Raw genomic sequence first — 119,312 nt, 5'->3', positions numbered from 1 at the left:
TATCTAACTTTTTTGATATTCACTAATTTTTTTCAGGGAAATAGGACATTATCTACGGAAGTTTCATTTATGTGTTTATGTAATGATTTTATATTCTCCATTTCATAATCTTGTAAGCAATAGTTAAAAAATAAGTTAGGAATATTGGTTAAAATATACTCCCCCGTCCCCCAAATATTGTCCCACTTTGACCCGACACGGGTTTTAAGAAATGTAATGAAAAATGAGTAGAAAAAGTTAGTGGAACGTGAGTTCACTACCAAAATTGGTAAAAAGTTAAATGGGACAAATTTTGTGGGACGGACGGAAATGGAAAAATGGGACAAACTTTTAGGGGTGGAGGGAGTAAAATGTAATTATACCAAAATTGATAAAAAAAAGTTAATTGAGACAAATTTTGTAGGACGGACGGAAATGAAAAAATGGGACAATCTTTGTGGGACGGAGGGAGTAAAATGTAATTATGAAAATAAATACTATAAGCATACTATGACATAGAGATATTATGTCATAAATTATTTTTTAAGTAAAATTGGATTAGAGTTAAAAGACCTTTTTGATATTCCAAAACCTCAATCTATCAAAATAAAATCGCGAATTAGGCTATAGACCTAAATCTTTTCTATAATCTTGGGTAGTATGGAGCAACCTTAAATCTCATTAATAACCCATATTTTTTTATGAGCTCATTATTACATTTACATATTAATCCGAAATAGAGCAATTATTTTTCAAGTGGAAAAACAAATCAATATGGCTTTAATACCGAAATAAGGTAGGTAAATATATCAAAATTGGGCAATGATTTCTGGTTTCGAAACTATAAATAATTAACCGAGTGAGTGGGCTTGGTTTATCCAATAAAGCAATGTATCATTGCTCCTCGATTAATTTTGGGCCTGAGGATCCAGTGAGCCGAAAATATTCCCCCTTTGCAAATTAATACACTGTTTATGAATAATTACACCATCATACTACATGTCAACCACTCTTTAATTATCTATTAATAACTTAACAATTACTTAACTAACTAATCACCCTAATAACCTCATAGGCTCATATTCATCTTAATAAAATTGAGAGATAAAACATTTGGCTTTGGCAACCATATGAATTTTATATTCAATGGTCCGATTGTCTCAAACTTCACAAAAACTGCAAGTTTTAATCGTGGCCGTCAAATACTTGCAATGAAAAAAATTCTTCATAGACAATAGCAAGAATTGGGCATCAATGCCAGAATCAGTACAAAAAACTTTTAAGGACACAAAAATTGAGATACAATTACTTACGTCGGAAAATTTTTAAAAAAATAGTAACAACAATTTAGGATACAAAAGAAAACATTCTTAAATTAAGAACAAAATAACTTAATCTTTTCCTTTTTTAGGGCGCTTCCATTTCATTACCTAATTTTAGTTGTAACACCAACAATAAGGATACTTTTTAAAGCGTTGATTTTGTATATCTAAAAACACAAATTAACGTCTTAAATTATATTAAAATATTTTTAACTGTTTTTTTTTGTTGTGAATTGATAAAACAAATGCAAAGATCGACGCTGTATTTACGTGGTTCGATCCTCAATGGGATCTACATCCACGGACGAAGGTGAAACTATTTTATTGCGGCACAACACGACAGAAAACTAATTACAACACACACTCTAGCTTGCTACTCAACCGGAGAAGACAACTCGGTTGTGAATCACTCACCTAGCTAGCCAAGATTACAGCGTGTACTCTTCTCTCTCTATACTCTCTCTTGAATCACACAAGATGGTGAAGAAGAAGATCAAAAACAGAAAATTGGTTACAATACAACTGATCTCAGCTATCCGTATTTAACCAAGCCAACGGCCACTGCCTTTCAACTCTGGGCCTCCGAACTTGGGCCTGAGTATTATTCTTTTGGGCCGCCTATGAGGTTGATCCAACCACAAGCCCAACAAACTCCACCTTGGCTGCATCCACCCTCAAACCAGCTCCACCTTCGCCTGAACACCCTCACCTTCTTGCAGTCAAGTTAACCAAGTCCAAGCAATGCTCGAACTTAGCACTCGGTAGAGGTTTGGTCATCATGTCAGCTGCATTCTCAGAGGTGTGAATCTTCTTTACTGCCACAACACCTCTGCCTATCTCATCCCTCACGAAATGAAGCTTGATATCAATGTGCTTGCTCGTTTCATGAAAAGTTTGGTGCTTATCCAAGCTGATTGCACTGTTATTATGACAGAAAATAGTGACAGCCTCCTGCACCATACCAAAATCACCCAATATTCCTTTCAGCCATTTAGCTTCCTTAACTGCCTCTGCTAAGGAAATATACTCTGCCTCCGTTGTAGAGAGTGCAACCACCGGCTGAAGATTGGACTTCCAACTTATTGCTGTACCAAAAAGCTTGAATATGTAGGCTGATTGAGACTTCCTGCTGTCAATGTTTGCAGCATAATCTGCATCACAGTAGCCTATGAGCCCACTCTCACCATCCACTGTGCAGAATAACAATCCCAAGTCTTGTGTGCCCACTAGATACTTCATTATCCACTTCAAGGCTTGCCAATGTGTGCCACCCGGATCTGCCATGTATCTGCTGGTCAGACTCATGGCATTTGATAGATCAGGCCGGGTGCACAACATCATGTACATAATACTCCCAACAATGCTTGCATAAGGGACCTTGGACATCAGCTTCCTTTCTTGATCATTAGCCGGCTTCTGATTGATTGAGAGTTTAAAGTGTGGACTTGTTGGAATTGACACTTTTCTGGAATCAATCATTTGGAACTTGATCAACATCTTGTTAATGTAGCTATGTTGCATCAGCCACAACTTCTTAGCAGCTCTATCTCTAATGATATCCATGCGAAGAATCCTTTTTGCATTTCCCAAGTCCTTCATTTCAAAAGCTTCCTCCAAATCCTCCTTCACTTGCTTCACATCTGCCTTACTAGGGCCTGCCACAAGCATATCATCCACATAGAGTAACAAGTAAGCAACTGCCCTACCTCCCTTGTGCCTTATGTAAACACAACTATCAAAGACAGATTTCTTGAAGCCCATTTTCTCCATTTGTTTATCGAAGGTCAGGTACCACTGCCGGCTGCTTTGTTTGAGTCTATAGAGACTCCTTTTCAAACAACAGACCTTATTTTCATCTCCCGGCCTTATGAATCCTTGTAGCTGCTCCATGTAGATTGTCTCTACCAACTCACCATGCAAAAAAGTTGTTTTTACATCTAGTTGCTGCAATTCCCAATCTCTCCGAGCCACAATTGACAAGAGTATCCTTATTGAACTGTGTTTCACCACAGGAGAGAAGACCTCGGTGTAATCTATCCCCTCCTCCTGTATGAAACCTCTTGCAACCAAGCGAGCCTTATACCTGATACTATCATTCTCAGAGGCCTCCACCTTTTTCTTGTAAATCCATTTGCAAGAGATAGGTCTTTGTTGAATCTGTGATCTGAGAACTAGGATCCAAGTTTTGTTTTTGATGAGAGAGTCTATCTCATCCTTCATAGCCTTTATCCATTTCTCTTTATCTTTGCTGCCAATAGCTTCCTTATAAGTGCTTGGTTCTGAGATTTCCAACTCCTCTGCAACACATAGTGCATAGTATACAAAATCTGCATCTCTGAACCTTGCTGGTGGTCTGATCTCTCTTCTGGTTCTATCTCTGGCCAGAGCATATTGCTGAATTTGTGGCTCTGGATCAGAGACATCTGGGTGCATATCAGTAGGCTGCTCATTCTCTTCATCTGAGGGTATCATTTGCTCTCTGAAGTCAGCATCATCTGAGCCTCTATTTTCTGGCTCATGCTGATCAAAACTGATTCCAGCCGGTTCTGGAATTATTTCTGTGTGCTGAGTGGGCTTGAATGGCATAATCGACTCATCAAAGATGACATCCCGACTAATGATGACCTTTTGATTCCCTTCTTCTGTGTACCAAAGTCTATATGCCTTAGCACCATCTTGGTAGCCAAGAAAAATGCATTTCAGCGCTCTAGGTTCTAGCTTCCCTTGCCTTATGTGAGCAAAGGCTCTGCAACCAAAAATCCTAAGCTTCTCATAGCCTCCTAGACTTCCATACCACCTACTATCTGGAGTATCAAAACCAATGGCTGAGCATGGACATTTGTTGATCAATTTTGCTGCAGTGGAGACAGCCTCTGCCCAAAATTTCTTAGGCACTCCAGAGGTAAATATCATGCATCTTACTCTCTCAAGAAGTGTCCTATTCATTCTCTCCGCGGTTCCATTTTGTTGTGGATTCCCCGGAGCTGTTCTATGCCTCTTCACTCCCCTCTGCACACAAAAGTTATCAAATTCCTTTGATAGGAACTCAAGTCCGTTGTCTGTCCTCAGACACTTCAAGCCATATCCTTTCTCAACTTCAACTGCCTTGTACCATACACAGAATTTGCTAAATGTATCCGACTTCTCTTTGAGGATCCATACCCAAACCTTCCTGCTATAGTCATCCACTATACTCAAGAAGTACCTTCCACCTCCTATGGAATTAACCGGGCTAGGCCCCAACAAATCAGAATGACAGTAATCCAGGGGCCTCGTGGAATTGTGCTTTCATGAGCCATAAGGTAGTTTCTTTCCCTTTCCTAGTAAGCAAGACTCACACATCTTCACACTCCCCTTCTCATCAGCTGAGAAAACACCATTCTTGATCAGTACTTTGAGCCCTTTATCACCCACATGGCCTAACCCTTTATGCCACAAAACCAAATCCTGACCATGTGCAGTGTAAGAATCCCCTACAATGACTTCAGCCTCCACATAATATAACCTATTTCTTCTAGAGGCTGACATAATAGTGGCATCACCCTTCATGACTTTCATGCTTCCACCAGAAAACAGACAAGAAAAACCTTTCATCTCCAAGACTCCAACAGATATAAGGTTTCTTTTAATGCTAGGTATATATCTCACTTCAGTCAGCAGCTTAATAGAACCATCATGTACCTTAAAACGGACATTACCAATTCCTTTAACAGCACATACCTGGTTATTCCCTAGCAAGACTGACCCTTGTTCCTCAGTGAGATCCTCAAACCAACTCTTGTGGCTGCATATGTGGAAGGAGCACCCGGAGTCCATGATCCAAGAGTCTGCAATAGGCTTCTCGGTCACATTCATAACCTGAGCCAGGTCCAAATCTGCTGCACAATTAGCAGTGCTTTGATCATTGTTGCCCCAGCCAGCTTTCTTTTCAAAGCGTGACAATTTTTCTTGATGTGTCCAGGTTTCTTGCAGTAGTGGCAAGTTCTGGATTCCTTTTGAGCTGGATCTTTCTGGCCCTTCCCCTTCCATTTTTCAAAGCCAAATCTCTTCCACTTTTCATTTAGCTTCTTGACATTGGACTTTACATTTAGGCTCTCTCCAGCCTGATCAAGAGACTTCCCTAAGGAATTCTGAAAATCCTTCAACTTTAAAGCCGAATACACCTCCTCATAGGTGATCTTGGAGTCTCTGCCGAGGAGTATGGCATCCTTGAATTGCTCGAAGCTCTTAGGCAGTGAATTCAGGAGCATAAGTGCTTTGTCCTCATCATTGATCTGCTCATCAATGTTTTCCAGATCGTCCACACACTTGCCAAAGTCTTCGAGTTGCTCCAAGATGCTCTTTGCCTCCGATATCTTGAAAGTGAAGAGCCTTTGTTTCAGATGAAGGCGATTGGCAAGAGACTTCATCATGTAGATGGACTCAAGTTTCTCCCATATTGCTGCGGCGGTCTCTTCCTTCGAAACCTCCCTTAGAACTCGATCACTAAGGCTCAGAATTAGGGTACTGTAGGCCTTTTGTTGAAGTTCTTGAATCTTCGCATCAGCCTTCTTGTCCGCATCATCGGCGGTATCAGCCTTCTTCCCATCCTTCACAATTTTCCAAAGCCCTTGCTGCATCAACACTGCCTTCATCTTCAACCTCCATAGGCCGAAGTCATTGTTGCCCGTGAATCTCTCCAATTCAAATTTCGCCAGACACATTGCGCCGATCAAAACCTTTCCCACATACGGCGCCAATTTGATAAAACAAATGCAAAGATCGACGCTGTATTTACGTGGTTCGATCCTCAATGGGATCTACATCCACGGACGAAGGTGAAACTATTTTATTGCAGCACAACACGACAGAAAACCAATTACAACACACACTCTAGCTTGCTACTCAACCGGAGAAGACAACTCGGTTGTGAATCACTCACCTAGCTAGCCAAGATTATAGCGTGTACTCTTCTCTCTCTATACTCTCTCTTGAATCACACAAGATGGTGAAGAAGAAGATCAAAAACAGAAAATTGGTTACAATACAACTGATCTCAGCTATCCGTATTTAACCAAGCCAACGGCCACTGCCTTTCAACTCTGGGCCTCCGAACTTGGGCCTGAGTATTATTCTTTTTGGCCGCCTATGAGGTTGATCCAGCCACAAGCCCAACATGAATGGTCATCCCGTGAAAGTTCATCATTTAATTTGCCAAAGTAAGGGCTCAAACAAAATGAAGTTAAAATCGAAAGTTCAATGAATCGATTGAATTTGAAGATCCCAATTGCTGCATAAAAATAGGTTCCAGGGCTATTATAATCTTCACCTGAAATAAATAATTGATTCCTTTTATTATAGATAAGTAATATCTCTGTAAATTTAATAACTTTTGCACCCAACAAACAAATAACAAGAATAAAAGATTACGTAGTTGTATGTATTAATTAAATTGCTTATTGTAAACCAACATTTGATTGAAAAGAACATTTATCATCTTATAACTAACAAATTTATTTAAAAAAACACATAATCCTGCTTGCATCAATAATATGAAAATTAAGTACAACTGCAAACTTTTTCATGAAGAAAAAAAGAACACCAACTTATTACAAAAATGGAGAAATGAACAAAACTATTGGCTAGCTATAACACTTAAATATCAATCAATACATCCTAAAAATATGTAACTTATATCTTAGAACCACCAAACGACAGTCTGTATATTTGCATACCGGTACAATTTTAATAATATTATTTAGAACATCTCCAATAGAAATAGCTCAGCCTCAAACTCCTCCTATCATATCAACAGCACTAAAAACTCCTCCTGTCACATCATCAGGACAAACAACTGGACAAGCAATAGCCCAGCCATAGCCTAGCAACAATTAACAAAATTATAAAAACAAATAATTAACAATCACACAAAATAAGGAATTAAATGTACGACACAGATAGGGGAAAATAGATAATAATATTAAAATTTTTAAAAGTACATTAATTAAAAAAAAGTACATTAATTAAAAAAAAGTACATTAATTAAAAAAAAAAACTCCTCTTCCACACACGAGCCCCCCGCCTCCGCCTCACTCCTCGCAGGCGTCGCCGCTATCCGGTGTTGGATATTTTAGTGTAATTGGATTAACTTGATTGATCAATATGATCATAATGAGACATCAAATATGTTGGAAGTGCGGAGTGCACACTTGTTTGAATTCGTTATGATTGGACCGGGGTTTGGGGGCAGCGCCCCCGAGAGCGGGGTCCAAGGGGCAGAGCCCCTGGCTGGGGTCGAGTTGCCCCTGGCGGGGTCCAAGGGGCAGAGCTTGGAATTTTTTTTATTTCCATTAAAGTTGCTATACAGAAATCTTCATCCGAAAATGTAATTTCCGATAATTGAAGGATCAAATTACAATATTTAAAACCAGCCATAACTAAATAAAAAATAAATAAAAAATCGGCTGGCCGATCGCTCGCCGATCGGGAGCCTGCAATGGCGGCTAGCCGATCGGCGAGCGCATCGGCTAGTGCCCGCAAATCGGCGTGTGCTCACGGTTTTTCTCACCGATTTGCCGCTCGCCGGCTGCAATGGTTCGGCGAGCGGACCGGCCAGCGCCTAGAATCGGCTAGCCGGTCCGCTCGCCGCCATTGTGGATGCTCTTAGGCATGCAAAAAATGCAGTGCTAATCTCACTAGTATAAATATGCGTCATCTAATTCAGTCATTTTAATATTCCTAATCTTTTTCATTGATAAAACAAATTAAAATTAGCTAACATGAAGCCTTATTTTGCTGCATTCCTAGTCGTGGCAGTAATTTTAAGCTCCAATTTTCTTGAGTCCATGGCTACAACAGATTCAAGTAAGTGTTGTGTTTTAAATTATGGAGACTAATTAACACTAGTGTACATTGTGATTAAAATGATTATTGGTGTAATTGAAATGATTAATGTGATGGTTTTTGTGGGGAGAAATGTGGAGTGAGGTGCTCAAAAGCAGGGTTGAAGAAGAGGTGCTTGAAATATTGTGGGATATGCTGTGAAGAATGCAAATGTGTGCCTTCTGGAACATTTGGGAATAAATCAGAGTGCCCTTGCTATAGGGACAAGTTGAATTCCAAGGGCAACCCCAAATGCCCTTAATTCCTATTCTTCTTATCATTTCTTTACATATATGTTGCTTTTAACTTCCTCTCTTATAGAAGAGAATGTATTGGTGTGGTGATCAATAAAATGAGGCTCATTTCTTTGCTCTTAATCTTAATATTCTGTCCCTACGGGCATGTTTGGTTGCCCGGATTCTGGCAGGGAAAGTAATTTAATTCCCCAATTTTTAAATTCCAATGTTTGTTTGATTTTTAAAGAAATTAGGAAAGTAATAAGAATCCTAAAAATGTGGAAAGTTGGGCAAAATATGCGGATTATGAATCCCTTGCCTAACCTAGTTATTCTTTTTCCCAAATATGAGAATCCTATTCTATACGCACAAATTATATATTAACGCACAAAATATACGCCTTTTCCAGCAAAAGATACGCCAAAAATTTTCCCACAAAAATTTTCATCTTCTATTCGCGGTTCCTTTTTATTCTCCACACCTTCACTTTTGATCTGCAGTCAGTCCAAATTCTTCAATAACAAGTAAGATTTTTGTTTCTTATCAAGAAATTTATGATTTATATTCTAGGTTTCTGTTGATTTTTGCTTCTCACCGGTCGGGTAGCCACTGCTATTTAGCTTTATTTATATTTCATGTGTTTGGATTTCAATTTTGCTTCGTATAATTGACGTGTATAAAAGACAAAGGATTTCAATTTTGTTGTTGGTTTATAATTGACATATTAAAAGACAAAGGAATCCAATTTTGCTTCGTATATATGCATTTGACGGCTTCTGTTGTTTTTTTTCATATATGCACGTATTTGCTTCTGTTGTCTTTTTTCATATATGCACGTATTCTTATTAGCTTTATATTAGGCTTGCTTAGAAATAATTTTGTTTTAGTTTTCAAAAAAGGTTATGTCTAGCTTTAATTTTCAGGGTCTCTTGGGAAGGATGATGAAAGTAAAATCAAATTTGGGAAAACATCTTTTCCTTCTAATTAGTATGCATATGAAGAGAATGGATACATTGAAGCTAATTATGCATATGATTAGAGCTATTTTTGCACATCACTATCGAAAATATTATTTAAAGACCCCATATTCCGTGAGTGAGATTGACCGATCACGTTACATTCACAGACTGATCTATGAGAGTGATAACACATGTCATGAACAATTACGTATGGATAGATATACATTTAGGCGCCTAGTTCACATGCTTGGAACGATTGGACGACTAAGACCTACGAATAACCTGACAGTTGATGAGCAAGTTGCTATATTTTTGTACATCCTAGCCCATCATCAAAAGAATCGTACAATGAAAACTAATTTCTTGCGGTCAGGCGAAACAATTAGTAGGTATTTCAATAGGGTATTAAATGCAGTTCTTAGGCTTCAAGGTCATTTACTAAAAGCTCCCTCCGCTTTACCTGAGGATTCAACTGATGCGAAATGGAAATGGTTTAAGGTATCCTAAAAACACCTTCTTTTTCATTATATACACAAATATCTTTAATATTGATTGAGTTAAAATTGTAGAATTGCATAGGAGCTCTTGATGGTACCCACATTGAAGTGAAAGTATCCGAGGTTGATAAACCTAGATATCGTAATAGAAAAGGTCATACTTCTACAAATGTGTTAGGCGTATGTTCACAAGACATGCAATTTATATATGTACTTGCGGGTTGGGAAGGTTCAGCGGCAGATGGTAGAGTGCTTCGAGATGCTTTAAGTAGAAGAAATGGGTTACCAATACAAGATGGTACGTAGCTAGACACTTTTAAAATTTTAATTCAATATATATTGAAGCATTGACTGATTCTCAAAGATAAAAAGCTGCAATGAAACTTGTTCGAGATCCTGATTTATTAGATTACTTTTTCACTCTTCATGATGAAGGGGCTAAAAAGATGTTTCTAATAGAACTATTAGGATGAAATTACTTTTTTACGTTTTTGCTACCAAACTAGACTTCTTCAATTTCATGGACTAGCTAAAGATTATTTGCTTTTATAATTAAATTCAATCCGTGGCTTTTTTTTAAATAATTTTTGTATTGTATTTTCTATATTTTCAAAATTTAAAGAGAATTATATTCATGTAATATATTTAATTAGCATTATTGATGTTAGAAGGATGATATATACGTATGTATATATATTGATTAATTGTTGTATTTTTTAGTTTAGCATTTTAAGTTAATATAGAATTCAAAATCTTGACATTTTCCAAACATAGGAAAGTAAAATTGTTGGGAATCATATTACTAGGAATCACTTTCCTGTTAATCATTTTCCCTGCCAACTTTCCTTTCCTTTACTTTCCTGACAACCAAACATGCCCTACATGTTTTCTCAAAAGATTCACCTAAAATTAATACTTCCTTCGTCCCTATGTAGTACATGCGTTTCTTTTCGGCACATAATTTAAGAAAAATGTTTTAAATGAGTTAAGTAAAAAGAGAATTAAGTGGAAAGAAAAAAGGTAAAAAGATGAAGAAAGTAAAGTAAGAGATAATACTAAAATACTTTTTACCAAAAAAAAGAAATGAATCAGCTTAGTGATTTTGATATGGAGTGAAAGGCGGAGGTAAAACAAGAGCTGGAATTCAATATAAAAGAAAAAAATCCTCCGAAGAGGCCTACCGTTGATACCGTCCTAATACACTTTATTTTCCGAGATATCTAGCTCTTCTAAAGAGGAGCTATTTATAGGGATCCTACGAACTCTAATCTGAGAAAGTGAATCAACCTATAGATAAATAAGGAAACAAATCCTCAACATTTAAAGTAATCTTTCAACAATCTCCATAATAATGAAAATAATCTCAAGAGATAATGGAGATCATTAGCTTGATCTCTATCAGATTTCTTATGAAAGTAAATTTGTATTTATATTTGAAATCTAAAATCAAAATCTTACTTTGGTGCCACCCAATTTTTTAAAACCACCCCATTTCTATGTTTCCTGTTATGTTAGTAAGTGTTTAAAATTTTATTTATTAGGTGGTGTTTGGTTTCTTAGATGTAGCAAAATATAATCTAGGATTAAGTTGTGAGATTATTTTAGTTGAGTGGTTGTCTATGATTAATTATCACATAATTATCCCTCTGGGATTAGGAGTGTCAATCGGGCCAACCCGCTCGGGTTGCAGGGCTATTTGGGTGCAGGCTATTCAGGTTATGAATTTTTCGGGTCATAAATTTTCAACTCTAACCCTAACCTATCGGGTTTCGGGCTAACCCATCTTGCCATTCGGGCCTAAAAACATTCAAAAATAATCTCATGTATCAAAATTTTCTTCTTTAAAATGATTTATTATTTTAGATATTTTTTTATTCTTAGTATTAGAATCATATAAAATCTTCAAATTTTCATAGTTTTCTTTAATAATAGTTGGAGAGAAGCCTTTTATCTCGATCAACTACAATATTAACAAAGATAAATTAAAATCAAATCAATCAATTTGAGGTTCATGTCATTATTTTGGTATTGTTCAAAATAATTCTTTATGAAAATTAAAAATCATATCTTATGTGAATAATTATTAAAATGATAAATATATTGAGATTATGATATGTTAGTTTTTAATTTTGTCTTGATTGGCTTTGGTGGTGGTAAGACAGTAGTGGCAGAAGATGGGATGATGTAATAATGAGTCGGGGTGGAACTTGAAAGTTGATAGTGTGGGATCAAGTGAAAACGTATATAATGAAGATTGAAGAAGACTAATGATGGTTGTACATGAAATTAAAAAAATCCCTAAAGCCCAATATTTTTTAATTAAAAGTGGCAACCTGTCGGGCCAAACCGTTTAACCCGCCAACCCATTCGGGCTAACCCGTTTAGCCCGTTTTGTATTCGAGTTATAAAATTACAGCCCTAACCCAATAATTTTACCGGTCTATTCGGGCCAACCCACAAATTTCAGGTTGGATTAACATCCTATGTAGGGCTGACAATTTTCGACACGACACGACACGATAATCCGACACGAATCCGCACGAAATTATTGGGTTTGGGTCAAGTCTTATTGGATCTGTGTCCTTATCGGGTTGACCCATTAAGAACCCGATAATTTCGGGTTGGGTTCGGGTCGGATGCAGGTCGGATACGGGTAACCCATTAAGAAATAATATTATTATTTTTATTATTATTTAAAATATATATATATTACTTTAATTTTTTAATTTCTTATAAATTAGGTTTAAATAGTATAAAATGAATTTTAATTGTGTAAATTAGGTTAAAAATTAAGGTTTAATCGTGTAATATTAGGTTTTAATCGTGTAATATCAGGTTCGGGTTGTTATCGTGTCGTGTCAACCCATATTATATCGTGTCGATAACGGGTTCGTGTCGGGTGCGGGTCGTGTTCGGATTTGAAGGTAACAGGTCGGGTTCGTGTTCGGATTTACAGTTTTCTTAACAGGTCGGGTTCAGGTTAGGCCTTATTGGGCTGGGTCATTATCAGGTTGACCCGATAACGAATCAATCCGCACGATTTGCCAGTCCTAATCCTATGTATAATTTAGTTATGAGATTCAATTTAATAAACCAAACAAACTATAAATTTAATTCTAAAATACAATATTCTTGCAAATCAAACGGCCCTATAAATGATAATTTTAGGCGACTGTATAGTGTTAGAGAATTCCTAATATTTTTGAAATTATTTAATTATCAAACACCAAAAGAAAGGGCAGCCGCCATCATCATCACCAGAGCAACATCGTATCCTACGCCACGATTTTCTTTCATTTAGTTTTTTAAAAAATTCGTGTCTTCATCCCATTCAATTTTTTCGAATGGTTGAACCCTCCCACTCTCTAACTCATTCCACCTCTCCAGCAATTGACTCCGCGCATAAGGGAATTCGGGCCACCATCCTCTAGTTCACATGCCAGAACACCAAAAAAAGACGTTTCTTTTCGGCCATCCACATGCGTTCAAAATTTTGAAAAACAATTCTATTTCGTCTATATCCCAAATGGACAACAAAACAACGTAGAACATGGAAACCCCATATTTTCTTGTCGAACCTTTTAAATGGGTTTCCGAGCCAAGAAAGGAAGCAAGGTATCGGTTGTTTGGGAAGATAAATACAAATTTTCTATCGTTCACAACAAAAGTAATAAAGATTGGAGGCAATCCTGCAGCTGAAGAAAATATGCTCTATAATTTCTTCTTCTTCCTTTGCATAAAGTGCAACAATTATCTTCAATGCTTGCGAATCCTAATTTAAAAAGTCTTTCTTTAGGCTCCGTTTGGTAAACAGAATTAGAATTAGAATTAGAATTGAATTGGAATTCTATGGAATTGAATTGGAAGAAACTGAATTATAATTCAATTCCAAATCCTATGTTTGGTAAAGTGAAGTAGTAATTGATATGAAATTGAATTTAAATAATTTGTGCACACACACTATGCACACACTATACACAAAATACACACTCACACACCCTTCACACAAAATACACATACTATCCACACATAATAACACACTTCACACACACTACACACATTTCACACACTTCACACATTTCATATTTCACACACTACACAAATTTCACACATTTCACGCACTACACACATTTCACACACTACATATATTTCACACACTTCACACATTTCATACACTACACAAATCTCACACACTACACACACTAAACAAATTTCACACACTACACATATTTCACACACTACACAAATTTCACACATTTCACACACTATACACACTAAACAAATTTCACACACTACACACACTAAACAACTTTCACACATTTCACACACTACACAAATTTGTGTCGTGTGTGTATTTTGTGTGTAATGTGTGTAGTATGTGTATTTTGTGTATAGTGCATGTAGCGTGTGTATTTTGTGTAGTGTTGAAGTGTGTGTAGTGTGTGAAATGTGTGTGTAGTGTGTGAAATGTGTTAAATTTGTATAGTGTGTGAAATTTGTTTAGTGTGTGTAGTGTGTGAAATGTGTGTAGTGTGTGTATTGTGTGAAATTTTTGTAGTGTGTGTAGTGTGTGAAATGTGTGTAGTGTGTAATGTGTGAAATTTCTGTAGTGTGCGTAGTGTGTGAAATGTGTGTATTATGCGTAGTGTGTGAAATGTGTGTATTGTATGAAATGTGTGTAGCGTGTGAAATTTGTTTAGTGTGTGTAGTGTGTGAAACGTGTGAAATGTGTGTGTGTAGTGTGTGTGAAATGTGTGTAGTGTGTGAAGTGTGTGAAATGTGTGTAGTGTATGTGAAATGTGTGTAGTAGGTAGTGAAGCTATCTAATTTTATAACTAAATCATGGAATTGAAAATTTTGGAATTATAATTCAATTTCAATTCTATACATTTTTGTGATACCAAACAATGGAATTGGAATTGGAGGCTCCAATTCCAATTCCAATTCCAATTCCAATTCCATAGCTCTAATTTCATGTTCCCAAACACACCCTTAGTGTTGAGTCTTCCCTAATTAATAAACCAAAGTTGGAGTTGAGCACTTGGTAGAGCAAGGTTTTGCCATGCCATTAAGCCTTGTTGCAAAGATGTGTCCTCTTTCAACATGATTCTAGAGACCGGCAAAACAAAGTTAGAGCCTGAATATGAGTCTGTTTTATCGAAAGTCCACACCCTCTCACCAGTCACCACTCGTGTTTTCACTTAGGGGCACACAGTTCCATAATACTAGTAATATATAATGTTGACAAAACGAAACAAAAAATAACAATAAAAATATCACACATACGTACTAAATAAATCTCATGAGTTTTTTTTATTGCACAAGACAAAATGCTCTAACCCCCCCTTAAAAGAGATGGACTAACAAAGAATGTTTAGAAAAAGCAAAACAACAACCAAACACCACAAAACAATACATAAACAACAACATAACAAAGACAATAGTGGACAACAAGGTCAGAAACCAAGACTAGAGCAAGGCATGCGAGAGAGATTGCAGCAAAGCAGCCTCAACAACAAAGAAAGTCATGTAGCAGCTAATCAACAACTGAGGAACAAAGAAACACAAGAAATCAAACCTGCTCTACCTCTTTGTGTGCTCATTTTGCCCAACCAATCTCTAATGTCGCTCAAATTATCAATCAAGTGTTCCACTAAAAATGGAAAATGTGATCTTTCATCCACAATCTAAATCTCCAAATCAATCTTTTCTTAAATATATTGTTTTTAGGATATAATCCTATACAATTTATATCATATAATTCGAACTCATTAATCATAATTTGGGATACATAAAACCCAATCGAGTTATTGATGGTAACCTATTTTAATATACTATATGGTTGAAATACAAGAGTTCAATCCATAATTTAAAAATAGTGAAGGGGGAAATTACCTTGAAGCCCGGTTAGGTTCTTTTTGAAGATCAGACATGATCTTCCAATAGATATTGATAAGTTTATATAATATTTTGATAATGTTAATGCTTCGGTTTTAAAGCTCCCACTTTTTATTTTTATTTTTATTTTTGAACCTCTGCCACTTTCTATTTGCAATTTGGAAAAAGCGTCGTTTTGGTATATTTCGAATCAACTATAATTATAATTTTCCATATACACACAAATCATGTAATATATATAAATAATCGTTTCTAAATCATTTTTTTTAAATTATATTTTTATACTATATCCATTTTTTATATTTGTGATATATCCATATTTCTAAGCAATAAGGTTAAATTCCTCAAGGGAAGTTGGCAAACAACACTTGGCATGCTGAGGACTCTATTATTCTGATTGTATTGCATTTTGATGGGCCCAATAATACTGTACTAATCTTTTGTTTAAATCTGCATTTTGATGGGCCCAAATGTATATAACAAATGTTAAAGTTCAAATCTGCATTTTGAGCCAGGAGTAATCCACACACAGTCAATGTTGCGTCGACAAATCATAGTGTAGTGATATGACATGATTAGCTACCTTTTATTTATTTATATTTTCTCAAATCAATGTTTTCCACTATTCAAACAAGTTGAGCTATATTTTGTGTTCATGCTAAAATCATAGTACTACTACCCAACTTGCCCACACACAAATATAGTTGCATCATCAAAGGACTCGCATCAATAAAAAAAATACATGGTTGCGTTACCTTTTTGTACACTTAGTGGTCTAGCTAGTTTTCTAATACTCAATCCATCTTAAGATAGTTGGGGCATTTCTTTTGGACCCAAGATTTAAAAAATTGATATATTAAAAATTAAAGTGATCAGGGTAAAGTATGTAAGAGAGGGAATAAAATAAGAGATAGGATAAAGTTTTTGCCAGAAAAAATGATATATTCAGACAATCTAAAAAGAAATACGACTCAACTATCTTGAGATACAGTGGATAATAAAAAAGTTTCAAACTACCAAAGTGGTGAGTGTACGTTCACGGTGCATTAACTTCATGACAAAAGACAAAAAAAAACAACAATAATAAAATAAGCTACAACTAACACCTAGCTCATAAACACAAAACAAAGAAAGAAACAACCAAGCAGACACAAAAATCCAAAAGAATAGATTGGCGCAACACATCAAACAAATACAAGCAAACAAACACCTTACTTTCCGGTCCAACTTCTAAGGTCGCTCAAGTCATCGGTGGAGGACTCCGTTGGGATACTATTATTCGGCCACCAACTTTTAATCCATGATCTAAGACGCCATATAAATCTTTTTTTCTCTAGCTCCCAATTCAGTTCTAATCCTTGGAAAATGACCTATTACTGCATATCCCAAATTGACCAACTAATGACTCACAACATAAAACTCCAAAGCTTTTTTTGTCAAACTTGAGTAGTGAAGTGTTCATCCAAGCAATGAAGCACGCCTTTGGTTCATTGGACATGCAGAACAGAAAATTTTTTAAATTTAATTTTTTATGTATGAAATAATCCACAATGGATAAGTTTTAGAACACTCACAATACAGTTGTTCCAGGTGCGGCTGCATTGCACACCCGTTTCTCATGCAGCCGCCTGCCGGACCATCTTGACCATACACCATGTGTGCAGTAGCTGGGTCCGCCGCTCAAAAAATATTTTTTTCTAAAGTAATTTTGATTTATTTTAATATCCAATTTATCTTTAAATATACACATTTTATATCCATTTTTATATAAAATGATCGAAGAGATAGAGAAAAAATAATTTCTTCATTTTAAATTGTAGTTTTTAAATTAGATTTTATTTAATTGTTGCTTTTTGATTGAAATTCATAGTTACACTTTATTGTAAATATTTTGACCAGAAAGAGTTCCTAACCTGATTGACATTCCCATGAAAATACATCAAATGAATGCTCTTACAGAATAGAACGCTATTTAAAAGTTTTTTTTTCCAAAATCAACATCAAGAATATTTGCCTCGTTTAAAGCGAAGGTTAAGGAAATATCAGTTTTAGATATTAATTTGGTGGTATATTAAACAATACTACATTTTAGTAATCACCCTACAAGTCTAGTGGGGTTTCTGTTTGTCTTAATAATTTATTTTCTTAAAGGAAGTAACAAAAAATTAGAGAAAGTGAGAAAGACATTAGCCTATTCATGAATAAAATATGAAATGCAATCTTTGATGAGATCAAGATCCCGTTATTGTATTGTGGGGATGAATTGCACATGGTGCACTAATTTATAAATGGAGCTATATCCTTTTACGTTATGACCTTAATAAATAGTCTTTCATAATCTATTTAATAATTTTTTAAAAATCAAAATCAAAATTTAATTTAATTTACAAATATCGAATAAATCTTAAAAAATAATAAGTGTATTATAATTTCTTGATGGTAATTTTATAGTAGTAAGAATGAAGAATAACAAAGATTTAAATATGAGTTATTCATATTAAAACAACGACAAGAAACAAATTCACAAGTCACGAATTTAACTAATTAAAAAATAGTACTCCCACCAAAACTACTCTTATTAATATTTTAAGTTATAATTTTATCTAAAACTACTCTTAAAAAATAATCAAAATTGTTGGGGGCTCAAAGGCTCCACTTCCCACCACAGAAATCCGCCCGTGGTTTTCTTTTACATCAGCCGCAGAAAGGGAATATTTATAACGATTTAACGTTGTTTGCACAAACCTAAATAAAACTAGGTTTTGTAGGATTCATGTAAGTATATTATTTCCTTGAACGAAAAGTGTCTCGATTTTGACTCAGTTCCTATGTAGAACCTTTAATATATTGTCTCATCGACTAAACAAAAGTGCTTCAAAGCCCAAAGGTAACGAATATATTTGTATACCCTCTCTCTCTCTCTCTCTCTCTCTCTCTCTCTCTCTCTCTCTCTCTCTCTCTAAAAATTAAACATATACCGTTATTCATATTTTATTGCTAGTACTTTTTAACCCGTGAATCAAATCAACCTGTAGAATACGCCGCTTTAGTCCGATTCAAAATTTTTTTATCTAAATTAAACTCTCCCAAGAATCTTTACTAGTCGCTATTACTACAATATATACATTTAATATGATGAAAATCCTACAAGATCGTGTTTTCAGTTTGTAATAAATTTGGATCATTGCTGGTTCTTTGATATGGCCGTGGATATAATTTAAAAAAAAAACAGAAATAATTTGGTGTAAGTTTGGTACAAAATATTACTCCATCTAAAAGGTCAATAACTTGGTGTATCTGGTTGCATAGTGCGACCGTGCCATTAACTTTTAATTTATTTATTTTTATTACTTAAAATAAATGTTATAAATAAAAAAGAAGATGGGACACGGCCGCAAAGTGATTCACCGAAGAATAACATAGATAAATTGATTAGTATCAATGCATCATGAGCGTCGAAATTACTATAGTATATAGTATCATTTATCAAGCAATGAAATTATCTTCCAATTAATTATCACCTCGTACCATTCAACTTTACACCTTTCAATTTACCATTTGAAAGGTGAGAAAGAAGGGTAATGGATAGACTTGTCAACAAAATATCAAGAAACACACCAAAAAAAGTTTTTCACGAATATATATAAGTTAAGATTGCGCAAGGAATTGACAAACGTAATAGATTTAATTAATTAAAAACCATCAACATTAGTAATTAAGATGACATAGATAAACCCTCAGAAATTGCTTAGTGGAAGGAGCATAATTTCCTCAAAAAATGATCTTTAATTTTCTCAAATTGCATTAAACCAATCGTGTTTGAAAATGTTTAAAGCTGAGAAATGTCCTTGTCAAGCAACCAGACAAGAAAGGTTTCAACCATAAAAATTAATTAAATGTTAAAGCACATTGCTCATGCGTGGTGTCTAATCATAATGTTCTTAGCAAAACCCTAAAGTATTTAATGTTAATATTTTAGTATGCAAGAAATGGGTGGTCGTGGGAAAATCCCTTTTATAGTCGTGAAAATGTTATCCTTGCCATGATTGGAAATATTCGCATGTTCATTACTTTAATTACATTAATATTTCCAAAAATGGCACATGTGAATCGATCTTACACTTACCTTTGCATTGTTGGTTATGATCATCATGTTCCCTTCATCATTTTCGATATATACCTCTTCCCCTCTAATGTCACACCCTCAAATCACTTCCTCTCTCTACCTATTATTTCTTGTTAGTGTCACTACCCAAAAAACCCTAATTTAGATCTATTTTCATGGCTATACATACAAAAAATATTATTGTTGTTGTTGTTTACCTGTTTGTTTTGCTTTTGGATCACCATTTCTGTCACGTGTCAGCACACCATCCACGTAAAATCCTCCCACCGGCTCCAGTGCAAGCCCTAATCAAGTCAGGCAATCCGCCCCCTGCTCAGGTCTTAGTCAAGTCAAAGCATCGACCGGTTTCAGTCAAGTCAAAGTCTCAAGTAGTTGCACGAGTCTCGGTCAAGTCAAATCCTCGAAGAAATTTAGTCAAGGCGAACCCAAAAATGATCGAGGGCCGAATCATCAATAGGTATAAGAAGATACAAACGGATGCGTATAGACCCACTTCACCCGGAAATAGCCCCGGAATGGGGCATGATGTACCTCCCAGAGGCTAGAAGGCAAGGTACCATGACAAGAAAAACCTTAATATTCCAAAAACACACAATGTTTTTTTGTTTTATTGGTGATGTGTGGTGAGTTCTAATTAAGATTAATGGTTTGATTGTGGATCAATGAAAAATAAACTATGATGGTCCTAGATTTCCCTCTACTCGAGATTATTATGGTAAAAAACAAATGGCAATGAATTATAGATGTAGATGAGTTTGCATGCATGCAACAATTTTCTTTAGTTTCTGTAGAGAAATTGGATTTTGTAATTAGTTGTGTAATTTTCCCAATGATTATGGAAGGATTTGTCTTTATTCTCTATTGACTTTTGCTAGACATCTTAGGGCCACTTCTAATCTACACAAAGGTATTGGTTGTTGAGAGAGAGAAGATTGGAATACTTACTTCTTCTTTTTTCCTAGTTCGTGAAATATATTTTCTATAGAAATTAAACAGTGTATTATGTTACTTGTTATTAAATGGAGTATTATATTATTGCATGACTTATAAATTACACATACATATAGTGAGTGGTGTTTTATGTTGAGTTGTATAGTGCTTGAGTTAATATATTGTATTAAGATATCTATATTTTAATAAAAGAAATTGAATATTACTCTATGTTGATGCTACTTTCCTATTCCACACTAGTACTAGTAATTAAGAATACACAAATGTGTGCGGCTCCACGTGTCATGTTTTGGATGGAGAACTAAGCATGATTTCTTCTGATGATATGATATATTATATGTTGGGAGTGGTTCTAAAGAAATCAATCCTATGTTTAAATTATAAAATTAATTGTTCGTGATGTTGATTGGTTTATGTTGAACCTAATTTAAGGAGTACTAATGTGAAAATGCTGCGTGAAGATATTTGTGATGTTAATTGGTTATGATGATCTTAATATATGGGGTAAAAGATAATGTTAAAATGCTGAGTGAAGATATTTGAGATGTTTATAATTGGTTATGCTGATCTTATTGTACTTAAGAGGCAAAATGTAATGTGAAAATACTGAGTGAAGATAACTCAAGACTACTTTTGTTAAGTTCGTTGGTATCTAATGTATTTATTAAGGTGTTTCTAAACATTAGCACAAATTCAATTTATTTGGGGACAATAAATACATCAATCCGCGAACACTAGATGATATGCGTACATGTTTTGTGGGAATAGTGTTTTTCCTCAGTTCGACTATGATCATATACTTCAATTTTGTTTCGTTTTCATTTTTTTTATTTCTTGTTTTGATTTCTATTTACTTATTTTATAGAGTATAGTTTAAGTGAGGAATGATATGCCACATATCTTATGTGAGCACCACTCTCGTTCGACGCAGTGTTATAGTTTAAATTAAGTTATCTAGTTGGGAACCATACATATGTTTAACGGCTATTTTATATACTACCCATATTTTATGTACTCTTTCTGTGATTATATATATATATATATATATGTATGTATTCTCTTAAACATTTTTTAAGGGGAACCACTTTTTGTGTATTCACTATGTAGAGGAATATTCCACAAAAACTAAAACCTATAATATATTTTAGAGGAATATATGCTGGTGTAGAAGAGTTCATTGTCAAGGATTCGATAACAACACTCTCCAAATAACAATAGTTAAGAAATGGACACAATCTAAAACCACAAAGAAACAAACATACGAAGACAAATAAAATCTAAACTGCAACATATGATGACAATTTTTTAGAATTCAAATATCTCTCTTGTTGCACCAGTCGGCAATTTACTCGAGCGATGCCTAAGATCGAGACATCGTGGTAATTGCGTAAAACTCGAGTCAAGTCACAATGGCACATATATTTTCAGATGGAGTAGATTTCTGTGATAGATTACCTAATCAATAACACACTTAACACTTATCTCTTTAATGTTTTTTTATTACGTGAGGTGACCCCTAAAAGTTTAGATTATATTTTCATAATCGTGCCACTTGCAGGGGCTTGATCATACGAGGTATTTAACTTAAGATATTCCAATCTCACAATTATTATGTAACATTAAGGCACTTCTCATTGGCCCTAACATATGTTATTATCTACTAGTACATTATATTCTTAGAGACTTTGAAAAGGACAAGAGTTTAATAGTATAAAATTGGTCAAGTATGAGAAAGAAAATAGTGGTTAGTAAAATGTTCCAAATACTATAAAATTGGTTATAGATGGAGCAATATGACAAAAAAAAGGACTAATTTTAAGGACGAAAGGTATAATACTATGGATCACTTATATTCTGTACCTGTTTACATTATTAAGTGTAGTTAATTTGTCTCTGTTTTACTTTTTAGATTTTATTAAATAGATCAAAACCACACCCACCAAAATACCCATGTAATCAAGTGAACCAAGGCATTGCACTTAAGCATTGTGGGGATCACATATGATTATATTTAAAGTAATAGATATTGTTTATTTATTTCATATTGGTAGCATTAACCTTTTGTCATAGTTAGTCAAAAGATGTATCATAGTTGTGAATGACTAGGAAAAACTCTGGGCAATTGGTTAATGATCTCCCTGTTGACTGCACTATCTCACTTCATCCAAGGAGTTTGATAAGTCAACTTCCACTTATTTGGAGAGTAGTACTCATGCATATTTAGGTTTTAAAAATCTTTTTAATATAGGAAAAGCAAGCGGCGTATCTAGGAATTTCGGTTTGGGATAGGATAAATAGTTATAGCGATTTAAAGCTTCAAATTCTGATTCTTTTTATTTTTATTTTACTTTGTTCTCTCAATCAAAATTTTTATCTTTATTTTCAATTAAGATTATTTTCTGTATATAGATGTGAATTATTTTTAATTTAGTGTTACTAATACTTAAATGACATTCAAAATAAAAGTTCTTAGATTTATATACTATAGATAAATTGTTTTAGCATTTATAGAGTGTGTTATCTTTTAAAAAATTTTCTTTTTTTTTTGGTTTATTTTACCAATAAATCATCATTTGGCTATTTGAGCAATGTTTCAATTATTTAAAAAAAAAGAAAATGAAAAAATAAAATACAATAGAATAAATTAAAACAAAAAGTTAATACAAAAAATTATTAGAAAATAACTAAATGCATAATGCTTTATAAGATACGAAATTGTTTTAAATATAAAATGCATAAAATGAATTTAAAATAGAAATATATGTACAAAATAAGACGCATAAGGAGAGAAAATGAAATTCATTAAAAATAATTGAAATACTTTTCAAGAGAATTAACTAATTTGAAAAGAAATAAAATAAATGCATAATCTTTTATTCGATTGCTAAAATACATAAAAGGACTTAAAACTGAAAGAGAAAAATACCGAATAAAATGAAGAAACTAAAATAACAAGAAAAGGGACTAAAAATCGAAACTCGGTGGGAATTGAACTTGGGCGACCGAATTGGTAAAAGGAGAATCTACTGCTAGGCAAGGAAAGCAACTTTCATAACTACTAATCTAATACTGATATTATGCTAATATTTCATTTAGGGAGTACACTGTACCCCTTGTTCCTTGATGAATCTGCCACTGGGAAAAGCTACGACCTTATATGCCCTTATGAATAGAGTAAGGCATATCCTTACGAAAATAAGAGGTGTGCCTCAAGTTCGTCGTATTAAAAAGCCTAATAAATAGTCACTTGAACTCGAGACTTTTGGTATAGGAGATTAGGGTAACACGTCTTTTATTACTTCTTCCGTTACTTAAATTTTGTCACATTTTTTCATTTTCGTCCTCCCACAAAATTTGTCACATTTCACTTTTCACCATTTTTGGTAGTGGACTTCCACTAACTCATTGTAACTTACATTTTATTATAAAACTAATATATAAAAGTAGGACCAACTCTCCACTAACTTTTTCAACTCACTTTTCATTACATTTCTTATAAAAAGATCAAAGTGTGAAAAAATTTAAGGGACGAATGGAGTAGTATTTTTTTTATTGTTAGGATTTTGCGATGCAGACTCAAACTCCACATTAGTATGATATTGCTTGTTTGAACGAAGCCCTCATGCTAATGGAGTGGGGTTGCACCTATATATTGCTTGGAACTCTACTTATTCTCTGATGTGAGATATAGTTTGCACCCCCACATATGTATGTATTATACTCCATCCGTCCAATAAAAATATGTGGACTTTCCATTTTTGTTAATCCACAAAAATATGTACATTCAATTTTTGGAAATTTATCTCAATTTATTATCCCGATACATCAACTTATTCACAACTTATACCACCATTAAACACTACTACTAATAATATGGGTCCCACTATCCACTAACACTACTTTAAGAGCATCCACGTCCATGCTCTTAGGCAAGAGCATGAATGTGGGCCCGGATCCACTTTTATTCATTTTTTACTCTCTGCTCTTCCGCAAGAGCACAACACCCACATCCATGCTCTTCCGCAAGAGCATGCTCAATGATCCCACATTTCTATTATTCAATTTAAATACTTCAATGACTAAAAACATTTCCACAATATTAAAATGTACCCGAACTACTATTACAAATTACAAAAAAAAATTACATAATTAAATCCTAAAAAATAGAAATTACATAATTAAAATCCTAAAAATTAAAAATTACATAATTAAAATTCTACAAATTAAAAATTACATAATTAAATCCTAAAAAATACATCCATGGAAATTTAAAAGAAGACTAGTTCGATGACGGTATCCCTAATTGTTGTCGGAGAGCTCGTATCATTACAATATGTGAATCAAGTTGACCGGGTCTCATCCGAGACGTATCGACCATATTGGCTTGAGCCAAAAGGGCCCACAACGTGGTGGTGGGGGGTGGAGGCGCCACAAAGGGAGCGGGAGCAGGCGGTGCGGCTGGGGTCACGGGACGACGACGGTTGGCCGTCGCCTGTTTCCTTCCTTGCGGCCGGCGTTGGGAACTGCTTGGGCCGGCGTCGGGGCTATCCAAGTGAGCTCCGGCAAGCTAGCTTGCCACCTTGTCCTCGCCGGCGTCGGTTAGGGTCATCGTCCTCGACCGTTTCCCGGAGGAGCTGGAGGAGGATCGAACGCCTCACTTATACTTCGAATGATAACGCACCTCTTACCAAGCGTTGAGATGCTTGAATGGTTTGTAATGCATTGATTGGTAGGTCGACATGGCGGCCGTGGTGATGTCAACCTCGCTCGTGTCGCTCCCTGCCGACTGTTGTTCCTGGAGGTAATACCCCTGGAACTTTTGGATTTCTTCGTTGGCTCTTCTGATGACATTGCGCACCATACTCTCATTGCGCTCGATGGTTCCAGCCGGTCGGTTGGCATTGTACCGACGAGCGACGCGGAACCAAACCTGTCCTCGGTTTGGTTCGTGCCTGTTTCCGCATCTTCGGAGATTCTCAAATAGGCATCGAATAACATCTCCATCTCGGCCGGAGTGTACGGGGTGCGGACGTTGGGGTCACCGGTACTGCCACGAGTATGAACACGGACACTACGAGTAGAAGGAGCGTCGCGAATCACCCTCCGGAATTTGGGACAACGGTGGCGTCGAGGCTCTTCCTCCCGAGCCTTATTCGGGGGCCCACCCGTATTGCCCCTCGGGGGCATCTTGCTCGTCCACCTGGTAAGGCCGGTAGCCACCCGGAATTTGTGAACCTTGGGTTAGAGGAGGGGGTGAGAAATTCGTATCCGGCGAAGGGAATGACGATGAGCCGAAGCATTCGTGGTTCCATCCGCGGGTGTCGGAGGGGTGATCGCCGGAGCCGGACATTTTTGCAAAAGTGAAAGAGTGAGAATTTTTTAGAGAGAATTGTTTGGTGTAGTTTGGTGTAAAAATTTTTGTGTTGAAATGAGAGTATTTATAAATGAAAATGTGATTATTGGGGTAAAAATAATGAAAAATAAATTAAAAGTGGAGAAAAAATGGATATACTGTATTGGGAAGTGGAAAAATATTTTTTTTTATTTAAATCAATTTTTTATATTATTCGATTTTTTTATATAAAAAAGGAAAATAGCCAACAGCTTTGCCGTTGGCCAATCATAACACGCCACGTCGCGCTGCTCTTCGGCACGGCGGTGCTCGATGCTAAGAGCAGGGTCGTGCCGTCGGCAAGAGCACAACGGCGAGCAGGGTACTCGCCGCACCGTCGGCACGGCGCCTGCTCTTCGTGCTGAGCACCGATGCGGATGCTCTAACTACCCTTCTTCTCTCCTCTTTTATGTTACTAATTTTGTCTTAATTTTCGTGTCATATCAATTGCTCATATTTTTATGGGAGGGAAGGAGCATAAACTTATTAAGATTGACTAGATTAGGAGTCTGATGTTTAATAGATGGAACATATTGGATCAAAATATATTTCTGAATCGAATTAGTACTAAGCTAGTTCTTTTCATCTGAATAAATTTAGTCCAATTAACATGCACCAATCCATTTCGAACTAGTGCAATGAATTAATAACAATATATTGGTATGGCCGCCGACGGACACAGTTACAGTGGGGGGTTTATCAAAATATTTTTATTTCCTTTAATTTATTAAATTTTATTGGAATTTATCTTAAGTCCAAATCAAGTTATTGATCTCCTGGAGTCTGGAGATCGAAATGCTGGAAGTTGAAGATCGGGAGGGGCTGCAATTACTTTGGAAAATGAAAAAGAATGGTTGCAAACAACTACACTAATGGTGTGAAATAATTTTTTAATATACTGTATATATTTTTGCCGTAAGAAAAATATAAAGCAGTGGAGCCCTACTATTTTTTTTTGTGCCCGACACCATATGGCATCATTATTAATAAAATTTTGTAGATGTGAATAAAAATGTACTACTAGTAATTTTCCTTTGGATTTGATGCAATTTTAACTCATTTTGGAAGTTAATTTACCTCGTAATTTTCCACTTGAGAGAAAAATAGCAAAAGTGACTAAGTTTAGAGCAAGAAAGAGACCAAAACTATAATCATATTTCACGCAAAAATGAAAACAAGACAAAGCTCTAGTTGAAGTCACAAGAATGAGAATAAATCTTTTATTTCTTGTTTCTTAATTATACAAAAAGTTATTTAGTAAATAAAACAAATCCTAATAATTATGAAAAATAAATTAAAAAGTATACAAATTTACGATAAATGGATATAAATTATTTTTATGAAATAAAAAAAAAGAAATTAAATATGGCCTATTAGAAATCGTTGTATTGTATTAATGGGGCAGAGCCTAAATCCTAAACCTTAAAAGGTAGAAATCGTTGTATTGTATTCATGTGGCAGAGCCTAAACCCTAAACCCTACAAGGACAGGACAGTTGGCAACGGAGGGGCATATCTTGCTGCAATGAGCCTGGATTCGAATTCCACTGCTGTCGTGTTCCATCTCTCAAGTACAAGTGTGAGGCCTTGGGAGATGGACTTCTGACAGCCAGTGGATTAAGGGATGGACTTCTGGCGGCCAGTGGGTTAAGACCTTTATCTTAACGGGCTATTGCATACCCTGATTGAACCTTCTCACATGATGTCGAGTTGGAGGTGGGGCTGTCAAGTGACGGCCTTTTTTGCTGCAACAAAAGCGGGAAAACCCTACGCCACTTGCCGCATGGCAATCAGCAAATGGCATTGGGAAATGGGGGGGATTCAGTTTGACCACCGCAGCTGTCCGCTTTGGCGGCGGAGATACGGGGCGGCGCTCTTTAATTTTGTACCCACAATTTAACAATTTTCAACCCTCGTAATTTGTGTCGATCAATCATCAACTCTACACGTTGGCTCATCCTAATCTCAATTCAGCTTACTGCTAACTACTCTTACCCTTTTCCAATCACAGACGTGTCACTTTCCTGCTACTCACCGTCTCGCCACGTCTCTCTCTCTTCCTCTCATACTATGTTTTCGCTTTTTTTACTATTTTCTTTTTCTGTTTAAAGCTGTAGTCTTGAAATCCCTGATTCCCCAATAGCTCACCACCACCAGCCGCTCTGCCTTTTGTCTTCTCGAGATTCATCAATTCCGTTGCCACAGAATTCACTATTTGGTCTCAACTTGAGGTTTTGTTGGCTTTTTTGTGATATCACTTGCATTAATTTGATATTTCTACCAATTAATAAACCATTTGATTACTGTCTAGATACAGAGTTTTGAGTTGTGTGATAGGTTATTTATCAATCTAGATTGAGTTGTTTGATTGTTTATGCGAACAATTAGTTCAATTAATGTCTTCATTTCTTGTATTGCCTCTTTATCTACACGATTAGTTGAATATATGTCTAAGATTAGGCTTATATATGTTGTCTTATTGCAGGGGTTGTTTACATTATTGAACTTTGTCTATGTTGAGATGGTTTTGGTGTGCTGTGAAATCGAAACGGTTGCAACGTTGTGGAATTGATCTATGGCTCTGTTGGTGTCTTCAGTAGTGGGATTGGCACTAAGGCCTCTCTTATTTGCAAAACTGTCTTGCCAAGTCGGGGCGCGAGGCCTCTGCATTGTTGTGTTGACGTGGTTGGAGGTGTTGAGATATGCTCTCTGCCTGCATTTTGTTATCCTCTGGAGGCTTGCAATCTGGGGTATGGCGGTTCTGTCGCTCCCTGTACGAGCATTCCGTGCGTTGTATAGGGAGAGAATGGTAATTTTGCTTCAACTTTGTGCTCCTTGAGTGGATCTTGATATCTACTTGCATTGTGTAGTTTTGTAATTATCTTGAGGTTAGTGCATTGCTTCATCTTAATCGCGTGCAATTTGCTATTGGAGATTGTTTGAGCTACATTGTGCTTCTTCGATTCTGTGTGAATGATTTTGTGAGCTCGTTGTACCTCTAGGCTTACTTGTATTCAGATATTAGGTTACATGTAAGCTAGTTTTGGTGGTAGATTTTGGATTAGAAGAACCAAATTCGTTTATTTCGCTGTTTCTAGCAAGGTGTCTTGTGCTTACTTCATTGCTCCATCAAACTCGTGTGCACATTGATAACTGAGTGTAGCCTGTGTTATATGAGAGCGTACATGTAGCTAACTAAGCGTAGTCCTTGCTCAATGAGAATGTTGCGGTAATGCTCTTTTAAGTTTGTTGCATCTATATTCGTTTCTAGAGATGATATCAAAGTCGCGTGCTTAGTCTTTGTTAATGACAGAGTTGGGGTATTAGTATTACGTTTTGCTTCTTCAATTCTCCATAGATGATTTTTGCCCTCACGGTTGATGTGGAAAGTAAGAAAGGAATGAAAGAGAGAAAAAAATATCAGTCTTGCAGTTTTACTAATTATAGAACAGTTGATATGCAGCTAGAGATGCAACTCCATCGGCTGAGAAATGAAATGGAAGATGTTCTTTTCGATTCTAAGGAGCTAGAAGAGCAACTCCACGAGGCCATAGAAGAACGTTCAACAATGGAGATGTTGGTTATAGAACTCGAGAAAGAGCACGACGAAGCCATCCTTAAGATTAAGCTACTAGAAGGGGAGGTAACTAAAGAATCAATCCTCGACTCCTTAATGTCATGTCATGTTTCGTTCATCTATGTCGACATCTCTTGCATTCATTCCCCACCCCAACCTGCAGGTCCAGAATCTGAAGGACGAAGCACAACGATTGAAGGAGATTCAAGGGAAAATTCTCTCAAGCTACGTGGGTCAAGACGGCCGCCATCTCACTATCACTCATAACATCGGTAAATCACCTTATAGACTTGATTATGACAGAGAAGTGATTGAAGATGTTTCCAAGGATGAGATGAGGATGTTTGCGAGGATAATCTCAAAGGAGTACGGTGTTCTAGCACAAGAGAGGAAGGTGGCGCTATCTAGAAGCCTATTTAGCGTATTGCTATCCCTCGTGGTTGGTTTAATCGTCTGGAAAGCCAAAGCTCCGTGCACGCCTCTAGTAATTGCTCTTTTTGTAGTTGTCACCATGTCGTTGCGTAGTGTTCTCCAGTTATGTGCACGGGTCGAGCATAGACCAGCATCCGAGTCCCTCGCCCTCTTGAGCATCAACTGGTTTATACTTGGAACTTTAGCTGATCCCATGTTTCCAGTGGTGGCTCGTTTCTTGGCTCCGGTGGCTGAGTTTTCTACAACGAGCTCTTGAGTAGCGGCCTCGGGTTATAGTCTTTGGTTTTGGAAGTTATCGCAGAGTGTCAGTCTTCGATATTTTCGGTTCTTGTCTTGTTTGTCGCATGGTTTGAGGTTTGTACTAATATGGTTTGCTATATAGAGGTGATTTAAATTGTCGTAGTTTTATTCTAACTAGCGTGCTATGCGCGGATTATTTATTTACTTTTATCTCTGTCCAAATTTAAAAAAGGTAGCCAATATTTACATAGCATAAAAAAATAATACTTTCTTTGTCCAAAAAAATAGTATTTACTATTCTCATTTGCGGCAGAAATTGGTAAAGTAAGAGAATGATAAAATGTAGGGAAAGTAAGAGATGAGAGAAAAAGTGTTGGGAAGAGAGAGAAAAAGTGAATATAACATTAAAATGAAATTTTTAATTGAGATTATTTTTTTATGGATAACTCAAAATGACAAATACGAATAAAGTATAAAACAAAATATGTATGTAACAATAATTTAATCTTTGTACAATATTAAATAAACCTTTTTTTATCCCAAGATCTAATTAGTCAACTTTGTTGCCTCGTGTTTAAAAATACACACTTGATTAGTTTTTGTTACTTTCCATTGCCAACATAATAGTCTTATTCACCTTGGTATGCAAGTAATCTATTATAAACCACGGTTAATTGACATCGAGTAAAATGGCTGCTTATGGAGCTCTAGTTTGTGTCATGCATATTATAAATGAACTTCAAATACATCTACACCATCCTATTTTCATTCACCAAAAACAGTTGACTTCCCTGCAAAATATGTATGGGAGCGCCGCATTGCTGAAGCAGCTACGATGCTGAAGATGTGACCGACTCCTATATTGTAGATCAAGTTCGTGCTCGGTCAAAAATTGATGTACAACAAATACAAATTAATTATTTCACAACTAATTTACATTATCATTTTTGGAGGGCTAATAAAATATAAGTTCAATTATGAACTTGGATGATAGCGAGAATTGCTTGCAAGTATTATACACGAGTTATAATAATTTTCCAGCTTATTTAAAACCATGTTTTCTCTATATGGGATTCCTTGAGGAAGATGAAGAGATTCAGATCGTCTTATTATTGGTCACAGAGGGATTAGTAAAACCAATTAATGGGAAAAGTTTGGAAGAGTATATGGAAGGGAAGAACTTGTTGATAGAAATATGGTTATAGTTGAAAAACGCAAGCGTTCTAGGAAACTAAAATCATTGAAAATGCATGACCTGTTGAGGGATGGATGTATGTGTGAGAGAAGGTCGAAAATTGAAAATTTTAAGTTTGTTGGAAAAGGGGAGCTTTCCACAAGCCATAAATTGTCAACGTCGTATCGTATGGTAGGCAAGTCAAACGAAGATGAATATCCAACTCAAATTCTTGGATTCTGCTTCCCTTCTCCGGTCTTTTTAAGGCCATGTCCAAGGAGTTTGGCTTGTAAATTTAGATTGTCAAGGGTACTTATGTTTGAGCAAGAAGACAGTTATGAGGAGATTTTTCGTGGACCGGTTAACTTGCGTCTTCTTGTTCTCAATGTTGATATGCATTTGTTACCCAGAATTCCTTCTTCAGTGTGTTTTCATTGGAATTTACAATCAATATGTTTATTTAATATCAGTGATGATTATGTTTTGGAGGTCTGGAAGGTTTCTCAACTTAGGCATGTCATAACCGATGATGAAGGAAACCTTGATGGTGCATATTGTCTCCCGAATTCTCTCAACGAGGAAGAGGAGATTATTGTATTGTATTGTATAATTGTATTCATTTCAAGATTGAGAATATTATGTTATTGTGATATTGTGAGTTTGTCCTTTTCAAACTGTTGTTGATAAGAATGCAGTTTATTTATTTATCATACGGAAAAATACTCCTAAATCCTAATTAGTTGATTTGAGTCTTGTCATAGGTTGATTCTTTCAGCATTTTATCTCTAATTAATTGCATAACATATCTTAGTGTTTCCATTTCACAAAAAAAAATTAGAGTATGTGAAAGTTCTCATAGAATCCGTTGGTTTGTATAAATAAAAATGATTTTATATGCGGCATATTTCGTCCAAAACAGAGATGGACTGGGTTTTTAAAAAACAGATGGATTGGGTGGTTTGGACTCCCATTTGTAATATTTGAGAGAGATTATTTATGTAGCCTATGAAAATAAATTATTGAGTTGCTAGTTCTGACACACAAAATCAATCTTTTTTTGGAGATAAAAAAAAATCGAATTTGTTATAAATATGAACTTTGGTGAGATTGACCTATTTAATACCAGGTTATATTTTTCTATATGTGGTATGGGTCAATCATGCTTGAGCTAATCGGGCATGGACTCGTCCGTTGAAATATTATCGAGATATAAATTTTCAATCTTTAATAAAGGGTTATTCGGGTCAATTTGCTGATTTCGGATGAGCTGATTTGCATACCCTAGGATGAAACAACTATACATATAATTAACATTAATAGATGGTGTACAAGAATGACCTATAATGATAAAAATAAAATAAAAAGGAAAAAAACCCACAATTGTAAGACAAGTTTTAAAACAAGAAAATAAACTGACTCGATTTGGTTAAGTAAATTCATTTCAGACCTAAAACATCCACGGAAGAGCATCCACAATAGAAGTCATAGTCCAGCCATAGTCTAGCCACAAACTCCTCCTGCCACATCAGCAGCACTAAAAACTCATTCTGCCACATCATTAGGACAAGCAACTGGACAAGCAATAGCCTAGCCATAGCCTAGCCACAATTAACAAAATTATAAAAACAAATAATTAACAATCACACAAAATACGAAATTAAATGTACGACACAGATAGGGGAAAATCAATAATAATATTAAAATTTTAAAAAGTACATTAATTAAAAAAATTACATTAATTAAAAAAAAACTCATCTTCCACACACGAGCCCCCCGCCTCCGCCTCACTCCTCGTCGTCGTCGCCGCTATCCGGTGTTGGATATTTTAGTGTAATTGGATTAACTTGATTGATCAATATGATCATAATGAGACATCAAATAAGTTGAAAGTGCGGAGTGCACACTGGTTTGAATTCGTTATGATTGAACTGGGCTTCGGGGGCAGCGCCCCCGAGAGCGGGGTCCAAGGGGCGGCAGCCTTTGGTCAGCTTGGAAATTTTTTATTTCCATTAAAGTTGCTATACAGAAATCTTCATCCGGAAATGTAATTTCCGATAATTGAAGGACCAAATTGCAATATTTAAAACCCGCCAAAACTAAATAAAAAATATAAAAAATAAAAAATCGGCGGGCCGATCACTCGCTGATCGGGAGCCTACAATGGCGGCCAGCCGATCGGCGAGCGCATCGGCTAGCGCCCGCAAATAGGCGTGCGCTCGCCGTTTTTCTGGCCGATTATCCGCTCGCCGGCTGCAATGGTTCGGCGAGCGGACCGGCCAGCGCCGGGAATCGACTAGCCGGTCCGCTCGCCGCCATTGTGGATGCTCTGAATGAAAGCGTGTCACACTGTTCAAGAAAATTGTATAATTAATTACTTTATCCATCCTAATAATTTATCACCTATTACTTTTAAAAAATGTAATAGTATAAAGCGAGTTGAAAAATATAATAAAATGTGTGTACTAATACAAGTTTTATAATAAAATACGGCCGAAAATGAGTATGGGAATATGTAGAGAGAGTGGAATTGTAGAGCATATCTAACCACAGCATACACCCAAATTAATCCCAAACGAAGTCTGCAGCATACCTTGTCTCAATTGCAGTGAGTTCACCCAAGTTTGTGGAACATTCAATTCTTTAGGAACATATTTGGTGTCGGTCGGTGTGAGTTGAAATTATGTTTGTGGGGTTTTGAATAATGCGGCTTCGTTACTACGCAGGCTAGCTGTTTGATGGAATGAGTAAATGGGTGTGCCATCCGTTCCGTAAAGCTCTCAGCTTGTAAATTTTCATTTACGCAAAGACCGAAAAGCTGCGAGTTTTTTGTGGGGTTTCGTCACTGAAGAATCGAAATGGATTGGAGCGTTGTGCGAAGGATTTGGGAGAAATGGGCAGCGAACAACATAGGCCCTTCAGGTGATCCTGCACTTGGTCTTCTTCGTCTTAAAAATTGCAACATTTTTTTTGACGATGAGTTGATTTTTTGTTTGCGGTCGTAATTGAGTAATGATATTATGTTTTGTTGGATTTTTCAGAGAAAGATTTGAATGCAGCACTATTGATCAACTATGATCCCACCGGACCTTCTCGCCTTGTATCCACCATGTAAGCGATTGCTTGGTTCTGTATGTGTTTGTGAGCATTGTTTGATTTAGAGGGAATATTTTAATCTAACTTGTTTTCTGAATGTAAGAGTAGAGGTTATGAACTTTGTAATCTTTGATGGAATGAGTAGTCCATTGAGTTAATGGATGATTCTCACATTAGTTTCTCTGTTTTCCTTATTTTTCTGTTTCTACAATTTTAGTCATGCTGAATAGTATGCAAAATTTGAGCAGAGTTAAAATTGAGTAGTGATGTTATAAAGGATCTGATTTCAGCTGTATGGTCTATTATACTGAATCTAAAACTAGGGTCTTGAGGATTAGGAAATAAGAACACTCTCTAGTTGTGGAGAATGGATTCTATGGCATGTGCGAATTTCCATCTCTGTTTGGTTGAATTTGTATCTCAAAATCTTAGATGCTGTTCTGAATGCTTGATGTGAAGATCAATTGCACATATATCTGTCACTTTGTACTTGTTCTTTACAAGAGCACTAGTTTTGAAGCGCGGTTTTGCAGTGCGGAGCAAGAGGGGATCAAAGCAGATCCGATTGAGATGAGTCAGTTTATTGGTTTTGTCAAGAGAAACAAGCTTCAGATGGAAACCTTCTTCATCGGGCCAAACCAATGTAAGCTCAACAACTCACATAAGCATGATGTTTCTTTTGTCTACGGAACATTTTCATAGTTAACAAGAATGCTGTTTTATCATTTCTTGAGGAGGCAGATATTATAAGTATGTTTCGTTGTACTAGTAGTTCATCTTTCTAGGTTTGTGGCTTTTAGTTGGAAGCGTCTTTGTTGAATCTTGAACTCATGTATTTTGAACAGATCTTGTGACCTCGATTCATGAGAGCTGGTTCTGTGCGAGGAGCTTGAACTCTTCAAAGCAGGCCGGTGAAGGTGCTATTGTGATGCAGACATCAGCATTCCTCTTGGTTGGACTGTAAGTTTAAGCAACCGCAGATTTTATTCATGGAAATTTTTCCGTCCTTTGTAAGTTCTTGAAATTTCAGATTGATTTATGTGCCATCTCTATGATCTACGTTGCAGATACGATGGCTCGATTGGAGCAGCATCGCGTGCAATGATGGCTGTCGATCAATTCGCAGGGCAGCTAGGTCGAAGGAACTACTGATTTTGTTGAAGCATCTTTCATGAAACAGAGCATCTCTGTCATATAAATATATAAATTCTGGTATTATATTTATGAGGTCAAATCTGTACCAGACAATGAAATACATTTACTGCTTAAACTCCCAAAAACAGTGTTTCTCTGCTTTTGTTTACAATTTTTCATTATTTTCAAATTCTAGATGAATGACAGGAAACTTTAAATTTCTGCACATCTTCAATCATATCTTCAATAATCTTCAATTATATATCCTTCAGGAACCCCTTCATTTACGTTGCATATCTATAAGTAGCTGTCTTATTCGAAAACCCGGTTATGGCAAGTCTTGTCGCACGGGTAAGGGCAATCGATCTTCTGAAACGGGCTTCTGTCGTAGTACCAATCACCAACAGCTTTCCCTATGTTCTGCAGACCAAACACACGTATATCTTCAGCATCGACAATGTATAAACAAAAGAACACAACTAAAGAAGTAGAAACCGGCTCACCTTGCCATCCAACACAGGGGCGTCGTCTCTGAGCCATGTCTCCTGCATTTCAGTCTGGCAATGGGCGTAGCAAGAGTTGATGTAATACCCTTTCGTTGCAGAGTTTTGCACTCCGCTCAATGCACCAAGAAATGCGGTTCTGAAATCTGGAAAATTGACCAAATATAAAATAAAATTCAGACATCGAAATTTTAGGGTTTCGGGTTTAGAGGATGAAAGAGTTTTAGGTGTCAACCTTGCATGACCTGCAGCTGGCTGGTTGAGCACTTGTTTATATCGGTCTTGCAGTTGTGCCAGAGGCCGTGCGGGTCAGCAACACCGGGTGCCAAGATGTTCTTGATCTGCCATGAATCATAGGCAGCATTTACAAGGAAGAGAGGTGTCTGAATTCCTTGCACCATGTTTTGGGGGAAGAAGCACTGCAAATTTAGACACAGTCCAACATGTGAAAAAAAAACAATATTTTGGCAACCATGATCATCTAGTTGTGAACATGGCACGAACCAGACCCGGCTTCATCTTTGAAGTGCACGATTGGGGCAGGTTCTTCGCTGATCCCTGCAGCCGGGAAGCTAGGATTAGGCCGATGAAAAACTCAATCCGAGACGAAAATGGACAAGAATCTAAAAATCTTACATGTGTTGTGACAACATCGTTGTAGAACTGCTCAATGTGTTGAGCTCCGGAAACATCCTTCCTGTTAGGCCACAAACGATAGCAGGTAAAAAGAAACAGACGAGATTCGTGGTTCCAGCTTGCTATAAGCAAGTTCACTTACTTGTTTATGAAGAAGCCTGCGTCTGCAAAGCATTTCACCTTGGCGCCCGCGGGGACAAGAGATTTGAATTTATCGCAGTGAAGAATCGAGGTTAATCCACCAGCTGAACATCCAGATAGAACAGCCTGCATATGATAGAACATTCTATCAAACCAAACAAGCACAGCCTCTCTCTCTTTTCAAGACTTACATTTTGAGCATGGCTCATTCCTTTGGCTAAAAGGTCCTCAACAATTGCAACAAAGACCCTTGCTCCTCTGTAGTATAAACCAGTAGCCTGATCAAATTCGACACGCCAAATTAGGAATACAGCTACACGATGAAAACAAAGGGCAAAGGACTTACTGGATTAACTGCTTCTACATCACCAGTGAATGATGCCCCATCACAATACCTAACCTTGATCCTGTTCCAGTTGTAGAAATCTAGAAGCCAAACCAACATCGAACCACGTGATTCATCGAAACATCATCACCAACCAATTACAAAGATCGGTAAAAAAAAGATCGAATTATATACCAGGATTAAACTTAGGCTTGTTGCTGAAAATCCCAGAAAACGCGACCTGTTTAGCCATCTGCTTGGAGGAACCTAACCGGGTGCTTTTCCGGGCTAGGCAAGTCGTTGCATTGTTGCACCACCCTCCTCCCTATAAAGCTACTCATCATCAGCTATTCAAGTTAAATAAGCCTAATAGTATATCAACATAGTTAATTTGAAAAAATCACATCAATAGCTACTTTGATAAACTAATTAATTTTGAACTTGTTTGACCATTTCATCCTGCACATACTCAAATCCTACTAAGTTGGTCTATCATACAACTCAAACTAAATTGCCCCTAAACATGAAGATTGAAGATCATAGGGAAAGAGAAAGTACCTCAATATGAATAAGCCAGTTGTTGATTCCTGCTCCAAAACCCTTATCAAAATGGTAAGCAGGTGGACTCCCATCCAAACACACTACAAAAACAAACACACACACACAGTTACACACAATTTATACTACAAACAAGCTAAAGCAAGAAGTAGAGCTTTTGTGTATAAAGAAAGCATTATTTCTCACCAGCTCCTTTTGCCACAGCACTCTGAACATAAGTAATATCCACAAAGAAGCTTTCAGTTCTCACCAAAATCATCAAACAAACCACAACCAACACCCATTGATGCAATCCCCCATCCATTTTTCTGCTCATTTTCAGTCCAAATTAGTAAGCAAAATTTTTTTAAAAAAACAAGAATGACTAATGAATGAAGAGATATAAAGCTCAGCATCCCACCTTATATAGACCGGTGTGACACTATAGTATTTTTAAATGAATATGTAAATGCAATGAATCTCTAATATAATTCCCTCTTGAATAAAAATTACATTATTTTTTTCAAATTAAAGCAGAAATAAATGCGTTAGTTCGATTACTGCTGGAGTGAGAAACACATTGAATGACGCAAATTTATAAATGTTAAAAATAAATAAAGGAAAAATGATTAGGACCTACTACTGTTGTTGGCAGCTCAAATGGCTAACTGAGTCGGAGCTTGGGATTAAGATATGCCCGCAGTGGTTGGAATCAAGAAGGTGAAGATGACGGTGGAGAAGAAATGGAAATAGGAAACAATAAGGAAAATGAAATATGAATATATTAGTTAACTATAATAACAGCTTTAATAGATGCGGGTAGACAATCGAAGAGGCTACCGACACTTATTCTTGTGTAAGAATTAAGATATGGTTTTGGGGTTAATTATTAATTACTTTAATTTTTCAGTCGTAGATTGGGATTAGATTTATTTTATTCTTATTCACTATGTCACTCACTACGCATACATTGAGATTTATATTTTTTCGAATTGATTGTAATTTTCTAAAAATCATTTCATCAATCGCAAGGTGATCTATATTTATTAAAAAAGTGATCTATTTTCTTTTTTTAACAAAAAGTAGTTATATTATTCTCTTTTCCATTTTTTATCTCTATTATTTTCTTTTAATTTATGAAACATCGCTTTCTTAGTTTTATATGCCAAACTGAAACGCACTATTTCAGAATTTTATATAGTGTTGTTTTGCCAATTAAATGTAAAGATAATAAAATTGAAAAAAGAATAAAGTAGGGAGTGTAATATTTATCATTTTAGGTAATGTTTTAATTTGAATAAGATGTCCCAAAAAAAATGTTTCAATTAATACGAGATAAAGGGAAAGTAACTTTTGACACAATCACTTTATGTACAAAATGTCATGAATATAATAATCATGGTTAACATAAGCGCTTTAATTGATAATTATAATACCAACTTGTTATTTATAACAACAATTATTTTATTTACATTAATAGTCATTTTTATTCATTATAAGTGTTACTTTCATGAACTTATAAGTCATGTGCCTGGACCATTTGATGAGTTTGGATTGGGTATGAGTCACATACAGGTTGAGTTTGGATTGGCCACACTCATGCCCATGGAAGAATTTGTCGGTCATACAATGTGAAAATAATTTTGCTATGATGAAATTTTGTTTAAGATAATTTGAAAATTACAAGATTCAAATCGAATTTTTGCTGCAGAACATTTTTTAAATCCAAAGTAGATATGAATTCGAATTCAAATATTGGACATAGTCAGGCAGATCTTGATCCGTCGATTTATGTTGCGTGAGTATTTCGTGTTTTTCTATTAACAAAAATCAAAGTATGTAATCACAAAATTCAGAAGGTAAAACATAGAAAATTATTCTTGATAATGAAGGTTTTGGCCAATCTTAGAAATCACTGTCAAAATCGGTTAAATATGTACAAAATAAATCAGGGGGAAACTAATACTATGTGAAGCCAATAATAGTGAAGCAATCTTGTCGACTTGATACATTGAATAAATTAAAGGAACAGTTGATTGTTGAGACGATGATACCATTCGCATGCAAATATTTAATTTTTCATACATTAAATATTAAGTATGCAGAGCTGTGAATCCATAATAGAAGGGCCCATATTGTTTTTATGTTCTTTTTTTAAAAAAAGTTAATCTCACAATTTAATCTTAATCTTATCAGTGGTCTCGCGAAAAAAGTATACATTTAACAGTTAATTTTATTAATGACTTTTTAATATTATTTGTGATTATTAATATCACTTTTTAAAATTTGTTTTTACACAAATGTTCTGAACAAATAATGTTGAAAATAATTTTAATGGTACAATCCAGATAAATTTTATTCAGAAAAACCGGTGATACAACTGAAAAATGTTAAAGTAATTATGGCATTTTTAATAGTAGTCGAATAGTATTAGTCCTCGTAGTATTAGAATTTGAAATTTTACACACAGTTTTGACTTTGGAGTGTACTGTATACATCACTAATTTGAGACCCTTTAAAAAATTCTAACTTTAGCTATAATAATTATATTATTATTATTATTACTTGTATAATAATAATAATAATAATAATAATAATAATAATAATAATAAATAAAATAAGAAAGAAATAAAAATAGTAGAAGAATCTAGAATCTGTTTACGCGGTTTAGATGAGAGGCGGTGGTTAATTTAGGCATACATAGTGGTGAGCATCGAATCATCCTCGCTTTCACCATCTGTATTTTTGCACTACCTTTACTAGTGCATGGTGCACCTTTCACGTCATTTTCCTATTTTACTTTTTTTTAATTAGTATAATAAATACTTTTTTTTTCAATTAATACTATCACATAATTTCAGTTTTCTAGATCGAGTGAAATTTCAGCATTTGTAGTGATGACATGATCCATATCATTTTTTATTTAGTACGCATCTGATGTCTTTAGTCATAAGATTATTTTTCATTTTTGTGCATTATTTGTATATACCATCATATTTGAGTTTTTCATGTAATAAAAGTGGCTTCAATCTACTCAAACTCAATATTATCCTACTACTTGTTCTGATCAATTATTATTGGTTTTAGGGATTGTATATGTGGCCTTATATGATCTATTTCCCACCAAACTTTGCTAATTGACAACTTTATTGCCATCTTTCTTATGGAAAAATTTTCAAACTCATAAAATATTCTAACTTTATTTATCTACATAAGAACCATTTTATCATTTTACCGAATACTTTTTCATTTTTAAAAGCATCTTGACTTGTAACGATAAACCAAATCTTAAAGCATAACAAATTAATCAAATGCGAAAATCATTCTTAGATAACAATTAAGTTATTTTTAGATCATTTTAGTTCATTACACGAAGGTTATATATAGATCGTTTTAGTTCATAACACGAAATGAACCATTCAAATGACCTCTATGTTTTCAAAATCCATCCTATATTATTTTTTATCTAGTGATTGAGATTTGGTCTCTAGTTATGCATTAAGATATGCTTTTTTAATCACTATCCTATATAGGGTAGTGATAAAATGCAAACTCATATATTGTACAAACTCCAAACTTTGATCTGGACCGTTAGAAAATGTCAACAGATGACAAAATAACAACAACAAAAAATGTCAACACGGTTTCAACACAGCATCAACCGTTGAAACAGTGTTGGCATTTTTTATTGCTATGATTTTGTCATCTGTTGAAATTTTCCTATGACCCAGATCATAGTTTGGAGTTTGTACAATATTTACAGTTTGCATTTGATTACATCCCATCCTATATATATGTATGTATAAGAAATGGTTCTAATGAGGTTTTTTTTAAATGAGAATTTTGAGAACTGAAAACTATATATCAGTTATGTGTTACATAAATATATGTTGCTGATATTGAGCAGAAACTGATATTCATTAATCAGCAAACTGGTGTGAGTTAAAATCTGCTATGTTTTATAATATCAACTGATATTAATGTATTCACAAATTTATAGTAGTAGTACTAATTTTGTGTTCTAATTATAAATATATATTCCATTTGTCCCACTTCACTCTCTTCATTTAATATATAAAATAAAGCTGTATAAAATTATGTGCGTTCCAAAAAAGGGTTAATCTTTTCTGGTGATGGAGGGAGTATTTATTTTAATATATTCACTAATCATCTCCTCTAGTTTGCATACTGCAATACGAAAAAGCTCAGTGCATCCTCTAATAAAATTGACAGTTTCTCACATCTGCTCTTTGTTTTTCCAAAAAGCTCAGTGCTTTCAATTGATTCCAAAAGTGTCTTAATTGAGTTTTCTTCTTGTGCAATTGTTTTGAAGAATAAACTAAATTATTTTGTTATTTTCAGAGGTAAATAGTTTTGCCACATTCGTACACTTTTATATGGATTAGTCATTGCCTACTAAACTCACTGCCTTATTAATAACTTATGATTATATTTTCTAAATTATAGTAATTGTTACATTTATTATTGGGATTGGTTATGGATGAAACCTAACTACCTAAGCCATCTTCATAAGGCCATCCACAATGGGACGCCCTAAGGCGCGCCCTAAAGCCCGCCCTATGCACCGTCACGTCAGCATTTTATCCTCCTGCCCTTCCACCTGCAGTGGCGCGCCCTAAGGGGCGCCCTAAGCATTTTACTATTGTTTTGTTATTTAATTTAAATGTTTCAAATATATAAATGCAAACTTATTAAAAAACACAATGATTAACTAAAAGAACGGCAAAAAATTCATTGATTAAAAAAAGTTAATCGAAAAGTTACAAATGAAAAGTGAAGTTGTGATATATATATAACAAAATTTTCAAATTAAAAAAAAAAAACTAAAACGCGTTGCATCGTCCGCGTCGCCCACAGTGGGCGGACGATGCCCCATCGTCCGCGGACTAAGCGTCGGGCGCGGACGACACATCGTCCGTCGTCCGCGGTGCCACAGTGGCGGACGATAGCGCGCCCGATGCATCGGGCGCGCTATCGTCCGCCCCATTGTGGATGGCCTAAAAATACTCAAGATTCGTATTAAACTTTTCCTCCAAATATTTGGTTAATTCATTCCCTATGTTAATGTATAAGTATAACACTCTTCGTAGGTTCATAATTAACTCAACTTTCACTATCATCATTTCACCTATTTAATTTATGTGCTCTTTTTAATTAATTGTTCTTAGTTATTTAAATGCTTAATTATTTTTTGTTTATTTAAATGTTTTATTTTGAAATCAAGAATTTCAAATAAAACACTTAACCAAACTATCAACTCTCTAAAATTATTATAAAAATAGAATTCTCAATCCACTTACAGCACAATAAAATAGGAATTTATCAAAATTTGTTCTAAAAGCAAGCAAGTCATTAGTTTGTGAACAAAGAATGTACTATGATTTGATTTTTATTATTATTGTAATTATTACTACTATTATAGATATTAATATTGACCCAAAACTAAAATTAGAGTAGTAGTATTGGAAAGTTTAATCGTATTTTTGGGCTTAAGGCCATCCACAACGCTGTTGATATACCGTTCCTTAACCGTTCCTTAAACTACTATTTGCGGACCCCACTGTACTTTTTTACTTCATTCCTTAACTAAGGAACGGAATCTGCAACCCTCCGTTCCTTATGTGTTTCTTAATCGTTCCTTAAATTACTATTCATTCAATTTCATTTTTTATTTTTATTTCCAACCCAATTCAATTAAAACAAACACACTTCATTAAAAAACACACAACATAAAAAAAATTACAACTTAAAATTTTAAAAAATAAAAAACACACAATTAAAATCCTAAAAAATTAAACATTGCATAATTTAAAATACAAATTTAAAGAAAATAAAAAAAACTACTCCACCGGTGAAATCATCCTCCGAAGGCGGTCGAGGTGCAGGGGGAGGCGGAAGGCCAAGTTGTGCTGCCATATGCACAATTCCGTTCCACCAGGCTTGATATTAGGAGGGCGAGAAGCGGGCAGTGTCCGCCATTGTGGCGGTCATGTACACCGCCATAAGGATGTTCGAGCCTCCCCTCGAGCCCGATCCCGAGCCCGCCTGGCTTGATTCGCCTCGGCCCTTCCTCTCTCTAGCCGCCTTCGCCGCCTTGGTCCCTTGCGGCCGACGGCGCCCACGGCTGGATACCGCGGCATCGCAGGCTGTGCCTGCAAACTCCTGCGGTGCACCCTCTTGTCCGCCGCTGCCCTCACCGGTATCACCAGACGAGTATTGGCCACTCGTCGTGTGCTTCGTGGGCTTTGAGGTTGAGCCAGAGCTGGAGCGGACACTGCCGACCCACCTTTCCTCGTCCTTGACGACCTGCCAAATATCAACATATTTGAATTGTTTACCGTGTCCTGGTTGTAGACGCGCAAAGCCGCCCTCAGAATGTCGGCTCCCGAAGCTCCGCTTTGGTAGTGCGCCGCTTCGATCGAGTAGATGCCGCAGAATTTTTTGACCTGTTTGTCGACTCGGTCAAAGTCAGAGCGGAGCATCTTATATGTGCGCTTCCGGGACCCTTTCGCCTTAATCTGGTGGTAGATCTCGGTGACCTTTTCCCAGAAGCACTTGTTGGGTTGTTGATTCCCGACGACGGGATCGTACGAGACGGTGATCCAGGCGTTGTACACCGCCATCGTTTCGTTGTTGCTGTATGGATGCCGGCCTAGATCCTCCTCTTCCTCCTCCTCGCCTGCCTCCGACTCTGCCCTGGAGCTTCGCCCGCCTCGCCCTACTCCCAGAGTGGGTTCAACGGGGAAATCCTCCTGAATCTGGGATAATCCCTGCGAATATCGCGGGGCGGAGGGACGAGCGTATGCATCCACGTCAAAAGTGGGTGGTTGGTACCCACCCGGCGTCGCCGAACCTTGGGTGCCCGGCGTCGACGAACTGGAACCACCCAGTGTGTTGTACATGGTCTCTCAATCGTTAAACATGTTGAGATCCCACCCGACGGAGCAGCCACCACCGGAGTTGCCGTCGCCGGACATTTTGTGATGAGATGTTAGATTAAAATTGGAGAGGAAATGAAGTTGATTTAGGAGGAATAGATGTGTAATTGTGTGTGAAATGAGGATGAATTATGAGTATTTATAGAGTAAAAAAATAAGAAAAAATAAAAAATAAAAAACGGTAATAAACGGTAATACTACCGTTTACAAAAATTTTTTTATTTTTTTTTAAATTCGAATTAAAAAAAAAAAGATTTATTGCGTCAGCACGTGACGACGCCCACTCGCGGGCCGGCGAGTGGGCGTCATGCACGATGCAGGGGCGCGCCACGTCGCCATGGCGCATGGCGTGACAGCCAGTCTCGCGTCTCACAGGGACGGGTTACGGGACGAGATGAGAATGGTTCGGGGGCGGGATGGTGTGCCCCAACGCGTCGCGCAGGCGTTCCGTTCCTCCGGAACGAAACGCGGGACGATTCCGCGCCGCGTCGCGGATGCTCTAACATAGAGGAATGGAACACGGGACGATTCCGCGCCGCGTTGTGGATGCTCTAACATCAACTAGTGTTGCCCACGGTTATAAAACCGGCGGTTCCGGTTCGGAACCGGCGGTTCCGGTTTATAGCAATTCGGAATCGGAACCGGACCGTGAGGCTATTTCACGGTTCCGGTTCCGGTTCGGAACCGCCGGTTTTCGGACGGTTTACACGTTTCCGGTTCGAAAACCGACGGTTTCACGGTTCGTTTTTTTTCTATGTAATTTGAAATTTGGACTTATACAATAAATTGGAATAAGACAACGGATAATTTAAATTGAAATAAGACGAATAAGGTGAAAATGATATCAATTTTGTTGAATTTGAGTTGTAACGGACAACTATACATTACAATGTACAATACATATACAAGTATACAACATATAACAATGTAATATAACTTACAAGTGTCGTCGGAACGTAAATAAAAAAAACATGAAATGGGGGGATAATGGATGAATTTGAATTTGACTTCAAAATCAAAATTTTAAAAAATTTGAATTTCGGAAAACCGTCGGAACCGCTGGTTTCACCGCCAAAACCGCCGGTTCGGTCAACAAACCGTCTACCTCGTGTTCCGCACCGGAACCGAAAACTGCCGGTTTCGCGGTTAACCGCCGGTTTCCCCGCTGAAAAACCGGCTGAAAAAGCTTCCCCCGCTGCCGCCTCGGTTTTCTCACCGGAACCGTGAAACCGCCGGTTAACCGGCGGTTCCGAACCGTCCGAAACCGTGAAACCGCCGGTTAACCGGCGCTTCCGAACCGTCCGGAACCGGCGGTTCGGTGACGGTTCCGGTTCGAAAAATCTTGAACCGGAACTGGACCGCAGTTCCAAATGCGACGGCTCCGGTTCGAAAAAATTGACGCGGTTCCAGTTCGGCGGTTAACTGCCGGAACCGGAACTGGTGGGCATCTCTAACATCAACCTCCTTTAAAGGTCAACCAATACTGGTTTAACCGCCGGAACCTGAACCGGTGGGCATCTCTAACATCAACCTCCTTTAAAGGTCGACCACTACTGGTTTAAAACTCCATCACTTAAATGAAGATGAACAGTATGTCCAACACATTTTCCTATTGTTGGGATCAAATCAATCACAGAATTAGATGTTTTAACAGAATATATTTCTTCTTCTTCCGTCCCAATAAATATGAAACATTTAATTTTCAACACATGATTATATGCAATGTTGTTTTGTGCATTAATGAAAAGAAAATAAAGTAAAAAAGGAAAAAAAGTGGAGATGATATTATTTGCATTTTAGGAAACGTTTCATTTTTAATGAGACATATGAAGTACTCCCTCGATTCCACAAAGTTTATCTCAGTTTGGCTCCACAAGAGTTTTAAGAAATTGTTTGACATTGTAGTAGATGAGGGTGTGTAGTGGAATAAGGGTCTTACATTGAAGAGATTGATGGATGTATTTAATGTCTATTTTTTATAGGATTCCAAATGAAACAAACTTTGTGGGAGACGAAAATGGTAAAATGAGACAAACTTTGTGGGAGACGAAAATGGTAAAATGAGACAAAGCTTGGGATTCTTTTTTAAAATAAAGTAGTAGAAATTTAGGTCGAGATTTTGAGAAGCCAAATACCTATGACTTGAAGATCTTTACAAAATACCAAAATACATATAATCAAAACACTACAAAAAACTTATCTTTTAGGGACAAAAAATAAATTGAGACGCAATCACTTGCGTTGGAAAGTTTATAAAAATAACAACAATTTAGGAAGCAAAAGAAAGTTTCCCTAAATTAAATTAAGGGCAAATTAACTTAATCTTTTGTTATTTTATGAGGCTTTCATTTGCGTCCTCTAATTTTAGTTGGGACACCAACAATGAGGACATTTTTTAAAGCGTTGGTAGTATATTTAGAAACACAAATTAACGTTCTTAATTGTTAAAAAAAAGTCTTTTAACAGTTATTTTTGTTGTAGTGAAATGGCTCAAATTTGAATGTACAAACTAAACTAATAGTATTACAAAAGGAGTAAACTTACAGAGATTAGTGATATGGAAAGATCATACTGTAGTTATGAGCATCTTAGACAATAAATCAATCTAATTTTGTGAAAACTTATCTGATATATATCGCATTCATGAATAAATAGATTGATGTAACGATTAATTTTTTGTCAATATTCCCTTAACCATATGATAGCATTACACATATTTAGCCCCAATAGAAACTCATCCTTATTGGTTAATAGTCCATTCTCAATCTTCATCTAATTATTGACAACTTTATTATACTTTCAAATTCGTTGGTGACACGTCTAATTATTGACAGCATCATTTGCTATAATTGTCATGACCAAAAATAAAACCTACTATTTATTTTTATTCTTTTACTATAAACTCCACTCTTCACATTTGCAAGTATCTGTGTTGATTTATGGTTATATTTGTTCTCCTTGTGACTTAAATGCATATTATGTGCACAATAATAATTTTAAACCTAAGACTAGTATATAGTATAATGAAATATTACAAAACAATTAAATTGCAAGTATTTCGCAATATTTATTTGAGAGTGCTTCAAAATTGAAAAGTCTACACTAGTACTATATTGCAGCCAACTGGATACAACCCAATTTAGTCCAGATTGGAGGCATGCATTATTAACATTTTGTATTTGTTGTTTTAAATGAGGCACTATCCCAGTTAGGTTTTATGTCATTTTGAAATGAATTAAATTTTTTAGTCACAATATGTGACTTTTTAATTGTAGTGTACGTGATTTCTTTGTGATTATTATAGTAGTATAAATTTTGAAAAATGGATGAATTACCTCTCATGATGATTTTTTTATAGGATTCTTGTTCAAGAAATGGAAGCAATTAAATTACAGTTCTTATTTGAAAAACCAGACATCGAAATGTAAATGGGTTTGACTTCCATAACACCAAGTAACTCATTTTCAGCATGATCAATATAAGCTTGACTTTTCTAGTAATTAGGAACTAATTAAGAACATATTAAGGTCTTAAAATAGCACTTTTATGTCAAGTTTTCTTGAAATTGACTAATACAGATATTAATTGTATGTGATTTGAAACTTAGGCGTAAGTTAGAGCATCTCCAATAGAGATAGGTCAGCCATAGGTCAGTCATAGCCTAGCCACAAACTCCACCTGTCACATCACCAGCACTAAAAACTTCTCATGCCACATCATCAGGACAAGCAACTGGACAAGCAATAGGTCAGCCATAGCCTAGCCACAATAAATAAATTATAAAAAACAAATAATTAACAATCACACAAAATACGGAATTAAATTTACGACACATATATGGGAAAATTCAATAATAATATTAAAAATTAAAAAAGTACATTAATTAAAAAAAGTACATTAATTAAAAAAATTACAATAATTTAAAATAAAAACTCCTCCTCCACACACGAGCCCCCCCCCCCCCCCCCCCCCCCCCCCCCCCCCCCCCCGCCTCCGCCTCACTCCTCGCCGTCGTCGCCGTCGCCGCCGCTATCCGGGACTTCCAAATCTGCGGCATCTGAGCCCCCCAACTGTGCTGCGGCGGCATAGTCACGAGCATTGAGTGAAGAAAACTCTTCTCCTCAGGGTCAGTTGCCGTCTTCCAGTCTGCTAAGATCTTGTACATCTGAGCCCGCGTTTGTTGACGCGCGAAGAAGGCGAGCTCGGCTGTTGACCTGCCAACAGGGAGGATGCCAACTGGACCTCCTAGGACCCCTGGCGAGCTCGTTGCGCCCGCCTTTGACCAACCGGACGAGTGCGGCGAATAAACGCGGGAGGGGACGGGAACTCCTGAACATCCTCGGGGAGGTCGTGGGAACCGCCGCTGCTGCCGCCGCTGTAATCACCGGTATAGTTCAGTCGCTGCTTCTTCGGCCAGCCAACATCAACACCTGCCCGAAACTTCTCGGAGTCCATCAGCACCTCATAGCAGTTCCAGTAGGTGAACTCCTTATAAAGCCCGGGCACGGGGAAGGCTTTCTCCGCTATCCTCCTGCAGTCCTCGTCAGTTTGGCCATTGGTCTGCATGCGGAGGGCGTTGGTGTACAAGCCCGAAAATCGGGAGACCGCAGCCCTGATTCGGTCCCACCCCTTCCGACACTCCTCCCCGCTGCGTGGCCTCCCCTCCGGGAAAAATGCCTTGCAGGCTGCTGCTATTTTAGCCCACAAGTTGACGATCCTCTGATTGTTCGAGGCGAGGGGATCATCGCAAACACTCACCCACGCCTTGGACAGCGCGACGTTCTTCGCATCCGTCCACTTCCTCCGTGCCGGGCTCTCTTCATCAGCCGGCTGCGACGACTCACCGACCACCCTCTTGCCCTTGCCCTTCTTCTTCTTTGGCGCGCCCCGACCCCACCCTACTCCCCCCGTTTGAACGGGAGTGTCCGCATCCCCGAGATCTATCCCCAACTCCTCTAAGGAAAAAGTATCACACCCAGTGAACTGCGTCTCCGATGGGGTTGATGTGTGCGAAAAAGCAGTCAAAAAATCAAAACTGGGGCGATAGACGTTGTCCCCCCCTCCCCCCGACGTCCCCTGCATCCGCGGCTGCCACCCCGGCATCATCTGCATCCCGGGTACCCCCTGCACGCCCGGCATCGCCGGTCCGCCCTGCATCCCCGCATACTACCCCCGTATGCCATCCCGGGCATCATCTGCTGTCAAGGGTACATGTTGTAGTACCCGGCCATCGGACCCCATCCACTTCCCACGGGTACCGTGGGAGTTTGAGACCCGCTCTTCACTGGAGTAGACTCGTTGTTGTGCTCCATTTTGCGTTGTTGCTCTTGTATAGAAATTAAGATAGAGAGAAAACTCGTTAAAACAAGTGGTGCGAATGAAAATGACGTGCAAATCGCGTATATATAGTGTTTCGAAAATTAAATTAAAAAAATAAAAAATCGGCTGGCCGATCGCTCGCCGATCGGGAGCCTGCAATGGCGTCAGCCGATCGGCGAGTGCATCGACTAGCGCACGGGAATCGGCGTGCTCTCGCCATTTTTCTCGCCGATTTGGCGCTCGCCTGCAGCAATGGTTCGGCGAGCGGACCGGCAAGCGCCGGGAATCGGCTAGCCGGTCCGCTCGCCGCCATTGTGGATGCTCAATATATCGATAATTATCTTACTAATTAAGCCCAATATCAAGTTTGTCCGACTAAAAATCTTGTTGGGCCAATATACATTTTCAAAGTCGATCGTTTTACAAAATGTCTAGTTTCTGTTTAAAATATAAAAAAAAATACTGTTCAAATCATTTTCTGAAAGCCCTTTTCAATATACTTGTTGGTCTCACATGTGTCCTCTCGCAATGAAACAAATTATTGAAATTAGTTGTCATAATATTGAAATAATATTCATAAGTCACTCTATTTTGTACAACTCGCGCGCAAGCATGAGCTACATGGATGATGGATCTACAATATTCGTCGACATGACTCACAAGAAACATTATTGTATACAAAGACACGCACTAATTCATGTAAAATAAAACCATCTCTAAGTATCCAAATTTATAGATTAAAATTTCAACAAGATATATTTACGATTAAAGATGTTTGGGATGAAAAAGCCACAATTATCATGCTTTCGTGCACATACGACCGGTTGAGTTTTGTGAGCCTCTCCCTCAAAATGTTTGGAAGATGATCGCAAAGTTAAGTGTATTTTTCAAGAACTTAACATCTCGAGTAATAATAAAAATGGATGGTATGTGCATGTTCAGTTATAAGAAACCAACATTTTTTGTAATCTTAAGCGTATCTTCTTACTTACTTTCTTTGACTTAATGAAGCATCTCTCATTGGCCAATGTCGATATATTCCTATTATTTTTTTCTTATTAATTATACTAATAGCTCTTAAAATAATGGTAAATGGAGTTAAGGATTATGTGAGTATAAAGATAAAGAACACGCATCATAACTACGTTGGAGAAAGTAGTGTTAAAGTACTTACTATCCAAATATTTTTCTATTTTCAAGCAAATTAACAAGGCGTCATATTAAAAAAATGTAAACAAAATACTTGAATGCTAGAAAATACAAATTGTGCATATATTCACCTCACCCTACAAGTATCTCAAGACTACATACACTTATTATCTAAAGGGAGGATCCAAATATGCTAGATATTCACCACCAATAAATACTAGTAGTATGCATCTAACTTCTAAAAATTTGTGTTTGCTTAGGTTTTTGTTTAAACAAACCTAACCAAAAACAAACTTTTAGTAATGAATTTAGCTAAATGAACTTATATGTTTATCTGCCGAATCCTCTAGAAAGAAATATGAAATGTGGTTTTGTACCAAATAAAATTAGTGTTTGTGGGGACTTAGGTATTTATTTGATTTGATGGTACAAGTACTGATTCAAGAATGCTAAGCCACAAATTATTCAAGTCGGCCAACTTATTCTTGATTCCCTCGACCAAAAGGGCATTCTAGTATCGAAATTGACTCTTTTTCACTTGTTTATTGTCGTGATCACTATACTATACCTAATTTTCTGGTAACTGTATAATCGTTCCTTGTCTCTTAATTCGAGTCACGACAAGATTAGATGAGTAACTATTGTTGATCATATTGAAAAAATTGGTATATAACGTTATTTGTATCCATTAGATGGTCATATCCTATTATCCATATTAGTCTTTGGTTATTGCATTTAAGATGTTGGTGTCAATGTCATCCATGATGTATATATGTGATTTTTTTACAACTCATTGTTACTATGTACGTTCTTGATAGTAACTTCTATAAAAAGCCCTAAACAGATTTCACAGTCTCGAATTATAACCAAACAATCACACACCATTGGAATTAAAACATCCAGCTCATTCATTGCTTCAAGTCTCTCTATATCCAATTCTGTGATTAATCGCATTCCCATAACTTAGGAAAAATTAACCATATATATGAGGTAAGCCACAAAACTTGCTCGTTTAATTATCGGATCGATATATAATTTTATCACTCTCACACACACTACACTACACTAGATGGGATTCAACAGGTGCAAAATTAGACGAAAGCAAGCCCGACTAAATCAAGATGAGAGAAAGTTCCAAGAGAAAAGGGAGAGAGCTACCTTGAGAGTTTGTGCTGCCATATCATACCTATGGAGAAGAGCTAAAGCATTGAACGGACATCACGGCCAAGCCCGGGAGACGAGAACCGGTCTTCAAGTGATGGTAGTGGATCCACACTTCTCTATTCCAGTCATTCCCATTAATAATGCGCCAATGTATTAAGAAAGTAGCAAGGTAACCTAGTTTATATTTTGAGTTCTCTTCTTGTCATTTCTTAGTATTTGATTATTAGTGCCGCCGTACATGTATTCTAATGAACATGTGTTGTATAGACATTACATACCACTATGATCTTAATCTTAATTAACTAGAGATCATTATATAATTAGGGATGTAGCCAATATGAATTACTAATAACATTTTGATATCTATCTATCTATACATATATAAAAGGGGAGTTTTGGAAAAAATTACAAGAATGCCATTTTATTTAAAAAATTATATTAATGCTAAAAAACAATAAAAAAAACTATGTTACGGATAAAAACATGTGATTAAAAGGACCATTAAATTTTGCAGTTACATAAAACAAAAAACGTGTGTGATCAAAGGGTTCTTAATTTTGCAATTACATAAACAACGTGATATGAAAAAAATGGACATTAGGATGACTAAAAGTCATTCATAGAATTCCAAACGTTAAAAATCTTCTATACATTTGAATTCCTTTAATTAAAAGTATCATTTCAATGAAGAAATTTTACAAGTTGTATATCGTCACCCCATCGCCTTTATGATTTTATATTTGTAGGTAATGTATTGTATTCTCTATCAGTTTTATGATTTTATATGTTTTCTTAACTATGTTATGTTATCTTTTATGTTTATCTTATTTTAGTTCATTCTCTTTATTTTTGATAAAATATTTTTAGTACTATTTTATTGTGGATAATATAGAATAAAGATGGAACTGTTTTACATATATCACCATTTTTTGAATCAACACGTGGCCTGTCACAAGAAAGTGAAAAGAAAAGGTGAGAAGAGCAATATAGTAAGTCTAACAAATTTATACATTAGGGTCATGATAATCTACAAACCCTCTATAATACAAACTATACAAACTTTAGGTGTTGACATTGTTGACATTCCCTTAGTGACAGAATTTGTATTAGGCGTTGACATTGACATACCCCCAGTGACAGAATTTGTATTAGACGTTGACATTCCCCCCAGTGATATAATTTGTATTAGGCGTTGACATTGACATATGAATCTCATTGCTAACAGTTGATTACTTATAAGAAGTGTGTATGATTAAAGTTTGTAGTTTGTATTATAGATAGAGGTTTATATTTGATCACACCTCTATCTATATATATTCTTGTCCCATTAAAACTGTAAAGAGTCCCTTTCCTTCAATGTCAATAAAATGCGTGCTCATAGTTTGAGTTTTTTCTTCATTAATACTTATTACTTATTTACAAAAAGTACTTATATTAGTATTAGAGTGTGAATAAATTGTAGTATAATGTCATTTGCTATAATTTTTTGCCTATCCTCTATTTTTAATATTGTTTGCAAGGAAATTTTTTAAACTTATAAACTATTCTTTTGTTATTATCATATGAAATTATATTTATTTATTAATTGTGTTATTCACCATTTAATTCTCTATGATCAAGATTTAGATGTTTTGAGTATTACTATAAGTTGTTAATTAATTATTTTATATTTATGGTGTTTCAGTATTAAATTAGATAGGTTATTGTATTATAGTTGTTCTACATATAGTATATTTAAAATAAATTACATATATCTTCATTTACACGTTACTATTATTTCAACTAATTAAGATGTAGTACTCCACTAAATAGAAGTAAAATTTCTTGTAATAACTAGGGGAAGTGAAAAGATTTAATACTATTAGGGGTGCTCGGTTTACAAGATTGTATCTCAGATTAAATTAGTGGTGTGGTTCATGAGATTTAGTCCATCAACTCAATCATAGATGAATAATCATGGAATAATTAGTCATAGCTAATCCCCTATGACTAAAATAATCTCACAACTCAATCCGAGATTATATTTTAATATTATTTTATCTAGGAAACCAAACACCATCTAAGAGAGTGAAAAGTGAAGATAGTCATGAAACTTTGTTTGGACTATAAAAATTTATTGCATATAAGTGTTCTTTATTAATATTGTTAGTGATGAATATTCTTAAAAACAAATATAAATTCGTTAATTTAAATTATTATAATATTAACAAAAACATGGATATATTTTTTTGCCAAATTCACTAATCAATATATTTATAATAATATCTCATCGTTTAATAGAGTGTGAAGAAAATAAAATAGGCCGTGCATAGTACGGGTGTGATACTAGTTTAAGTTTAAAATGTTACTTTATGTAATATTTGGTGAATACACACACGTGCAATGCCATACACAAATTCTAAGGACAAGAATATTGTTGAGCATTATATCCTTAACTGGATACTGTTATTTCAACTACTATATTCAACAGATTATATACATATATGTATAAATTGCTCAACTACTACATTGTTTAACTGGTGAGAATGATAAAGCTAATACATCGTTATATGGTGTAATTCTATCTATAACACTACATACTATGCCATCTTCATCTCTCAGATAATTGGGCTACATTTCCAGATTTCCAACAGCTATGCCATCTTCTACATATCAAGGGAGTATTTGATAGAAAACTAACTGCACCATCGGATTCAAACAACTGACACTTGCGATTTCGTATACTGGCACTGTTGTTTTTAAAGCTTCGAGCACAACCCATCCACCAAAATGGTGCGACTATCGTATACAAAATCTTGACTGTGGGCATAGCTGATACTCAGAGCCTGCCATGATGAGAAAATAACTGTTACATGTATGAATTTGAGAAAGAAAAGTTCAAGATGTCAAGTTCACAAACTAATAGAAATAGTTAGACTAAAGGAGAAATACAAGTAATGGATTGAGTTCGATTAACCTGATACAGTTGTTGAATCTTGTTTTACCAGAGGTACACTTAATGATCATCAAGCATTGTGGCATTCGTGGCTCAAGTCAGCACTCTTTGTTGATGGGCAATCTCCAATACTGCTGTAGAAACCTGTCACTGTTAGATAAAGACAAAATTTTAGCAAACTTGATATGTAAGAACTAATACACAGAATTTTACAGAAATTGAGAGATGAATAAAACGCATATTAACAACACAACAAACCAAACAATTCCATCAGAGATATTTATAATTCAATTGGATATCTTAATGCAGAAGAGAACTGATGCGAGCAGGAAGCATTGTGAGCAAATTCTGGTACCTTAAGTGATTGGAGTCTGAGATTGAATCAATACTCAAGGTCAGCCTGGCAGAAGTCAGAATAATATAACTTTCATAAGAAAGAGTTTATATTTATCTATATATAAGAGTTTCCTCCTGAGGTAACTATACTACCTAAGCAGCAGTCATCCAACAATTTACCCCTTCAAGGCATCATACTCACAACAAAAAACATGATACAAATTTATATCCAGTATCTGCTTAAAGGGTTATTCTGATTTCAAGAGTACTTGGAATCATATGGGAGACAAAACAAGGCAAACATATATATTAAACAAGAAAATAAACACAATTTGAAAGACATAATATACCAGATGACTTCTGGCCTGAGCCGCCCCACCAGCGCCCCCTGAATATGGCTCGCCCCAGTCACCTGGGGGCGATTCCAATCGAGCCTCATGCGCCCCTCATGCTTTTGACAACATTCGACAGAATTGTTAGGATAAAAAAAATCAGATTAATCTACAAAACAAACGTACAGTATTATGCAATCATAATAATGAATTCAAAAGGTCCAGTCACTAATATGCTCGGGGTGACGATTCTACCCACTATTGTAAATCGATTTTTAGCATTAATGATTTTAAGCAAACAAATAAAACCATCATTCAAAGGGAAAAGACCAGTCATCCAACCTGCTCTCATTCAAAGGAAAAAGAACTGTCAATCTATCAACTACTAATCCTGGAACACAAAGAAATGCACCCATACACCCAAAAACAACAAAAAGAAAGTAACAGATGCACAAAAATGCAACAATGCCCGGAAAAGTAAGAGGTAGAAGAAAATGAAGAAGGTTAGCCACAAGAACACCATCATAAAAGAATAAATAGATGTGTATTTCTTTAGAAGAATTGATTTTAAGTATTTTTGTAACTGCATGAGGGGAAGTAGAGTAAAGGCCTACCAGTCCAGAGTTAGTGGTTTTCTATCTTTGATTGCTGGGACATGCAGTGAACCAATGAAGTATGTGCAACATCATCTAAATTTATTCCTCTATCAGACATGTGTTCCCACAGGGCGAAAGCTTCCTTTGCATCCCCTTCTTTGCAGAACCCGTGTGACAGCACATTGTAAGTCACAGAATCAGGAGTGATACCTTTGCTTAGCATTTCCCTCAGACCCTCAGCAGCCTCTTCCGTCCTACCCAACTTGCAGTACCCATGGATTATTACTGTATAAGTTATCTTATTCGGCTGTATGTTAAATGAAGACATTTCCTGCAAGACACTTGTTGCTTCATTCATCTGGCCTAGTTTACAATAACCACCAATTAGTGCAGTGTAACATACTACATCAGGCTGCAAGCCATCCTTCCTCATTTCATCAAACAGATATGTTGATTCATTTACTCTGCCAACATTGCCCATTCCATGTATCAGAGAGGAATAGGTGACCAGGGTGCGTGGAATACCTTTGCTTCTCATCTCATCAAAGAGTTTGAAGGCCTCTGGCATGTTTCCAACCCTAGAGTATGCTCTAATGAGTATGTTATATACAACAGAATTCGGCTTAATATTCTGTTGGAGTAACATATCAAAGAAATTCATAGCCTCTTCAAAATCTTCACCATTGCAATACCCTGCTATCATTACTGCATATAAATGAACATCAGGAACAAGATCATTCCTTCGGCATTCGTGCCACAACATCAGCGCTTCATCCATTTTACCCTTTTTAGATAATCTGTTTATCAGCATGTTGTACGTCACAATGTCTGTGGAGATTCCTTTCTCAGTCATTTCTTCCTTGAGCTTAAAGCCAATTTCCAACTTATCCTCTTTGCAACACCCATAGATGAGTGCATTGTACGTGAAAGTATCCAACCTAACACCACAATCCAACATGCTCTTGATGATAGATTTGGCTTCTTGCACATTACCAATTTCAGAAAGTCCAAAAACAAGGGCATTTGAGGTCACTGTATTGCAACCAACTCCTGTACCCTGCAGATCATAATACAGCTTCAAGGCTTCTGAATGCATATGATTCTGACAAAGTCTGCTCATCAATGTTGTCAGCAACATATTGTCAGGCCTCAAATTCTTAAAGATCATCAACATGGTGTACGTAAGAGCAGAGTCCAATCTTAAGTTTTTACATAATCCATGAATGACAGAATGTATAGTACCTATGTTTATACATAATCCTCCTTTCATCATTTTTCTTAAGAACTGCTCGGCTAAATCTATTTGATTGTCCTTGCAGAGTCCATTTATGAGAGTATTATACGTAACTGAATTAGGAATAACACCTAGTAATGACATATCATCCTTTAACTTCAGGGCAATTGTCAAATTTCCTATCTTACAAAACCCATGAATCAATGTGTTATAAACAACAACATTGGGAATAAGCCCCTTACTCGACATCTCTTTCAAGACACAATCAGCTTCACCGTATTTCTGAAGCTCCATCAGACTGTTAATCAGCACACCATAAGTAACATGAGTTGGTTGCATCCCCTTATCTACCATTCTCTCCTTAAGCTGGAATGCCTCTTCCAGTCTCCCGTTTCTACATAGGCCATGCATTAGATTGTTATATATAACAACATTCGGAGCAACTCCTTTACTCTCCATTTGCTTAAACAGTTCAATTGCCTCATCAACCTTACCTCTTTTGCACTGCGCATTTATTGCAATACTGTATAAGTGAACATCTGGTGAAAACTTTCTCGAAACAATAGTAAAAACTTCGTAGCCTTTCTCAGGTTCGCCTTCCTTAACAAGAGTGCTCATAAAAAAAACGCAAGTCCTGACAGATGGAACCAACTCTCTACTGGCTAAGAGCCTAAATACATCCATTGCAACATCAAATCCGAAGCTCTTAAGATCACTAACATAAACATGAGCCAAAATATCAAACGCTCTCACCCCTCCCCTAAATCTCTCCGAACCAACACAAGCATCTGCCAAAACAGTAGCAATCTCCCTATGCCAATCCCCAACATCATCCCTCAACGTCATGGGCAACTTTCCATCAATCAATCTTATCAAGAGCAACCGCGCAGCTGAATCGTGATTCTTAGAAAGCAACAAGTGAAACAATACGCAATACGATCTAAGCGAAAACCTAAAGCTGCAGCGGTTCCCCGCAACATAAAAGAACTTCAATGCGGTGGAAGGATCAACATTATTATGAATTTCCCAAAAAATCGAATCAAATTGGCTAGGATTCAAATGGTTAAGCAAATCGCTACACTGAAATGAATTCAAATTCGGTGCGAATAGAGCAGAAGACAAACTCGCAGTATCACGAAATCGCTGATCAAATGCAGCTGAAGCAGGGGGATTCGGCGATTGAGGCGCCTCTTTGGGTTTAGATTTAGCGATGAGATTCCCCGGTCGTGGTAAAGGATGAGGCGAGACGGTTAGCGGTCGTTTGATAGGAAAGAAGAGTATCGCGGCGGTGTTGGTGGCGGATTTCTGGAGGGCGGATCTTCTCATGTCCATATATAGATTGGGATTGTAATTGGTGAGATTAGCAGGAGCGGAGGTGAAGAAATGGAGGTCTAGAGAGGTGGTGTGGAGAGAGGGGATGGTGGCGGCGAAGCCATGAAAATCGGGGAGAGGTTTAATGGTAGCGGAAGAGAAGAGGTCACGATGATGAGAGTGAGAAGAGGTCTTAGATCCCAACACTCCAAAACCATGGAGAGGAGAAGCAGGGTTTATGGTGACAGAGTTAAGAAGACTGACCGGATATTTTAATGGGCCGGGTTTTTTAGTTTTGCTATTGGGCCACTTTGATATATTAGTAATGTAACTAAAGATTAATATGCGTATTGAATTTTGGTTTAAGCGAGTTCAACTTGTATAGATTTTATAATAAATGATTCATTTTTTTTTTACCTTAAATTGTTATTTTTAGGATTGCAATAAAATATAGGGGTCGTTTATTGTAGAGGTGAGAAAATTTTAAAAATAATAAAAAATCGGTACACCAAATTTATCGTATCAAAAAATTAGTAAAATTACCGAGTTTTTAGTAAGGCTATGATACCTTACGGAAATATTTCGGTATAGTAACAGTATGAATTTTTATATATCGCGGTATCCTGATATTTACGTTATAAAGTGTACTATGTACATACAGATATCAATATATGCCGTAAAAATGGTATATATTTATACATAATATTATACTGGTATTACGGGTTACTACCAAAACTTCAGTATATCGCAAAAATTTCGATATGACATACCGACAAGACAGTAGGACAACGGTATTGATATTAGTTGTACCGATAATTTGGTATATTGAAAATTTCGATAAGGTAAAAATGTATGGTTTTAACTCATACCAAATTTTCGATATGGTGTAACATTTCAGTACGGTATAATAGCTGAGACCTCTTTATGTTTACTACATAGAGATGGTCAGTATCTCCAAACGACATACCAAAAACTAAGTTACAAGTCCAATACTCAAGGAGGATACTCTCCATTCCTTGTTAATAGAGACATTTTTTTTCAGCACGAGATTTAAGAATATTATGTTAAATGAATGAGAATAGTAAAAGAGAGAGTTACTTTTTGTCAAAAATAGAAATGACTCAACTATCTTGAAACTTTCCGAAATAGAAAAATGAGTCTATTAACATGAAATAGAGGGAATACAAAAAACCTTAGCTACACTTGAGTCTTGACGGACACAAGCCCAAGCTATCTGATTGTATCACTTGCATACTTAGGGGGTGTTCGGTTGGCAAGATTAAATCTCATGATTAAATATGTATCATGTTTGGTTTATAAGATTGAATCATTCAACTTAATCCTAGATGGATAGTCTCATGATAATTAGTCATAGCCTCTCCCTCCAACTAAAATAATCTCATAACTTAATCCTAGATGAATAGTATCATGATATTAGTCATGGTAACCGAATGCCACCTTAATAGAGGAATTAGTAATACAAAGAACACAGATCCATACAGATCTGTACACAAACTAAAACGTAAGCACAAGCAGTAAGGTGACCTCCAGGGTGTAAATAACGGTCCAACTGGATTGGGCCTTAGACAACAAGTGTTTGGGCCACCATTCAATTCAACTGAGTTGAGCCCAAAATAAGATAAACTGCGAGTAAAACGATAGCATTTTGTAATAGTCTACAATATATAAAAACAAATTAACTATCATATTTTGATTATGTAAAACGTAACTCATGTTATATTTGATACTATAAACTAAATAACTCATGCCTTTAGCTGATATTATCAATAATTTTGTAGTAGTAATATATTTATGACTCAACTTATACATATTAAATGACTTGCACATATGAAGAATTTAAAATATAGTAGCATTTGAGACTTAACTTAAACATAAAAAAAATTAGGATATGTTAAAATTTTTGTGGTATTTGTGAGACAAACTTTAATAGCCTCTACACTTCAAATATACCAAAAATATTAGCGAATAAAAAACTCTCCACGTAATCATTCCGAGGCATTCTTCGATCGGCCGGAAATTTCACCGGCGGCGAAGCTGCAATGGCTGCGCAATCGAGGAAATGGATGATTCTGGTGGCCACGATTTGGATTCAGGCGTTCACGGGGACGAACTTCGATTTCTCGGCCTACTCATCGGAGCTGAAGGCGGTTTTGGGAATTTCGCAGGTCCAGCTCAACTACCTTGCCACCGCGTCGGACCTCGGAAAGGCGGTGGGGTGGTCGTCTGGTGTGGCGCTGATGTGGATGCCGCTGTGGGCGGTGATGTTCGCCGCGGCGGCGATGGGATTCATCGGCTACGGCGCGCAGTGGCTCGTAATTAGTAACGTGATTACGCTGCCCTATTTCGTGGTTAGTTACACTCTCCCACTCAATTAGGTATTTTCTAATCTTAATCTTAATCTTAATCTTAATCTTAATCTTAATCTTCAATTAAAATTTAAATATGTTGATTGATGATATAATTTTTGTGTTTATGGTAGAATTGTAGAAATCATGGAATAATATATGCCCGGTCAATGGATTTTGACCAAATAATAAGAGTGACGAGACATCTAATTTTGTGAAATTAGATGATATAGCGTCGATCTACATTTTACGCAGATAAATGTAGTATATTCACATTCTCAAATCCGATTTCCGGTGATTGAGAAATAGTGGATTAAAGTTGAGCATAATTAGTTTTTAATTAAAACTTGGAGTTTGAGCTTAGGGAATAATCAACTAGTTTTGATTATCCCACATATGAGAAGTGACACATCTTTTAATGTGCTTAAATTAAGTGACTTTATGTTACTTAATAATTATAGTGGACCAAGATGGGTGAAAGAACCCACACGCGCGCCGCCGCCGGTCGCGGTCGCGGGCCTCGGGCTCGGTCTGCCACAAGCTTGTAACTGCCGACGGTTACGAATGCGTTGGACTTGGCAATTGATTTTGGAGTGGTCTTTGGGCTTGGGTCTGGACCCGTAGTAATCTTTTTAGACCACCGCTGAGTCAGCAATCCAAGTGGCTTGACACATCGTCAAGCGTGACACATTCAAAGCCTACACGGCTGCCACGTGAGAAATCCACATGCTCCACACGCGTAAGGTATACTCCTGCCACAAGCTTGTAACCGCCGACTGTTACGAATGCGCCATGATGAGCCTTCATGGCTTGGTTGACCCTGCATGGTGGCTTGGCCTATAAATAGGCTAGGCATTCCACTGCATTAGACACATCATACACAACATTCACACGCTATGCTCTTTCCCTCTCTCTGCATTGTTTTTCTATCGAAAGCTTTGCCCTCTCCTCCATCCAGTTCGCCGGAGCTCTGTTGATTGCGGTGCTGCTTCACCAGAGACGTAGCCGTTTTAACTTTGGGGACGACACGCCAAACCGAGAGCACTACCGGGGCGTATCTCGTCTTGCGGAAAGAGGCCTCCTCGACTCGGCTAAACAACTGTTCACGGTTACTGTTTCGATTTCTCAATTGTAATTTCATTTGAGTTCAGTTTCTCCTTTGTATTCCTTCTTTTGAGTTGTATTACGCCCGACTGTATCTCTTGTAATCGCAGAAACCAACAATCGCAAGACGAGATAACTTGCCTTTGAAGGAATTTGGACTATAAACTGAACTTAACACTTTCAAAACATTTAACACCTTTGCTGGAGATGTCGACTGAATCCAACACCGCTGCTGCCACCTCCGCCGCCGCCATTTCCTCCACCATGGCGACCACTGGACCTGTCAACACTTCGTCGATTCCCTCGATGATGCCCACTCTCGGGCGCTATTCATCTTCATCAACAACCCCTTGGGAGTTTGTTAACCCCCTTGGGCCCACTGGTGGATTCACCTCGAGTGGATCAGTTGGTTCCAATTTGAAGGAGAATGCTTCAAGTGTGGCAAAACTGGCCACTTTGCCAAGGATTGCTGCAGCAAGAAGAAGAAGCAGGCGGCCCACGTCATTGAGAATGAGTTCAAAGACTGGGATGAAAACGACCTCATTGCTGTGGTCACTGAAGAAGTTAACCTTGTTGATAACAAGGGTGGCTGGTACATCGACACCGGCGCTACTGCTCATGTCTGCTCAGATAGGAGCAAGTTTGCCTCCTACACTGCGGTTGAAGGAAGGAAGATCAACATGGGGAATCAAGCATCGTCCGAAGTTCTCGGCATTGGCAACGTGATTCTCATGATGACGTCTGGCGTCACTATCACTTTGAAGGATGTGCTGCATGTCACGGACATCCGCAAAAACCTAGTGTCAGGATCAATACTAATTAATAAGGGGTTTAAACTTGTATTTGAGTCTGCTAGGTTTGCATTGTACAAGTTTGGAAAGTCACTCGGAAAAGGTTATGTAACCGATGGACTTTTCAAGCTTAGTGTGGCAACTCGCAGTGTTGCAAAGCCGTTGGCTAATAATAATAAAGCATCTACTTCCTCTTACTTGACTGAGTGTTCAAATTTGTGGCATTGTAGATTGAGACATGTAAATTCAAAAGCCATTAAAAGATTAGTGAATTTAGATTTACTAAAGACTAATGAAGTGGATACCCAAGATAAATGTGAAATTTGTCTTGAAGCAAAAATGACTAAGTTGCCGTTTCACTCGGTTGAACGAAGCACAAAACCCCTTGAATTAATTCACACGGACGTATGTGATTTAAAAATGGTGCAAACTAGAGGTGGTAAAAAGTACTTTATCACTTTCATAGATGATTGCACAAGGTATTGCTACATTTATCTTTTAAGAAGTAAAGATGAAGCAATAGAAGCGTTCAAAAATTATAAGAACGAAGTTGAGAATCAACTTGGGTGTAAAATCAAAACGATTCGAAGCGATAGAGGAGGCGAATATGTAGCCCCGTTTGAGAAGTTATGCTACGCAAGTGGTATAATTCATCAAACAACTACTCCATATTCACCACAATCTAATGATGTCGCAGAATGCAAGAATCGAACTCTAAAAGAGATGATGAATGCACTGCTTCTAACTTCAGGATTACCACATAACATGTGGGGGAAGCTGTTTTGACAGCCAACTATATCTTGAATAAAATCCCTCTCAAAGGAAAAGATGTTACTCCTTATGAGTTGTGGAAGAGAAGGAAGCCATCCTACAAATACCTCAAAGTGTGGGGGTGTTTGGCAAATGTGATGGTTCCTCCGCTCAAAGAAGTTACAATCGGACCAAAACGGTTGATTGCATCTTCATTGGATATGCACTTAATAGTAGTGCATATCGATTTGTTGTTCACAAGTCTGAAATATAGACTATTACAGTAGGAACAACAGTTGAGTAAAGTAATGCTGTATTTCTCGAAAATACATTTCTTTGCAAGGACAGGGAAAAAGTCTTAACCAATTCTGAGACAAGAATTGAAGTAGAAGCCACTAGTTCTAAATCAGCGGACGAGGAACCTGAATCGCGCAAGCATGCAAGGCCTGATCCAAAGGATACAGGACTAAGACGTGGTAGTAGGGTCAGAACACTAAAAATATTTGGTCCTGACTACATTGCTTTTATGTTAGATGAAGAACCAACATCTATAAAAGTAGCTTTCGATGGCCCAGACGGGCTACATTGTAGAGACGATGTTCAAAGCGAAATTGATTCAATTTTGCTAAACCACACTTGGGTGTTGGTGGATCTACCTGAAGCTGCGAAACCTCTAGGTTGCAAATGGGTACTTAAAATGAAATTTAAGGCCGATGGAACAGTGAATAAGTATAAAGCCCGACTAGTAGTAAAGGGTTTTAAACAAAAGGAATGACATGACTTATTCGATACCTATTCACCTGTAACATAGATTACATCTATCCGAGTGTTTCTCGCTATTGCTGCATTGCACAATCTTGAGATTCATCAAATGGATGTAAAGACCGCGTTTCTAAATGGTGAACTAGATGACGAAATTTATATGGAACAACCCGAAGGGTTTGTAGTACCTGGACAAGAGAAAAAGGTATGCAAGCTCGTAAAGTCTCTATATAGATTGAAACAAGCGTCATTGCAATGACACTTGAAGTTTGATAATGTGATGTTATCAAATGGGTTTAAAATCAACGAGTGCGACAAATGTGTCTACATCAAGAGCACTAATAACGGCCATGTTATAGTGTGTCTATATGTTGATGATATGTTAATCTTGGGTAGCAACACTCAAGTAATTAACGATACAAAGGCCATGTTAAAGAGAAACTTTGACATGAAAGAGATGGGTCTAGCCGATGTAATTCTTGGAATGAAGATTCTAAGAATGTTTGATGGAATCATCTTAACACAATCACATTATGTTAAGAAGATATTGAATAAATTCAAAGCCTATGATGGCGCGCCGGTTAAGACTCCAATTGAATTCTAAGAACGTTTGATGGAATCATCTTAACACGGGTCATCGGATGCATTATGTACTTGACTAATTGCACTCGACCTTACATTGCTTGTGTCGTGAACAAGTTGAGTCGTTACACGAGCAATCCAAGCAAAGAGCATTGGAGAGCTCTTGTGAGGGTTTTGAGATATTTAAAACATACTCAAAATCATGGGCTACACTTCTCGAGATACCCCCGGTACTTGAAGGGTACTGTGATGCAAATTGGATATCCGACAATAGAGACTCACTTTCAACAAGTGGATACGTCTTTACTATTGGGAGTGGTGGTGTATCGTGGAAATCCACAAAACAGACATGTATAGCCCGATCAACAATGAAATCGGAGTTCATCGCCTTAGATAAGGCTGGTGAGGAAGCCGAGTGGCTTAAGAACTTCCTTGAAGATATTTCATGTTGGTATAAGCCAAGTGCCACCAGTGCTGATCCACTGCTATAGCCAAGCGGCTATTGGAAGGGCAAACAATGGCTTCTATAATGGTAAGTCTCGACATATACGCCGACGACATAACACCGTGAGACATTTGATCACAACAGGGGTGATTACAATTGACTATGTGAAGTCAATAGATAATCTAGCGGATTCGCTAACCAAAGGGTTAAACCGCGATCAAATGAATAAGTTGCTAGAGGGAATGGGTTTGAAATCCACAAACTAAAGAATTATCATAGTGGTAACCCAACCATGATGACTGGAGATCTCAAGAACTTGGTTCAAAGGGACAACTAAGCTATGAGAGTTCATGAGAAACACTCAACTATATCTATTCCCTAGAGAGCAATAGAGTGTCAGAAAGCTTGCCTAGTGGTGAGGCTAAGTCTATGACTTTTAATGACTCCTAAAGGATCTCGAGGAGATTGAGTTCTCAAGGAGACCGAGTAGGGCAAGATACTCGATTAGGAATCACCTATATAAGTGTGAAGTGAGGCCGCTTCAAATAACACACTTATGAACCCAAAGTGGTGTCCAAGGCCGCAAAGGACACAAAATATTAGAACGGATGAGGTTTGAGGTGTTTAAACGTTAACACCATTGTCTCGGTGCACGCCATGGGGGATTAATTCAAATCATCGCGCTACTAAGCCGCCTGTGTATCCGATGGTGTTGACTATGGAGGGTTCAAAGCCAACAACCACCTATCCTTATTCTTATATACCTCTCGAGGGTTGAGCTTGTGTCTGCATGCATATGCATTTGACTATTTCCACTCATGTGGGGGATTGTAGAAATCATGGAATAATATATGTCCGGTCAATGGATTTTGACCAAATAATAAGAGTGACGAGACATCTAATTTTGTGAAATTAAATGATATAGCGTCGATCTACATTTTACATAGATAAATGTAGTATATTCACATTCTCAAATCCGATTTCCGGTGAGTGAGAAATAGTGGATTAAAGTTGGGTATAATTAGCTTTTAATTAAAGCTTGGAGTTTGAGCTTAGGGAATAATTAACTAGTGTTAATTATTCCACATAGGAGAAGTGACACATCTTTTAATGTGCTTAAATTAAGTGACTTTATGTTACTTAATAATTATAGTGGACCAAGATGGGTGAAAGAGCTCACACGCGCGCGCCGCCCGCCCGAGCCCGTGCTCGTGATCGTGGTCGCGGGGCTCGGTCTCGATCTTGATCTTGGACTTGGACTTGGATCTTGGCAATTGGTCTTTGGGTGGTCTTTGGGCTTGGGTCTGGACCCGTAGTAATCTTTTTAGACCACCGCTGAGTCAGCAATCCAAGTGGCTTGACACATCGTCAAGCGTGGCACAGTCAAAGCCTACACGGCTGCCACGTGAGAAATCCACACGCTCCACACGCGTAAGGCACACTCCTGCCACAAGCTTGTAACCGCCGACGGTTACGAATGCGCCATGATGAGCCTTCATGGCTTGGTTGACCCTGCATGGTGGCTTGACCTATAAATAGGCTAGTCATTCCACTGGATTAGACACATCATACACAACATTCACACGCATAAGCTCTCTCCCTCTCTCTGCATTGTTTTTCTGTCGAAAGCTCTGCCCTCTCCCTCTCTTTGTTGACGACACGCCAAATCGAGAGTACTACCGGGGCGTATCTCGTCTTGCAGAAAGAGGCCTCCTCGACTCGGCTAAACAATTGTTCACAGTTACTGTTTCGATTTCTCAATTGTAATTTCATTTCAGTTCAGTTTCCCCTTTTGTATTCTTTCTTTTGAGTTGTATTACGCCAGGGTGTATCTCTTTTAAACCTAGAAACCAACAAGAAAATGGATGGTTAGTCAAATCGCTGCAATATCTTCTCTTTTTAGTACTATATTTTACTGTTTTCGAGAATAATAATTTCATGATTTTTACCCGAAGAATGGTCACATATCAAAAAAAAATTATGATGGCCTCAAATCTGTAGAAGTGAACTTTATTTTTTCTTGGGAAATGTCGACTTCAGTAGTATTTTTTAAGTTATCACTTTATCTAGCATTTTTGTGGCAACAATGGCTTCATAGGAATCACAACTTGTTATGACTTATGAGTTATGACTAATTCTTGATTCATTTTTTCATTTACGATATTCAAACCTATACAGGTAGATTTGGGATTTGTGTAGCTAAGTTCTTTCCTAAACCTAATGCTAAGCTTTTGATTGAATAAACTCAGTCATGGTTATAGGATTTGAGTATTTTATAGGTGTGCTATGTTATCTATTGGTAACCTAACAAACAATTTGAAAATATGTGAAGATATAATCAATATGAAAGTATCAATTGCAGTGATGAAAAGTATGTTGTGTATTACTATTATAGCATCATTTAATGCAGTGGCACTGCATTATCGAATTTCTGCTACAGGTATTCTTGCTTTGCTTGTTAGCTGGTTGCAGCATCTGCTGGTTCAACACAGTCTGCTTTGTCCTCTGCATCAAGAATTTCCCCTCTGCAAAGCCGCTCGCGCTCTCCCTCACCGTTAGCTTCAATGGCGTGAGCGCAGCTCTATACAACCTCGCGGTGAAGTCCCTCAGCCCTTCCTCATCCGCTGTTTACCTCCTCCTCAACGCCTTGATACCCCTCGTCACATCCCTCGTGGCTCTGATTCCCATCCTCCGCCAGCCCCCCCTCGATCTGCTGGACCCGGACGATGGCAAACGCGACCACTTCACATTCCTCAAGCTAAACATGCCAGCAGTCGTCACCGGGCTATATCTCCTCTTCCTCCACCCATCAGATCCGTTCACAGCTCGACTCCTCTGGTGTGGAGCCATCTTCCTTCTGATCCTCCCTCTAGGGATCCCCGCCATTCTGTACGCCAGAGAGTGGTTCCACACCACAGTCTACAGCAGCTTCCAGCTCGATGGCTCAGGGTTCATTCTCGTCGATGCTGAGGATCTTGAGCTGCATAAACAGCTCCTCAGCCGTGCCAGCAGCGGGGAAAATGGGCTGACCTACTCTGGAAATGATGGCGCATCATCAGTACACGGCATGTCTGGACTGAACAGCTGTGCGGTCATCACGAAGGACCAGCTAGTGATGCTCGGGCACGAACACACAGCAGGGGAGCTCGTACGTAGGTTCGACTTTTGGCTATACTTTGTCGCTTATTTCTGTGGAGGAACCGTAGGTCTTGTGTACAGCAATAATCTTGGGCAGATTGCTCAGTCACTTGGGCATAGCTCAGTCACCCCTGAGTTCATCACGATATATTCCTCTTTCTCCTTCTTCGGCCGCTTCCTCTCAGCCACACCAGACTACATTCGAAGGTAAGTAGTGAAGCTCCATTTGTAGATGATGCTGCATAAATTTGAAAATAAATATGCCATATTTCTGCAGGAAGGTCAACTTTGCCAGAACTGGGTGGCTGGCCATAGCTCTCCTCCCCACGCCAACCGCGTTCCTTATCCTCTCAGCGTTCGGAGACCAAGCCTTCATGATCCGAGTAGGGACAGCGATGATCGGGCTGAGCTCGGGGTTCATATTTGCAGCTGCAGTTTCAATAACGTCAGAACTGTTCGGGGCAAATGGCATGGGTGTGAACCACAACATTCTCATCACGAACATCCCAATCGGGTCCCTCGTCTACGGCTTCTTGGCAGCGGCGGTCTATGACATGAACGCAACGGCAGGGGTTGGGCTCGTGGGGGAGACATTGGTATGTATGGGGAGGAAGTGCTATTTCTTGACATTTGTGGGGTGGGGTTGCATTTCTCTTGTGGGATTAGCCTCTAGTATGATCTTGTTTTTGAGAACTAAACCTGCATATCACAGATTTGAAACAAATAGAAGATCTATGATTTTGTCTTAGATTTTTCAACATTTCCATTGAAATGAAAAATGAACTTCTTGTAGCTAAATTTTTTTGTGTGGTAAATATGTGCCTGAAAACTCAGGAAATTAATACATACTATTTCGAAATAAATAGGAAAGGAAAAAATGAAACAAAATCCATCTAAGAGTAGATACAAAAGGTCTCATTTTTTATACAAAGAAATAATCGCTCATATGCCATTGCCATTTTCCTCGCCGTGAACATCGAGCTCGCATATTCCCGGCAAGCCCTCCCTCTCTCCGCCAGCCTCTCCGCCCCCTCCGTCGCCGCTTCCTCCAGCGCCTCGTACAGTGAGTCCACGTTCGGCGAGAACATGAATCCGTACTCATCGTCAACCACGATAGTCCCCTTGATGCTCGGAAACCTCGATGCCATCACCGGCTTCCCGCTCATCATCGCCTCCATCAGAGTCAGATCCAGCCCCTGCGGCCGCAGCGTAGGGTTCACAAACACGTCGATCGCGTTGTAAAACCCTCGCAATTCTGACGGATTCATCGATCCCAGCACGATCACCTGATTCCCCATCTCCTTGTACCGTTGCATCCACGGCCCCGCGCCGGCGACGATCAGGTACGCGCCGGAGTTCTTCTTCTTCAGCATCGAGAATGCCACGTACAGCAGCGGATGCCCCTTGTCCTTCACCAATCTCCCGGCCACGCCGAGGACCAGGGTCGCATTTGGGGGAATTCCGATTTTGGCGCGAAAATCGTGCCCTAATTTGAGATTTTGCTTGAAATCGTTCTCGTCGACGCCGTTGACGATGACGTGGACTCGTTTGAGCGGGATCTGGTAGACGTCGCGGAGCATCTCGCCGCAGCTGTCGCTGATGGCGACGTGGTGGTGGTAGTGTGAGAAGAATCTAATCTCGTCTAGGACCTTGGGGATCATCACTTGCAGGCTCTGATTGAACGCCGGCGACATGATCTCGCCGGATTTTCGAGTCAGGTCTTGGTAGATGCTCGATTGCACGCTCTCTAGCGCGATTCCGTGCCACGACACGGCGAGGTTTTCGAGGCCGCGCGCGAGCCAGAACGGCAGCGCAACGCTCTCGGAGTGGATCACGTCGAATTTGTTCTTGCGATTCTCCTCTTCGTATTGCTCCCAAGCTTTGTTGTATCGCCATTTCTCTGGCTCGCCTTCGTGGAAGTGGATCACTGGAGAGGAGGAGGCGGCGGCGGGGGAGGGGAGGGGGACGGCGGGAGGGGAGGTGAAGATGTGGACGTCGTGGCCGCGGCGGGAGAGGGCGGTGTGGAGGGTGTGGGCGTGACGCTCCATGCCGCCCGGGGTGGAGGAGGTGGGCCACTTGCGGGAGAAGACGGCGATGCGGAGGGTGTGGGGCGGAGGGGCGCCTGCGTGGAAGGAGAGCTTGTTCCAGGAGAATTGGGCGCGGCGGAGGTCGCCGGACCAGGGCTTATCGGAGTTGGAGCAGAGGTTGGTGGAGATGTAGTTGGAAGGGGTGTGGAGGAGGAGGAGGGCGGGGATGGTGAAGACTACGATGAAGAAGAGAGTGATGGCGAGGTTGGAGCGGAGGTTGACGGGGTTGGCTTTCTTGGGCTTGGCGGCGGCGGCCATATTATTTGAGGTTCTTGGTGGTGGTGATGGTGATGGTGGAGGAGAATGAGTTTTTCATCAATGAGAATGTTGATATGGAGGAGTAGCTTAGGCTTAGTTAGGCTAGGAATGAAGCAAAGTGTGTGTTGTTTTTTAGTGTGGAAGAAATGGCCTTTTAGTGCAAAGTTGATGCCCCATGTGAGTGGAAGTGGAAGATAGTGTGATTTTTCTTCTCTTTCACACAATTTGACTTCTCAACGAATGTTATGCTAATTTCCGAAAAAAAAAAGAAAAGGGAAAATAATGTTGTAATTGTATATAAAATTTTATTGGAAAATACTTAAAGTTTGAGCACGAGCTATACCACTTTTGGATTGTGTATTAGAAGTGAAGAGAAATCATTCCATAATCTCATAATACAATGAACACTTTTATCGTTTGGTATTAAAATACTCATGGATGTCATGAAATATCCAAAAAAAAATCCAAGAGATTCCAAAACATTAAAGTATTAGGCATTCAAGAATGGGCGTCGATGTCATATATTATATGATGGCTCAATATATTAAAAGATTGCTCAGAATAATAATTTGTTACTGGTAGGAGAATTAATTAGGTAGAGTTCCACAAAGTTTCAGCAACCTAATTTAGATTTATATTAGTATTTGAAGATGAGAGATCTTCTTTACTTCGTAAGTAGCCAAAGTCAACGCCAAATTTGCCGCATATGGTGGTGCGATTTTAACTTATTTAGCTGTATTGGGCTCAGATAGTTGGGCCTACTGGCCAGCGTTGCAATCACATTCGTGACAGTGTGTAATGTAGACTAGTATTTGTCGTAAGATGATCCATCCATATGTATCGAGTATGTGAGAGAAGCAATCAAAAGAACACTGTATTCCTGCTTTATGTGTTCCTCGGCCAACTATTATTTTAGATACTGTCTTCCTTAGTAAATAACTCTTTCTACACTCTTCTTTATCCTTTCTATAATATACCCTCTCTTGCTCCAACTATATAATTTAGTGACTTTTACTATGATGTCGTTGTGTATTCTTTATGTGTGGAATTTTGGGATATTCATATGGCCTTTTTTGTCCTCACACACTCTACCAACTCTAAAAGCTTTGATTCATTTCTTGTAAAGTGAACACATATACCCAAATTTGAATCTAAGACCTTAAACTCAATTACTTCTTTGAAGACTCATCTGAGCTATCCCATAAGGCCATCCACAATAGGAATAGCTCAGCAATAGCCCAGCCATAGCCTAGCCACTGCCACATCATCAGCACTAAAAATCCTCCTGCCACATCATAAATAGCCCAGCCATAGCCTAGCTACATCATAAATAGCCCAGCCACATCAATAGCCACATCACTAATAACAATTATATAAAATGACATAATTAACAATCACACAATATACGGAATTTAATTTACGAGACATATACGTGAAACATTAATAATACTATTAAAAATTTAAAAAAGTACAATAATTTAAAAATATTACAATAATTAAAAAAAAGTACAATAATTAAAAAAAAAGTACAATAATTCACTCCTCGTCGCCGTCGTCGTCTCCTCCGTCGCTGTCGCCACCATCGCCTCCGCCTCCGTCGCCGTCGCCTCTACTCCCGGCAGCTTCCCTCCGTGCCGCCTCCAAATCCTCCTGCATGCTCAGGAGCAATGTTTGAAGCAAACTCTTATCCACGGGGTCCACCGCCGCCCCCCATTCGGCCATCGTCTTGACCATCTGAGCGTGCGTTTGTTGACGCGCGAAGAATTTGAGATCCGCTGTGGATTGGCCAAGGGGGGATGCCGACTGGACCTCCTGTGAACCCCCGGTGACCCCTATCGCCTCCCGTTGAGCCCGCCTGTGCCCAACCGGGCGAGTACGGCGAGCAAACGAACGAGGGGTCGGGACCTCCTGGGCCGTCTCAGGGAGGTCGTGGGAACCACCGCTACTGCCGCTGAAATCACCGGAATAGTTCAGCCGTTGCTTCTTCGGCCAGCCAGAGTCGACACCTACTTGAAACTTCTCGGAGTCGTTCAGCACAAGATAGCAGTTCCAGTAGGTGAAGTCCTTGTACACCCCCTTCAGGGGGAAGGCTTTCTCCGCTATCCTCCTGCAGTCGTCCTCAGTTTGCCCATTGCTCATCATGCGGAGGGCGTTGGTGTACAAGCCCGAAAATCGGGAGACCGCAACCCTGATTCGGTCCCACGCCTTCCGGCAATCCTCCCCATTGCGTGGCCTCCCCTCCGGGCAAAACCTCTGGTAGGCTGCTGCTATCTTGCCCCACAAGTTGACGATCCTCTGGTTGTTCGAAACGAGAGGATCGTCGCAAACACTCACCCACGCCTTGGACAGAGCGACGTTCTCCGCGTCCGTCCACCTCCTCCGTACCGCGTTGTCGTCCTCACCCGGCTGCGAGGACTCGCCGACCCTTTTCCCCTTGCCTTTCTTCTTTGGGGCGCCCCGACCCCGCCCTGCGCCCCCCGTTTGAACGGGAGCATCCGGAATACCGGAAAGATCTATCCCCAAGTCATCGAAGGAGAAAGTGTCAAACTGGGCCGGAAGCGCGGCCTCCGTTGGCATCTTCTGCATTCTGGGTGCCCACCCCGGCATCTGGACACTGGGTGCCCACCCCGACATCGCCGGAAACGCCCCCGGCGGACTCCCCCCCGTTGGTATCCCGGGCATCATCTGCTGCCACGGGTACATGTTGTAGTATGGGTGCATCTGACTCGGGTGCATCTGACTCCATCCACCTCCCACGGGGATCGGGGGAGTTTGAGATCTGCTACTCTCTGAAGTAGGCTCGTTGTTGAGATCCATTTACCGTTGTTGATCTTGTACAGAAATTTAGATAGAGAGAGTACTCGTTAATACAAGTGGTGCGAATGAAAATGACAGGCAAGTCGCGTATATATAGTGTTTCGGAATAAAAAATTAACAAATTAAAAATTCGCGCTAGGCGGTGCGCTAGGCGATCCGGATGCTGCAATAGCGCCTAGCGGATCGCCTAGCGCCGCGGAACCGCCGAGCGCTAGGCGGTTTTTTTCCGCGAAATCGGCTAGGCGGCTGCAATAGTTCGCCTAGCGCACCGCCTAGCGCCGACGCTCGGCTAGGCGGTGCGCTAGGCGCTATTGTGGATGCTCTAACAACAAAAAATGTCGGAATTACATTTTGAACCTCTACATCATTGAAGTTTTACCAAAGCACCTTTTTAATTAATGAGATCGTTGGTCAATAATTTGATAGTAGCTTTGTCATCTATATACTGAAAAAACGAATCGTGCTTATTTCCATATGAGATATCAGCTGATTAACTATTTAATGCAAAATCCATTGGAACTGTGTCACATTTGAATTTTCATATATTTTCATGTTCGATTATTTTTAGGTTATTACGACGTATGAATAAAAGAATATAATAAATTAATAGCGTCATCAATTCATATGATTATTTTAGTGGTCTCAATTTCTCAAAAACAAATTTGAGAGCGCGATGGGACCCACTTTGACCACTACTAACGTCAAATTCATGAGAGAGCCGTTGTGATTGTAATCAAACACCTCTTTTTAAGAAAAATCACACCGAAATTCTTGTCATTCTCCAACAATGGCCGATTTCTTCACTGATAGCGACGACCACAAGGCAGTAGAGGAGCTCTTATCTCAGGTCATGGACGCCACCGTTCTCGAGCAGGTAGCCGCCGTCAATTGCGCCGGCTTCAACGACGACGGCCTCCCTTCCCGTCTCCAAACCCGCTTTCAGAAGCTCAAATCTTTCCCATCTTCAGCCGCGAATCCCACAAAAAGCTTCAACCTTTCACACGCGAACGACACCCCAAATCAAGCAAAACCCCCCCTTGTTTCCAGCGAAGAAGAAAAAGGCGCGGAGAAGAATGTGGAAAATCAGCCCACCAAGCGTTCGACAGAAGTCCCAGATGAAAAGTGCAACTTCTCTGATACCGAATCACCTTTCAAAGAAATCCCACAGCGATAATTGAAGAAAAATGCGGCAAAGTCTCTGTCTCACTCTTCTTACGATGGTTTCTCTAGTCGGTCTGCCTCTCCAGCGGCGAAAGGCGGCTGCTTTTTGTGTTCTCCTAAAAAGGCGTCGAGGAAAAAGAACAAAGAAAATAGGGGTTTTGATTGTGGGAAGAGCGATGAGCTGTTATCCGATTTGAGTAATTTTTCTGTGAGAAGTCAGAGAAGGTTGATGAAGAAGGCTATGGAGGAGGAGAGGATTTCTTGGGAGGCTGAGAAGATTGTCAAGTGGGCTAAACAGACCTCTGCAAGAATGGAATTTTCTGGGGTTGAAGATGAGCTAAGTGATGATGATAATGCTAAATTTGCATGATCTGTTTAGTTCCTTCTTATATCTAGTGTTTCTTGCTCTTCTATCTTTGATGTGTAGAAATGATTTTCTTGTCTTGTGCTTGCTATATAGAATGCGTACATATGTTAGACTTACTAGGTTATTGTCTGAAAATGAACTAATGGAGAAAAGAAGAAATTAATTCCAATTACAAATACTCTTTTGCTGTGGTCTTGAATCTTGATCATAGTTTAGTTGGATTGTTACAAAATGTTGGTTGACTCATTTATGATGATGTCATTTCGGTTAGATTTTTGACCTCTTCCTTATTTCTAGGTTTTGTGAATCTCTTTCCTAAATTAGGCTTGTAAGTTGCAATTACTTGTTTCTGAACATAATAGTGAAAGAGAAATTAAAAATGGGTGCTTTTTATACAGGCATAATTCTTTTCAATGGATTGAAATATCTTCAAATAGTCTAATTTGCAATATGTGCGTGTACAAAGAAACTACCTAACTAGTCGTAACCTTACACATTATTCAAGATAAATGTTTACCTACAAAGAATTGAATGTTTAAGGTGTGATTTTTAGGCTTGGCCGTATTTAGCAATCTCTATGATTTTCATGGATGCTTGGAGGTGCGGCATTGCACTCCATCCTGCACCGCTAACACCACCCAATGTCCTAAGAGCATCCATAATATAGTCCGTCCCATAGCCTGCCATATACAAATTTATAGTCCTCAACGTCAGCATTTTATAGTCTTACCTCTTCATTTGCAGTGCGTGGATTATAGCCCGTCCTATAACCTGCCCTATCTTTTAACAATCATTTTATATTTATTTTTAATTGTTTTGTTTTTAATAATAATAAAATAACGAAATATACATAAATTTAAGACCACAATATGAAAATCTTCGTTTTATTGAAAAACCCAAAAAGTACAATGCGAAATACTAAAAATCACATGACCAAATTTATTCGATGAGAAGTGAATCGGGAAAAGAGATTGGAAGGCGTGAGATATGAAGATAAAGGGTGGTGTATTTATATAGTGAAAAATAAGATAAAAAAAACAAAAAAAAATTAGAAAACGATAGTCCGGGTGCCCGCAGCGGGCGGACTATAGCCCGGACTATATATCGTTCGCGACCTTGGGGCGAGGCTTAGGGCGGCCATCTGCATTGGCTGACTATAGCCCGGATGATGCTATAGTGCGAGCTATAGTCCGCCCATTATGGATGCTCTAAGTTATTAGCCATAATATATGATCTAATATGGATTAATAAAAGAATGAAAATGGAAGGATATAAGATGCAACATGTATTAATAAAAGAAACGAGAAAGAAGTAAGAAAGGAATGAGATCAAATAAGATCTAATATGGATTAATAGAAGAAAGAAACCAAAGAAAATTAATGAGCATGATATAAGGTGTATTGGTAATATAAAAGAAAAAAAGAAAAATATATTTTAGTAGAATTAGATAAGATATAATATGGATTGATAAAAAGAAAAGAAGGAAATGGTCAATTAGTAGGCATGAGATAAGATGTAGTAATATGGATTAATGAAAGAAAAAAAGGGAAACAATTGTTACAATTAGGAAAAAGACCTCGATTTATTAAGTAACAATTTTATTACTTGCGTATCAAATCATAAATAAATTGAAATAAAAATAAATTATATTTCGACTCTAGGAATGATTATAGAATTTTAATCTCGACTTAAAGAGATAAATAGGCTTCCGGGCGGTCTGGAGAGGGCTAGACGCCTCCTCCCACCCCATAAATTTGCCAATACTTCTCAAATTGACTAGGTTTGAATCTTAAAGTTCAAATTATGAAAACATCTTTCAAATTTCAATATAATAGGTTGCAATGTACAACAATATTTTCTTAATTGTCCTTTTAATATTCAGATGACAAATAAGTGTAAAAATTATCAAAAATAACGTCAAATTTTGATCAAATTTAAGTCAATCCAATATTGATGGAATAAAACAACAATTTTTTTTTAAAAAATTGATGGACTATTTGTACAAATTTTAATGACATGGTGTAATGTGTACAAATCAATAGTCGTTTAAATCATGAAGCTTAATTAAAATTATGGACTATCACCTAAGGTTTTAAAATAAAGAGGGAATATTGTTTTAGTTCGCAAACTTTACCAATGTATCAATTTTAGTCCGTAATATTTTAGAGTATCATCTGAGGTCAATTAATTGCGAAGTAATATCGTTTGAGCTACTTTTTCACTATTTTGAACGAAAGATGCCCTCAAGTCCATGAATGACATTTCAGTCTATTTATTCTATCTTCTTTATTACTAAAATATTTCATATCTCTCTTAATTTTATTTCGCTTCTTTCTTACCTTTTTTTCCCTCTCTTCTACCCCATTTTCCCTTCTCTATTTTAGTAAAGGGGTTAAAAAAAATTAAGAAAGATAAATTAAATGTTAAAATAAAGAAGAGAGAATAAATAGACTAAAAATGTACTTCATGAGTTTGAGGATGTTTTCGTCCAAAAATGTTCAAAATAGTAAAAAGTAGTCCAAGCGATATCACATCGAAGTTAATGAACCTCAATGATATTTTCAAATGTTACTGACCCAAATTTGATACATTGGCAAAGTTTGATGACCAAAAAAATATTATCTCTAAAATAAAATCACGATATTTAATTTTTCTTAATTGTCTCATCTACAAGCAAAACAATGATGCTCAACGTGATGATATTTTATTAAAATAACTATGTTTATTATATTTATATTTTTATTTTTATTGTCCCTAATAAAATAGTATCTTTTCCCACTTATTAATTTATCTTACCTTAAACACTCTGATGTCTGCATGCTCTGTAGCTTGGTCAAACAACACTATCCATAGAGGAAAAAGAGAAGTGAGGGTAGGCCGAAAGATAGAGAGATAGAGGAGTTGGAGTTGGACTAAACGAAAATGAGAAAAGAGTGAACTAAAAAAAATTCTTACACAATATGTTTGCAAATTTTCGTCTTAGCATAAAAAATATATTTCCAAAGATTTGTGGACAAAGACTTAGTTATTTTTAGTACTTTTACATTAATTTTGAACTTTTTTGCCCTTTTCATTATTTAGTTTTAACGGATATTTCCTCACTCATTCTTTCTCTCTTTCTATTTTCTTCTATTTTTATTATTAATTTAATTTCTTATTCATCACATTTATTCTCCATTTATTATCAGTTTAATTAGTTAATGATAAAAAGTTCAATACACATCAAATTAATTTAAAAAAAATTAAAGTAAAAAAAAGTGTAATTTTTCTAAATTTGTTTATGGAAATATGTTTTAAGACAAATATTGAAGCAGATGTGCTTAAATGAATATTACTCACTCTGTCCCTTATAATTTGTCACCATTTGACCTGACACGAGTTTTAAGAAATGTAGTAGAAATGGAATTGAAAAAGTTAGTGGCATGTGAGTCCTGCTTTTATATAATAGTTTTATAATAAAATGTGAGTGAGAATAAGTTACTGGAATATGGAGTCCACTGACAAATGGTAAAAGTGAAGGTGACAAATTTTTAGGGATGGACAAAAATGAAAACAAGTGACAAATTTTCAGGGACAAAGAGAGTAGTACAAGAAGAAAATATTTATAAATTTTAATTGTATAATTAAAGCTCTTGTTATTACCTTTAGTTTGATTTGAATTGAATATTTATTGTAAACTAAATTAAGAATACACGGTAAATGAGAGGGATTAACGAGAAGTTAAATAAATAATATTTAAATGTTTTCTGAAAATAGAAATTCTTTCATTTTTTGTTTGTCCCCTAAAAATAGAAACTTTTCATTTTAAGAAATTTCTTCTCTCTAATAAGGTTGGACCATTTTCCACTAACACACTTTTTTTCAATCTATCTCTTACTTTACCAATCTATACATATATAAAAGGGGAGTTTTGGAAAAATTTACAAGAATGCCATTTTATTTTAAAAAAAAGTAATGTTAAAAAATAATAAAAACTATATAAGGTTAAAAACGTGTGACTAAAAGGGCCTTTAGAGCATGCGCAGCGGTGGACGGACGGCGTTCGTCCACCGCCGCTGCGCTCGCGCCGCTGGCACGGCGCTGCTCGCTGCGAAGAGCACGTCCGTGCCAGCGAGCAGGCGACGTGGTGGCACGCCGTTGCCTTTGAATTTTTTTTTTTATTAAAAATCGATTTTTAATTAAAAAACCGAAAAAAAAAATTTCACTTCCCAAAAAAAATATATCCGTTTTTTACCACTTTTTAATTTTTTTTTCCCCTAAAAATACACATTTTCATCTATAAATACCTCCCACTTTCACACCCAAAAATTCACACCAAACTACACAATTCTCATCTTCATTCTCTCATATCCATTCTCATCTTCATTCTCCCATATCCATTCCCATCTTCATTCTCCCATATCCATTCTCAATCTTTCTTCCACTCCTACACCATAACAATGTCCGGCCACAACGATAACCCCCCGGGCTCCGGTTGGAACTTCGAATGGTTCGGTTCACCACCGTTTCCTAGTTCGGAAACGGAATACTCGGCCCCTCCTCAAACCCAAAGTTCGGGCGTTCCGGGTGGCTACCGGCCATACCCAATCGACGACCAAGGTGCCCCCGAAGGGCGATACGGGTGGACACCGGAGCCTAGGCCGATCTCCCCTCCCAAACTCCGACTCCTCCTACTCGCGGTATCCGCACATCGTACACTCCGGCGGAGATGGATAAATTGTTCAAGGCGTACTTGGAAATCTCCGAAGATCCGGTGGTTGGCACGAACCAATCCACCTCCACCCCCCACCAACTCGTTGTTGCAGCTTTTGGCCCAACTCAATATGGCCGATAGGTCCACTATGAACCCCTCGCAACTTCGATCGCACGAGGCCATGATATTAGGCCTCCAAAGACAATTGGGGGTAGTGCCGCCGGATGAGTAGTCGTCCACAAGGGTATTTTTAGCTTTTAATTATGTAATTTTTAATTTTTAAGAGTTTAATTATGTAATTTTTAATTTTACGATTTTAATTATGTCTTTTTTATTTTATTTGTAATTTGTAATATTTATTGTGGTTTTTTAATGAATTTAAATATTATGGAAATGTTTTTGTTTAATTGAATTTTAAATTGAATTGTGCTCGTCCTTGCGGAAGAGCACAGCTGTGGGTGTTGTGCTCTTGCCAGAGAGCAGACAGGAATAGTGGCTTCGGGCCCAAAACCGTGCTCGCTGGCAAGAGCACGGTTGTGGATGCTCTTACATTTGCAGTTACATAAAAAAAAGCGTGTGTGATTAAAGGATTCTTAATATTGCAATTACATCAGCAACGTGATATCTATACAACAAGGGGAATTTTGGGAAAATTTACAAGAATGCTATTTTATTTTTTTAAAAAATTTAATGTTAAAAAATAATAAAAACTATATAAGGTTAAAAACGTGTGATTAAAAGGGCCTTTAAATTTGCAGTTACATAAAAAAAACGTGTGTGATTAAAGGATTCTTAATATTGCAATTACATCAGCAACGTGATACGGAAAAAATGGACATTAGGATAACTAAAAGTAATTCATAGACGTTAAAAATCTTCTATAAATTTGAATTCCTTTAATTAGAAGTATCATTTCAATAAAGAAATTTTCCAAGTTGTATATCATCACCACATCACTTTTATGATTTTATTTGTAGGTAATGTATTGTATTCCCTATCAGTTTTATGATTTTATGTGTTTTCTTAATTATGTTATGTTATCTTTTATGTTTATCTTATTTTAGTTCTTATCTTTATTTTTGGCAAAATACTTTTAGTACTATTTTATTGCAGATAATCTATGCAATATATAAAAGGGGAGTTTTGGGGGAGTTTTGGAGAAATTTACAAGATTGTCATTTAATTTAAAAAATTATATTAAATTAAAAATGTATAATTAAACGGCAGCTAAAACCGTGTGAACTATGAAGAGTGGGAGGTTTTACAATGAAGGTGTAAATGTGGGAATCAAAATTAAGTTATTGAGATCATTTGTCATATTTTAAAACAGAAAATGTAAACTAAAATTAGTGGGACAGTTACAAATGAAGATATTTTAAAAAGTATCTGTATAATTTATAAATACATGATCGTGTATGTGTGAGAGTTACAATGCAAAAATTCCGCTATTCTTAAGAAGCATCCAATATCATTTGCATGGGGAAGTTCATTGTATGTAGCCAAGATTACTTTTGAAAAGCTCTTTTGAACACAGTATAATTATGCTAAAATTGATGCAAGCTACGAGCTTTCCTCATCTCTTTGTTTCTAATGTCTATATGTGTAAACATCTTCTTTATCTCTTACCTCCTGCGGAATAATTATGTTTTATCACCCCTCTAATATTGTTCTGATTCATATCAGGGTTCCATCAAATCCGAAAGGTGCAGAGCAGTTGCCTCCTGATTTGCAGTTTCGTCAAGGGTTGCGTGCATAATATCTATTATTTTCGTTTCTTTCCGTCCATTTTTATTCATTACTATGTTTTCTTTTTTAGATTGATGTTACCACCATTTTCTTTCTTTTTGTTTTTAATAATTAATTATTTTTCAATAGTAACGATTAGTTTTTTAGTTCATCTATGTTACTTTATAGTTGATCCATGTACAAAAACTTATGTTGAAATTATAATTGGCTAAGTTTTTTTATATATATCTATAAGTAGGTTTAGTCATATGAAAGGATTATTATGTTGGTAAATTTAATGTATAATTTAATTTGTTTTTAATTTTATTGAAAACTATACAAATTGTTAGGCGAAAGTAGCTATACATATTGATTATTGATTTTGTGCATTGCAAATTGATTTTGTTCCTTAATTTATTGTAGTTTTAGGTGAGGCGGACGACTTTAAAGATGACAAACGAGTTATTTTACCTATGACGAATTGTGAAGAATTGAAAGTTTTAGTTTATAATGATCAGGTTGATTTTAATTTTAAAGTTAATGTAGTGTATTAAGAACTTTTAAAAATGATGAGTAATTATCCATTGTGTTTAATTCTTTATTGTGATAGATTTTTATCTTCCTACTACATGATTTAATGTTTAAACATTATAGTATGTGATTTGTTTATAACTAAAATTGTTACTCATATTGTTCATTGTTAATATTAATTCTAATTTTTTAATTAATTTTAAATTGAAAATTAATATTTTAAAAATATACTATTAATCTGTGCTATAATTTAAAAATGAAAATTATTATTTTAAAAATATACTATTAATCTGGGCATAGCATAGGTGTGATACTAGTTTTGTATTAAAACTCATGTTATTTCAAATGTTTCCAATTTTAGGGGACGGAGGGAGTAGTAAAGAGATGAAAAGAAGGGATGAGGGTTAGTCCTCAAGTTATCGGCATGAGGGATATCTTGAGAATAAAAGAAGGGAAGGATACCTTGAACTTTAACGAGAAAGAAGGGATCAAAACTAACATGATTGGTGTGGTCAGTCCCCTACCAATTAGTGTTTTAACCATTGGGATGGGGTTTAGTCCTCAAGTTGTCTGTAGGAAAGATACCTTGAGAATTAAAAAAGGAAGAGCCGGATCAAAGTGAAATATTAAACATAAAGTCTAAAATATCTCTTAAAAATAAAAGGTCAAAAAGGGCAAAAAAGTATTTGAACAGTGCACAAGTACTTTAAATGTGATTAATCCTTGTCCAGAGATCTCTGTAATATACTCCTTCCATTCCATAGTAATAGAGTCATTTTGTCATTTTGGTACGTTCTATAGTAATAGAGTCATTTCCCTTTTTAGTAAAAGTCAACACATTTTTCCACACCTATTTTACTCTCTCTTACTTTATTCTCTCTTCATCTCTCTACCTTTTTCATTTTCCACTTTACTCTCCATTTACTTAAGAGCATCTCCAATGGCGGCGAGCGGGCCGGCTAGCCGATTTTCGGCGCTCGTCGGTCCGCTCGCCGAACCATTGGAACCGGCGAGCGCCATTTCGGCGAAAAAATCGGCTAGCGCTGGCCGATTCGCGAGCGCTCGCCGAACCATTGCAACCGGCGAGCGTCATTTCGGCGAAAAAATCGGCTAGCGCTGGCCGGTCCGCTCGCTGCCATTGCAGGCTCAGGACCGGCGAGCGTTCGACGAGCGAATTTAAATTTTTTTTAAAAATTTTCGAAACACTATATATACGCGATTTGCACGTCATTTTCATTCACACCACTTGTTTTAACGAGTACTCTCTCTATCTTAATTTCTGTACAAGATCAATAACGCGAAATGGAGAATAACAACGAAGGTACTCCAGTGACGAGCGGGTCTCAAACTCCCCCGGTACCCGTGGGAGGTGGATGGGGTCCGATGCCCGGGTACTACAACATGTACCCGTGGCAGCAGATGATGCCCGGGATGGCACCCGGGGGGAGTATGCCGGGGGGTTTACCGGCGGATACGGAGGCGGCGGCGACGGACCCCGAGGAGAAGAGTTTTCTTCACGCAATGCTCGTGAGCATGCGTGACGATTTGAAGACCGGGGGGGCACCGGGGGGTTCCGGCAGAAACGGAGGCGGCGGCGACGGTGACGGTGGCGAGGGGGGGGACGGAGACGAGGAGTGAGGCGGAGGGTGTGTTTTTTTTTATAACGTATTTTTTTTAAATTAATGTATTTTTTTAATGTAAATTTTTTAAAAATTAATGTATTTTTTATTGTACTTTTTTAAATTTAAATAATATTATTGAATTTTCCCGTATCTGTGTCGTACATTTAATTCCGTATTTTGTGTGATTGTCAATTATTTGTTTTATATAATTAGGGGTGATGTGGTTAGGCTATTGCTGGGCTATTTGCTTGTCCTGATAATGTGTTACGGACGTCCTCCGTAACGTGACCGGCTATCTATCTTCTCGGACGGATAGGGTGATCAATCCTTCGACAAGCTCGAAGGAAGGCTCACGGATTTGCTGAGTCACAGACGTTCTCCGATCAGCAGCAAATAGGGAACAATAATTATACTAGATACTCAAGACAAGTTTAGGGAAAATATTATATTGATTGAATGAATAAAGTGATAACAATAACTCCTATTTATAATGCTACTAACTTAATGAACAAGAAAACAAAGATATAGAAAAAGATATGCAAATCCCTAATATATCTAAACTAAATATTAATAGTATAAGACTCGTATCAACTCCCCCACGGTTAAAATCCACCTTGTCCTCAAGGTGGGAACCACGAACCAAGGACGAGAGTTGAAAGCAAAAGCTTTAGCTAGACGTCTCCCCCTGGATCAAACACATATCGAGCAGCTGAATGTCTCCATTCATCACCTTTGTCAAAAGTCAACAAAGGAGACCCAATGTTGTCGGCAAAATTCCATGCCAAAACGAAAAGCTTGTTCACGCCTCCCAGAATGCCCAAGCATGGCATGTCATTACTCGGAGGGATCAACCTTGCATCTTTGTCGAGCGATGTTGATCGATGATTCATACTTGGAACATCACCGACATTCAAATCCACATTGACACAAGCAATTACGGGCAATTCGGTGTAAGCATCATCTCCTTTCTTGCCCCAACAATTTCTAACAACATTTTTGGATGACACTTGAACAACATTGAGTGAGGCGATTATCTTCTCCACTTCACCAATAGAACCATCCTCCTCTTTATCTTCAAGCAATGTCTCCTCCTTTTCATCAATCTTCTCATCATATACACCAACGAGCACTTGCGGTGGCTCATTGTCGTTCTTGACAATCCCTTTGTTCTTGAGGAACTCTCCAGGGGACTTGTTGTTTGGAACATCAAGAGGAGCGCCATCATTGTGAACATCGGTAATGTCATTGGGAACATCATCACCGAATACCATCGTGGGAGTATTATCAGTTTTCTCGTCGGCTAAATTCTCACCTTGAATGTTCTCCTCAAACTCCTCCCCATCATCCGCATAACAGAGAATGCGTTGTTTACACACATGTCCCATCACCCATTTCTCGGGACAGTGCCAGTAGAGACCCAACCTGGACCGTTCTGACTTCTCCGCCTGGGAGACCCGTATTAGCGGCAGGCGTGGCTGCTCCGGAGTTTGACTGGTCACACGTGCGGGCTGACTGTACAGGTCCCGCGTTGGCTTTTCGGTGGAGTAGCGGGGCTGATGGGAGGCGGGCTGGACTCGCGCTCTCACCTCCTCCCGATGGCGAGGTCGGTCCCAGCACGTCTCCGAGCGTCGGGGCCGGTCAACGGTCGGGTATCCGCGGTCCTGCTGTTGCGCCGGTGGGTCCCAACAGGTAGGTCGGCGCTTAGGCGGTGATGGCGAGTACATATCTAGCTCGTAGGATGAAGAATGATGATATGCAGTGGTCCGACGGGTCCATGGTGGGTCCCAGCAAGTGGGCTTTCTCCGACGGGTCCAGGGTGATTCTGTATCAGGCCACGACTGCGGACGGAGTACTTCCGCCCGGCTGCTCGGAGGCTCCCAATAGGTTACACGACGAGGTTGGACCGGCTGGTAGGGACGGAATGGCTGTGTGGCCTGAGGGAAGTCGTATTGACGACGACGATAACCGGCGTAGTCGTATGACATGTCGACGGGCTGAAGCGTGGTTGTGGTAGATGATGATCGTCTGACTTCGACGTGGCACGCGGGAATCCTTCTCGTCGGGCGTTGCAGAATTAGTGTTGTCCGGCAGCTAGAGCTCGGCGGACAGGCGGAACTCGACAACCAAAGCAGTTGCTGTGCGCGGAATGTTTTCCGTCGGGCAGCGGTGTAGCTTCGGTTCGAGATGGTGGGAGGGTGAGATCACGATGAAAGCACCAGTTGTTACGGACGTCCTCCGTAACGTGACCGGCTATCTATCTTCTCGGACGGATAGGGTGATCAATCCTTCGACAAGCTCGAAGGAAGGCTCACGGATTTGCTGAGTCACAGACGTTCTCCGATCAGCAGCAAATAGGGAACAATAATTATACTAGATACTCAAGACAAGTTTAGGGAAAATATTATATTGATTGAATGAATAAAGTGATAACAATAACTCCTATTTATAATGCTACTAACTTAATGAACAAGAAAACAAAGATATAGAAAAAGATATGCAAATCCCTAATATATCTAAACTAAATATTAATAGTATAAGACTCGTATCATAATGTGGCATGAGGATTTTTAGTGCTAATGATGTGGCAGGAGGAGTTTGTGGCTGGGCTATTGCTGGGCGAAAGCCACTGGAGTTGCCCTAACTCATCTAACACAATTTTTCTTAACCCCCGTGTAAAAAAAAAAACGCCTCCATTACTATGGAACGGAGGGAGTATATTTTTACTACGTACCAAAAATGTGCAAATGATATTGTCAAGGATTTTTTTTGTAGTTCACCGAAAAATAGTAACTAAAACATTAAAAAAACATAATTTTAAAATATTAAAAAACACCTCAATTATTTTTTCTTTTTTTCTTTATAGGATGAAGGGAGTAGAAAGAACTAAAATATTAAAAAATCGAATGAAAGTGTGAAAACAACTTCCGTACGTTTAAATGTCTGAAATGCTGCGTTTTGTCCACAGTATGATTTAGACTAAAAGTTAAAATTGGTCCTAAACATATGACGATTTTACGATTTTGGTATAAAACATTATCATTTGAATTATTTGGTCCCTCACAATTGAAAAGACCCGAATTTAGTCCTTTTTGGACGACACCGTTTAAAAATGACGGTCAACAACAGTTTAAACTATTTTGACTGCGTTATGTTACTAATTACGTTTTATTATCAATTAAATTATAACTTAATTTTTTAGGTTAGAGATTACGTTTCTTCGTTCTTCTCCTTCATATTTCCTTATAGAAAAAAATCAAACACATAAAGCTAGCCCATCAATTCAAATCAATTACTATGGTGATTCCGACGCGATTTATTGTCGTCGCCACATTCCTAAATCCCTCATTCACCCGCCCCTCCGGTAAGAGCTGCCGCCTTCGCCGATGCAACCAGCTCTCCCCTCAGGTCAAGCATCGCGCCTTCACCCCGATGAGGAAGACACCATCATTCACTCCCACGCCCGCTTCGTCAACAAATGGACCACCATTGTCCCCCCTCTCCGGCCGCACCGGCAACGCAATCAAAAACCACTGCAATTCTACCCTCAAGCGCAAGTGCTCCTCTTTCACCGAAAACGACGACTCCTCCCTTGAAGAGATCCGTCAGTGCCGGCTCCACCTCTGCCACTTATTTCACCCTGCTCAGTCCCTCCACCTCCGGTTCTACGCACACCAGCTCTCTGCTCACCAATCCGCCCACGAGGCTTAGTCTCTCGCTCGCCGAGATCGATATTGTTAATCACAACACTGACTCACGTACAACTCATTCCCTAAAAATTCAACCTAATTCTGTACAATTGCTGCCACCGCAGCCAATTCAACCGATGCAACGGCAAGCGGGGGTTCGTGCCCTTCAGCGCGGAATCGATGTGAGTGATGCATGAGATAATTCGGGCGGAGGTAAGGAATTACATGGTTGGATTGGAGAAGCAGCAACGACAAATTGAACACCAGGAGAAGCAGCGTCATAAATTGATACGAACATGGTGAGCCGATCAAACTCGACACCCTTCCGCTTCAACTCCTTGACGCACTTAGCCAGCAGCGTCGAGTCCTCTTTCTCCCGGGCCAGCTTCTTCTCAAGATGGGATTCAGCGTTGGTCTTGTGCCGGATGGCCCAGATGAAGCCCAGAAGAAGAGCAGGGAGCAGATGGAAGCAAACCAGGAGCGGCGGCAAAGGTGGGGGCGGGCAACGGCGGCGGCGGAGGGTGGTGGAGTGGAAGGGGAAGAAGAGGGTGTTGAGAGGAGGATAGAAGAGTGTGTCGGGAGAGAGAGAGAGTCAAATTTGTTTTTAAAATAAGAAAAAAATTAAATATTCTAATTTAAATCTCTAATTTAGTCAAAATAGTTTAATCTGTAGTTGACCGTTAATTTTTAACGGTACCGTCCAAAAAGGACTAAATTTGATCCGTTTTCATTTGTGAGGAACGAAATAATTCAAAAGATAATGTTTTAGACCAAAATCATAAAATCGTCATATGTTTAGGACCAAAATTTCATTCTTGGTATCATTCTGATTAGCTAAAAATCTAAAGAAAAAATTAAGAATGATTGGTTTTATACTTTTGTTTATTATGTTTGCTAGTACACAAAAAGTAAAACATCATATAGAAAAATACTCCATCCATCTCACAGAAATATGTAATATTTTTTTTTCTTTTGTCCCATAGAAATAGTCAATATCCATTTATGATAATTTTTTTCTTCTCTTTTACTTTATTATTTATGGACCCACCATCTACTACATAATTTCAATTACTTTTTCTTTTATCTCTATGGGATGGAGGGAGTAGAAAGAACTAAAGTATTATAAATCAAATGAAAGTGTGAAAACAACTTCCGTACGTTTAAATGTCTGAAATGCTGCGTTTTGTCCACAGTATGACATTTGCATTTTACCAGGGATTCATTTCCTTTAAGGACCCGTTTTATTGCTTGGTTTGAAAAAAGATGGACTGGATTAATTATTTGGAAAATTTTGGCTTTAACAAAGGTTGAAGTTATCCACTTGTGGGAGTTTTATAGCAATTGAAAAAAGATGGATTGGATTAAATATTTGGATAATTCATTTCTGATGTTTGGTGTCTTCTATGCACTGAGGAGTATTAAGTTGAATTTACCATTTTGTCCTCAAATTTGTGGGAACTGTGTCGTGTTGGTCTCCATTATGTACGGAGTGGATTTTGCCCTAAATTGATTCTCGCCATTCCAATTACACTTCCAGCCACATACCTAGCTCCATTATATAAGAGCGACAGAGGTTTTCTTCGAAGTAAGCCACGCCGTTCAAACGAAATAGGGTTGTCACCTCACTCCTGATGATATAAAAGAGCGAATGCAGTTCTTCGAGCTGCGATATCGCATATTCAAGGCTGTGGTGGAGACTTACGGGGTAACGTGGGAAGTGAAAGACCACTTCATTTATGCTGATGAAGCTGTGTGGAAAAAAATCTTTAAGGTGAGTCCTACTTTGTCATCTTCGCCATCCTTTTAGCAACATTTTGCATGCTTACATACTATGTTTTTACCTTTATAGCATCATCTGTTCGCTGCTGCTTACTTCCACTGTGACGAACTTGATTTCTCCCGTCTCGCTATTGTATTTGGCATGGAGGACGTCAAGGTTGAAGAAGTGACAAATTTGATCTTTATCTCTGACTCCACTGAAATTCCGCCTCCACCGTTTGTGCCTACCATCACCACGCCCACTGATCCTGACAAAGTGAACTCACCTATTATCACTGTGATTGGTTCGGTGCGTCGCAAGCTATTCGACGAAGAAGGGGATTCTCGCGACCCTGAGTCCAACAATGGCCATCTCCCACCTTTTTATTCTCCTCCGACCAGTGTGAAACATGATTTGAAGTTGGGAAACCCAAAGCTTGGTAACCTCGTCAAATAGCTAACTCCTCCAGCATGCTCGCCAAATGCGTACTCCTCGGCTTCTTGGAGCCCATTTGGTAGGTATAGGAAGCACTGGCTGTGAGCTATGCAACCCATACATAGCCCTCCTTTTGCACTTCTAGGTATATATTTCCCAATTGTGTGTTTAAATCTTTTGCTATAAATGAAGCTTTCTCTCGCAAAATGTACGCCTCCCCTTTTGTGTTATTATATCTAGGAGGTTGACAATGTAAGAAAGTTATGTTAATCATAGGAAAAAATGGGAGATTATGAATTGTAATGTGCTATAGGGCTTATGTTAATATGAATTATTAAAAAAATCCATGGGGAAGCACTTACTAATTAAATATTGCTTGGTTTAATTTGTAGAGCATGTCACCAAACACAAATAAGCCATCGAAACATAAAACCACAAAACCAAATATGTCATTAAAGCATATTACAAAATATTCATAACAGCTAGACACAGTAATGATTAACTATGACAGACCCTAAACCCGTTTAACTTTCATGTATAATAATTAACTATGACAACCCTAAATCCAGATGTTCAAATAATTTTTAAATTAATGATAATGTATAGTATGTCAAACGCTGAATGTATCTAAGCATGCTAATTAATCAGTAAAATATATGAATGGATATCAGCACTACCCTGAATTTATTTTAGTTCTATCTGATATTTAGCGATATTCTAAAATTCGGAAACTCCGTACATAAAATGCAGATTCAAAAACAGATCTTTTTAGGTATGAACTTAAACCCTCATTAACTCCAAAATTTTATACAAATCTCAACAATAAAGGTGGTTTTAATATTGCAAATTGAAGGGACTGATTGATTTCTTTTAATTTGGAATGTTTAGGGTTTAGGGTTCTCCTTTAGAAACTCAAATTTAGGCGTAAATTGTAAAAGTCAATGCCAATTAAATCTCCAGAAATGCAGAATCCTGATTTCAATATTATTGGAAATTAATTAATTAATTACATAATTCAGTTTCCAATTAACTTCCAATAAAATCTGAACGCTTTTAATTTTTCATTAATCAATTTCCGTTTATTTTTTCATGCAATGAATCACTCCATCGCATTAAATATAAAAAAATTATAGGAAGGATTCGACTCTTCATTTTATATCCCACAACCAAAATTTCCCTATAAATTAGACCAATCATTTTGGAAATTTCATTCATCACTATCATAATTTATTCTCCAATTAAAAAAATGGCTACTCTAATTTACTCTCTTCTGCTCTCTTCAATTTACTTCACATTATCCAGCTATGCCTCCTCCGATAACGGCGGCTTCACCCTCGATCTGCTCCACCGAGATCCTCCCTCCGGCGAAGCCCGATTCCGCAGCATCAGGAGCGCAATCGACCGCTCCTTCTCCCGCAAATCCTTCCTCCTCTCCAAGCTCTCCAAAGGCATCGACTCCGTCGATGCTACGATCACTGGTGCTGGAGGCGAATACGTGATGAAGTTCCTGATCGGAACTCCGCCGGTGGAGCAGCTCGGGATCGCCGACACCGGCAGCGATCTCCTCTGGACGCAGTGCCTCCCGTGCACGCAGTGCTACAAGCAGGACTCTCCGTTGTTCAATCCTTCCAAATCGAGATCCTACCGCCCGATCTCCTGCCAATCCAGCCTGTGCCAGGCCGCCGGCAGCGCGTCATGTGACGACGGCAACCACTGCCAGTACCAGGTCTCGTACGGGGACAGGTCGCACACCGCCGGAGACGTCGGAACCGAAACCCTAAGTTTTGGCGGGAAAATCAGTTTCCCCAAAGTCGCTTTCGGATGCGGCCACGACAACGACGGAACGTTCAGCCAGACGGGATCTGGCATCGTCGGCCTCGGCGGCGGATCCGTCTCCATAGTCAACCAACTCCGCTCCACCACCGGCGGCAGATTCTCCTACTGCCTGACGCTGCTCAACGCCAACGCCTCCAGCAAAATCAGCTTCGGCAGCGACGCGGTTGTTTCCGGATCTGACGTCGTTTCCACTCCGCTGGTGAAGAAATCTCCGGATACTTACTACTATTTAACGCTGGAAGGAATCAGCGTCGGAGAAAAGAGAACTGAAATTGGCTCTTCCAAAGCCGGATTTGGGGGATCGGTCGAGGAAGGTAACATCATCATCGATTCGGGGACGATGTTGACATTCGTGCCGCAGGAGATCTACGATGGAGTATTGGCAGCTCTAGCGGAGGCGATCAGCGCGGAGAAGGCTACCGATCTACAGGGGACTTTCGGTTTGTGCTACCGAGTCTCGGTAGGGCAAGGCATCGATTCGCCTCCTGTGACGGTGCATTTCACGGGGGCGGATTTGGTGGTGGAGGCGGTGAGCTTGTTTGTGGAGGTGGAGGAAGGGTTGAGTTGTTTGACGCTGGTGGCGTCGCAGGATTTGTCTATATTTGGGAATCTGTTTCAGATGAATTATCACATTGGGTATGATTTGGTTAAGGGTGAAGTTAGCTTCCAGAAAACTGATTGCGCGACGGAGCAGGAGTGAGCTTTATGGGGGTTTTATAACGACGTTATAAAAAAAATAAGCTGGTTTAATTATTGCATTTAATTTTCTTTTTATGTTTTTTTCGTATTTCTAATGATGTTTCTAGGGTTATGTAATGATCTTAAACCAGTTTATTTAGTAATTTTATTTTGAGTAGCTTAGTTTTTTCGTTGAATTTGATGATATATCTACGTATATCATAATGTTAAGATTATCAATTAATTTAATCCATCCGTTCCAAGGTAGTGATGACATTTTATTAACTATTTTCAAAATATTATTACAAATTGTCCAACCCTACTTCTCTAAGCTCTTTTAATGTACCCCTCCGTCCCATAATAGATGACATAATTGGAGAATGTCATGAGATTTTAGGAGATGTTGTTTTGTGTGTTTGATGGAGAGAGAAAATAGTATATTTATATTAATGTGAGAGAACTTTTTCTAAAATAGAAAATGTGACATTTTTTGTGGAACAAATTAAAAAGAAAAGTGTGACATCTATTATGAGACGGAGGGAGTATTATTAATTATTTGTGACAAGCTGTCTTCTTCCGTTGTTGATCGACTGTGTAAGACTTTCACTAATTTGTATTTTTCGTTCATGAGGAAATGAAAATACGTTTGGTCGTTTGGATAAATAATTTTCTGCTACAAGAGTTGCTAACTTGCTATAGGTGTAGTATTTGAATTTCGAAATATGATCATATGATTGATTGTTCAGTTACATCCCTCATTCTACATAATAACTGCTTTCCTTTTTTTGTTTTTTTTGTGATGATACAAAGTTGTTATCTTGGATGGCCTAATTTGGGTTTTGATTGTTATTTTACTTTATTCTCTCCCAAGTAAAAACAAAGGTGAGAAACCTAGGGCTAGGAGTATGTTTTTTTCTCTGTCAAACCTGTCACATGCCCAAACCCTAACTCATTCTTTTTCAAATGTTTAAAAAATCATTTTACTTATAATATAATTCAACTCATAAATTTAATTATGGCATCAATCATTCAAATTGAATTATCACGTCATATCATCCAGGTACTAATTACTACCACTTGAAACACCAATACAAACTTTTTGATTTTTGAGGAAAACTAAACAAAATTGTGTTATTAAACAAATATATATGTTCATCTTAGATATTTGTCTTATTAATTTACTGTCTATCGAAAAGAAAAAGAGTTTACCACATGGCATAACACTTCCCAAATTTGAAATAAAAATATGAGTTTAAATTAAAAATTAAGTCGTATAAATGTGAGCAATGTGGCCTTTGAATTCTTTTTGAAATAAATTAAAGCGGCCAAACGGGACATTAATTATAAAATTAGATAAATAAACTCTCCGTGAATCCACCTGGAATTTGAATGAAAATCCAATAATTCGGTGAATCAATTAATTGCCCCTCTAATTAAGCTATAAGCAATAACGGCAAATTTCTCTTTCAAAATTAAAGTAATTGCATTCGAAGCTCAGATTGACTGTACACTAACCACACTAATTAAGGAACAATCATACTTCGGTTATATATTTTTTGAATAATTCATTCAAAATTTGAAAGATTTTCCCTAAATAACCGTGCATTTCATTTCTAAAGGTAACGAACAAATGAATTCATATTGCAATAATAATTACAGAATTTTTCAAAAAAATATATACACATTTGACATTTCAACCAAATATTTTAGTATAAATAGGGTTAACCATTCTTGCAATTCCATCCTCACAAATTCTTTCAATTGCACTTGCACAACACAAAAATCATGCCTTCTTACCACAAGTGCATGTCTATATTTCTTTCATCTCTTGTGTTTTATTCCCTCTGCTTGACATTGACATACTCAGCCGAATCCCTTGGCGGCATCACCCTCGACTTCTTCCACCACTACTCGATTCATTCGCCTTCGTACGACCCGTCCAGCACGCGTTTTCAACGCCTAAGAGACGTGGTTGACCGCTCCTTGTCAAGAAAATCCTCGTTAACGGCCTTGCATTCAACATCAACGACAAAGGCCATAGTTGCTCCGGTCAGCCCTTCGGGCTATGAGTATGTTAAGGATGTACTCCTTAACCTCGATTAGATTCCTTTGTGAAGTCGCGGGAATCTTTACCCGACGATCAACAACGACAAGAACTAGGGTTTTGGTTGTTTGAAGAAGAAGAAAGTAGCGTAAAATATTTTATTTCCTGATTGCTCCTCAATTATGAAATATTCCCACATATTTATACTGTGGAATCCTCAAATAAATAAATCTAATCTAATCTTAACCAACTAAGCAAAATATATTGTAAAGATATTAATTACTAATATATGCGAGATATGGAAGATATGTCTCGTAACAACTCCCCCGCGGTTAAAATCCACTTTGTCCTCAAGGTGGGAATCAAGAAGCAACGACGAGATTACAGAAGCTTTGCGAGGCATACCCTCTGGGATCAAATGGGCATAGAACAAGTGAACTTCTCCCTTCGTACAACTTTGCAACCGGAAAGGGTAAATCGAGAATGAATGGTGATTTATGCCTATCCAAATCACTAACACACTTAGTCGTAATATTTGATAAAGCAATCAAATATACAAACTGAGGTTCATATAACTCTAGTGAATATATATCTCCTGTTTTCAAAGTTAAGGTGTATAGCAAGAAACGATCATCTGCCAAAGTCGACTTTGGCTTCTTGAAGTTGATGACTTGACCTTCAGCTTTACTCTCTGACTCATCCAAATCAACAACTCCCGAGATTACAACCGAAACAATCAAGCTCCCATCCAAGTTCCATTTGTTATCCGACTCTTTTAATCTAATTCCACAGATATCAGGGCTGCACGGCGGAGAGATCGCGACTGGGGGAGGCGGGACAGCAGACATTGTTGTTGTTGTTGGGCAGGAGTGCTGCCCTGGTGGTGGATGCAACGTTCAGTCAGCCGGCGCATTTGGTCGTGACAGGAGGTGTTCCGGCTGCCCAGGGTAATTTCTTAGTTGAGTGGCTGGAATACTCCTATGTTCTGCCCCCTTCTCATCGTCACTTCTCATATAGCTAACATCAATATCGTCCTCATATTCATCAGACTCCCAATAATCATTAGGGTAATATACAGATTGCCTCTTTCCATCACTGATAGTTGCAAAGTCAGAAATCATGTCATCAAATGCTAAAGGCCGTTGGGGTGGCGGGGGCGGCCAACTAGGAGGGAGCGGATGATCATATGTAGGCGGTTGGGGTGGTGGTGGATACCAGGAATGTGGGCGTGGATGCTGGGGCGGAGGCTGTGTTCGAACTTGCCGTGTCGAATTCACCGGTGGATAGGAGGGCTGCACCATTTGTTGCCAGTTTTGGTGGCTGAATTGATGAGAGTTCGGTGGAGTTATGTAGACCGGGGCTGTGTAAGGCTGATCGTCGAACCTATGCGCGGGGTTATCCCATGCAGTCGTTCTTCGCCCCTAAAATCCGTAGTAATTTGCGCAGTACCGATCCCACTCCGTCGGAAAACCCCCCCGGCTGCCCGTCGAACCTATGCGTGGGGTTATCCCAGGAAGTGGATCGGCGTCTCTGAAAACCCTCGACACCAGCGCCATTTCGATCCCACGGCTGCTACTCAATTTTTGGCGGCTTCATCGCGCTCCTGGTTGAAGGGCCGACAAACCCTAGTTGCTAATGTGAAGCGACAGACGTCGCTGGAGACATGATCGGGCGATGCCTCGCCGTGTCGCCTCGCCCCCTCTGCCACTCCTCATCTGGCGGCTCAGGGTCGGGCCGCGGCAGCGGTTGCGCGGGGTTAGTACGCCTCTCCGAAGCGTCCAGACACGCTTCAACGCGGGCTAATGCCGCCAGTACGTGTTCGAACGCTAGAGCAGTGGAATCCAGAGCGCCCGTCGACACCAGAAACTGCTCCAGTCCGCGGATGATACCGGTGGACGTCATGACAATCGGCTTCGTGCGGCTCTCCACACGATTCGTCATCGTCAATATGAGATCGTCAATGAAAGCACCACTTGTTAAGGATGTACTCCTTAACCTCGATTAGATTCCTCCGTGAAGTTGCGGGAATCTTTGCCCGACGATGAACAACGACAAGAACTAGGGTTTTGGTTGTTTGAAGAAGAAGAAAGTAGCGTAAAATATTTTATTTCCTGATTGCTCCTCAATTATGAAATATTCCCACATATTTATAATGTGGAATCCTCAAATAAATAAATCTAATATAATATTAACCAACTAAGCAAAATATACTGTAAAGATATTAATTACTAATATATGCGAGATATGGAAGATATGTCTCGTAACAGAGTACCTGATGAATATAAAAATCGGGACGCCCCCAGTCGAGCAGCTAACCATCGCCGACACGGGAAGCGACCTAACATGGACCCAATGCAAATCCATTATCGTTGATTTTAAATCCATTTGATAACATCACGTTATCAAATTTCAAGTGCCACTGCAACGACGCTTGTTTCAATCCATTTGATTTTAACCAGTTTGCATACATTTTTCTCTTGTCCAGGTACTACAAAACCTTCAGGTTGTTCCATATTGATTTCATCTTCAAGGTCACCATTTAGAAACGCAGTCTTAACATCCATTTGATGAATCTCAAGATTATGTACATCAGCAATCGCGAGAAGCACTCGAATTGATGTAATCCTCGTTACAGGTGAGTAGGTATCGAAGAAATCGTACTCTTCCTTTTGTTTAAAGCCTTTGGCTACCAGTCTAACTTTGTACTTGTCCACTGTTCCATCGGCCTTAAACTTTCTTTTAAGGACCCATTTGCATCCTAAAGGTTTAGCACCTTCAGGTAGATCAACTAATACCCACGGGATTTTGCTAGGAAAATTGAATCAATTTCCCTTCCTTTGCGTGGGATTTTGTTTAGGATGTAGTTGGCTGTCGAAACAGCTTCCCACCACATGTTCTGGGGCATCCCCGAACTGATCAGTAACGCATTCATCATCTCTTTGAGAGTTCGATTCTTGCGTTCTGCAACACCATTAGATTGTGGTGAATATGGTGCAGTCGTTTGATGAATTATACCACTTGCATTGCATAATTCCTCAAACGGGGCTATGTATTCACCTTCTCTATCACTTCGAATCATTTTGATTTTACATCCAAATTGATTCTCGACTTCGTTCTTATAATTTTTGAACGCTTCTATTACTTCGTCTTTACTTCTTAAAAGATAGACATAACAATATATTGTGCAATCATCTATGAATGTGATAAAGTATTTTTTACCACCTCTCGTTTGCACCAATTTTAAGTCACATATGTCCGTGTGAATTAATTCAATGGGTTTCGTGTTCCGTTCAACCGAATGAAACGGTAACTTAGTCATTTTCGCCTCAAGACAAGTTTCACATTTGTTTTGAGTTTCTACTTCATTTGCCTTTAGTAAATCTAAACTTACTAATCTTTTAATAGCATTTGAATTTACATGTCCCAATCTATTGTGCCACAAGTTAGAACACTCAGTCAAGTAAGAAGAAGTATATGCATTCTTATTATTAGTCAACGACTTAGGGACATGGCGTGTAGCTACACTAAGCTTGAAAAGTCTGTCGGTTACAAAACCTTTTCTGAGTGACTTTCCAAACTTGTACAAAGAAAACCTATCAGATTCGAATACAAGTTTAAACCCCTTATTCACTAGTATTGATCCTGACACTAGGTTCTTGCGGATGTCCGGGACGTGCAACACATCCTTCAAAGTGATGGTGACGCCGGACGTCATCATGAGAATCACGTCCCCAATGCCGAGGACTTGAGACGAGGCTTGATTCCCCATATTGATTTTCCTCCCTTCAACAAGGGTATAGGAGGCGAACTTGCTCTTATCGGCACAGACGTGGGCAGTAGCTCCAGTGTCGATGTACCAGCCACCTTTGTTATCAACAAGGTTGACTTCTTCCGTGACCACAGCAACAAGGTCACTTTCATCCCAGTCCTTGAACTCTTTTTCAACAACGTGGGCAACCGACTTCTTCTTCGGCTTGCGGCAGTCTTTGGAAAAGTGGTCAGGTTTGCCACAGTTGTAGCAGTTGCCTTCAACCTTCCTCGTAGGCTGCTTCCTCGTGCCTTTGTCCTTTGCAGTTGGACGGGAGCGTTTGTTGGAGGGACCGCTCCGCTCCAACAGATTGGCCTTTGCAACAGGTGGGCCATGGCCCTTAGCCAAATCATCGCGTTTGAGCACGTCTGACTCGATGCGCAGCTTCACGATCAAGTCTTCAAGATTCATCTCCTTTCGCTTGTGCTTAAGGTAGCTCTTGAAGTCCTTCCAGCCGGGTGGAAGTTTTTCAATGACCGTGTCCGCCGTGAAAGCTTCAGGCAGGGCCATTCCCTCGGCGGCGAGGTCGTGGATGATCAACTGGAACTCTTGCACTTGGTCCATGATTGGTCGGGAATCGACCATTTTGTAGTCCAAGTACTTGGCTATTACAAATTTTTTAGTGCCCTCATCATCACTACGATACTTCTTATCTAGCATTTTTCACACTTGTTTTGATGTGGGAATAATACAATACACGTTGTAGAGAATATCATCTAGAACACTTAAAATAAAGTTTTTACAAAGATAGTCTCCTTTGCGGCAAACGTCATATTCGACGTACATCTCGACACGTGCCTCGTCATCACTTGGCGGGGTTGGCTCGTTCTCCTTGAGGAAGTTCACGACGCCCAACGTTGTTAGGTAGAACAACATTTTCTGTTGCCATCTCTTGAAATCCGTTCCCGTGAATTTTGATGGCTTCTCGGCGGGTGGCATCATCCTTGGTGCCATTGGTGCCGAGTTTGTCCCATGAAAGAGACCAAGTTCGTTGCCCCCGTAGGAGCTAACAATTGGTGGGGGCACCGTACCCTCCATAGTTGCGTGGAGCATGGAGGCCCCGCATTTGTGCCGACCCTGAAGGATCCAGTACCCGTGCCGACCCTGATGGATCCAGCACCTGTGCCGACCCCGAAGGGTCCAGCACCCGTGCTGCCCCCAAAGGAGCTAGCACCCGTGCTAACCCCGAAGTGTCCAACACCCTTCCTGCCCCCGAATGAGCTAGCACTCATGTTGACCCCGAAGGATCCAACACCCGTGTCGTGCCCGAAGGCACCAACACTCGACCCAATGAAGGATCCAATGGAACCACTAAAAGTGGAACCGACCGATCCACTCGAGGTGAATCCGGAAACCGTCCCAAAAGGGTTGTCTAACACCCAAGGGGTTGTTGAGGAAGAAGTTGAGAAGCCAGGAGTCGGAATCATCGTTATGTCCGACGACGTGTTGACGAGTACGACGGGGGACACAATGGATGGAACGGTGGCAGCGGCGGTAGACGGGTTAGTCGACATCTCCAAGCAAAGGTATTGATTAAGTTCAGTTGGTGTGTGTAAACTCCTTTAGTGACAAGAATATCTCGTCTTGCGATTGTTAGAAGATGAGAGACAAATATTCCGGGCGAAAATTACACGCAAAATACTAGGAAAATTTACACGAAAGTAACTGAAAATATTACACGGAAAAATTACAAGTGGGGCTTGAACCACGCTCAACGACCAGCTCCAAAGAACAGCCCAAACACCACCCAAAGACCAATTGCCAAGATCCAAGGCACCCGCCACTCGGTGCGCGACTCGCGGCTCGCGGGCGGGCGGCGGCGCGCGCGTGTGGGCTCTGTCACCCGTCTTATTCTACGATAATTATTACACATAATAATTCATCTTATTAAAAACTTCATCAAAGAAGTTATCATCCCCGATGTGGGATAATTAACACTTACTTAATTAATCTCTTAGTTTTTCTCATAGCTCATTTTTATCTTTATTGTGGCCAACTTTAATACTACCTCCGTCCACCAAAATTCGTCCCAGTTTGACCGGGCACGGGTTTTAAGAAATGTAATGGAAAGTGGGTTGAAAAAGTTAGTGGAATGTGGGCTTGACTTTTATATATTAGTTTTATAATAAAATGTGAGTAGGAATGAGTTAGTGGAATGTGGGGTCCACTACCAAAAATGGTAAAAGTGAAATGGGACAAATTTTGGGGACGGACGAAAAAGGAAAGTTGGGACAAATTTTCAGGGTTGGAGGGAGTATATTATTTCTCACTCACCGGGAATCGGATTTGAGAAAATGAATATACTACGGTCATCTACTCGGAACGTAGATCGCGGCTATTGCATTTAATTTCACAAAATTAAATGTCTTGTAACATTTATTATTAGTCAAAGTCGTTTGACCAAGCACGATTCCAACACGCCACCGGGTCTGCAAGTTCTCTTACTGCTTGACATCGCGAGACTCGAACGCCACCAGCAAGATCAGCTTCGGCAGCAGCGCTGCCATGGCTGGGCCTAAAGTCGTCTCCACGCCACTAGTAAGGAATATACCAGAAACATTCTACTACCTCACATTGAAAGGACTCAGCGTTGGGACAGAGAGGATCCCCAACGCTGAGTTGCTGCCCTCGTCGAAATCCAACTAGGGCAACATCATCATTGACTCAGGGACGAGGAGATGTATGATCTGCATCAGATGAATTATCGGATTGGGTATGATCTTGAGAAAAGACGAGTCAATTTTCTGCATACAAATTGCTCCAAGCCACAATGAAATACTACGGTCTAATACGCTAAATCAAGTGGTTTTGTGGATTTTAATTGTAGACTACGATATGTTTCATTGTTGTGGTTTGATATTGTTCGGTGAATGTTATTATGCAAGTCATGAAAGCTCATTTAGTAATGAAAAAATGTGTTACATTTTTATCTAGAAAATTTACTTTTATTAGCCTAATTGGACTCTATAAACACAAATAATTGATGTTCGGAGTGCAAGTACAGTTTACAATAGCACTCTGATCCCTCCGTCCTATAATAGATGCCACACTTAGAGTGATGATACGAGATTTTAAAAAATGTTATTTTGTGTGTTAAGTGAATAAAGAAAATATATTTTCATATATTGATGTGAGAAATAATCTTATTTTAAAAGGAAATATGACAATTTATTGTGGGGCAAACTAATTAAAAAAGAATGTGTAATATCTATTTTAGAATAGAAGGGGTAACGGAGGAGTAATGAGTAGTACTCCTAACTCTTTATGTCACAAGTGTTAGTCTTGGACCCGCGAGACAACATTAGTGTTTCAATTACTTATACTGATAATTATCATTAATTTTGAAAGTGAAAATCACAATGTTTTAAAAGTGCACAATTTTTCCAACCCAGCGCGAATTGAAAATTTTTCAGTAGACTTTGTTCCTACGTGGCTAGCCACGTAAAATCTATGTGGTTTAGTATTAATTATAATTGAAACAACGTTACGTCCTAGTTCTTGAATTCTGTGTTGAATAATGATCCCTCTGTTTCTAAAATACTCCCTTCATCCATAAATAAATGTCTAATAGTTGATCGTCTCGAGTTTTGATAAATTATAATGACCGATCACTACAAAAAAGTCGTCAATTAGTGACGAAAAAATCCGTCACTAATCAGTGAAATTTCTTCACTAGACAAATTAGTGACTGATCAAGTTTGGGCAGATCCGTCAATAATAAACTTGTCGGTAAAAAATTTTAGTGACGGTTTTTCCGTCACTAAATTTACTATGACGGAAATTGTAGGCAACTACTTGGCATTAGTGACTGACACTTTTCAGTCACTAGTTGTTGAGCTATTGGATGCCGTCACTAATTCCGTCAGTCTTTTGCGTTTTTTTTGTAGTGGATTTATCTCCTAAAAATCAATAATTACTTCCTTCGGTCCCCATTAAATGTCTCATTTTTAACCAGTGCGAGTTTTAAGAAATTGTTTAACTTTGTGAAGGAAAATAGGTGGAAAAAGTTTGTGGAATGTGGACTTCACTTTTATATATTAGTTTTATAAATAGTTGTGAATAAAATAAGTTAGTGGAATGTGTGAGTCACTTACTAAAAGTAGTAAAAGTGAAATGTGACATTTATTGAGGACTGTCCGAATAAGGAAATACGAGACATTTAATGATGACCGGATGTGGTAACATTTATATATCCAAAATCTTAAAAATATTCTTTTATTGGCTGACAGTATTCTCCACAGCCTTTGATAGTTTATTACGAATATATATTGTCCAGTTAAAAATATTCTCCACGATATTCGTCCAACCCTACTTCTTTAAGCTATTTTGATGTACTATTATTATTTAAGGAGTAATAATTTGTGACAAGCTGCATTCTTCCTTTGTTGATCGACTATGTAAGACTTTCACTAATTTGTATTTTGCTTTTATGTGTTCTCTTAAATCCCTCATTCCACATAATAACTGCTTTCCTTATTTGTGGTGATAAAAAGTTGTTATCTTGGACTAAAATGTACAGCATTTTACCGATGCATAAGAACATCATAGGTCCTATCCTATCCAATGCCATTGATCAATATCTAGATGGCCTTATTTGGGGTTTGATTGTTTTTTTACTTTATTTTCTCCTAAGTAAAAAGAAAAGAGAGAAATCTAGGAGTGCGTTTTTTTTTTGTCATACCTGTCATATGCCCAAAATTCCTTTTCAAATGTTTAAAATTTAATTTTACTTATACTAGTACTCCCCTTGTCACATAAATTATAATACTGTGAATTAAGATAAAATTAATAAAATAAGAGATAAGGAGAAGAGTAGTTAAAATAAAAACCCACACATAGGGTAGGGTAGAAAAGAAGCCCACCTCGAGTGCTTATTCCAAAACTATTTTCTTTCCTTTGCGATCACGATTCCCTTGCGAGATATCACCTTTAGAATTAAAATAACACATAAATCAACACACTTTCAAATTAAGTAAATAAAATGCATGCACCCTAGTTTAAATCTTTTATCTCCCTTTTTTTCTCGATTTTTCGATCGTTCGACGGCCGCTTATGCTCCCAATTTCCACCGTTGGCTCCCCGTATATTTTTAATGATTTAGACTTAAATCCTAATATTTAATTAAGCACATGAATTCATTATCGAAAATATTTCCCCCGCAAAACTATCTATTTCGAACATAGGATAAAAATTATTAAACTTCCACATTATCCGGAAATTATTTAAATAATTCCCCATAATTAATTTATCGGCCCAAAACTTAATTCATTCCCACCTTATGTCTTTAATTTAATTAATTGATACCCCCACTAAAGAAGGCCCAAACTTTAAGTTGATCATCCAAAATAATTTATTAAGCCCGATTCAGTTAAAAACAAAAGGCCCCAAAACCCTTTAATTAAAGATGCCCGAAACCATTTAATCCTATTTTTTTCCAAAAGAGCCCAACACACACTCCATCATCTACACTCTCTCTCTTCCTCCCCCTATCTCTCTCTACGCCTTCTTCTTTCTTCTTCCTCTCTCGGCGAGAATTTGCAGAGCTCGACGCCTTGAAGGAATCGGATCTGGCGTCGCCTTCCGCCTCCGCCGTCGAGAAGGCTGCTGTCACTGCACCGAGCCATCTCCAGCCGCCGCGTCGCTGCTCCGCCGCCGTCGGGAAGGCTACTGTCTCTGCACAGTGCCGTCTCTCCCGCTGCCGTCGTGCAGCCGTCGCCGACTCGTGCTCCAGCCGCTGCGCCATTGGCTGCTCCCGCGCCTCCCCGGCAGCCGAAACCCCCCCCGAAACAGTCCCATTTCCCTCCGAACAGCCCCCACGACATCCCGGAATCAACCCGTTCAGCCCCGCAAGTTAAGTTTCTCAGATTCGATTCCCGTTCATTAAAGGTCGCTCCTTTTATATTTTTTTTCAGTTTTCTTTGATTAATCGTTTAAGAGGTAAATTCACAGATTTATCGATGATAGCGTTGACGAAAAGATGCAGCAGTTTCAAATCGAGATTGGGTGGAGGGGGTATACCTTCAACAGTGGATGGTGTATGGTGTATGGATTTGCTTTTAGTAACTTCTGTTTCCTCCTCTCTGTATTTGGATTACTGGTTTCTGTCGAAAGAGATTGCAGGTGTTGATTCCGAACCACATTGAAAAATCTAATAAACGAATTGGATGAAATTCGATTACCTTGATAGGAGTTGGAGAAGGCAGATTGGCTTGCAGAGACGTTTGGGTGAGGGAGGAATAGCTGATGTAGGATTTAATATAGTGGGAAGGGGGTTGGGGATATGGGAGAGATTTGTGGGATAGAGGGGAGGCGGTTTCAACGGGGTTGAGGGAGGGATTCAAATTTTTTTCTTCTTTTCTTTTTTTTTTCTTCTTATTTTTGAATTAGTTGAATTTATTTGGTATTTTATTTGCAGGTTACGGAGGAGGAAAATTCCATCACGGAGCAGGAAAATCTACATAAAATCTTTAATTAAGATTTGAATTAAAGATATTTTGTTTTAATTAATTTAGTTTAATTCGCAGCCCATTGTATTTTATCACGGACTAGACTTTTATATTAATTATTTAATTTATCGGATCCAACACGGAATTGAGTCCAATAAATATTCCTCACGGACAGGATTTAATTAAATTCTCATAATCATTTATTTCACAAATCCCCAATTAACAACAATTAATTACCAACAATCACTTCACGGACTTCGCAGAGTTAATACCATTAAAACAAGTAATTTAGGTTCACAAATTAGGTTTAGAAAAACGGGGCGTTACATCCTATCAACCTTAGCAAAAATTTCGTCCCGAAATTTGTTACTCTCAAGTAAAGAGTTCGGGGTACAATTCTCTCATTTTATCCTCATTCTCCCACGTGGCTTCTTCATGCCCATGATTTTCCCATAGTACTTTCACACAAGCAACACTTTTATTTCTCACAATTTGGATCTTTCGGTCTAGAATAGATTGGGGTCTCTCTTCGTAGCTTAAGTCCGGATTCAACGCGACTTCCTCAAAACGGATCACGTGTTTCGGGTCGAACACGTATTTTCGTAACTGCGACACATGGAAAACGTTGTGAACATTTCCAAGGTTTGGTGGTAGCGCCAAACGGTATGCAACGGGGCCTACTCCTTCAAGAATTTCATAAGGCCCAATAAATCGCGGCTTCAGTTTGCCCTTGACGCCGAATCGTGTTATCCCTTTTGATGGGGATACCTTCAGGAAAACCTTGTCGCCAGCTTGGAATTGTAAATCTGTGCGTCGGACGTCCGCGTATGATTTTTGTCTATCTTGAGCTTCTTTTATCCTTTCCCGAATTTGCCGCACGATTCCCACCATCTCTTCAACTGCATCAGGTCCAAGTATTCTTCTTTCGCCAACCTCGTCCCACTAGAGCGGTGATCTACACTTTCTTCCGTATAATGCCTCATACGGCGCCATGTTTATCGTTGCCTGGAAGATATTGTTGTAGGCGAACTCGATCAATGGTAGTGCTGCCTCCCAACTTCCTCCTCGGTCGAGTACCACGGCTCTCAACATATCTTCGAGAGTTTGGATCGTTCTTTCGGACTGTCCATCGGTTTGAGGGTGAAATGCTGTGCTGAAGTTCAATTTGGTTCCAAGCTCCTTCTGTAGACTTATCCAAAATCTTGAGGTGAATTTCGGGTCACGGTCGGACGTGATAGTCACTGGGACTCCATGCAATCGAACTATCTCCTTTATGTAAATTTGAGCCAGTTTATTGGACCCATAGCTTATGAGAATTGGTATGAAATGCGCACTCTTGGTAAGTCGATCTATAACTACCCAAATGGCGGTGTTCCCCCTTAGAGTCCTTGGCAAACCTGTTACGAAATCCATGGCGATGTGCTCCCATTTCCACTCGGGGATCTCTAGCGGTTGTAACTTCCCATACGGTCGTTGATGTAGAATCTTCACTTGCTGACAGACTAAACATCTCTCGACGAATGACGCTATGTCCCTCTTCATACCATTCCACCAAAAGGACTTCTTCAGATCTTGATACATTTTCGTACTTCCCGGGTGAGCGGTGTAAGGTGTCTCATGAGCTTCACTCATCACCTCGTTTTTGAGCCCCTCATTATCCGGCATGCATAATCTTCCTTCGAAAGTAAGGGCATTGTCACCTTCTTCACTAAAGTTCCCAGACTCGCCAGTTCGTACCTCAATACGAATTTCCTCCAATTTCGCATCCATCCGTTGCGCTTCAATAATCCTCGACCTTAGATCCGGTCCAACAGTTAGGGTGGCAATTCGTGCATCCACTGTTTCAGGTGCCCTCACTACCTCCAGACGCATCTTGCCAAATTCGCGAATCAGACTTTCCTCTTTGGTGAGAAAAGTGGCCAGCTGGGAATGGTCCTTCCGGCTCAATGCATCTGCTACTACATTGGCTTTGCCTGGGTGATAATTGATGCCACAATCGTAGTCTTTCACCAACTCGAGCCATCTTCGTTGCCGCATGTTCAAATCCTTCTGCTCGAAGAAGTACTTCAAGCTTTTGTGATCCGTGAAGATCTCACATCGGACTCCGTAGAGATGATGTCTCCAAATCTTTAAAGCGTGCACTACCGCTGCTAGCTCCAAGTCGTGGGTTGGATAGTTCAACTCGTGTGGCCTCAATTGTCGTGACGCGTAGGCAATCACCTTGTTGTTTTGCATCAATACGCATCCAAGTCCCACCTTCGATGCGTCAGTGTATACCACGTAGTTCACTCCAGGCTCTGGCACCGCTAGAATCGGTGCACTAGTTAGCTTTTCCTTCAACAGCTGGAAACTTGCTTCACACTCTGGGGTCCAGTTGACTTTGACCCCCTTCTTGAGTTGTTGGGTCATGGGTCTCGCTATTTTCGAGAATCACTCTATAAACCTTCGGTAGTATCCTGCTAGGCCTAGGAAACTCCGAATCTCGTTTGGTGTCGAGGGTGCTTTCCATTGCTGTACCGCCTCAACCTTGGCGGGGTCCACTCGGATTCCCTCTGCTGACACAATGTGACCAAGGAAGTTCACTTCCTTAAGCCAAAACTCGCACTTGCTGAATTTAGCATACAACTTCTCACTCCTCAACGTCTCCAAAGCGATTCGCAGGTGCTCCACGTGTTCCTTCTCATTCCTCGAGTAGACGAGTACATCATCTATGAATACCAAAACGAATTTATCCAAGTATGGGTGAAATACTCGGTTCATCAAATCCATGAACACTGCAGGTGCATTCGTCAATCCAAACGGCATCACCACAAACTCATAGTGGCCATATCTCGTGCGAAATGCAGTCTTTGGTATATCTTCTCGTCGAACTCTCAACTGATGGTATCCGGACCTTAAATCCATCTTCGAGAACACACCAGCTCCCCGAAGTTGATCAAATAGGTCATCTATTCTCGGCAGTGGATACTTGTTCTTGAGAGTCATCTTGTTCAATTCCCTGTAATCGATACACATTCTCATCGATCCATCCTTCTTCTTGACAAACAGCACAGGCGCGCCCCACGGTGAAACACTAGGTCTAATGAAACCCAAGTCCATGAGCTCTTGTAGTTGTATCTTGAGTTCTTCCAACTCTTTTGGCGCCATTCGATATGGGGCCTTAGATACTGGTGCCGACCCTGGCTCTAGGTCGATTGTGAACTCCAATTGTCGATCAGGCGGTGGACCAGGTAACGCTTCAGGAAAAACATCGGGAAATTCTCGTACCACCGCGACATCCTCCACTTTCCTTTCCTCCTTCTCATCTCCTTGTAGGTAGACCAGATAGGCAGAACGCCCTTTTCTCAACATCCTTGTGGCTTGAAGTGCGGAGATGATAGACGTTTTTCGGTTCATCGTGATTCCGTGACACACGATTGGGTCCTTTCCAGGGGCTTGTAACGATATTTGCCTCTCCTTACATCGAATCGTAGCAAAATTTGTAGTCAACCAGTCCATTCCGAAGATTACGTCGACATCCTTCATGGCCATAACTTGTAAGTCGTGCGCGACTAGCCTAAGTTCTCCCATAACAATTTCTACGTTCGAGCAAAACCGTGAAATCTCTACTACCCCTCCTACTGGTGAGGTCACCATCATCTTATGTTCAGAAGTAGTAACTGGCAAACTTAATGTGTCCACACATAGTTCTGATATGAAAGAATGCGATGCGCCCGTATCAAACAACACAACAATAGGTGTATCGAGGAGTTTGCCCATACCTGCCAAATTCCCGTTCTCGTGACTCCCTTGCTCATTCTTGGGTTGTTTATAACTCAGCGCATACGCTCTGGCCTGGGAGGGAAGTCTTGGACGGTGAGGTTGTTGTGGTCGTGCAGGTTGATCTCGATTCATCCTCGGTTCCGCCAGTGGTGCCCTGGACTGCGGACGAAATCCCTGGTTGTTCTGCCTTGAACCCATGCCCACGTTCTTGCTCGGACACTCTCTAGAGAAGTGGCCATTTCCACCACAGTTGAAGCACTTGGTGGTATTCAGCATTCTGCACTCTCCGTGATGGTACTTGGAGCACACATTACATTGTGGGGGTCTAGGTCGAAAGTCGCTCCTCTGGCTAGTGAAATTCTGTCTACCTCCATACTGCGGTCGGCTTTGAGCCGGCTGGTACCTCTTGTTTTCATAGTGGGTCCTGTTCCCATCCCACTTTCTCTTCTCCCGGGAATGGTGTGAGGGAGGTAAAGCCAGCGTAGCATTCCCCGTCACTCTCTCCTTGGGCATAGCTGCCTCAACGTCTAGTGCCAGGGACAATGCTTCCGCATATGTAAGTCTCCCACGGCTAGCTAATGCCATTCTTATCTCATGTCTCAACCCCTCACGGAACTTATCGGCCAGTTTCTCGTCTGTGTCAACCTGATCCGGCGCATACTGGGTCATATCGCAGAGTGTTCGATCATACTCAGTCACTGTCATGCGTCCTTGGGTTAAGTTGTAAAACTCAGCCGCCTTCGCCTTTCGGTAGCTCTTTGGCACGTACTTGTTGTAGATCGCTTCCTTGAAGTTCTCCCAGGTCATTCCATTCACTTGATCTCGTGGCGTGGTCTTCATCTTGGTATCCCACCAGAAGTCAGCTGACCCAGTCAACTGATAGGTCACACAAGCCATTCGCTTGGCATCGTTGCACATCAGAATTGTAAAAATGCGCTCCAATGCGCGTATCCAGCTCTCAGCCTTTTCCGGCTCTCCCATTCCATCGAAGACAGGTGGTTTCTGTTTCAAGAACAACTTCACAATTTCTCGGTCCACTTGAGGTGGAGGTGGTGGTGGTGGAGGTTGTGGGGTTGGTTGTTTCACACTCTCGACTTCCGTCGCCTGAGGTGTAGGCGCCCGGTTCGCATTCCTTATATTGCGTCTTGGCGGCATTCTGATTCATTACCAAACAAACGGGTTATTATCACACTTTACTCAAATCTATCAATAGTCATGTTGCATAGTTGGGAAGATCATGTAATAATTCGCAAGTAGGGATCAAGGGACAATTGTACAACAAGACAAAAGATAGTTGTGTCATGGATAGAATAGGACCATTGGATCATGACGTGGCAAAATATTCGCACAACAGGATAGCAAAAGACATTTGCACAATAGAGTAACGAGAAACAATTTGCATCATGACTAGCAAAGATGTTCGCACAATAGAATTGCGAAAGACATTTGTACGATAGACTAAAGAGAAACAATGGCATCATGGCTAACAAAGATGTTCGCACAACAGGATTGCGAAAGACATTTGTACGATAGATTAAAGAGAAACAATTGCATCATGAATTAGCAAAAGATATTCGCACAACGGAACAACAAAAGAAGCGTTTGCACGATAGAATAAAGAGAACAATTGTTTCAGGGATTAACAAAAGATGTTTGCACAATGGGATAACAAAGGACGTTTGCACCGCAGAACAACAAGGACGATTACATAGTAGGATATCAAGAACAATTGCACAATAGGTCATCAAAAGATAATGGCCCAACAGGGTAGCAAAAGTAGAAATTTCCATAATAAAACGTTGCCTCCAAGAGGTCTTAGTATCAATCATAACTAAAGAATGAAGAGCCAAAAACGTGGAAATAAAACGAATAATAGTCTAGCAAAACAATATGATCTCAAAACATGAGTGAAACAAAACAATCTATCACATGACTATTGTTCCTAAATCTCTCCCTCCTCCTTCTCCTCTTCAGTTCCACCACTAATCTCCATATCCGGATTTTCCTCTTCCTCGAGGCGTTCCTCCTCTTCTTCCTCGTCCTCTTCTTCAACGCGTACTGGTGAAGGGATCGTCGCGATTAGCTCCTCGACCTCCCTTTCTATTCTTGAAGGGGCCGAGGTACGCATCCCGAGCCTTGTCCTTTTTGGCACGCGCGAGACATGCGGCTCACTATCAGATCGAAACTTCCTTGCGTGTGCTTGCTCCGGCGAATAAATCTGTGGTGGTGGAGAACGTGGTGGTCCGTCAGCTGCCCTTATTAAGGCCGGGAACAGTATTTCCAGAAGACCAGGTAAGTCCCCACGCGGTGCGTATTCGGGTAGGCTATACCACGTAAACGATTCCGCCGCCTGAGCGACCCACTGGCTCCAAGTGGACGGTAGGGTATGGATAAGCTTTGTAATTCCAGCATGGTGGGTGGCTCCCCCGAACGCATAGGCGTCCATCCATAAATCCCAAAATTCAGCGACGAAACCCATGAGATCGCTCTTTCCATCCCATTCGTGTTCTCGGTACCTCTCAACGGGAAGGTTCCTATTTTTGGCATAACGATTTCGCATTTGGGCAAAGTACGATCCGGCCATCTACATAGAAAGAAAATCTCAACATCAGCTCAAGATAGGAAAGAACAAAGAAGATATATGGCTTTGAATGATGTTGAGAGTATGGAATGGGTACATATAGATGTGTATACAAGATAAGGATATGATGATTGCATCATGCCAAGAATAAACTTGGGTGCTCAAGGTGGATGGTTCACTCATTCCGTTTGATTTCGCATTTTATCCTGTCACAGTATGTCGACCTTTATTTCTCATAGGCTACTTGCCTCGTATTTCGTACTTCTACGTTTATTTTTGTCGCGAGATTATTTATTATGTATTCCATAGATACGTATGGATACACGCAAGAAGTTCATCGTCATAGGCATTGTATTTCGTATTCTACGTCTTTGTGTCTATCAAAAATCAACATGTATCATACCCGACGTTTCACAACTCCCAAGTCCATGTAAACCCCACCATATATTGATAAAATACTAATTGCCCAAACAATCATAAAAGTTCAACAACCTTCGCATACCCTCCTCATCACAACGATACAGTTTCCCATGCTTGACAATATTTATCATATCATGTTTCACAATCAAATAAGAGCAATCTTATATCTCATTCCACATTTTTTTTTAAAGTATGTAAAATTTTCAAAATCATCGTATCGACTTCAATCTCCAAAATCATTTTCTTTTTGCCACTTTCGACATTCAATAGTCCAATCCCATAGTCAACAAAATACTTTTACCTCTTGCTCCGCGGTTGGGCGTGACGAGTCATGGTGTTGAGCATTCAATATTTATACTTTAGTCAATTAATACAAGAATAGATTTTGACTCAAAAGACTCTTGGGTCCAGAGTGGAAAGAAACTGAGGCTCTGATACCAAACTGTCACGACCGCCCTTTAGGGTTAATAAATACGGGCGATCGTGATTAAGAGAATTTAATAAAAGGCGAAGGAAACTAGGGTTTCAAAACGAGCTTGACCAATAATTAATATTCAAGAGTTTAATATTATCCAACGAAATCTCAAGTATTCAATATCCAACAAATTTAAGTTTGCAAGCCCAATAAAGAATAAGTGCAATCAATATCACAGCGGAAACGACCAAGAGAAAGAATGACGTCATGTGTGAAGACACAACGACACTCAAGGTTCAAAGACATCAATTATATATTAAATTCACTTGCTCAACACCACCACATCCTCGTCGCCGCTCAACCTGCACATAGGGAAAACACATGCAGGGCTGAGTACTATAAGAATACTCAATGGGCTCATGCCGAAAACATTTTCGATAAAATTTGTAAATTTATCATGCCATACTTAAGTAACCGTCGGGGTTTAGCTTTAGAAAGGCCCGAGGCACTAAAATCATTTTCCCATAGTAAAATTCGACTGATCAGTCTTTTTCCCATAGACGTTCGCCATATCTGCCAATACATGACTTGGAATGTGGCCACAAACCAAGCCACTAGACCGGCCAGCCTGTAGCTACCACACGATCTACCATAGGTGTACACTAGTCCAGGTAGGGTTTGCGGCCCCACGTGGACCCGAATTCGATTTATATAACAACGGCACATAGCCATACCAGATAGGCACGTAAAACACAAATCACGGCATGATAAAATCATTTTAAACCACCCTTATCTCTCCACGGTCATACGTAAAAGAGTTTGGTAAAATAAAAACCCACACATAGGGTAGGGTAGAAAAGAAGCCCACCTCGAGTGCTTATTCCAAAACTATTTTCTTTCCTTTGCGATCACGATTCCCTTGCGAGATATCACCTTTAGAATTAAAATAACACATAAATCAACACACTTTCAAATTAAGTAAATAAAATGCATGCACCCTAGTTTAAATCTTTTATCTCCCTTTTTTTCTCGATTTTTCGATCGTTCGACGGCCGCTTACGCTCCCAATTTCCACCGTTGGCTCCCCGTATATTTTTAATGATTTAGACTTAAATCCTAATATTTAATTAAGCACATGAATTCATTATCGAAAATATTTCCCCCGCAAAACTATCTATTTCGAACATAGGATAAAAATTATTAAACTTCCACATTATCCGGAAATTATTTAAATAATTCCCCATAATTAATTTATCGGCCCAAAACTTAATTCATTCCCACCTTATGTCTTTAATTTAATTAATTGATACCCCCACTAAAGAAGGCCCAAACTTTGAGTTGATCATCCAAAATAATTTATTAAGCCCGATTCAGTTAAAAACAAAAGGCCCCAAAACCCTTTAATTAAAGAGGCCCGAAACCATTTAATCCTATTTTTTTCCAAAAGAGCCCAACACACACTCCATCATCTACACTCTCTCTCTTCCTCCCCCTATCTCTCTCTACGCCTTCTTCTTTCTTCTTCCTCTCTCGGCGAGAATTTGCAGAGCTCGACGCCTTGAAGGAATCGGATCTGGCGTCGCCTTCCGCCTCCGCCGTCGAGAAGGCTGTTGTCACTGCACCGAGCCATCTCCAGCCGCCGCCGGGAAGGCTACTGTCTCTGCACAGTGCCGTCTCTCCCGCTGCCGTCGTGCAGCCGTCGCCGACTCGTGCTCCAGCCGCTGCGCCATTGGCTGCTCCCGCGCCTGCCCGGCAGCCGAAACCCCCCCCGAAACAGTCCCGTTTCCCTCCGAACAGCCCCCACGACATCCCGGAATCAACCCGTTCAGCCCCGCAAGTTAAGTTTCTCAGATTCGATTCCCGTTCATTAAATTTCGCTCCTTTTATATTTTTTTTCAGTTTTCTTTGATTAATCGTTTAAGAGGTAAATTCACAGATTTATCGATGATAGCGTTGACGAAAAGATGCAGCAGTTTCAAATCGAGATTGGGTGGAGGGGGTATACCTTCAACAGTGGATGGTGTATGGTGTATGGATTTGCTTTTAGTAACTTCTGTTTCCTCCTCTCTGTATTTGGATTACTGGTTTCTGTCGAAAGAGATTGCAGGTGTTGATTCCGAACCACATTGAAAAATCTAATAAACGAATTGGATGAAATTCGATTACCTTGATAGGAGTTGGAGAAGGCAGATTGGCTTGCAGAGACGTTTGGGTGAGGGAGGAATAGCTGATGTAGGATTTAATATAGTGGGAAGGGGGTTGGGGATATGGGAGAGATTTGTGGGATAGAGGGGAGGCGGTTTCAACGGGGTTGAGGGAGGGATTCAAATTTTTTTCTTCTTTTCTTTTTTTTTTCTTCTTATTTTTGAATTAGTTGAATTTATTTGGTATTTTATTTGCAGGTTACGGAGGAGGAAAATTCCATCACGGAGCAGGAAAATCTACATAAAATCTTTAATTAAGATTTGAATTAAAGATATTTTGTTTTAATTAATTTAGTTTAATTCGCAGCCCATTGTATTTTATCACGGACTAGACTTTTATATTAATTATTTAATTTATCGGATCCAACACGGAATTGAGTCCAATAAATATTCCTCACGGACAGGAGTTAATTAAATTCTCATAATCATTTATTTCACAAATCCCCAATTAACAACAATTAATTACCAACAATCACTTCACGGACTTCGCAGAGTTAATACCATTAAAACAAGTAATTTAGGTTCACAAATTAGGTTTAGAAAAACGGGGCGTTACATCCTATCAACCTTAGCAAAAATTTCGTCCCGAAATTTGTTACTCTCAAGTAAAGAGTTCGGGGTACAATTCCCTCATTTTATCCTCATTCTCCCACGTGGCTTCTTCATGCCCATGATTTTCCCATAGTACTTTCACACAAGCAACACTTTTATTTCTCACAATTTGGATCTTTCGGTCCAGAATAGATTGGGGTCTCTCTTCGTAGCTTAAGTCCGGATTCAACGCGACTTCCTCAAAACGGATCACGTGCTTCGGGTCGAACACGTATTTTCGTAACTGCGACATATGGAAAACGTTGTGAACATTTCCAAGGTTTGGTGGTAGCGCCAAACGGTATGCAACGGGGCCTACTCCTTCAAGAATTTTATAAGGCCCAATAAATCGCGGCTTCAGTTTGCCCTTGACGCCGAATCGTGTTATCCCTTTTGATGGGGATACCTTCAGGAAAACCTTGTCGCCAGCTTGGAATTGTAAATCTGTGCGTCGGACGTCCGCGTATGATTTTTGTCTATCTTGAGCTTCTTTTATCCTTTCCCGAATTTGCCGCACGATTCCCACCATCTCTTCAACTGCATCAGGTCCAAGTATTCTTCTTTCGCCAACCTCGTCCCAGTAGAGCGGTGATCTACACTTTCTTCCGTATAATGCCTCATACGGCGCCATGTTTATCGTTGCCTGGAAGCTATTGTTGTAGGCGAACTCGATCAATGGTAGTGCTGCCTCCCAACTTCCTCCTCGGTCGAGTACCACGGCTCTCAACATATCTTCGAGAGTTTGGATCGTTCTTTCGGACTGTCCATCGGTTTGAGGGTGAAATGCTGTGCTGAAGTTCAATTTGGTTCCAAGCTCCTTCTGTAGACTTATCCAAAATCTTGAGGTGAATTTCGGGTCACGGTCGGACGTGATAGTCACTGGGACTCCACGCAATCGAACTATCTCCCTTATGTAAATTTGAGCCAGTTTATTGGACCCATAGCTTATGAGAATTGGTATGAAATGCGCACTCTTGGTAAGTCGATCTATAACTACCCAAATGACGGTGTTCCCCCTTAGAGTCCTTGGCAAACCTGTCACGAAATCCATGGCGATGTGCTCCCATTTCCACTCGGGGATCTCTAGCGGTTGTAACTTCCCATACGGTCGTTGATGTAGAATCTTCACTTGCTGACAGACTAAACATCTCTCGACGAATGACGCTATGTCCCTCTTCATACCATTCCACCAAAAGGACTTCTTCAGATCTTGATACATTTTCGTACTTCCCGGGTGAGCGGTGTAAGGTGTCTCATGAGCTTCACTCATCACCTCGTTTTTGAGCCCCTCATTATCCGGCATGCATAATCTTCCTTCGAAAGTAAGGGCATTGTCACCTTCTTCACTAAAGTTCCCAGACTCGCCAGTTCGCACCTCAATACGAATTTCCTCCAATTTCGCATCCATCCGTTGCGCTTCAATAATCCTCGACCTTAGATCCGGTCCAACAGTTAGGGTGGCAATTCGTGCATCCACTGTTTCAGGTGCCCTCACTACCTCCAGACGCATCTTGCCAAATTCGCGAATCAGACTTTCCTCTTTGGTGAGAAAAGTGGCCAGCTGGGAATGGTCCTTCCGGCTCAATGCATCTGCTACTACATTGGCTTTGCCTGGGTGATAATTGATGCCACAATCGTAGTCTTTCACCAACTCGAGCCATCTTCGTTGCCGCATGTTCAAATCCTTCTGCTCGAAGAAGTACTTCAAGCTTTTGTGATCCGTGAAGATCTCACATCGGACTCCGTAGAGATGATGTCTCCAAATCTTTAAAGCGTGCACTACCGCTGCTAGCTCCAAGTCGTGGGTTGGATAGTTCAACTCGTGTGGCCTCAATTGTCGTGACGCGTAGGCAATCACCTTGTTGTTTTGCATCAATACGCATCCAAGTCCCACCTTCGATGCGTCAGTGTATACCACGTAGTTCACTCCAGGCTCTGGCACCGCTAGAATCGGTGCACTAGTTAGCTTTTCCTTCAACAGCTGGAAACTTGCTTCACACTCTGGGGTCCAGTTGACTTTGACCCCCTTCTTGAGTTGTTGGGTCATGGGTCTCGCTATCTTCAAGAATCCCTCTATAAACCTTAGGTAGTATCCTGCTAGGCCTAGGAAACTCCGAATCTCGTTTGGTGTCGAGGGTGCTTTCCATTGCTGTACCGCCTCAACCTTGGCGGGGTCCACTCGGATTCCCTCTGCTGACACAATGTGACCAAGGAAGTTCACTTCCTTAAGCCAAAACTCGCACTTGCTGAATTTAGCATACAACTTCTCACTCCTCAACGTCTCCAAAGCGATTCGCAGGTGCTCCACGTGTTCCTACTCATTCCTCGAGTAGACGAGTACATTATCTATGAATACCAAAATGAATTTATCCAAGTATGGGTGAAATACTCGGTTCATCAAATCCATGAACACTGCAGGTGCATTCGTCAATCCAAACGGCATCACCACAAACTCATAGTGGCCATATCTCGTGCGAAATGCAGTCTTTGGTATATCTTCTCGTTGTGCTATAAAACATTTTCAAGTTGTGCTATAAAAAGAGGGGTGGGTTTAGGTCACCAGCAATCACAGCTCATTTCAAGAATGCTAATTTGGATTTGGCAGAAGAGAGCATTTTTGTGGAGATGGAGAAAGGGATTGTTTGTTTGACGCTGCTTCCATCGGAGGATTTGGCTATTTTTGGGAATCTGCATCAGATGAATTATCGGATTGGGTATGATCTTGAGAAAAGACGAGTCAATTTTCTGCATACAAATTGTTCCAAGCCACAATGAAATACTACGGTCTAATACGCTAAATCAAGTGGTTTTGTGGATTTTAATTGTAGACTACGATATGTTTCATTGTTGTGGTTTGATATTGTTGGGTGAATGTTATTATGCAAGTCATGAAAGCTCATTTAGTAATGAAAAAATGTGTTACATTTTTATCAAGAAAATTTACTTTTATTAGCCTAATTGGACTCTATAAACACAAATAATTGATGTTCGGAGTGCAAGTACAGTTTACAATAGCACTCTGATCCCTCCGTCCTATAATAGATGCCACACTTAGAGTGATGATACGAGATTTTAAAAAATGTTATTTTGTGTGTTAAGTGAATAAAGAAAATATATTTTCATATATTGATGTGAGAAATAATCTTATTTTAAAAGGAAATATGACAATTTATTGTGGGGCAAACTAATTAAAAAAGAATGTGTAATATCTATTTTAGAATAGAAGGGGTAACGGAGGAGTAATGAGTAGTACTCCTAACTCTTTATGTCACAAGTGTTAGTCTTGGACCCGCGAGACAACATTAGTGTTTCAATTACTTATACTGATAATTATCATTAATTTTGAAAGTGAAAATCACAATGTTTTAAAAGTGCACAATTTTTCCAACCCAGCGCGAATTGAAAATTTTTCAGTAGACTTTGTTCCTACGTGGCTAGCCACGTAAAATCTATGTGGTTTAGTATTAATTATAATTGAAACAACGTTACGTCCTAGTTCTTGAATTCTGTGTTGAATAATGATCCCTCTGTTTCTAAAATACTCCCTTCATCCATAAATAAATGTCTAATAGTTGATCGTCTCGAGTTTTGATAAATTATAATGACCGATCACTACAAAAAAGTCGTCAATTAGTGACGAAAAAATCCGTCACTAATCAGTGAAATTTCTTCACTAGACAAATTAGTGACTGATCAAGTTTGGGCAGATCCGTCAATAATAAACTTGTCGGTAAAAAATTTTAGTGACGGTTTTTCCGTCACTAAATTTACTATGACGGAAATTGTAGGCAACTACTTGGCATTAGTGACTGACACTTTTCAGTCACTAGTTGTTGAGCTATTGGATGCCGTCACTAATTCCGTCAGTCTTTTGCGTTTTTTTTGTAGTGGATTTATCTCCTAAAAATCAATAATTACTTCCTTCGGTCCCCATTAAATGTCTCATTTTTAACCAGTGCGAGTTTTAAGAAATTGTTTAACTTTGTGAAGGAAAATAGGTGGAAAAAGTTTGTGGAATGTGGACTTCACTTTTATATATTAGTTTTATAAATAGTTGTGAATAAAATAAGTTAGTGGAATGTGTGAGTCACTTACTAAAAG

General features: G+C 38.9%; 9 protein-coding genes, 1 long non-coding RNA gene and 1 pseudogene across 16 annotated transcripts; 8 read left to right on the top strand and 3 right to left on the bottom strand.

Annotated features, from left to right (window-relative positions):
- Positions 1-8,820: 8,820 nt before the first annotated feature.
- On the top strand, positions 8,821-10,416 carry LOC121767918. Of its 2 annotated transcripts, XR_006043240.1 has the most exons (3): positions 8,821-8,922; positions 9,322-9,855; positions 9,927-10,416. XR_006043240.1 is itself a non-coding variant. In XM_042164248.1 (2 exons), exons 1-2 carry the CDS (start codon positions 9,301-9,303, stop codon positions 10,158-10,160), a joined length of 789 nt encoding a protein of 262 aa, XP_042020182.1. In that variant the 5' UTR covers positions 8,827-9,300; the 3' UTR covers positions 10,161-10,416. The 2 variants fall into 2 exon arrangements, 1 of the variants encoding a protein (XP_042020182.1); XM_042164248.1 differs by having other exon boundaries at positions 8,827-9,855.
- Positions 10,417-28,010: 17,594 nt separating this feature from the next.
- On the top strand, positions 28,011-30,631 carry LOC121766538. Its single transcript, XM_042162796.1, has 4 exons — positions 28,011-28,451; positions 28,706-29,029; positions 29,684-29,863; positions 29,961-30,631. Exons 2-4 carry the CDS (start codon positions 28,796-28,798, stop codon positions 30,483-30,485), a joined length of 939 nt encoding a protein of 312 aa, XP_042018730.1. The 5' UTR covers positions 28,011-28,451; positions 28,706-28,795; the 3' UTR covers positions 30,486-30,631.
- Positions 30,632-34,114: 3,483 nt separating this feature from the next.
- LOC121768716 lies at positions 34,115-36,060 on the top strand. Of its 2 annotated transcripts, none has more exons than XM_042165257.1 (6): positions 34,115-34,248; positions 34,367-34,562; positions 34,682-34,751; positions 35,270-35,379; positions 35,582-35,696; positions 35,804-36,060. In XM_042165257.1, the coding sequence occupies exons 2-6, from the start codon at positions 34,499-34,501 to the stop codon at positions 35,886-35,888; spliced, it is 444 nt and encodes a 147-aa protein (XP_042021191.1). In that variant the 5' UTR covers positions 34,115-34,248; positions 34,367-34,498; the 3' UTR covers positions 35,889-36,060. The 2 variants fall into 2 exon arrangements, with proteins under 2 accessions (XP_042021191.1, XP_042021190.1); XM_042165256.1 differs by having other exon boundaries at positions 34,134-34,262.
- On the bottom strand, positions 35,932-38,812 carry LOC121768715 (pectin acetylesterase 8-like). 3 transcript variants are annotated; one of them, XM_042165253.1, is made up of 12 exons: positions 38,653-38,812; positions 38,220-38,341; positions 38,034-38,116; positions 37,671-37,800; positions 37,497-37,576; positions 37,342-37,428; positions 37,152-37,276; positions 37,010-37,070; positions 36,878-36,931; positions 36,609-36,792; positions 36,374-36,519; positions 35,932-36,290 (listed from the first exon to the last, which is right to left on the bottom strand). In XM_042165253.1, the coding sequence occupies exons 2-12, from the start codon at positions 38,335-38,337 to the stop codon at positions 36,183-36,185; spliced, it is 1,176 nt and encodes a 391-aa protein (XP_042021187.1). In that variant the 5' UTR covers positions 38,338-38,341; positions 38,653-38,812; the 3' UTR covers positions 35,932-36,182. The 3 variants fall into 3 exon arrangements, with proteins under 3 accessions (XP_042021187.1, XP_042021186.1, XP_042021189.1); XM_042165252.1 differs by having other exon boundaries at positions 38,649-38,806; XM_042165255.1 differs by lacking the exon at positions 38,653-38,812 and adding an exon at positions 38,434-38,568.
- A 12,311-nt stretch (positions 38,813-51,123) lies between these two features.
- On the top strand, positions 51,124-55,563 carry LOC121768183. Of its 2 annotated transcripts, XR_006043300.1 has the most exons (3): positions 52,148-52,429; positions 52,509-52,772; positions 55,205-55,563. It is a non-coding gene; the product is annotated as an uncharacterized LOC121768183 (long non-coding RNA). The 2 variants fall into 2 exon arrangements; XR_006043299.1 differs by lacking the exon at positions 55,205-55,563 and having other exon boundaries at positions 51,124-52,429; positions 52,509-52,923.
- LOC121768182 (pentatricopeptide repeat-containing protein At4g19440, chloroplastic-like) lies at positions 55,003-59,647 on the bottom strand. Of its 2 annotated transcripts, XM_042164565.1 has the most exons (5): positions 56,821-59,647; positions 56,225-56,325; positions 55,894-55,938; positions 55,560-55,688; positions 55,003-55,428 (listed from the first exon to the last, which is right to left on the bottom strand). In XM_042164565.1, the coding sequence occupies exon 1, from the start codon at positions 59,366-59,368 to the stop codon at positions 56,831-56,833; it is 2,538 nt and encodes an 845-aa protein (XP_042020499.1). In that variant the 5' UTR covers positions 59,369-59,647; the 3' UTR covers positions 55,003-55,428; positions 55,560-55,688; positions 55,894-55,938; positions 56,225-56,325; positions 56,821-56,830. The 2 variants fall into 2 exon arrangements, with proteins under 2 accessions (XP_042020499.1, XP_042020500.1); XM_042164566.1 differs by lacking the exon at positions 55,894-55,938.
- A 1,660-nt stretch (positions 59,648-61,307) lies between these two features.
- Positions 61,308-70,083, top strand: LOC121769207 (protein NUCLEAR FUSION DEFECTIVE 4-like). The gene is made up of 3 exons (XM_042165939.1): positions 61,308-61,716; positions 68,588-69,492; positions 69,563-70,083. The coding sequence occupies exons 1-3, from the start codon at positions 61,408-61,410 to the stop codon at positions 70,032-70,034; spliced, it is 1,686 nt and encodes a 561-aa protein (XP_042021873.1). The 5' UTR covers positions 61,308-61,407; the 3' UTR covers positions 70,035-70,083.
- Positions 70,084-70,150: 67 nt separating this feature from the next.
- On the bottom strand, positions 70,151-71,953 carry LOC121769208. The gene has a single exon (XM_042165940.1). It carries the CDS (start codon positions 71,628-71,630, stop codon positions 70,179-70,181), a length of 1,452 nt encoding a protein of 483 aa, XP_042021874.1. The 5' UTR covers positions 71,631-71,953; the 3' UTR covers positions 70,151-70,178.
- Positions 71,954-75,234: 3,281 nt separating this feature from the next.
- LOC121766768 lies at positions 75,235-75,978 on the top strand. The gene is made up of 2 exons (XM_042163020.1): positions 75,235-75,569; positions 75,678-75,978. Exons 1-2 carry the CDS (start codon positions 75,235-75,237, stop codon positions 75,976-75,978), a joined length of 636 nt encoding a protein of 211 aa, XP_042018954.1.
- An 11,862-nt stretch (positions 75,979-87,840) lies between these two features.
- Positions 87,841-88,535, top strand: LOC121766767 (annotated as a pseudogene).
- Positions 88,536-91,672: 3,137 nt separating this feature from the next.
- Positions 91,673-93,043, top strand: LOC121766766 (aspartic proteinase CDR1-like). The gene has a single exon (XM_042163019.1). The coding sequence runs from the start codon at positions 91,673-91,675 to the stop codon at positions 92,960-92,962; it is 1,290 nt and encodes a 429-aa protein (XP_042018953.1). The 3' UTR covers positions 92,963-93,043.
- The last annotated feature ends 26,269 nt before the right edge of the window (positions 93,044-119,312 follow it).

Source organism: Salvia splendens, chromosome 15 (assembly GCF_004379255.2).
Source record: "Salvia splendens isolate huo1 chromosome 15, SspV2, whole genome shotgun sequence".
Classification (NCBI taxonomy): domain Eukaryota; kingdom Viridiplantae; phylum Streptophyta; class Magnoliopsida; order Lamiales; family Lamiaceae; genus Salvia; species Salvia splendens.
This window is presented reverse-complemented; position numbering and strand designations above follow the sequence as displayed.

What these genes read in the sequence shown, in the direction of transcription:
- LOC121767918 (XM_042164248.1), top strand. Translation starts at nt 9,301, where the DNA reads ATGTCTAGCTTTAATTTTCAGGGTCTCTTGGGAAGGATGATGAAAGTA. An exon ending in CGAAATGGAAATGGTTTAAG is followed by an intron (nt 9,856 to 9,926) that starts GTATCCTAAAAA and finishes TTAAAATTGTAG; the next exon opens with AATTGCATAGGAGCTCTTGA.
- LOC121766538 (XM_042162796.1), top strand. Translation starts at nt 28,796, where the DNA reads ATGGCTCTGTTGGTGTCTTCAGTAGTGGGATTGGCACTAAGGCCTCTC. An exon ending in CGTTGTATAGGGAGAGAATG is followed by an intron (nt 29,030 to 29,683) that starts GTAATTTTGCTT and finishes GTTGATATGCAG; the next exon opens with CTAGAGATGCAACTCCATCG. An exon ending in TTAAGCTACTAGAAGGGGAG is followed by an intron (nt 29,864 to 29,960) that starts GTAACTAAAGAA and finishes CCCAACCTGCAG; the next exon opens with GTCCAGAATCTGAAGGACGA.
- LOC121768716 (XM_042165257.1), top strand. Translation starts at nt 34,499, where the DNA reads ATGGATTGGAGCGTTGTGCGAAGGATTTGGGAGAAATGGGCAGCGAAC. An exon ending in CTTCATCGGGCCAAACCAAT is followed by an intron (nt 35,380 to 35,581) that starts GTAAGCTCAACA and finishes TATTTTGAACAG; the next exon opens with ATCTTGTGACCTCGATTCAT. An exon ending in GCATTCCTCTTGGTTGGACT is followed by an intron (nt 35,697 to 35,803) that starts GTAAGTTTAAGC and finishes TCTACGTTGCAG; the next exon opens with ATACGATGGCTCGATTGGAG.
- LOC121768715 (XM_042165253.1), bottom strand. Translation starts at nt 38,337, where the DNA reads ATGGATGGGGGATTGCATCAATGGGTGTTGGTTGTGGTTTGTTTGATG. An exon ending in ACTGGCTTATTCATATTGAG is followed by an intron (nt 37,801 to 38,033) that starts GTACTTTCTCTT and finishes GTAGCTTTATAG; the next exon opens with GGAGGAGGGTGGTGCAACAA. An exon ending in GCAGGCTTCTTCATAAACAA is followed by an intron (nt 37,071 to 37,151) that starts GTAAGTGAACTT and finishes GTGGCCTAACAG; the next exon opens with GAAGGATGTTTCCGGAGCTC.
- LOC121768182 (XM_042164565.1), bottom strand. Translation starts at nt 59,368, where the DNA reads ATGGACATGAGAAGATCCGCCCTCCAGAAATCCGCCACCAACACCGCC.
- LOC121769207 (XM_042165939.1), top strand. Translation starts at nt 61,408, where the DNA reads ATGGCTGCGCAATCGAGGAAATGGATGATTCTGGTGGCCACGATTTGG. An exon ending in TTACGCTGCCCTATTTCGTG is followed by an intron (nt 61,717 to 68,587) that starts GTTAGTTACACT and finishes TTTCTGCTACAG; the next exon opens with GTATTCTTGCTTTGCTTGTT. An exon ending in ACACCAGACTACATTCGAAG is followed by an intron (nt 69,493 to 69,562) that starts GTAAGTAGTGAA and finishes ATATTTCTGCAG; the next exon opens with GAAGGTCAACTTTGCCAGAA.
- LOC121769208 (XM_042165940.1), bottom strand. Translation starts at nt 71,630, where the DNA reads ATGGCCGCCGCCGCCAAGCCCAAGAAAGCCAACCCCGTCAACCTCCGC.
- LOC121766768 (XM_042163020.1), top strand. Translation starts at nt 75,235, where the DNA reads ATGGCCGATTTCTTCACTGATAGCGACGACCACAAGGCAGTAGAGGAG. An exon ending in ACAGAAGTCCCAGATGAAAA is followed by an intron (nt 75,570 to 75,677) that starts GTGCAACTTCTC and finishes TGGTTTCTCTAG; the next exon opens with TCGGTCTGCCTCTCCAGCGG.
- LOC121766766 (XM_042163019.1), top strand. Translation starts at nt 91,673, where the DNA reads ATGGCTACTCTAATTTACTCTCTTCTGCTCTCTTCAATTTACTTCACA.